The 112,090-nt window shown below is 42.0% G+C and overlaps 3 long non-coding RNA genes across 10 annotated transcripts; 2 read left to right on the top strand and 1 right to left on the bottom strand.

Moving 5' to 3' along the window:
- Positions 1–725: 725 nt before the first annotated feature.
- LOC144281636 (uncharacterized) lies at positions 726–28,207 on the top strand. The gene is made up of 5 exons (XR_013350069.1): positions 726–802; positions 1,587–1,762; positions 1,910–2,007; positions 23,940–24,097; positions 28,127–28,207. It is a non-coding gene; the product is annotated as an uncharacterized LOC144281636 (long non-coding RNA).
- Positions 28,208–29,949: 1,742 nt separating this feature from the next.
- Positions 29,950–30,609, bottom strand: LOC144281637 (uncharacterized). The gene is made up of 3 exons (XR_013350070.1): positions 30,577–30,609; positions 30,401–30,457; positions 29,950–30,097 (listed from the first exon to the last, which is right to left on the bottom strand). It is a non-coding gene; the product is annotated as an uncharacterized LOC144281637 (long non-coding RNA).
- A 3,533-nt stretch (positions 30,610–34,142) lies between these two features.
- LOC144282327 (uncharacterized) lies at positions 34,143–68,672 on the top strand. 8 transcript variants are annotated; one of them, XR_013350746.1, is made up of 12 exons: positions 34,143–35,791; positions 36,723–37,007; positions 37,113–37,262; positions 41,621–41,909; positions 42,262–42,521; positions 43,117–43,186; positions 49,592–49,750; positions 49,846–49,959; positions 51,947–52,144; positions 56,269–56,531; positions 57,162–61,061; positions 61,234–68,672. It is a non-coding gene; the product is annotated as an uncharacterized LOC144282327 (long non-coding RNA). The 8 variants fall into 8 exon arrangements; XR_013350744.1 differs by lacking the exon at positions 51,947–52,144 and having other exon boundaries at positions 34,144–35,791; XR_013350743.1 differs by lacking the exon at positions 49,592–49,750 and having other exon boundaries at positions 34,144–35,791.
- The last annotated feature ends 43,418 nt before the right edge of the window (positions 68,673–112,090 follow it).

A 112,090-nucleotide genomic window follows, 5' to 3' on the forward strand; every position in this document is an offset into this window, starting at 1 on the left:
TGGCCGATGAGACTAACGTGGATTGGATCTCCAATAACAATAAGACATGATAAGGTCCGTGCCAGAGTGCCTATGTGCCCAGTCTATGGGAACACAGAGGAGAAAGAATTCATTCTGCCTTGATTCAGAGGTGGGAGGTATGGGGAATATTTGCATGAGGCTCCCTCACTTGGACACATTTCTGTGCCATTTTCCTCATATATAAAATAGGTAAGATAACCATACCCACCTACAGTTACAGCAAGGATCCCATGAGATAAAAGCTTCTAACAGTGTCAGGTATGGAAAAACATTTTGCTAAATAATTGAGCTGAATTATTTTAGCTACCAGGGTTTTTCTTATACTCCTCACCCTTCCAGGGCCCTAAGAAGTGTGAGGGTCAAAATCACCTTTTCCTGCTGTGATTTACAGTATAGAATTAGAAAGTGCACAGTCCTTCAGTACTTTTACCAGGACTCTAAAAATTAGGATTATGAACTGGTAGGCACACTTCAGAGGATATTCAGAATTGGGATGGGATTCTGATCTAACATATGACTGTCATTAAATGAATCCCTGCATACATTGAGCTACCAATTTGTGTAAGCTAACCAGAGCTTTAAAGATAAATGAGACCCAAATCATGTCCTGTAGGATCTCAGCCTGTTGGGGAGACCAACATCACAGCCAGCAATTATGACACCATTTGGCCAGCACAGAAGAGGGAGCAATTAAGTTGGCCACAGAGGAGGTGGCACTTCAACTGGGCTTTTGTGCATTCTGCCCAACTTTTATTTATTTATTTTTTCTTCCCAAGTTTTAGTAAGTTGGTCCCTTTGTGGGACACTAATGCTTATGGACACCAGAATTCCACTTTATTTGATATCCAGTTTGACAAATAGCACTTCTTGCCATGAGTCTACAAGATGCTTCCATGGTGCTGTCTCAAAGCAATTTAGAAGCAAAGGGAATCTTATTTATAGACTAAGTGGCCAGTATTAACCAATTCTGTACATTGAGACAACAAGACATTGAGAAATATGGTTTATCCACAGTGGAATTGGATCGGGCTTCAGATTTTAGAGATCTGAAGGTGTATTTGGGGGTTCTTTGTACTATTCCTACCCCTTAGTTCTTCCTCTGAAAGGCCCACAGATTAAAATTAGATGTTGCTGGCATACAGGGAATGTTTTTAATATAATAACTGCCTGTTTACTTCTAAGAATCATAAACAGAGCTTAGAAGAACAGGGATGTCTATCTTGTTGGCATTTACTGTTTTTGTAGGAAAATTAAAGTATCACAAAGACACAGTTCATTGAGCCAGTAGCCTTGTTTGTTAAAATTATGCAAAATAATGGCAATAATTCTGAAAGCTAGTATTAATTCAAAACATAGGCCATGAAATCCAGGTTTGAGCACTTAAGAAGAAAAAAATAGACCCAACGTCTTGATAATATTTATATGTCTTCATTTCATTTTCACATTCTGTCTCTGGCCAGTGCTGTTTTTAGTGTCAGGTTACATTCCTAATGGAGAATATTTGTGGAAAATATTTGCCCCCATTTGTACATTGAAATTTTAACACCCAAAGTTGATTGTCTCAGGAGGTGGAGCTTTCGGAGGTGCTTGGGTCACCGAGGTGGAGCCTTCATGAAGAGACCCCACAGAGATTCCCAGCTCTTTCCTCTAAGCGAGGATACCCCAACTTTGAATCAGAAGAGATTCTAGAACATGACCATGCCTTGGTGCCTTGCTCTTGAACTTCCCAGCTTCCAGAATTGTGAGCAGTAAGGTTTTGTTGTTTATAAGCTACCCAGTCTGTGCTTTTTTGTTATAGCAGCACAAACTGAGACAATATCAAATGGATTAGATCAAATAATTATTCTTTCTTTTGGTGCCACATGACCGACTCCTTGTCAGTTTCTAGGAGATTATTTCATCAGGACTTTGCTGATACCACAGTCTTTGGCATGACTTACCAGCTCATTGCTGATCCCAGGAAAAGACTGAGTGCCTACAAATGAAGTAAGCAAGTCCATTCATAGACTCATTGTGAACTTAGTGCCTCTGGCTGTCATGGCCAAGAATGAGGGGCAGCTGTCTAGGGAATAGTTCTTTGAAGGCTCAGAGTATCTGTGATAGGTGGTGGTTCTTACTCATTTAGGGGGTATAGATCCCTTTAAGAATGTGAGAAGGCTGTGGAATCTGCAGGAAGAATGAAGGCTTCTTTGTGGCATCATTCTTTTAAAAAATGCACATGTGTACACCCACGCACACAACACTTGGCATTTAATTTTTAGGAGAGTCCCACTACATCTGAATCGAGTTCACTCACCCCAAGAACCTGAAGTCTGTAGGGTCCCTGGCATCAGACTTCATCAGCATCTAGGCCTAATTAGTCACATTTTGGTTTTGTAGAGTATTTAGAAGACTTGTGTTTAACAGAATGAAGCTAAATGTTTCTGTGGATTTCACTAACATGTAATTCCTGGTATGAAGGGCTAACCATGTTATTGGAAGAAAGGTGAAACAATTTGTCTAAACCCTGATCTTTATATAGCAGGTCACAGATCTTCTGCCCTATGGGAAGGCAGGCAGGTGGTTATCATGGACCCACCTCTTGGGAAGGTGAGAGCTTGCAGACATGCAATGTATGACAATCTCTAGGTTCTAAGAGCTTTCTGTCTCCACCCCATCTCTTTAGAACCAGGGATCCTAGACAGAAGAGGACTGAGACTTTTGTGTCCAGTATATTGGGAATAATTGATATCAGCGTGAAATTATATAGAGTCTCATCTACTTTATATACTGGGAAATTATTTCCGACAGTATCTTTTTGTCCAGCCATCTGCTTGAATCAAGTTTCTGCCAGCCTCTGGAAGAAGTAATTATCCCTGCTCTGAAACTGAACTCCATGCTGGCTTTCTGCTGAGGGAGTGGACCCTTTGGTTGTCTGTTTTCTATTGTCAAGAGTTCTTTTGTCACTTACTATTGTCAGCTGCTGATTTTCCAACAAACACTATCTTTGAAGCTAAAAATAAACCCTCCCAACACAAGTCCTCTCTTTATGATAGTGTGAAAGCAAAATAGGACGGTCAGTTGTGGGTATAATTTTATTCTGGCTATTGCAATAGAGTGAACATTTATTAAGGAGAAATATCTCAAAGAAAAAGAAGGAGGCCTGAGTTTTATAGAGGCAAGTAAATAGGGGGTCATCCACAAGTCTTATGGGAATCATGAGGAAGGGTAGAGGTGGATCTTATCTCAGAATTTGGGAAGGCTGAGTTGTCCTTTGTGGTGGTTAGCTATTTTTTGGAACCCAAAAGGGTGGGGGGATTTCTCAACCATCACTGCTTTCAGAGAGCACAAAGTTCAGACAAAGTTCAAAGTTGTCAGAAGTCATATCTTTTTAAGAGCCTAAAGCAAATTTGGAAGAAAAAATTGTTTTTGTAAGGTTTGGGGATGAGGTAAAATCAAAATTCTGGCATCTTGACTGCCTGTTCTATAAAAGACACTTAAGCTATCTCCTTATTTAATTTGGGTAAAGGAAAATGAATGGCCTACATGACCAAAGCAAAAAAAAATCTTTAACAAAAAAAAAAAAAAAAAGGAAACAAAGCTATTATGATTTTGCTAGAGACACACAGAACCCATGGAGCAATTTTCAATTGCACCAATCATGGCAACTCTGTGACTTAACAAAAATTCATTCAACATATATTTTTTTAGCACCTGCTATATGCCAGGCATGTATAGAGATGCTGAGCATACAGCAGTTAATGTACCAGTCCAAAACTTCCCCCTCATGGAACTCCTTACTATGGAGAAAAAGAATGCACAAAGGTACAGTGAGAGCCAGAGGAAGGAGCAGTGCGGTTTTTAAAAAGGTTGGTCAGAGAAGGTTTCCATAAGGAGATGGCAGGAGTAAAAGCCTGAGGAAGTGAGGGAGGGAGCCATGCTGAGGCCTGAGGGAACCTTTTAGGTGGAGAGAAAAGCATAATGTGAAGGCCTGAGATGGGCACTTGCCAGATGTTTTCAAGAAATAGCAAGGAGGTCAGAGTGGCTTGAGTGCAGTGGGCAAGAGGGCATATAGTAGGGGCGGAGGCCAGAGAGTCGTGGGAAGCCGAGAATAGACAGTCTGATAGGCCATTGTAATCACATTGGCTTTCACGTAGGTTGACATGGGAAGCCACCGGTTGGCTTTTGGTAGAGGCATAATATTGTCTATTTTTCAAAGGATCACTCTAGGTAACATTTTAAGAGGGCTGAGGGTTACAGTAAAGAGACAACTGCATTCTTGAGAAGATGGGAGCTCAGATCAAGATGGTCATGGTGAAGTGTAGTGAATGTGTGATATGCTGCTGGGCTCCCCTTCAGGAATGAAAGATCTATTCCTCCAGCAGCTGGGAGGTCTCCAGCTCATGGCCTATGGCTGTCAGCCCTCTTAGAATTGCCTGCTCTGAAGACAGCCATGGTGCCCAATGGCATTCCCCCTTCCCAGGGCAGCCTGCATCCAGTGGCCTGTCAGTAAGGGGTAGAAATGCCTGGCCCCTCACCTCAGTTCAAGACAATCCCCAAGGGTTGTTCCAGCTCAGAACTCCATGTGGAATCAGTGAAGGCCTTCGCTGTGACCAGGTCACAGCCTAACTTTTCCTTCCACCCAAGCCTGTTTGCTTCCCTTCGTCAGGCATTGTTGATCCCAGGGACACTCCCTAGTAACCTTCCGGCCCACTTAGCTCCATCTCAGAATCAGCCTCCAGAGGGACACAACCTGTGACATGCAGAAGGGTAGTGGTGGTCAGGTTCTGAGTATATTTTGAAGGTAGAGCCAAGTGGATTTGCTGATGGACTGGATGTGATGTTAAAAGAAAAAAAATAGGATGGAATCACTATTAACTGATATGAGATATGTGATAATCACTATTAACTGATATGAGAAAGACCATGGGAAAGACAGGGGCTTGGGGGGCTGGTGAGGAAGGTAGGGAATATAATAGAAATATAAATAAATAAAAAGATTCATGTAGGTAAACGGTCAAATTCCATTTCCAGGAGGACATTCTTAACTCTGACTTTGAATACTCCCAACATTAGACAGTTTTAGATAGCCTCTACTGTAGTAGACATTTCATTTAATTTGGGGAATGTGAGAGCAATTAAATATAGAAAGTGTGAATACATATTTTCAACCATTACACAATGGTTGCTAATTCATGGAGACAGAGAAAGTCTAAGTAGTTTTAGAAGGGAACAAAGCCAGCTATTGGCACATCCACCAGGATATGTATCAAGACTTGTTTTTTTTTTTTCCTATAAGGCCCTTATAATTCATAAAACAGTAACAGGCTTCCCATGAGAAGTTGGAAAGAAGTAAAACTGCTTACACACTGTATATATCACACACCCAGACAATAATCCCAAAGCAACATGGTAGTAATCACAATGACATGACACCACCTTGTACAGATACAACTCTCGGACAATTCTAGTAAAAAGAAAGTCTTCTGTAGGGCACAGTAGATGGAACATGAATCTTGAACTAGGGCTTGACAGAGTCTGAAGGAGCTGGAAAGGCTAGGGAGGGGTTTTTCTAGAGGAAGGAGGAATGTGAGAGAAGGCCCAGAGGTGAGGCTAGATAAGACAGAGACTAGGAGCAGTTGTGATAAGGCTGCCTCCCAGGAAGATTTCATCAATTGGGTAAAGCGGGGCAAGTCAGCGAACTATTAAAACCAGGCAAAGAGTTTGGATTTCTCCTTTTTGGTCACCAAGGGAATGGAAGAAATTTTCTTAAAACGTCTGTTAAGGTGCCAACACACATTGTGAATCTCCAAGATGGAAATGGGCAGTATTTCCCAAACTTATTTGACATTGGAAGCTTTTTTTCCACAATACCACCTGTTACCATCTTTGGGAAGATTTATTCTCCAGGTACATTGAGGCAGACAACACCCAAACATGGAGTGTGCTGAGAAAACCGTTGGCTCAAAGCTGCCAAGAGTAAAAATAACCAAGATTTGTAAAGGGCAGGGACAGTATCTTGGGTGGTGTACAAACAACAATAATTTATTCTCACCCTCTTACTATTCATCCTCACTGTTCACAGCACTTTATGGTCACTTGGAAAGAGATTTGTGGTTCTCTGGGACCTTCTTTTCCTGCCTTGCTGATTGATAAGCCTGTCACATTTTGTAATCGGATGATCCCAGTGTTCTTGCAAGATGCCTTCCTGGCTTGCTGCCTCCTCGATAGGTTGTACCGCCTATTCTCCAGCAGGCAGTGGGCACTTTCTCTGGTCATTGTCAGATGCCAGGTGGTACCTGTCAGACAAGCAGGAAGGAACTGCCCTTGCCCCATAACAGCAGCCCCAAGCCAGAAGGCTCTGTCGACAGCCCCAGGCCTTCATTGTCTGTCCCCACTCTTGCCAGGGCTTCCCATGTGTTTGCTGTCTTCCCGTTCAGGTTCTCATTTGCTTACTCTGGTGCCTGTCACTGTAAGCCACTTGGAAATTGAACTTGACTTTTTCTTCTCCTCCTCTTATATTTTAGAAATATCTGAAAATAGCTGTTTTTTTCCCTCTCTTGTTTTGTTTCTAATGGAGCCTCCAGCAAGTCTTTAGAAGTAGTTCCCACTGGGGGGTGGTACCACACACACACACACACACACACACACACACACCAGCCCTTTACCATGTGGCATTTGGAAGTGTTTGGGGGCATTTTGAGGGGCTCGTCCCATGTTTGGGGGGTACTCTTGCCTTTTTGTGAGTGGGGGCTGCACATAGTAAGCATTCAGCAGTGTGGGAGGTCACCCTACACAATGAACAGCTGCCTTGCCCCAATTGCCAGTGATGTCCCCAATGAGAATCCCTGTATGTTTCCCAAACTGTGGTCATTTGAGGCCACTTTGATAATTTTTAGTATCAAATTACCACCTGTGCCATTATTAGTTTATTTTTTTATTTTTAAAATATTTAATTTATTTATTCACGAGAGACCCAGATAGAGAGGCAGAGACATAGACAGAGGGAGAAGCAGGCTCCATGCAGGGAGCCAGATGTGAGACTTGATCCCGGGACTCCAGGATCTCACCCTGGGTCGAAGACAGATGCTCAATGGCTGAGCCACCCAGGCATCCCGCCATTATTGGTTTAATATTTTTTCTTTGACTTAACTTACTTAAAAAAAAAATCTTTCAGCAATAGTATGTTTGAAATAATGGGTCGATGTTTATATGTTTTACAGTACACATAGAAATAAATACCCAACACCTCATACAAAAGATTCTTCGTCGGTGATACGCATATGAAGTTTGGGAAATACTGGGTCCTTTTTACACCTGTTGGGTTTTTGACGGGAGCATTATCCGGACGCCCTACTCTCCTCTGAACTATGAAGGTTTAAACAAGTGCAAGTGATGGACTCCTTAGTATGGACCTTATAAGGGCAAGGGCCACATCCCATGCTTAGCATTCCATAAAGATCATTTCTTTTATATAAGGAAGAAGTCTGTTCCACTGGCAAGATAAACCCAAGCATTCTTGACCTACGTCTGCTATCTCTTTGCTGGATGCAAAGTCCTAGGATAAAAGTGAGGCTTACTTGGCATTTACCTCCTTGGATTGTCAGCTCCCTGAGGGCAGACCTGCATCTTGTGACTCCACCTATCCTAATGCAAAGTCTGGCACAAACTTCATGATTCATGAGTCTTAGTGAATGAATGAAAATGTGAACAAATGAATGTATGCTTACCTGTCACCACTAGACAAACAATGAGGCACTGAAAATGTTACCGTCACTGAGTAAAAAAAGTCCCGTGCACATGTTTCTTGGGCAAGTTCTGTGATTTCTCTGCTTTAGTTTCATCACCCCTGAAATAGGGATAATATAGTACCAACCTCACAGCACTGACATGAGGAGTCACTGAGAACGGATTTGTGAAGTGCTTAGAGCAGTGTCAGGCATAGAATAAATGTTATAGAAATATTCGATGGCCAACGAATGGTATCTATCTTGTACTTACTTAGGTTTCCAGTATTTGTGGAAATAAAGAATCAGGGTGGCCCGGGTGGCTCAGTGGTTTAGCGCCGTCTTCAGCCCAGGGCGTGATCCTGACGATCCGGGATCGAGTCCCATGTCAGGCTCCCTGCATGGAGCCTGCTTCTCCCTCTGCCTGTGCCTGTGCCTCTCTCTCTCTCTCTCTCTCTCATGAATAAATAATCTTAAAAAATAAAATCAACAAATGCGGGGTCACAACGTTTCTACACTTCACATCCTGGATGCTGAGCAGTTCCCAAGGGCAGTACAGCTACTGAAGCAGAGCATCCCAGGCCCTGGTGAGGGGTCCTGCTGCAGTCCTGAGCACAGAAAGAACTCTCTGGAACAGGTGACCAGGGTGATGTGCCCCTTATCCCTACCTCATTACAGGTTGCACAGAAGCTGTGTCCTGGTCTTTGCTTAAGGCAATGCTAGAACATATCCAATTAACTAAATTCTTGCTCTGGCTCAATGGACACATTCTGCAGGAACACCACATTCACATACATTGAGCCCAGAGTGTGGAAGGGGAGACGAAGAGGAAGCAGTGTGCTGACAGAGCTTCTATGATGAACTAGACACAGGGAAGGTGGTCCCAAGTGTTGTGTGTCACTTCATCCTCTGACAACCTTGAGAGCCAGGATTTTAGCCTTACTTCCCTTATTTTACAGGTCAGAAACCTGGTGCTCCAAGCAATTACCTAACCCGGCCAAGGTCATTCACTAAAATAGATAGCAGTACCAAAACTTTGAACTCAGGCCCATCTGAGTTATTTTTTTTAATAAACCCCTGGGGTACAGCTGAGGCTTCAGAATGGCCAGGTCAGCCTCATACTAAAATGTTTCCAGCCCACCTGCTGAATCTTTAGTGTCAGCACCCTTCTCCCCTCCTTATTACAGAGATTAAGTGAGCAATGTTCATGAAATAGGTGTGCTTTAACAGCTCCCGAGCGCCAGCCATCAAATCACGTGATGTAGCAGCAAAGTGAGGTTGCAGTTACCACTCGTGGGATTTCATCAAAAGCCAAGATAATCCTAGCTGAGACAGTCTGCAGGCAGGGCACGGCTCGAGTGTGAATAGAGCATTTGTGTCATTGGCTGAAGGAAAAGTACTCTATTCATAACCTTCTCCTGATAGCCTTTTGCATGAAAAAATGTAGGAAAAGCCAGCTTCTCAGCAAGAAGGGGCCTGTTCCCGTTCTCTGAGCATGGGGATTCCACATTACATTCCTGGCGACCCTGCTTTTAGATAAATGGTTTAAATTTTCTTTCTCCCACAATTATGGGGACAGTACTAAGGAGTTGTCTTAGTAACTGAGTGTACTGGGGAGTATTCTGACTTGATCTAGCTGAATGAAATCTGAGTTCCTCCTTGACTTCACTGAAGAACCTCTTTGCTCTCTGTTCTCACCCCAAAGACTTCCTTCTGCCTCTAGGAGGTAGACTCCAAAACTCCATCCAAAGTGAAATGTCATTCATCTACTCTACCTTCTGAGGACTAATCCTCTTGACCCTTATAGCTGTGACTGCATCGGGCCTTCCAAACAGCTTATTTGCTTGAATCCCCACAGGATTGAGAAATGACCTATCATCTAAATTTGTTAATTCCAGCAAAGATTATGTGAAGTTTGATATTGGTCAATCTAAAGTTTGGGCTCCATGTAACCATCTGAGGCATTCCCTTCCTGGTCCCATTCACCATGAACTAAACAGATCTCCAAGCACGGTGGCCTCCCTTGCAGTGCAGGGCTTGCTCAGGCAGTAATGGCCCCAGTATTCAAGACTCATGGTGAGTGCTTCAGGCACAAACCCATGTGTATGCGTCTTTACCTCTCCAGTCTCCAGGCAGTGTTGGCATCTCTAAGAACCTCTTCCCTCCCATGTCCAGGCTGTTGGCGTCCCACATCAAGGCACCACAGTTTCCTCTTCTTCAGGCTCTACATCTCACATGCCACCTCAAACTTTCCTGCTCTTACTTGGTTCTTTCATTCATTCACTCATTCATTCATTCAACAAGCTCTGTTTTGTAGTACCTATGACATGCCAAGCACTGGGGAGGGATAGGATAGTGAACTAAACAAACATACATCCTCTCCTCATGGAGCTTACAATCTAGTGAAAAGTTACAACAAATGATAAGAAGGAAAAGATCAGTGAGCTATGGGAGCATACTGGAAGGAGGCCCACTCTCACCTGGAGGGCAGAAGGTTCCTGTGAGGATGCTCTGATTGCCTACTCTCTGCCTCACTACCTCAGGCCTGGTCCTGGAGTTCCCTCATAAGTTAGCCTTCCATTTTGATGGCTCAGTTGGACCATTTATTTTGCTTTCAAGTTTTTCTCTTCAAGATGCCACCTCTAGTAATGCCCCTTTATTCTATGAACAATAGCCAAAGATGACAGGGTAAAGGCTATCAAAGATTTTTTTACAAATGCTGGTCAGTGACTATGGAAATGAGGAGAAAGAAGTTGACATGAGACACAACAGCTTGTGGCCTGGAAACATTACTATAAATTCAAAGTGCTAGTTCTACAGCACTGGTAATGAGGGGCCATTTCCTCTGCCCTGGCCCTTCACCATACTCAGGTAGGATATACTGTGCCAGGCTCTACATCCAGGTCCCCAATATTCTAAGAGGTGATATCATATAATATTATTCCATTTGCCTTTAGTTTATATAGGACTTAGCCTAAGAGTGTTGTTTTATTTTTTCACTAATTCAAAATAAATATTTAAGCCAATGTGTCAGGTGCTATGCAAGTGCATTGGAGGGGGTTATGGTGACAAGACATGAATAGCACCTTGTTCAATGCAGCTCATCACCATTGTCACCAAATTAAATGAACATATCAGGACATCAGTGGAGGAGCTGCTACACTGAAGGGGTGTCATATTGAGGCCAATTCAATGGCCCAGACTTTACAAAAGCCACAATCAATGCTGCCAGCATAGGGTGTTGGCAGGAACTCCAGAACTTTCCACCTGCTTTTCAGTCACTTGTTATTTCATTTTTACTTTCATTGAAGTAATGTGATTCTATAAATAGTCAAATAATCTTATGCAACTGAGTACAAAGAACATCTCTTGACCATCCACTTCCCTCATTTAAAAGTCCACCAGGATAACTACTTCAATTTATTTAGCATTTCATTATAGATTTACCATATCTCCTAATAGCTGCTACCCCTTGATTTTTTTTATGACAATTATATTGAGATATAATTCATGTACCATGAAATTCACCCTTTTAAATAATTATGCAATTCATTGATTTTTTAGTATATTCACAGAGTTATGCCACCATCATCACTATGTAATTTTAGAACATTTTTAATACCTGAAAAGAAACACTGAACACATTAACAGTCACTCCCTATTCCCTCTGCCCCTAGTCTCAAGAACCACTAATCCATTTCTCTATGGATTTGCCTATTGTGCACATTTCATATAATGGAATCATGCAATATGTGGTCTTTGTGTCTGGCTTCTTTCACTTAGAGTAATGTTTTCAGAGGTCATTCATGTTGTAGCATATTTATTCCTTTTTGTAGTTGAGTGATATTCCATTGTAAGGATATATCATTTTTTATTTATCCATTCAATATTTGATGGATGTTTGGGTTATTTCTATTTTTTGGCAATTGTGAAAAAAGCTGTTACAAACATCTGTATACAGGTTTTTGTGTGGACATGTTTTTATTTCTGTTAGGTTCATACCTAAGAGTGGAATTGCCAGCCACTGATTTTTCAAGCTTTGGGCATTATCTACTGGCTTCTCACTGTGGAGTCACTGTGAAGACATCTTACCTTCCAATACTACCTCTCTCCCATATACACACTTCCTATCTTTCAGTCTCCCAATGTTTATAGCATAATTTTGATTGGATTAGTATTAACATGATAATATAAATGTTAAAATATGTTTCATTTTCCTTAGGGAACTTTTGGTTTTACCTGGAGTTATTTGTCTTATTTTCTATGTATTTATCACCAATTCATCCTTAAACTCACCCTCAGGAGCTTCAGCTCTTCTCAGATATTCATATGCATTAGGCATTCTATCAATTTCATCATCCCAGCTTTCTCTGAGTCTTCTGACTTGCTCTAATCTAGATTAGTTGTTCTTTAGACCTGTAGCATGGCTGTTATCCTGACATTTCCCTTTAATAATATGTAGGGGATTTCTTTCATGTCTCTCTTGTGTTAGGTTCCTTTTGTCATAGATTGTTTATCGTTTTCTTTCTTGTTTCACTCCCCTATTTTTGTGGAATAGGTCCTCCAGTTGCATCCTGAGAACATTACATAGTGAGTATATTGTTTCAGAACTTGCCTATCTGAAAAGGCCTTATATTATTTAATTATTGCTATTTTTTTTATTTTAATTTTTGCTACTTTCAATTGATACAAAATCCTATAACATTCACTTTTTTCTGCAGAACTTTTCTAGTTTCCATGTTTGCTATTGAATGATCAAAGCCATTCTGATTATTTTGTCAGAATCTAACCAGTATTTTACTCTCTAAAAGCTTTTAGAATTTTCTCTTTGACCCAGTATTCTTCAATTTAAGGAAATGATGTATTTTGACTAATAAACCTTATTCATTTTGCTGGACACTTGATGGGCTCTTTTTATTTGACAGTAGCATTCAGTTCTAAGAATTTTTCTTGAACTATTTCTTTAGTGATTTGATTTCCTCCATTTTCTTACTATTTTTTCCTCTTTCTATGATGTACATTATTTGGATATTGAACTTCCTGATTTTGTTCTTAAATGTTCTGATCTCTTCCCTCCTATTTTCTGTCATTTTGTTATCCTTTAGAAATTTTTGTCAAATTTTTCTTCCAAAATTTTTATTTTATTTTTTAAATTAAATTTTTTTTTTTTTTACTTTTTAGAGAGAGAGTGAAAGAGTGCTGGGGAGAGGGTAAAAGAAGAGGGGGAATATCTCGAGGCAGGACTCTATCTTGCAGCCCTGAGATCATGACCTAAACCCGAAATCGAGAGTCTGATGCTCAACCAACTGAGCCACAGGTACTCAAATTTTTTTTACAACTTTTTAATTGGATTTTTAGTTTATGCTATATTTTTACATTTCTAAGACTTCTTTTGTTTTATGAGTGTACCTTTTAAAACATCATTCTACTACTTCATATTTTAAATATATCTTTTTAGTTCTCTGATAAGTTTCCATCTTATTATTTAATTTGTTTTCTTCAAATTTATTTGGTATTTTTGTTTTAAATCTTTGTTTTTCACATTTGAGGCTTCCTTCAAATGTGTGGTGATCCTTGGGTATTCATTTACATTTAAAATTGGGGCACTAAAAAGCTTAATGACATTGTGAGCGGACCACAGATCACATGTTGAGAGATCAGACTGGGCTGCTTAAATGGATAACCCTAGTGTCAGTATCTTTAGATCTTTCCTTTGGCTTGTCAGATGGCTTTTTGGAGAACTGTCTTATATCCTGCACAGTATTATGGGAACCAAGTGATGGAAGAGGGCTAGGAGCTATAGGGGAGGGTCTTAATATTTAGTATTTTTAACACTTCTATTTTCAAAATTGTTACATTCCTCAACTGTGCCATGTGTCCCCCATCTCAGAGACCTATTTTACTCTCTCCAGGGTATAAACCCCATTTTTTGCTGAGGTAGAAAGAGAGGGAGTCACCTGGCTGCACAAAGTAATGAAAAGAATTTTTGCTTGGGAGAGGGGTGTGTCTAGCCCTTAAATTTCTGTCCTCCCCTTTATCCGCAAATTACAAACTCCTATTGCTTGTAATTCTTGATACTTTTGGCTTCTATATAGGAAAATGGGCTACTATTTAGCTTGCTTACTTAGGAATTAGCTTTCCTGGGTCTGTTAGGTAGGTTATCTTTCCTCCTGTTTTTTTAACTTATGTTTTCTAGCTATCATTTCCCCTCCAATTCTCTGTTTCTCTTGGGTTTATATCTTTTTAAGATGTACCTTTATGTCAGTTAGTGGGAATCCAGAGAAAGTACAGGAAAATGTGATTGTTTAGTTTTCTAATTTTAAAGGGCTTTGTACTCTTCCTTTACATGTATTTTACTGAGAAAATGCCCCAGTATGTAATTTGCTCTCTTAATGATTAATTTTTAAAGGTAAGGAGGACAAGGAAGCTACAGCAGTAATTTTGAAGGCATATTAAAGCATTTCTTACTGACAAAGTTGGCAAAACTGTTGCGGGTTAAAATGAAATCGCAGTGACCTTAGTTCACAAAGACAAAGCTATTTTAAATTTTGAGGCATGAAGTAAATTGTGAAAGTAAGTGAGGGACTGTGAAGGGAATGAGGTCAATTGTGAATATTCATGGTGGAGCAGCATTGGGGAATAAAGCTCTGGACCAGGTTGGACTGGGAATGATGTTTTACAGGCATTCAGAGGAAGCACGTCTGGAAGATCCAATTTGTTTTTGAGGGTAGCCCAGAAGCTAGCACTGATTGTCCTATTCAAAGGAAAGGCAAGACTGAGAACTGATGTTGGAAAATTGGATGAGGCAATAGCTCAGAATCAAGATTGAGAACAGAAAAAGAGGGCTAGATACTTCCCCTTTTGTGAAGTGCCATATGCGTAGTTAATATTATGGGAGAGATTTAAAAGATTAATAATGTCCAATGTTTTTAAAAAGTCATAAAGAAACAAGCATTCTCATATACTGTTGGAGAGTATATTGATATAGCCTTTATTAGAGAACAATTGGTAATTATATGTTAAAATTTTAAATGTGAATTTACTTTGATTTATCAATTCCACTCCTAAGATAGTGACTCTGTAGGAAAGACCAAAAAATTAATGTATAAAGATGTTTATTACATCATTGCTTGTAATAGAGAAAGCTAGAAAATGACCAAAATGCACATCAGTAGAGGATTGTTTAAATTCATAATGTTGAAGACCTGCATTGAGCTCTTGTGGTTCATTCTTCATAAAGAGTAGCATTCAAAAGAAAGTAATTTAGTGTCTTTCAAAGAACATTGAAAGAGGTCTAACTCATAACTCATAGTTTCATTTAAGTTTATTCTTGTTATATGGCCTTATAGTTGAATACTTAGAGCACCATATGTCACGCAAAATAAGGTCAGTTAATATATATTGGCACCTAACAATATCTAAAATATGTTATTCTATTTTAAAAGTCTTATAGAATATATGGCATGATCTATTTTATGTTTGAAAGATTATAAAGGTTTCCAGTTTCAAGTATTGGCACAGTGGTTTGGATCAGACCAAACCTCTCACTGATAATAATTATAAACTCTGCTTATCAATCTACTTCAAGGCACTAGAGAAGGACTGCAAACAGACATAAAGTAGAGGAGATACAGTCCACATTTAACTGGCTTCCCCCCCTCCCTGCCCCACAGACATGGAGCAGTCTGTAGGACACAGACTTACTGGACTAAAGAGTTAGAGGACTGAGTACAAGGATGCCAGAGCAACAGTAAATTAAAGGGGGAAGGGAAACCCCAGAAGGTTAGGAATAATAGTGGGGGAGCCCCCGGATCTATGTACAAAATCTTCTCAGAACCTTGGCTGACTCTTCAACTGCAAATCCTCAGGGCAAGACTCCGAGGAGCATAGTAGAAAAGAAGAGCTGGACTGTTGAAAGAACTGAGCAGAGATATCATCAGCTGCCTGGTGCTGGGGAGACTAAGTTTGAAGTTAAAGCCTACCAAATTAGAGGGGCTAGAGAAATGTCTCTTGCATTCCTAGAATATGCCAGAAGCATCATGCTTCGAGACCGCATCCTAGAACTATGAGCTATATCCTAGGACTAAGGGCAAAAAATAAAGTATAATTCATTTAATAAAACCTAGAAACAAACCTGCAAAGGATTAAGATTACCCACAGGACATTTAGCTGCTTCCTGGAACAAAACCCAATATTCACCAGAGGAAGATAACAGAATTTAGAGTTCCCACAATGTATCATTTACAATGTCCAGTATACAATAAAAACTACCAGACATACAAAGAAGCAGAAAAATATGCCCCATAATAAAAAGATTTCCAAAACCCCCAGAAAACAAAAGGAGACCCACAAACAACAGAATTGTTGGAATTAGCATAAAAGGATTTTAAAGTTACTATTATAAATATGTTAAAGAATTTACAGGAAAAAAAATGGATATAATTTGTGAACACATGGAGATTTAAGAAAGATATGAAATGCTAAAAAGGGAGGAACCATATGGAAATCATAAAACTGAAAAGTACAATATCTGAAATAATAAAATACAATACTGAAAAATTATTGGATGGGATTAATAGTGTGAATATCACAGAAGAAAAGATCAGGGAACTTGGAGAAAAGTCAACAAAAATCACCAAACAGAAGGAGAAAAAATTGAATAAAAAACCCCGCTAACCTTAGAAAGAGAGGAGAGAATTAATGGGGCAAAGAATATTTAAGGAAATTTTGGCTGAAATTTTTCTAAGAAGCCCAGTAAACCCCAAGCAGAAAAAAAACAGAAAGAAATCCATTATCAAGGCACATTATTGTTAAATGGCTAAAAACTGAGGATAAAGCAAAATATCTTCAAAAGAGCCATCATGTGTATGAGACTGTAGAAAGAATAACCGAAGGTTGTTCACCAGCAATGATGAATGGGGTGGGGGTGGAGGCAGGAATTCCTAGACCTTCTCTCCAGGAAAACAATTTAACTTAAGAAAATACCTTTTTAAATACATCATTCCAAGTCTCTGGGAATTGTCCCAAGGGCAAAAAGCATACAGCAAATAGAGAAATATTTATTCAAGAAAATCTACTAAATCTTGGCAAGAACAGCAAGAGTCTGTGGCACTTGAGCCACCACAGCTTCATTACCCCATCTCTCCCCAGACCTGCTCATGGAAGCTTTACGGTGGACATGTGCCGCTAAGATGGGAGGCCCCCTTCCGTGAGCTTCCAGTCTGGGGCTCTGGCTTCACCCTTGGAAGGCGGCAGACTGCCAGCTTTTCAAAAATCCTCCTCAGCCCCATGTTGCTAGAGTTCTATTCCAGACAGGCATGGCAGAGAAAACCAAGTCTTGCTTCCTCCATCTAGACCCCCACTGATAGTGCTCAACCGACTGAGCCACCCAGTAGCCCAGGCCTGTTGTTTTTACTGTCATAGGCATTTGTCAGAATTCATTGAACTGTAACAATTAAAATCTGTGCATTGCTGTATCAGTTTTTTAAATTAGAAGGGAAAAAAAGTCATTAGTATCGCACTGAATTTGTTGATTTACCTGAAGATATTTACATTTTACAGTACTGAATCTTCCTAGCCAAGAAAGTGGTATTCTACGCAGGTATTGCTAGTGGCCTCCCATTATCCATCCTCTCTCTCCTTCCTCCTTTGAAACAGAACTCTGATTTTCAGCTCAACCTACATTGCCATAAAGAATAAAAGGCTAAATTTCCAGCTTCTCTTGCTCTAAGTATGAGCATGGGACAAAGATCTGGCTAATGAGATGTAAGTGAAGTATTGAATGGGATCTGAGGGTTCTCCTTAAAAGATGTTACCTCAGTTGTGAGTGTCCACTTGCCCTTGCTACTCTCTGGAATATGGAAATGATGGGTGGAATTCTAGCAGCTCTTTTGCACTATCTGATGACTTGAAGAAGGTCATTCAGGCCTCAAGATGACAGAACAGAAAGTTAGGAGACAAGAGAACAGAAGAACACTGTTCCTCTTATACCAGTCCTGAACTATCTATTAGGCTTATTTTATGTAAGAAACAACTCCTTTTGTTCAAGCCACTGTTGCTTTGAGTTTTCCTATTATATACAAGCAAACTTGATACAAATCTTCCTATTTATTTTTAAGCCTTCTTATATGAAATAGTTATTTATTCATTTATCCATCTATCTATCTATCTAGAAGTCATTTTTGTTCATGAAATATATGCCCGTTAAAGTTCATTTAAGTTTAAATCACACCACTTATAGTCTTTCTTGTTCTTTCAATCATGTATATACTGTAAAGCCTTCTGAGTGGAGGGAAAGTAATTCTATATATCTAGCAGCTAATGGTGTTTCAACTGGAGAAATGACTTTAATTTAGTTGTAACTGAAAAGCTCCAGAAAGCTTTTTACTTCCATTCTGGTATGTATTCTGAATCCTTGCACATGTGAAATGTCTTTACTTTGCCTACTCACTTAAAAGCCAACATAGCTGGTAGATTCAAAATCCTATTTCTTTAAAGTGTGTAGGCATTCCATTGTTGTCCAGTATTCAATAGTAAAAATGGAATGTTTATTACCAATCTAACCCTGTGTCCTTATAGGAAAGTATTTCCACCCTATCCCACCATTGAATGCTAAGGATTTTCTCTTTTATGTTTGCATTCAGAAATATTGGTGGAGTATAGCTGTGTGCCTCTCCTTTCAGTATTCTTGCTGACACAGCAGGACCAGAATTGTTGTTGTTGTGTTTTTTTTTTTTTTTTTAATTTAACCTTAAGAACTTGAGTATTTATTTAGCCTGGGTGAATATTTTTCTATTAATGGCTTCCTATCATCCTGTCTATGATGTCTTAAATTCCTATTAAACAGGTTTTATTTTCCCCCCCTTTGGGATTTTCTGTATTTTGTTTTCCTCATAATTTCTTTCTCTGACTTTTTGCTTTATATTCTGGGGGAAATATCTTGATTTGATCTTCCAAATCATGAGTTCTCTTTTCAGTAACCATTCTGTAATTAATCCCTGGCATTCAGTTTTATGATTTATTAATCAAATTTTTAATTGTTTAGATGTCTCTATTTTTCTCTGATGGCTACTTTTCCTATGGTAGCTTACTCTTATTTTATGTTGCAGTATCCATTGTATCTCAGATACTTAATAAAATATTTTCACAGTTGTCTTAGGCTTCCTGCATTTGCTCTTTCCTCAGAGGTTAGTTTGTCACTGATTCAGTTTTTAGGCCTCAGGTTTGGTCCAAAAATCTGGTGATTCTGGGTTTTTCATTTTCATATACAAATTGATCAGTATTGATAACTAGTTTCATTTTCTGGGCAATTGTCGAGGTTACCTTCCAATATCCCTTGCTAGGCCTGCCCTCCAAATGTGACGACTGATGGTGGCCAATGTGCTGTGCTCTAAGGTTAATGGGAAGGGGGGATAGGCCAGCACGTTGATGGCACTTCTCAAATAAGCAAGTAGGGAAAGTTACCCCCCCACCTCACTTGGAACACATCAGGAGATTTCACATCTGGTCCAAGTTGCCTTTCCTTAACTAAAGTTCAGTAACTTTTATATCATGCCCTTCTGTTCTCTCTGGCCCTGATCCTCATTTATGAGTCCCTATGGCTGGTCCTTTACTCAAGGGCCTGGGGCATGCACCATAACTAGCTCTTCTCTGTGCACCTTGGGGTGGGGGGCAAGTTCCAGCTAAGCATCCCACAATAGACTTCTATCCTCGCCTGCTGACTTTGAACTTACTATTATCTTAAAACCATATAGTCGTATTTAACAGTCACTGTTGAATACCTGCTCTGTGCCAGGAGCTATACAAAGGAGAGACAACACAGTCATGACTAAGGTTGATGATCATTTGTCCTGAGGAAGCTTATAGGCTATTTCTCATCCAGCAGCCCTCTTCTTCAGTTATGTTTCTGAGCAATCTGGTATTTTTGTTAGTCTGCTACCACCCAGAAACTCTTCCATTTCTACTCAGCCAGCATTTTCTAGGGAATGCCTAGGACTTAGTCTTATTTTATGTGTCTTAGTTTGCTGGGATTTGGGAGGAAGGAGAAGTAGTCATTTTGGCTCAGTCCACCATCCTAAACTAGTCACCTTTCTACAAGTGGAGGAGGGATGGCTAGTAGAGTTGAGATACTCTGTAACCAAGGAGCAAAGTAGATAGTTTCCACGTTCCATAGAAAGGCTTTGAATAGAGTTATTTTTTCACTGTGTCTGGCTCTGGCATTGGGGCCTCTGGAGATTGGAGGAAGAAGTTACAGAGTTCTCATCAGATTCTAATGTTAGGAAGCAAGCCTAGGGGTGAAACTGTGCAACTTGATGTCTAACATCCTTCATGATCACCTTAACAACTGTGACTTTAAAAATATGGTTGAGAATGCACCACTTTTAGAGCACAAGAACAGAAAAGCATCTGATCCCCCTAAGATCCCTTATATATCCCTGACCACCTTTCTCCCAAGCTATGCTTCGAAAGAAGAAGCTTTTCCCAATACTCTACAAATTTTGTTTTATTCTCTGATATCTGGAGACCAGCCAGGCATGTGGAGTCTTTAGGTCTCCTTTGGGACCCAGATCTCTTTATGCCTTTCAATTACTCTGTAGCTTTTATAGAAAACTCTATTTTCAGAGTCAGTATTGATTCTAGTTGACCTCTGTTGATAAGTCCCTTCTCTCTTACTGGTTTCAGTAGATTTGTTTTTGTTAGAACCAAACTGAATAATAGGCTACTTTCCCGGAAATAAGGACAAGAACCTTACTAGGTGATTTGTTTAGCCACTCTTAGGCAAACACCAAATTGAATATTTAGCAATTTCTGTTTTGAAGCTGGGGGGAGGGGGAAAGGGCCCAAGGAAGCTAACTCCCAGTTCCAAGAAAGTGTAAACATTATTCATGCACTTTATCTTAGATGATTATCATTTTAACCAATTGCTGCATGGTCAACATCAGATACCTTTTACCACATGGAGGTGACAAAGTCAATCCATTGGCCTGTCTGCCCCAAAGCAACAGAGATCTTGTCTTCTGGTGATGATTTAAGGAAGCCCAAGTCATCCTTGCAAAGAGGAAGTGAAAAAGGATTCAAACAGCACTTTTTTGGCAGCAACAATGGCTCTGTGGCTGTTCTCTTTTAACAGAGAAAACATCATGGCTGATAAATATGTCAGAGCTCTTTAGAGACAGTGTCCCATCTTATGTGTGTTCTGCAGTGCTCAAAAAAAGGGATGCTGGTCTTTTGTGGCTCCCAAAAAAGAGTGTTTTTCTTCTCCTCTTTTTGTTTGTTGCACATCTAAATCCCAGAATCATCTAGGAAGAGGAAGAAGGTGAAGACTTTGAAAAGGATTGAATCTCTCATTACTAAAGTAATATGGCACTCCACATATACAGATGCTGGCATGTAAGGAACAGAAGGTACTATTTGTCTTACTGGATCATAATTTAGATATTTGACTTATGTAGAGAAGCCTTGTATTGTAGCCAATATGTATTACATAAAGTTACCCCTGACACTAATCCTCAAAAACTGGATAAATGGAACTGTGCTCTGGAAATGCTCTGACAAAATGGCTCTCTAGGAGATCTCCCAGGAAGATAAGAGAACACTTTACCATATACCAAAGAAATAGTATATTATATGTACACATACATAACTAAATTTTCATATAGAGGTTTCACTGTTTTCAGAATTTTCTTAGATTCATCATGAATATAATGTTTATTTATATCTCTTCCTTCCTGTTTTTATTCTTAATCCATCTCTAAAATAAATTTGGCACTTTTCTGAATTAAAGATTTTTAACTTTATGGTATCCACATGTAAATCAACTGATTGACTTGAGAAGACTGCTTTGTCTTTGGGGGAAGGGGAAGGAGTACACAGAAATATAGGAGGAGATTTCTTGGGCCTTTGGCTCAATGTTAGCTCAATTCTGAGAATCTAGATTTAGGAGACAAACAAAATGTTGGACTGGCCCCTGTGGTTTCCCCTCCATCTTCTCACTTCTTAGAGGTCTACTCAGTCTTTAGAATTAACATCTGTCAATCTCAGGAGACTATATAATTAAGTAAAAACAGACCCAAGTGGCAACAGCAAGGGACTTGGAATTAATACATCTTGGCAGCCAAAATATTTAGCTTAGTAAGTATAATTTGATTAACATTGGATATAATTTAATTAGGCTTATGGATAAAGAAGGGAAACAATAAAGTTCTCTATTGTGAAGAAGGGATTAACTCTAGGATACAGACTAGAACTAAAAGCATGAGGCCAAATTTGGAGACAGAGTGAAACCCTTATTTAAGTTCAGGAGATTTCTTGTCTTTTACTTCCACCCACAGACTTCTTCAGCGATCTTTAATGTCTACAAAATCCAGTATGGATTGTTACATTTGACTTTTACTGAAAAACATTCAAACTTTACACTTTTGAATTAAAATATGAATGTTAGGGGAATCTGGGTGGCTTAGTTGGTTAAATGTCTGACTCTTGATTTTGGTTCAGGTTATGATCTCAGGGTTGTGAGATCGAGCCCCGTGTTGGGCTCTGTGCTGAGCATGGAGCCTGTTTGAGATTCTCACTCTCCCGATACCTCTGCCCTCCCCTCTCAAAAAACAATAATAATAAAATAAAATGTGATATGATGAGATAAATAAAAATGTTATTCAGCCTAATGGAGAAGGAAATTCTGGCCTTTGTGACAACATGGTTGGACCTGGAGGACCTGATGCTAAGCAAAATAAGCCAATCACAGAAGGACAAATACTGTGTGATTCCACTTATATAAGGTCTCTAAAGTAGTCAAATTCATAGAAGCAGAGAATATAATAGTGGTTTGCAGGGGCCAGAGGGAGGGGGAAATGAGTTGTTTTTCAATGGGTATAAAGTCTCAGTTATACTAGATGAATCAATTCTAGGGATCTACTGTATTTATGGCATTATGCACTTCAAAATCTGTTAGGAGGGTAGATATCATGATAAGTGTTCTTATCATAAAAACAAACAAAACAACAACAACCACAAAGGGACAGAAGAAGGCTTTGGGAGGTGTGTTGGATGTGTCTAGGACCTTGACTGTGATGATGGTATCATGTGTGTTTACATAGGTCCAAACTCACCAAAATGCACACCTTAAATATGTGCACTTCTTTATATAGAAATTATATTTCAATAAAATTGTTAAAAAAATTGATACTTGGGGCATTCTAGATGGTTCAGTTGGTTTAGTGTCTGACTCTTGGTTTCAGCTCAGGTCATGATCTTGCGGTCCTGGAATCAAGGACTCTGGGTCAGGGTCTGCACTCAGTGGGGATTCTGCTTGAGATTCTCTCCCTCTCCCTCTGCTCCACCCCCTGCTCATGCTCTCTCCCTCTCTCTCTAAAGAAAATAAATAAATCTTTTTAAAAAAATGGACACTTGAACAAAAGGAAAAATAAATAAAATATTAGGTATTGCTATAAACTAAATTTCCTTCCATTCTTTATTCAAAAAACATTTATTGAGAGCCTACCATCTGCCCGGTACTGTGTTAGGCACTAAGGATTCAGATACAAGAAAGAAATGTCCATCCCTGGCTTCAAGGAGCCAGGGAAATTCAGATAAGCATTCAAATAAAGCTAATGAAATATAATGGATGCTACTTGCCATGGGTCATGGGGGCAGAAAAAGAAGAGGAGTAAGTCCTAGGAAGGAATCACAGAGGCCTCTTCATAGGGCTTCTCAAGACATGGTAGCGGCTTTCCACAGAGCAAATGATCCGAGAGAGAGAGAGAGAGCAACCAAGACAGAAGCCAGGGGGTTCTTTATAACTAGTTCAAAAGTTACATACCATCACTTATGCCATATTCTATTGGTCACATAGATCAACCTTGGTACAAGGTGAGAGGAAACTATAAAAGAAGTAGGAGCTCACTGAGGACTGTCATGGAGACTGGCTACCACAGTTCTCTAGAAAGAGATAGGCAGAGAACATGAATCAAATAAGAAAGTACTGCTTTTTATTAATCAAGCCATCAACCAATAATGCCCATTACAGGTATTGATTTAAAATGAATAGAAGCACATGGCTTAGACCTTGAAGCCTAAACAGAACCTCTTACTCCTTCCTGAATCTAAATTTTGGGATCTTAGTACCCTCTAGAAGGATGTCTGGGGTAAAGATACAAAATGACAGAGAAAAATAATATGACTAGTAATTTGACTAATCTCTCTGGGCATTTACAGAGAGGAGGCAAAGAGGAAGAAAGAGGGCTGAGTCCACATGCCTACCCAGCTGCATAAAATAACAAAGAAAGAGAACAACCCTGCCCTGGTTCCAGACTCCAACCACTCAAATTAGCAAGTCCTCTTCCCTTGGGTTGGGGTCAGGAGGCTAAGAAGAGGTAAGATGACAAGAAGGAAGGAATTGAAAATTCCCTTTTCCTATACTGAAGGTAATGTTGTTCTCTCATTCATATGCGGAAATTGAAATGTGGAAAGATTAACTGAAATTTCATGCAGCCTATTTCCAAGAAGTTGTGAAAGAAGATCCCAACTTTTAAATTCAGCCATAGTGGTCATATCGGGTCCAAGAAACCATATTGAACTTGTGATGTACTCCATTTTTTTAAAAAGCATTTCTTCTGTATCATAGGTATTTGGGTTATACCTTAAAGTAACCAAAGATACACATTCAAGAAATAGAAACATAGGAGGGAACCTGGAATGTCATTTATTGCTACCTGTTTTTTGTAGAAGGAAGGAAATTGACATCTCAAGAGTTAATAGTTGGGAATGGGGCTTAGGTCTTTTTCATTCCCAGTCTGGTGCCTTTTCCTCTATGGCACTATGAAGAGGTTCCTGAATATATGCTTCCTCTGAGACTGGTCCCTCATCTCCAGCTGTGCAAGAGGGGAGCAGAGTATGGTAGAAAGAGTTCTGATCTTGGAATCAGAATCCTCAGGTTAAGTACCAGCTGCATTTTAAGTATGCATGATCTAAGCACACTCTCCTTAGTTTCTTCTTCTGAAAAACGGGTAGAGCAATATTTGCCAACCTGTTAGGATGGTTGTAGGGATGAAAGGAGATATGATTTATGAGAGATCTCTGTAGCGTATAGATGCTAGGCAAAGGTTAGGAATCAGTATTTGGGAATCTAAATCTATAAGGTGTCCAACTGCTAAGCTAAAATGGCCATGCCCCAGGCTTCTTACATTTCACTGCCCCTAGAATTTTTTTTGACTCTCCATCCTGAGGCGTTGCATCCGCTCTTTCTTGCATGATTTTGTCTCCACTGATGGTGGTCCAGCTGAATTCTGGACCCAGTGTTTAAATACTGAGAGAAGTCAGTGATTCGGTTTGCTATGTGGGATGAGGTTTTCCCCTCTCCACAACCACAAGAAGGAGTAGAGCATGTGAGTACTACTTCGGAAGGAAAAAAGCAAAAAATCTTATCACTTAATAGGGGGCTTAAAAGCTTTAGCTTCTTGGGTGAGTATGGATATTGAGACAGACTGGCAAGTGCTCCTGCTAACAGTAGAGATTTATTATCATAGAAAATTATTTCAGTCCACAGAGATTCCATAGGGACCAGTGTATGGTCATGGTTATAATTAATAGCAGAACTGTTTGGGAAGGACATTAGTGTTTATGCAGTGCTTCCCACACTCAAGGCAGAGAGTAAGGAGCGAGACTGGCATCATTCTTGTTTTCCAGAGGAGAAAGATAAAGTTCAGAGAGGTTAGATAGTTGGTCCAAGGTCACAAGCTTATAAATGTGGAGTTAAGACTTGAATCCAGGTCTTTGCACTTCCTATAGTCTCACACCAGGGAGGATGCAAAGCATTTTGAATCTATTATTTACCTATGTTTGAAATAAGATATGAGTGGAGGAACACAATAACTGAGATAGCTTAACCAATTGCCCAGAGTTTGGAAATGTCAGGTAAAAGGGAGGTCAAAACACTGATTAAAAATTAAAAATAAAAGCTTCACGCTTCTCCTGCCCCTTGACACCAAACACAGATACACTTCTAATGACAGCTCTTTTTCTGACATTGTCACCAGGGGGAGATTTCAACTTTAGGGCCATTGATGAGTGGAGGGTATGGAAACAACAAAACACAGAGGACTTAAAACAAGGGTTTGAAGCCACTCAGGAAGTTCTCAAATACAGGGATTTATTTTGGTTCACAGCTTTTTAAAAAAAAAAAAAATCCAAATTATGTGGACTTCTAGGAAGCAGGGAAGTTAGCAAATTGCCAAGGCATTAATAGTCAGTTCTTGGTACTGTGAGAGCACAGTCTGACTTGTATGTCTGACTGAAATATTTTCCTTAGCAAGCATAGTCTTTCGTGGTAGTATTCTTAGTGTTTGTGCTAAAAGGTGACTCATGCTTTTGGTAGTCTGTTCACTTCAATCAGAAAAATAAGAATTTATTGAGCACATACCGTGTGCCTGGCTGGTTATGATCTAGGTTCAAGGGATAAAAATGTAAACAGAATAGAATACATGCTAACTTTCATGAAGTTTGCAGCCTGATGGGAAAAGCAGCTAAGTCAACAACAAGGAACTGTAACATGTGCATTAGAATAGCAGTTAATATGAAAGTAGGACAAGGTGCTGTGGAAATGCAATAGGGAGAATAGGGAGGTATCTAACTCAGTCTTGGAAAGTCAGTGAAACCTTCCTGGATAAAGTGCCATCTAAGCTGAGGTCCAAAGGATGAATAAGAGTTAGTGGGAGTAGATTAGTCAGGGCTCACAAGAGAAACAGAATATATGTATATTTGTTATAAGAATTATATATTTTTTTAATATATAATTTATATATAAAATAAGAATTGGCTCACATAATTATGGAGGCCAAGAATAAAGTTATGGAGAACCAGGAAAGCTGGTGGTATAATTCATTCTGAGTCCAAAGGCTTGAGAACCAGGGGAGCCAAAGGTATAGTCCCAACTCAAGCAGACAGCAAATTCATCCTTCCTTCACTTTTTTGTTCTATTCGGACACTCAATGAATTGGAGAAGGGAGATCTTTACTCACTCTGCTGATTCAATAGATCATTTCTTCCAGAAACACTCTCACAAGTATACCCAGAAGTACTGTTTTACCAGTTATCTGGGCATCCCTCAGCCGGGAGGGATGTTTAAAGGTGACACATAAAATTGACCATCACGGGGGGTGTATATTTAGCAGATGGAGGAACTATGTGCAAAGGGGTGGAGGTGGAGTGTGGATTGTATTTGGGGAACTGAAAGAGATGTAGTTTGGCTGTAGTGCTGAGACCAGAGGTGGCTGGAGATATGAGCGGGTGCTAACCTTGCATACCATGGTCAAGAGTTAGCACTTTATCCTAAGAAAAATGGGAAACCATCAAAGGGATTTAAGCATGACATAAGATGATCATACTATGTTCTAGGATAATCATCATTCTGTGTGCATGTATTTTGGAAAGATCTATTTGGTGATTTGGAATATGAGACACAGGATGGGGGACAAGACCAGAAGCAGGGTAACCAATAGGTGGTAATTGTAGTCATCCAGGTCAGAGATGGGAGGGTCTAGTTCAGGGTCACACCATTAGAGCTAGAGAGAAGTAGATTGAAGAGCTCCTTACATTGATTGACCATGAGGAATGAGGTAGGAAGCAGTCAAGGATGGTTCCCAAATTTCTGGGAAGTATGGATGGGGATGCCAGCTCCTGAGCTAGAATGCTGCTGAAGGAGCAGGTTTCAGAGAGATGTGGAGGAGCTTCCTTTGGGGAGTTGCCGGAAGCCTGTATGGGATGCCTAAGTGGAGCTGTTCTATATAGAGTAAGAACTATGGGTTGGAATCTCAGGAGAGAAATCTGAACAGTTTCTGGATTTCTTTGAGTCATTGGCAAATGAATGGTAGTCGAAGCCAAGGCTACAATCACATTGTTAAGTCCAGCTTCAGCAGTCCTGTCTTCAGAGAAGGTTGAGAAACTCCCACCTTCTCTTGGTTTGCCCTTATCAGAGCATATACATGCAATTCAGACAGACGTCCATTCTCAAGTCACTTTATGTGTTTACAGTAGTCTCCCTGTGTCCCTAGGACTACTGGGTAAGTTATGTAGAGAGATGCAACGCACACTTTATATGTGTCCAAGGTCCTGAAGCTCCAAACTGTGGCAGAGCTCAGCTCTGGTTCCTCTCTGTGCTCTTCCCACTACACCCAACTGCTTTCAGGTCACCCTTCCCGAAACTCTCTAAAGAATACACTCAATTCCCAGACAGCCATGATGGCCTGAAATTCATGACAACCCATGAAGGGCTTCCCCTAAGAGAAACACGGGGACAGCCTCTCCCAGGCTCCTGTGTCCTTACCCCACCCCCCTTATCCTCACTGTAGCACTCCCTATCCTGTGTTTGGCTTCAGCAGTTTCAGACTGCCCCTCTCTACCCTCAGCAGGTCTTGGCTCCGTGGCTCCTGGTTTCTAGACACATGGCCGACCATTCACTGGTTATAAGAGGCAGCCCGACCAGCACCCACACGCTCAAAGGTGGGAAGAGAAAGCTTTCCTGCTGGTCTAGGAGAACATGGTAAGTGGAGAAGAGATAAAAAAGAAATCATTTGGGCTTGGGGCTTTGCTTTGTTTTTGTTTCTCAACAGTGGAATTCTTTTTCCCAAAGAATGTTTGAATGGGAGCCCAATTTATAAAATGGTTTAAAGAAAAAAAAAAAAAAAAAAAGGAGCTGCTCTAATAGAAGCAGGAACCCTGGGGGCTAAGCCAGCCATCTCACCCCACACGCACTCAGCCAGGCCCTTTGCCCAGTGGCTCTGAGGCTTCTTGGAACACTTTTGAAAAAGTCATTCAGTCCACGCCCTCAGGATGCTGGAAGATACAGAAGAATGAGAGCCTGGGTTTTCTAGTCAAACTACCCTGGTCTGAGTCTGGCCACGCTGCCTATTAGTTGTGTGATTTGGGATAAGTTATTTCAATTTTCCAAGCCTCCTGTTCATCATCTGTAAAATGGGGGATAGTAAGTATAGAATGGCTGTGAGGGTTGAAACAGAAAAAACATCTCAAGCCCTGAGTACTGTGCTCAGCATTTAGCATATTCTCAACAAACAGGTATTATTGTTATTGTTAGTTGTCAAACATTTGGATTTTTCAAGACGAGCTGGAAATTTGGATTTTTTAAAAAATATTTTTAATTCGTTTATTTGAGAGAGAGTGAGTGAGAGCACAAGCAGGGGGAGAGGGAACAGAGAGAGATGCAGAAGCAGTCTCCCTGCTGAGCAGGGAGCCTGTGGTGGGGCTCCATCCTGGAACCCTGAGCTGAAGGCAAAAGCTTAACCGACTGGGCCACCCAGGTGCCACGAAATTAGATTTTTAAAGACAGGCTAGCAATTTGTGGGGCTTTTTTGTGAGACTCTCCCAACTTTTTTTAATGTTGGCAAGTAATTGATTTTTTAAAAATTGGTCTGAGCTAAATAAGATGCTGTCCAGCAGTCAGTTTGGGGCCACTGGAGTGACTAGTCAATACGCCGCTGTACATGGTGGGTTCTATGTGTGATTAGGTGTGTACGAGGCCTCAGATAGATGAGGCCTTATTGTCCTCCAGCAGGAGGCTGAGGCTGAGTGGCCTGGGGGGCGAGAGAGGCCCATAGCTGTGCGTGGATCCGTGGGCAGGGGGTTGTAGGTTGTGGCGGCTAGTACAGATTAGCCCCTGTCCTCTGGCTGTGGGGTGGATGGATGTTTCTGGGTATGGCGGGAACATTCTCTCCCCTGGCCTGCCATGGTGGTACAAAGATTCACAAAAGAAAGGCTGATCCCAGCTCTTCCTGGTTGCACTGCACACAGAGGAGTTTTTATGCGGACCCAACCTTAACTTGAAATATTGATGTTTTGTTTATCATGGATTTTTTTTTGCATTAACTTTAAATTTTTAAAGTTATTACATTAAAATATACTTATGCCAGTTACTGAGATTTTGGGTGTCCCCTCAAACTTTGTGCCCAAGGCTAGCACCTCACTCTCCTCACCCTAAGTCCCCACCCTAAATCCCAGCCCAGCTGTGGTGTAGGGGTTTGTCCGTGTCAGGCTGTCTGTCCGAGGCAAGTGCTTGGAGCAGGTGGACTCTCGGGAATGCAGACTGGTTCTGATTGTAGCCAAAGCAAACAGTCTCTAAGAAACAAAGCTACCGGAGAAGAGGAGGGGAGGAGCAACACATTCCACAGGCAAACAGGAACTATTTCCAGAAGATTTATTCTTTTGGATTCTTGGCATTTCTTCTTTCTCCCATTCTTTAGTAAGGAAACTCATGGACTGATTTCCAGGGGATCAACTGTGACTTGCACCTCCCCAAGCTTGCAAACAGCCCTCCCCTTTGTTCCATTATGAAAGGTACAGAGATTCCATTCAGAGGAGTTCAGCTGTTCAAGGAGAAAACTATTTCCCCTGAAGCATCTCTCCTCTGAGGCTTCCATGAAATCCCAGCCCTGAGTCTGGAACTGCCTGTGGAGCCCAGCCCTTGGGGCTTCTAGGTCAGAACAATATCTCAGGGAGCCGGGTCAGTCTGGGAAGCCACAGGCCCGTGAACCATGTGGTAGTGCAACTGGACCTCTGCTTGCTCGGGGCAGGCAGAGCCACTAGGGACACTGTCCCCTCTGTGGGGGGCGGGGGAGCTGCAGGGACCCTCCATCCACTCTCGGAAATCCCACCTGACTTTGACCTACCTGAAGGACAAGGCCTGGAAGTTTGATGGAATCAGTAGGAGTTCTAGATGAGTTCAACTGTTTCAGAAACAGAGAAAAAGAGACCAAGAGATTGAACTTTGTACCTTCCACCCAACTTGAGAAATCAGACATTACCGATATGAATCAAAGTCCCCTTAAACAATTTAAATGTCTACCCTCGATAGAATGGATGTACAGGCATGTTCTAGAATAGTGCACAGCAGGTAAATCAAATGAATCAGAGCTATGTGTGTCACCACAGACAAATCTTAAATACATTGTTGCCCTTGATTCTTACCATGGTTGTTTCCTGGGAAACTGGAACTGACTTGCCCTGAGAGCTCTCAGCTCAGGACAGGACCTGAGTGTCCCCACTTTCTTCTCTTCCTTTTCTTTCTCCTTCCTTTCCTATATTCTACCACCCCCCTCAATTCTCTTCTCTTGCCTCCTCCAATCTTGAGTTATAGTCTTCCTGCCTCTCCCATTTCTCTCCTTTCCTTTCCTTTTCTCTTAATGAGAGAAGCCTGGGGTAGGGGTGTGAGAATGCAGGGATATGTGTGTGTGTGTGTGTGTGTGTGTGTGTGTGTGTGTACAAGTACAGATTACTTTATGGTGAATCCATCATTTTCTCTCCTTTCCTCACCCAAAATGTTCCCCATTGCCCACCACTGCAATCACCAGTATCATTGCTCTACTTTCTGTTGTCATTTCAAGAACACCTTAGGTTAGGGTCTATCAAATGTGCTTGTGAACAAGGTTTTACTTAGTCCTAACCCCCACGCCCACCCCTGTGAGGAAGGTGTGACCAATATGAAGACCACTTTATAAGCCAGAACCAGACCTCAGAGGCTGGGGCCATGCTCAAGGCCATGTAGCTGTGGCTGCTGTTCTGTCCCTGACTCTGAGTCTGGGTCCCTTTGGTTACCCTGCTGCGCTGAGACCCTCTAAAGCCACAAGACCACTTGAAGTCAAGTGCTGGTTACTGGAGACACACTATATTTCTGAAACCAAACCCTGTCCTTAAATTCTGATATTTTGTTCATCATGGATTTGCGGGGGGGGGCATTAATTTTGAGTTTTTTGAAATAGGGCATCAAGATATTTATATTATTTATGTGATGGCTGGGGTTGTTCGTTGCGCTTAAATTTTCCACCAGAGGTGATACCTCCCTCTGCGCACCCCCCCCCACCCCAGCCCTGTCTTTACCTCGTTCCCAAACTGCACTGTGTCTGGTTTTAATGAGGTCAGCATGTGCCAGTTGGTTTTATAACAGTGCCACCTGACCACCTTTTCTGACCCTTCTCCATTAGTTTGGTTCAGAGTCTCACTTCCCCAAGTTCCCTTCTGGGAATCCTGGCTGATCAGAGTGATTCCGTAGAAGCCAGTGGGTACCTTCATCCTTGCTGCAGGGACAGCAAGGCCCCAGAAAGAGAAGGCCTGCTTTCGTGCACAGGGCCCTTGATGTCAGTGGTTACCCAGTGCTTTGAGCTAGATGGAATAATGAAGTCTTTTTCTGGGTAGGGACTATTTGGGAATAAACTTCCATGGGTACCTCCTCCTGTGCCTGCTACTCCTACTTGCAACTGTTAGCTTTTAGGGAAATAGAAGGAACAGCCTCATCAGGGTTTTTCCTAGAAAAGCCTTTTGATGGCCCCATTATGGAAAACGGAGCTGTTTCTGTTTTCTTTGATTAATCTCATTGTCTTGTCTCTGAAAGCAAATGTGGCCTTGGGTCTTCCAATGTACACAGCCACAAAGGAAGGGCTGTGGCTCCCTGGAGTTTGACAAGGACCCCAAGACTGGGGGAGCCGGGGAGGGAGGGTAGGGGGGTACATGTGTGGCCCTGTCCTCAAGGACTTGGCTCTTTGAGGAAGGTCAGGTTACCCTTTTCCTTCGTGTTTTTCTGCCAGTGCGAACAGGAGAAATATTAGCTTTTAAAGATTTCTTTATAGTTCCTTGAAAGCTGGTGGGATGAAGTCAGCCAGAGAATTATATAACAGTAAAGCTCATTTAAAGCAACAGTGTCTTTCTATAGGGCTGTAGCATCTCATTTCTCAAATTTTTCACTAGTTACTAAGAGAAAGGTACTAATTTTGTGAAAAAAAAAATAGAAGGGGACCCCATCACACACTCCCACTTCCTTACTCTACTCTGTCACAGGAGGATGTAAATGCTAGGGTGTTGATTAAAACAAACAGTAGAAATCTTCCTTCAAAGAAGGCAAAAGGAAATCTACGTTCGGGATCCCTGGGTGGCGCAGCGGTTTGGCGCCTGCCTTTGGCCCAGGGCACGATCCTGGAGACCCGGGATCGAGTCCCACGTCGGGCTCCCTGCATGGAGCCTGCTTCTCCCTCTGCCTGTGTCTCTGCCTCTCTGTCTCTCTCTCTCTGTGTGACTATCATGAATAAATAAATAAAATCTTTAAAAAAAAAAAAGAAATCTACGTTCATTAACCTCAGGCAGCCATAGCATTCTTAATCTTATTTGAATTCAGAAGGAAAAAAAAATAAAGAGGAAAGCTTTCTAAAGCACTTGGTTTTAATTTAAGAGTCTTGGGGATTTTATAAATATTCAACTCTTTTCTCCTTTTGAAGGGAGCCAGTCCCTTTGCGGTAGGGAAGGGCTCAAGCATTAGCTATCCTGCTGCTACGCTGTTTTCCGTGGCACCTTCTACCTCTCGGACTGCGGGATGGTGCATTACTCGACTCCTCTCCACACTCCCTGCATTTGCTCTTCTCTTTCTTCCCGTTTTAGAGGCAAGGAAACTGAGGCCCAAGGGTTCTGTGACTGGCCAGGCATCACACAGCTCAGCTGGAGGCCAGATTCTGAGACTGTCTCTGTCTTCACTGGCATCACCCCAGAGCGCCCGCATATCCTTTCCTGTGCGCACAGGGTGACCCGGTCGCAGGTAGTTTGGGTTGTCACAACTGGGGGGAGGCGGCCACGGGTCAGGCGCTACTGGCGTCCGGTGGATGGAGGCCAAGCATGTTGCCAAAGGGGCTAGAACACAAGGCTCCGGTGAAGCCGGGCCGGGCATCGCGGCCGAGCGCGGGCCCTGCCGGCGGCCTGGGGGCGCCGCGGCTGCGAGTGTCCCCGCCGGCTGCTCGGGCCCGCGGGGCGCCCGCCGGGCTGATGGGGTTTCTGACTTCGAGTCACCGGCGTCGGTCTCCAGTGAGCAGCGAGCCCGCGGGCGGCGCCCCGGCCCGGAGCCCCGGCCCAGCTCCGCGGAGGCCCCCCCGCCCGCCCGCCCGCCCTCCCGGGGCCTGGGGCTCGCGGCCCGGAGACGCCGCGGAGCGCGCCCCGCGACCCGGCCGCCCCGCCGAGGACGGCCGATTGAACATTTCCAGGAACGGCGCTGCCAAGCCCGTCAACTGCTTTCTTGGAAATTCACTCGGGGAGGATGGCGGGCCTCCAGCCGGCGGCGCGGAAAGCCCGGCCCGGAGCGCCGGGGACCGGCCCGCAGCGGGGCCGACGCCGCCCCTGGGCCCCGGGCCGCCCGCGCGCGCAGCCGGGGCCGAGGTCACGCTGTCGCCCGCCCGCGGGACCCCGCGGCCTTTGCACGCCCTTCGCACGCCCTCGCACGCCCTCGCACGCCCTCGCACGCCCGCCCTGCTGCCCGGACGGCGGCCGGCCGCGGGCGGGAGGCGGCCGGGACGGGGGAGGCGGCCGCGAGGGGGCGCAGCCTCACCCCGCGCCGAGCCAAAGGAGCGGCGGGAAGCGGGCGCTGCGCCCCGGCCATCCTCAAGATGCGGCAATAGGAGATCTAGGAGATGGGAAGGAAAACCTGGCAACTCAGCCTCCTCCTCCTCCTCCCCCACCGCAGACCTGACCTTTTCCCTTGCAGAGACCAGACCTTCCTGCTGAAGTCCGCCCCCTCCCCTGCCCTCTGCGCTCCAGCCTTCCCCAACCCTTGGGTGGCCCAGGAAGGGCAGCTGCCCTGCGAGGAAAGCAGCTCCGAGATGTGAGCACCAGACAGAACCTCTCTGCTGCCTGGGGTGTCCAGACAGTACTGGTTACTCACTTTTTTTTTTCTTTCAATTACAAGAGACTTAAAAAGCTTATCATGGAGCAGGTAGGGAACATCTTTCTATTTCCAAGAACCACTGGCTCACAGGACACATGTTATTTTAGGATCACACCGGGCTTCAGCTAGTTGGGGATAGGGCTGCCAGACAGGATATCAGATGCCTAGTTAAATTTAACTTACAGGAAGACAACAATTTTTTTTTTTTTGGTGTAAATATGCCCCAAATATTATTTGCTGTTTATCTGAAATTCAGATTTACCTGGGCATCATGTATTTTTATTTATTAAACGTGACCATTCTGTTTGGGGGATACATTGACATACTTAGGTTAATAACAGGGAACATTCGGCATGTGTGAAAAACCATACTGGTTGAGAGACCAGGAAGGGAAGGAGGAGGGTAGTAAAGAAGAAGGAAGGAGAGAGAAAGGTCAGGGGGAAAAGGGAGATATACAGTGGGAGGGAGAAAAAGATCTAAGTGAAACAGAAATAGGAAGTGTTGAGAGAGAAAACCGGGAATGTTTCTGAAGGGCCTGAAATGGTTGATAGATTGCAATTGTTCCACACTACGTCATTTCCCTGGGAAATGTTGCTCCTTTGGCTAACCACTGTTCTGGATATTTTGCTGCTTTGCTCTATCAAGTAAAACCAATGGCGGCCGCTAGAGAGAAGCGAATGCTGGCCCCCTAAGCGAGGGCGGCAGCAGCTGGGCCGGTGTTACCCTGGGGTCAGGTTGAAACCAAACCTAAGGCAGTAAGTAGCCTACCCCAAGACCTCAACACCAGCACCCACATTGCTGTCCTTAGTGGGGTGTAGATTTGGAAATAATTGTGATTGAAATAATAAAATGGAACCAGTTGCCATAATTTTGAGACATTTGATGATGATTCATAAAACCCTTCAGTAAGTAGCTTCTCTTGCCTCAGGGTCCAAGTGGTGAGAAGCAGGGCACACATGTGGACAACAGACTTTTTTGAATCATTAATACCCTCGTTCTCTGACCTACAGATGGGAGGTCAGGTTGGCTTAACCCGAAGAGAAAAGAAGCCTTGGTAGGCTTCTAGGGGGACGAGGGATCCAGGCTTCACAGGAGAAGCTGTGGTGGGGTGGTGGTGGTAAGGAGGTGGACCCTCCCTCAGGGCTCCCCATCACATATGTAACCCCGGGGAATTGACAAGGGGCTGCCCCTGGTTACCTGGGCTGCACTATTAGATGTGTGACATCAGAACAAGAGAATAGATCTTCCCATAAATTCCAATGGGGAGGGAGCAGGTGAGACTGACCAAATGTTCTACCTTCCTATGACTCATTCCAGACACAGGCTCAGGCTGTGTCCTTGTGGGACATTGTCCTTTCAACAACAGGTAAAATTTACTGAGTATGTACTCTGGGCCAGGTGGGTGGGAGTGGGGGGTGCTTTATATACATTATCCCAAATGACCCACCCCATTGTAGGTTTTATATATATCACTATGTTCCTAATTTAAGAGACATCATGACTGCAAAAAGTTCAGGTGTTGTCTCAAATTCAGTCGATTAGGGAGTGTTGGGGCTGAGGTTTGCCTCAAGCCTGCCTGACTTCCAGCTCACGGTTCATCACTGTCCCTACCGTCGGAGCGAGGGTTCACATCCCAGCTCCATTACTTACTAGCTGTGTGGCCTGGGACAAGTTATTAATCTCTCTGTGCATCTGTTTCATTGTCTCTAAAATGGGGATAAAATGGTACCTACCTTACGGAGCTGCTGTCAAGGTTGAAGGCATTGGTATGTGTCAAGCACTTAAAACCAGTACTTGACATCCCTGACTGCATCCAACCCTTGAACAATCCTGTGAGGCAGCCAATGCTATTATCCTTATTTACCTATGAGGAAACTGAGGCCCAGAGGGGCTCATTAACTTGGTCAAGGAACGTGGGAGAGCTGAGACCTAATCCCAGACAGAAGAATGCGTAGCCCAAACTTCTAGATTCCACCTCCTGTCTGTAGGCCGTTATGGATTCTTTGCACAGCTTCTGTGTCTTATGGTTGGGATGTGGCGCCAGCAAAGTTTTCACATACTTACACTCATGAGTGAGGCATGGGATCTACCTTACAGCCACCAAATACTGAACCTTCATAATCCAATTACTCAGAAGATGTCTTTTTTTTTTTTTTTTTTTCTTTTCTGAGTTTGCTCTCGATCAACTGTATGTTGGTAATGACTCATGGTAAGACGAGGCAGGCAAGGCGAGGCTGCAGTAACAAGTAAGGCCCTCAAGGGCTTTACCACAACAGAGGTTTCTTTCTCCCTTACAGAAAGCCCAAGGATACTTTCTTGCATGTGTTGGCTTTGTGGTGCCACATGAGGCTTTCCTGGTCACAGCCAAATAAGCAGGAGGAAGCCGAGGAAGCACTCCTATTAACTGCCTCTGTCTGGCTTGACACGTGTCTCTGGTATTCCCAGTCCACTGGGCAGAGAAGTCACACGGGCCCAGGCACCACAAGGAAAGGAGTAACGGGCCCCGGCTACCTCTACCTCAGTGACCAAACCCAGCTCGTGACCCCAAGTTAAGGACAACTGCTAGCAATTTTATTTGCCAGGTCATGAGCACACTTTTCTCATTCATGACAGTTGTATGTTTTGAAATTTCTTTATTTTGTCATTCAATAAATATTTATTGAGTGTTCCCTTTCTTATTTCTTTAGTGTTCCTAAAAGCCAAACACTTTTAGGCTTGGGAAGCATGTCAGTTATGTCAGTAAATGAAGCAGAACAAAACCACCATCTTCTCAGAACTACCAGTCCAGTAGGAAATGGAGGAAGATGGATTATTAACCCCAAAAATAAGAAAGCAAGGTAATAGGCATCCGTTTGTGCAATGGGGAAAGAGAAAACAGGGAAGAGGTATCAGGGTATGAGTGTGGTGTGTTGGCACATTGAGGGGGTACTTTCAAACAGGAAGTCTGGGGAGGGCCTTCCTGAGAAGGTGACATTTGAGCAGATATCTAAAGAATGCAAGAGAGCTCTGGAGTAAAAGTATTCTGGGAAGAGGAAGTAACTGGTGCAAAGGCCTTGAGGCAGGAGAGTGCCTGGCACATCAGAGGATGTCAGTGTGGCTGAGGTAGGGAGCAGTAGCAGACAAGATCTGGAAGGGGACACGGGTGGGCCCTCCAGAGCTCTGAGGGCCTTGTGACCTGTGTAAGGACTTGACTTTTCCTCCTGCTTTAAAACCTTCATTGCCTTCTTCTTGCCTTCAGGACTTGGTTCTGCCTCCTCCCACACCTCCCAGCACACCTGCCTTACTCCTCTCAGTCCCCTACAGCAGTTGGTCTCAAACTGGGAGGGGGGAGGGGAGCGTCAGGATACCAAGGGGGATTAAAGCTGGATTGCTGTGGTCTGTCCTCAGAGTCTCAGTGCTGGGGCTCAAGAGCCTACCTGCATGTCTAACAGGATCCCAGGTGACAGTGCTGCTGCCCGCACAAGGCCACACTCTGGTCTGGTCCAACAAGCTCCCTCTTGCTCTTGTGGGTGCCTGGACAGTGCCGACCACATAATTTGTGAGGCCCAACACAGAATGAATACAGGCTCCCCGTTCGAAAAGTAGGAAAGAAAGGACGGTGAGAAGTAAAATATAAAGCTTTTCCTTTAAAATATTATGTTACTTATAAAATATAGCAAGGGTAGCCATGATAGATAGTAACAATATACATTTTTTAATGGCCAAAACCTATTTTAATGTCATAATTTTTTATAATATGATAAATAATATGGATTAATATGATATCCAGATTTTTTTTCTGGTTTGCTTTCCTACATATTCATTCACTAGGTCATAAACATTGTTACTTTCAGCAACTTCATTTTCAACTCACGCAAGGGGAAGTAATGTCAGTGGCCAGTGGTAAATGCAAGGTCACAAAAATGTTTTGATAAATTTAGTTTCAGCAGTTGAAATCAAATCTACAGATGCGACTGTGACAGGGGCAGCATATTTTATAGGCCACGATAATACTGGGATACATTTTCCATAAATTATTTTGAAATACAAGTTTTAGTACAACTGGAGGTGATGATGCCTGTGGAACTGTTTTTCTAAAAAGAATTAACTCTTCCTGCAAATCATTTTTATGTTCTAATTTAATATATAAATTTATATTATTTATAAATAATAAATACTCTTTGCAGAGTATTTATATTATTGAACTCATGTTAATGATATGATTTTTTCTATACAAATTTATATTTTATTTCCTCTGACAATACCTGCAGCTTGTGGAGGTCATACAAGAAACCAAACAGCAGCTTCATGATTTTTATACAATTCAGAATGCCCCCTTATGCATTCTATCACTGTATCTTCAAATACGAGGAAAATTAATTTTAAAATTGTCTTCCTTGTTATTGTTGGTTTATCTGAAACTTTATATGAAGGTAAAAGTCTGTTCTGTTGACTGGGACAATCTTTAAAATTGATTTCCATATCTAAGCCCAGGGATATTTGGTTTGCAATGTCACAACAGTTTTCAAAACTAGAAATTCTAAATTCTTGGAAGAATTTGACCAGCTCCCTAATGTCCCTTATTGCAATGTCTGTGCAAACATTTACTCTGTAATAATTTGCCAGCAGTTCCTGTCCTGGTAGTCAGAGTAGAGTTAATATTTGCAGGGGCTCCAGGGACAGGCTCTGAGGACAGACAGGCAAGCCAGTCTTCCGGGGTGGCTCCCAGTGTGGCCCCTCAGGGCAACCCTTCGGCTGCCACCGCATCTGCTACTGTTGCTGTTGCCATGAACCAGTCTGGGCCCAGGTCCCCAGCAGGGCCACCCCTCAGAACCCCTCGGGGCTCTGGACAGCCCCTCAGAGTGCACACTCTCATCAGACAGCCAGGCCAGCCACTTGCACTGCCCCCTGCCACCTATGTAGGCTTGAGTCTGCCCCTGTGTACACTAGCTCCTGGCACAGAGCCTCTTTGTATACACTTGCTCCATGGGCCCTTCTAACTTCATGAGTTCAAAAATAAAAATTATCAGGAATTTCAAGACTGTGACAACAGAGCCTTAAACCCAGCATAGCATCCCTTCTGAGTAGGTCCTGTGTCACTGGACAGGTTGTACACCCGTGAAGCTTGGCCTACTCTTAGACCAAGAGACTTATGCTAGCTTTGCCCACAGACCACATTGTACTGTAGTATTCTCTTACCGTGTACATCTTATATTATTTAATGTCTGTTTTCCCCAGATCAGGGTCAGCAAATCATTACCCACTGCCCAAATCCAGCCTGCTGCCTGCATTCATGATCTAGTTTTGCCACAACACCAGGGCACTCATTTGTGCCCCTACTGCCTATGGCTACTTTTCTATTACCAGGCCAGCACTGAGTAATGCAACAAGGAATGTTTGGCCCACAAAGCCTAAAAAATTTGTAATCTGTTCTCTATAGAATGTTGTTGATGCCTGCACCATACTGTAAAATTCCTGAAAGCAGGAATCATGTCTGTCTAGAACAGTGCCTGGGATATAGAAAACTCAGTTAAAAAAAGAACAAAGAACCAAACAAAATGAATATGTGAAGAGCATAGTATGTTTTAATAAATTTAGTTTATCTTTAAAAAATTATGAAAATTTTGTTTGACTTCATTTTTTTTTGTTTTTATATAAAAATTATGTTTAAAATTACTTACCATACAGTGAAATGGACTCTCCAGCAAAGTGTGAGGTCCCCTGGACATCTTGCTACACATCTCAATCTGAAGAAGCACAGGCCCTGAATATCATTCATCATTTAATAAATATTTATTGAGCAAGAGCACAGGGCTAGGCAATATGACAAGAATGACACTAATTCATACTTAGGTCTTCCTGGTAGACCTGTAGAGCCTACCTGCCAAAGGAGAAAAAAGTAACAAACATGTGTTCTACACAAATGCAAATATGTAACTGTATGATAAAAAAAAAAAGTTAAGTATAGAAGGAAACTTCTGTATCAATGCTTTGGGCTTTCAGAATCAGGACACATTCCCTTTTGCTGTGGAATCAGGAGAGGCTTCTTGCCAGTCATTCTGTATGGTCTCAGATCCAATCCCTGTCCTGCACTTTGCTCTGTAGCACAAGGAGCTCGCTCCCGCGAGCTACATTTCTCTGGCCATTCTGCCAACTGGCTGCAGCTAGTGGCAGTGAGTGGGAGGCCATAAAGACGGGCGGGCTGGGGGAAAGGAAAAGACAGGCTATTTCTGCCTTCTCTCTCAGCCTCTTTTCTACTTGTACATGGTAAAAACAACCATATGTTTTCACAGGGGTTGTTGTTGTTGTTTTTAAAGATTTTATTTAGTTATTCGTGAGACACAGAGAGAGAAAGAGAGAGAGAGAGAGGCAGAGACACAGGCAGAGGGAGAAGCAGGCTCCATGCAGGGAGCCCGACATGGGACTCAATCCCAGGACTCCAGGATCAGGCTCTGGGCTGAAGGCTGCACTAAACCACTGAGCTACCTGGGCTGCCCTGTTGTTGTTGTTTTAATGAGAATTAAATTGGTGTGCAAAATGTTTAGGCCAGGAGCTGGTATGTATAACAAACCTTCAAAGAATAGGGCTACTATTGCTTTTAGCCTAGCTTAGGTAAGTAGGAAAGAGTGTGGTGATCAATTAGTGATGTCTGCTAAGAGTGAAGCAGGGAGAGTAGTGCTATGGGAGATGATTATTTGCTAACCCTGAGATTTTGGAGCTGTAGGAGAGCTACATTTATCTCTTTGTGGAGATAGATTTGTTGGGCTCTGGCAAGGGGACCAACAGACTCTTGTAAGGTATTGAGAGAAACCTAAGAACTGGAACAGTGACATCAAAAGTAGGCAGAGACAATACATGAGAAAGAACAGATCTGGGAGACAAGATTATGGACTCATTTTTGAACAACAGTGTTGGGCTCTTACCACTTGCAAAAAACCCAAAACAAAAGAACCACAAACCAGTGATACACTTGAGGATACCTCAGGAGATGGGGCTTTTTGATAGAGACACATTTATATGTGGTGAGTTAGCCAAGAAAACCATCTCAGCAGTGACACATTCAGGCCTCATGAAGGACTGGAAAACCGTTCGGGGAAACCCTAGCAACTCTGGTTATTGGAGTATGGTCTCCTCCAAAGAGGAGAAGCCATTGTTCTGTACTTAGCAATTCTTCCCTGCTCAAGGCACCTTCTGTTTCTGCTACCCTCTCTTCCAGTTTTCTTCTTCCCACCTATGTCTGTGCTTATGCTCTCTGAGTGTTGCATTCAACTTGTTCCAGCGGGGCTGCGTGCTCCGCCCAGGTCACCTCACAGTCTCTTGAGGTCCAGCCCGTATCAGATGTCCTTGACCAGCATCGTGGTTGTGGCTGGCACGGTGGTCACCCAATGCAAAACGTGAAGACCCACCTTTCTCAGAAGGCGCTATGTTACCGGTTTCATGGCCAGTCTGGTGTTGATGTGATGCGTGAGTTGGAGATGCCCCTGAGATCTGGGTGAAGCTGAAGGGTAAGATCGGGTTGTGGGGGAGAGCATTGAGTATACTTAATGGCTCCTAATAGTCTATGTCTCATATGAATTTGATTATTCCAGATCAAAATCTGTCCAAGGTTTAGGGCAAAGACATCAGAAATTATTTATGAAAAAGATAGTTGTTTTAATGGAACCCAGGAAATTAGACATATTTGGAGGGAGGGATTTTCTTACCATTCTTTATAGGGACTTGACTGGTTTCTTAGAGGAACAACTTAGAAATTGGTTTGGAAGGGTGAGTGTGGTGGGGTTCAGGTTTTCTTACTGCCCTGAGAGCAATAAGAAACAAAACTAATGAAACAACCCAACCCTCTGTGATTCTTCCCAGAACTCTTTAAATCCAAGATATCCATCTTCATGTTGGAACCTGAGGGACCCAGAGCTTGCAACACACATATCCCAAGGATAAGCTGATCCAAACTTATTTATACCAGTTGCTTTAAAAACAAAGAGAGGAAGAAAAAAAGGAAGAAGAAAGAGAAAGAGAAGACAAAAAATTAAAAGAAAACAATGTTTTGAAAATCTATGTTGCTAGAAACAGATGCAACTGTGAGGAGCCAGGTGGCTGCTTGCTCTTAAAAATCCCAGGTGAGGACAAACAGGACAATTCTTTATTCAACAACACTGGGGAGGAAGTCTGTGTGGTTTTCTTTTAATCCTTGAGAGAGAAGCACCCCAACATGAAGAGTCTTTTCTGAAGACAAATTAAAAATAATAAATGTCACAACACAGTTTAAGAAGTGGAAAACCTTTAAATGAAAGAAAAATAGCCAGTACCCTATCCTCTCAACAAACCCCCTTATTCTATAAGTGTTTTTATCATCCTTATTCACAGACATATGTAATTTTGAGGTCATTCTCAATGGAAGCTCTTGGATTCACCCAGCAGAACCTTTGAGCCTGAATGCTGCCTCTAGCACTTGCAATCTAGGCAAGCTACTTGAACTCTCTGGGCCTCAGTTTTCTTGTCTGAGCAGTGGGGATGATAATAGTAGCTACCTGAGGATTAAGAGACACCTATGGAGTGCCTGGTTCGATGCCTGGCACCCACTCAATCCAGTTGTAACTGCTATGACTACTCATCATTAACATAAGACAGCTTTGTAACCCCAGGTTAGCGGGAGCAGGGCTGCTTAGCAGGTGAAGTCTGTGCCAACCTCCCCATTTTTTCTCTTTCCCACAGTGCTATGATCCTGAGTCTACCCCCCATTCCCGATCTAACCCAAGATGAAAGGAGTAACACATGTTATTAAGTAAGTACCCAGTGCGTGCTGGAAGGACCCATACTAAGACTTGGGAAAACATAGCAATGATGCCAGCTGGTCCCACTGAGAAGTCGCAGCGCTCCAGCGCTATGCCGAGGGCTTCCTGGGCATAGGCTGAACCAGCGCCCAGAAGGTGGCTGGGATGACTTTCATTCAGTTGAGGAATGTGCATCTCAGGAAAGTTACTGCTCGAGGCTGAGGTGTCCCCAGAATTCCTATGTTAAAGCCCTAACCCCCCAAACCTCAGAATGTGACTGCATTTGTAGGTAGGCCCTTCAGAGAGGTGCTTCAATTAAAATTAGGGTTGGACTCTAATCCAATCTGAGGAGTGGACTGATAAGAGGAGATCTGGGTCAGGGATGCATGCACACAGGGAAAGGCCATGTGAGGACACAGCAAGAAAGTGGCCCTGTCCCAACTGAGGAGAGAGGCCTCAGAGGAAACCAGCCGACACCTTGATCTTGGATTCCAGCTGCCAGAACTGAGAGAAAATAGTATCTGTTGTTGAAGCCACCCGGTCTGTGGTATTTTACTACGGCAGCCCCAGCAGACAAATACAGTTACATAACTTTTAAGAGCTTAGGAGACACTCAGCCTTAAGAAGGAAGGACATTCTGAGATATCCTACAACACAGATGAACCTTGAGGACATGGCGCTAAGTGGAATAAGCCAGTCATAAAAGGACAAATACTCTGTGACTCCACTCAGATGTGGTATCTAGAGCAATCAAATTCATAGAGACAGAAGAAAAATGGTTCTGCCAGGGGCAGGGCAGGAAGAATGGGGAGTTATTGTTTAATGAGTATAGAGTTTCAGTTTTGCAAGATGAAAAGAGTTCTGGAGATTGGGAGTGGTGATCGTTGCCAACAGTGCAAACGTACTTCACGCCACTGAACTATTCACTTGAAAAATGGCTAGAACGGTAAATTTTACCACATGAATATTTTACACAATAAAAACATCATTAAAAAAAAAAGCTTGGGATCCCTGGGTGGCGCAGCGGTTTAGTGCCTGCCTTCGGCCCAGGGCGTGATCCTGGAGTCCTGGGATCGAGTCCCACATCGGGCTCCCTGCATGGAGCGTGCTTCTCTCTCTGCCTGTGTCTCTGCCTCTCTCTGTGTCTCTCATGAATAAATAAATAAAATCTTAAAAAAAAAAAAAAAAAGCTCAGGGGGCTCCTAGTCTTCCAAAAGTTGGGTCTCACTGGGATCTTGGCTAATTGCAATTGGAGAGATGAATGAAGGGAGCTGGAGGAGGAGGAGGGGGGGGGCTAACTTTTTCAGCCCTGTCAGAAATGTGCCAGCGTCCCCAGAGGAAAGCTGCATGCCCCACGGCTCTCCCACGCCAGAATCATAATGCACACCCGGGATCCTCACCCTGATGATAGAGGAGATCATGATTTCTAAGTGTGAGGGTCAATGCCCTGAGGTGGTTGGGTTTTTTTCCCCCCTTTTAATGCCTTTTTCTTCTCGTTTCCCAACATCTCCCGGGCCTACTCTTTAGCATGCACAGGAAGAAAACACATCCTCAGTGGTGGTCAAAGTACATTTGCCCAAAGCAACAACAAATCCCAACAGCCTTTCCTGATGGCGTGGGTTTCCCGCCAAACCTAAGACCTGAGGAGTTTGGGCCCTTGGGATCTGCACGCCAGCTTGATTTGGGTTGAACAATCGGGACCTCGCTGGGGAGCCCCATAGCTCCTCACCCCAGAGGCTGCGATGCAGGCTCTGTCTCCCTGGGTCTGCACCCTGCCTTGACCTCCAGGTGTGCCATGTTCTTCCTCCGGGACCCGTGAATAAAGAACCTCTACTTCAATGTCTCCTGTGGCTTGCCATCTGCCATCCTCTGCTCCATTTAACAAATGCTAATTTAACAAAGTCAGAGCATGAGGCCAGACCCAGACTGAGGGACGTCCTCCAACATGACCGGCCTTGAAATCTTCAGAAGATTGCAAGCCTCGTGAAAGAAAAACCAAGGAAGGACTAAAGCGGTTCCAGACTGGGGAGACAAGACACAACCAACTGTAACTCAGTTCTGGGCTGAATGGTTTCACCATAAAGGACATGATTGGGACAACTGGGACTATTTGAATGGGGGCGGAGGATTAGACTGTGGTGGAACAGCAGCATTCACTGCCTGACTTGCATGGTTGAACTGAGGTTCTGTGGAACAATGTCCTTGATGGAAGGAACCACGTGCTGACGTTTTTGGGGGCGATGTGCCTTCAGATTGGCAGTTTTCTACCAAATCTTCAGGGAAAAGATCATTCTTTGTACTGTTCTCCAGCTCTTCTATGAGTGTATGTTTGCCTCAAAAGAAAAAAGAAAGGAAACAGTATCGTGTTTGGTTGGGAGGGAGGCCATGGTCACTGAGCCTGTTTTTCAGGTGGTTTTAAGCACAAGCCTGAGAACTTCGAGTTCAAAAAAGCTTGATCTTGAATCACCTCTTTGAGAACTCCTATAGGGACATTGGTGGCAGTCGGATGGAAGGATATCAGATGAACAAGTTTATACATAATCTATGGCCAAGACCTGTGATGATTTCATGTGTGAACTTTAGTGGGGTGTGTGTGTGTGTGTAGGATCAGAAACTTCTTTTAGTGCAAAACACACAGTCCAAACTATTTATGACCTTACCAACTTAAGAATATCCTTCTACAACATCATTTTTAAAGGTTAACTAGTAAATTTACCATTGAATGTGAATCTTAATTTCGTTTACTAATCCCTGCTGAGGTTGGATTTGACATTTCTTCCTCCACTCTCCATGCCTTGGATTTTTGGCTTGTATTTTGCCTGAATGTGAAAGGGGGGGAAAAAAGGGATCACTTGCCAGGTTCTTTCTGGGCGGATTTGTGTTGTTTCCTGCTTTCCCACAAATAGAATAGGGCTGTCAGGAGGAAGTTTCCGAGAGTGTTTAAGATGACACATCTCAACAGACAAGTTGGGCTCAAGTGCTGACTCTCCTCTGACCAGCTGTGTGAGGTTAGGCACATTAACCTCTATCTCTGAGCCTGAGTTTCCTCATCTGTAAGGTGGAGGAGAAATGAATAGTATCCATCTCACAGGGTCATTGAGGTCTTCCTAAGCTGTCGGTAGCTGATGCACAATAAGGGGCTGTTGGTGTTGATCATTGCTAATACTATGAAGAAACATAAGCAGCAACTTTTGAGGTCTGCAGAAAGCTAGAAAGACATCAAGTTGGGCAATCTCCTCCCCAGGAAAGGAAATAGTCCTGTGTTGGTGGCGAGAAGTAATTATGATGGAAAAAACATTTTCCAAGGTCTGGAGCTGACGTGTACTCCTTGTGACATTTTAATCTCTGAGTAATAGATTCCATTGCCTGTGGAGCTGTGATTTTTCAGTTTATTGCTTTTTCCCTTCTCTTCCTCAAACCTGGATTCCTCCTCCTCTCGGCTGCAGCTTGTCTCCAGCAACTATGAACTGTTTCTGGACAGTCCCCATTCTGGAGCTGGTTACTTTACTCAACTCAGGCGAGGAAGCCTGAAGCCCCAGTGCAGCACACTGGCCTCCTTGAGGAGAGGAGGGGACCAACCACATGCTCCATGCTCCTTCTGTCGTGTCACCTTTCATGCTGGTGACAACATGCAGGGCAGATACTGCCCTGGGACAACCTCCGCTCTAGGGTTGGGCAGGCCGGGGGTGGGGTCCGTGCGTGGACTTCCAAGTTGGGGAGCCTCGCTCTGATTGCATCATTCACACATTCACTGTGACACCTTGAGTGAGTTACTAGCTTCTCTGAGGCTCCGTTTCTTTCTCTCTAAAAGAATGCTGGCCTTAGAGGGTTGTTTGGAAGTTTGAATTAAATCACATATATAAAGTATATGATGTAGCTCCCAGAGCACGGATCATGCTCACTAAATGAATTAGCATTGCTGTTTTCTTTAGAGTTGAAAACCCTGAGCCTCAGAGTAATTGTAATTCTTATTGGATTTTGCAGGTAAGGAAACCTCGCTACACCTTAGGGCTTTTCCCACTGCACATAGTGGCTTGCCCCTCTGGCCAAGACTATCATTCCCGTGCTTTTGAGAGTAGTAAAAATTTTAGATGGGCACAAGGACTCCATTTCTCAGCATCCCATGTGGCTAGATATGGCCACATGACTAGTTTGGCAAGTAAAATGTGCCTGGAAGTGATATGAAGCTTCCAGATTGGGTGGTACAAGGAAGTAGCTTGCTTTCCCTCACCTCTTTCTCTCTTGAAATGACTACATGGACTTTTACATCAGAAGGATATAAACTTCTAGGTTGTGTAAGCCATTGTATTTTGGGTCTCTTTGTTACAGCAGCCAAACCTGCTTAGAGAGGGAGCAGCCTGTTAATAGTAATAGGATTCTGGCTAGGAGTCCAGAGACCTAGGTTTCCTGGCCCTGCCCCTTGTTTGCCACACACAACAAAAATATTCATTCATGTCTTCATCTTCCAGCATTTAGGTAGCAACTGCACTAGACATTAGTAAGACAGAGATAAATAGGACACAGCCCAGAGACGATAGACTCTACCTGCAGTCTTGATGCTGTTATGCATGTTAATCCTCTATAGTCTCTAATAGAGGATACAGAGTCAGTTCCAGATGTAGCCCAGGGCCCTTAGGTAACTTCTCCATGGGTTCCAAACCTTCTATGGGTTCCAAAATGGGGTCCAAATCTATTTACATACTTATAAAAATGCTCAAAACTATCATAACTTAATAGTTGCAAGTTCTTGGCAAGATACCAAACATCAGCTCTGATGGTTCATTGTCAAGTGAACATAATGGTACACAGAGGATTACGTGAGAAAACACATGTAGGTACTTAGCACAACATCTGACACTTGGGAGACACTCAATGAGTGATGATGACGGTGTAAGCTTGACTCCTGGCAGCTATGTAAAGTGGGCTGTGGTCTAAGCTGGCCAAAAGAGGCCCTTTGAAGGGTGCTTATTACTGTTACTCTGCTCTCCAGAGCTGCCATGAGGCTAAAATGAAGTTGTGTGGGTTTTATTATTATTATTTTTTAAGATTTTATTTATTTATTTGTCAGAGCAGGAGAGAGAGAAGCAGCCTTCCTGCTGAGCAGGAGCCCAATGCAGGCTCCATGCAGGGCTCCATCCCAGGACCCTGGGATCATGACTTGAGCCAAAGGCAGATGCTTAACTGACTGAGCCACCCAGGTGCCCAGAGGTTGTATGTTAAAACACTTTTCCAGAAGGGTGATGTGGTATGTGGGGTGAAGTCTTTGTCAACATTCAAACCTGCATTTCATACTACCTGCCTTCATGTCTCAGACTACTTTCCTGTCCATGCCAAAATCTCATCTGATGACTGCTGCTGCATTGCAATTCTTTGGTGTTCTTTCTGAGAGTTTAGGTTAATTGACTGACGATCACATAGTCCCTATGTCTATTGGGTTGGTCAACATACATGCACAATTAATCAGAATTCAGGAAAAGAAAAAGTTTCAATCTAATCATTATAGTATATATGGCCTCTCTACATTTGAATATTCATAACAAGTGACCAATTTTTGAGTTCTAGAATGCTCAGTCTCAATACAAGTTACCTTGAACCATAAATACATATATATAGAGAGAGATTCTACAAAGTAATGATCATTACCCTCACTTTATAAGTGATGATATGGTGATTCAGAATGATCATGTAACTTTTCCTGGAGGCGAGGTCTACCTAGAGGCAGGTCTAACCATGAAGCTAATAAAGTTTAAGCTCAGACCTCTCACTTACATGAGCCTCTTACAAGACCTGGTATTAATTTCGAATTCATGCTTTTGTAATTCTTTTTCTTCAAGAGCTCCCCAGATTATATAGTCTTTAAGCCCTATAAAATCTAGATCTGTCCCTATAGGGTCACAGAGATGCTAAATACTGGAGCTAGAATTTGAACAGTAGTCGTTTGGGATTTCAACTGAGTTTAAATTGACTATAACAGGGATGCCTGGGTGGCTCAGTGGTTTAGCGCCCGCCATTGGCCCAGGGTGAGGATCGAGTCCCATATCCGGCTCCCTGCATGGAGCCTGCTTCTTCCTCTGCCTATGTCTCTGTCTCTGTCTCTCTCAATCTCTCTGTCTCTCATGAATGGATAAATAAAATCTTTTTTAAAAAATTCACTGTAACAGTTCACTGTAATTTATTAAAATAGTAGTACCGACACGTAACTATGCCAATAGATCATTATTGGTCTATAAGATTAGGATTGGACTCTCCCAGTGATTGTCCAAATGATATGCTGGATAAAGTTTATAAGGCCAATTTATTGATATCAGCACTTCCTAGGACTGTCCAAGGCACTACGCAGTGATAATGACCATAGTATTTCGGTTTTACAGAACATATTCCCTCTGACATGCAGTGATTGCATCCATTTTTCTTAGGGAACAGAATCATCGCTTCCATTTTACAATTGCTAGTTGAGCCACAGAAGCAAACATCTTAACAAGAGAACCAAATAGATGATGAGGGAAGTGGTCATGAGCACATATATGAGACACACCTCTGGGAATTCCCAGATATGACTCAGTGATGTGCTGAAGGTACAGAGCAGCTTGCCTTTAAGATGTAATTCTTCACCTGACTCCACTCTGTCTGCAGCCTGAAAACTTCCAACTGATCTCGTTCCTTCCCTCAGATCTTCCAGCCTCAGATTTCTTCATTGCTCTCCTCTGAACACTCACTTTCAGAACCGAGGATCAGGCATTGCAGAGGGATGTGGAAAAGGGAAGATGGTCCCTCTCATCCAAAGGTATGGGAATGTGAAGATGGGAAAAGATGCATGTGGCCACTTTTTGCCTCCTGTGATAACTCAGGTCATTGTTGACAATCAAGCTGAATGCTAGCATTACAACACTAATCTCCTCTTTGGGGAGGTTAGCCTGAGCACTTGTGGGATTCTCTCTCTCTCTCTCATCTACTTCCACTGAGTCTATCCTGCCTAACAATCTCCATGCGTGTCTTAAATCACCTCCAGAGTTTCATTTACTAAAGAAAAACAAAGACACCTTGAAGTTTCTGATTTCCCCTGATTCAATGCTGGGAAAAGTGCCATCTCCACACCGTCACTATCAGGGTCTGACCTTGTATTATCAGTAAAATGCGACATAAGAACAGTGAAAGCTATGCCTCACATTCAAAATAAATCATGTGGTCTCAGAGATATGGAGATGTCATTTTTTATTATCACCTGAGAGTAGAGGAGATAAGACTAGTTCTGATTTTCTAGGAAAGCAGGGTGAAATTGGGTAAGGAGATTGGCAAAGAACAAGTCAAAGCATCCAAGTTCTGTGCCAAATCCTGATGTAGGAAAGACATTAGGGTTCGAAGCCAACGGCCAAGAAAGAATTCTTGAGATGTCTTTGGTGCAAAAAGGTGATTTTGTTAAAGCACAGAGACAAGACCTGTGGGCAGAAAGCTGCACCAGGGTCATGAGGAGGGGCCCATTATATACTTTCAAGTTGGGAGAGGGTTAGGGATAGCATAAGTCTCTAAGGAATTTTGGAAGCAAGGTTTCTAGGACCTTGAGGGGGGCTAGTTATTGTTGAGAAAAGGTCATTTATTACCATCTAATAAAACTTGAGTCATGAGACCCTTCAGATGTATATCGGTGGGACATGTGCTTGGGGGATGATTGCCAATACGTATCTTGGGGGATTTAAAGATAAAGAAGTTTCTAAAGGAATTTTTATATGTTAAAGTAGACTTACAGGATCCTGGTGGTCAGGCTAAGATTGCCTTTTGCCTTTAGCAAAGTATGAACATCGAGGCAGTTGAGTCTAAAGGAAGGTCACTCTGCCTGTTTCAAGGACTTATCAATGGGCTGTAGGTAGTCAGGAAATTTAGTAATTTTTCTTCGGCCTTGTTTCTCACATCACCAACTCTAAGCTTGGCAAGGGCATATCAAGAAAAGGCAGATATGCTTGAGGTGGGCAACAGGTGGGGATCCCGTGAGGGCATTTGAGGTGGCAACAGCTCCTCCCTGCCTAGTCCAGGAGTCCCATGGAGATCCACCAATGGAGGCAGTGTTGCTCCCTCCTTCAGAATCTGAGACAGAGCTGTTCTATAATGTGACATTTTCCAGAACAGCTTCCAGGGGCTGACTTCTATTTTGAGAAGAAGGCTTTGAAATTCTGAACCATCTTTATTATAGATAGACCAACAATCTTTGTTACTCACCTCTTTAACATTAAGAATGTTATCAATTAATGTAGACACACAGGGAAAAATTAAGATAAGTTTATAACAAAAAGAAATAGTCTCTTGTCCTACTTCTCCTTACCTGGTCCCCTTTGTCCAGAGACCATTTCTCTTTTTAAATTTTAAAGCTTTACTCATTTATTTAGTTTTATTATGGTTCTTATTGCTAATTTGCTATATCGTTCTTTCATGATTTGTCAGCTTTACACTTTTTACACTGACTTCTTGTTAAGAGGTGAAAGTTCTGCTCACTAGGTCCCTCCTCTAATCCCCCCTCCCTTTACATATTCACATCACTATTTTCAGTTCCAGCTTTTGTAATTTAAAACACTGTCATTGAATTTCTATTTATCTTATTATGTCTTACCAGTTGAAACCAATTCTTGCTAAGTTATGCACAAATTGAATTGGGTGTTAGTGGGGAGGACAGATACCCATAGAATCAAAGAAGCTGAAGAGTCAGGCTTCAGAAAAGCCACAAATAGGGAGTGTTCTGGGAATCTAAGGTTGTTCTGAGAATTAATGCATGGTCTCTTTAGGGCACTACCCAATGTGAATTGACGGAGATTCTCAATTTACCAGGAAGACAAAGTCTGAATGGCTTATACTGGACCACATGCTTACCCATTGGCTAAAGAGTGTAGGACGTGTGGATTGACAATCTCACTAAGACTCCATGTGTTGGGAGGAGAAATGACCCAAAGAAAAAATTGAGATGCTATTGCTAGAAGATGGGGGTAAGGATGCTGAGTGCCATACTCCTTGCTTTGTAAGATACTATTTAGTATGTAGTCATCCTTTCCTTGCTGTAACCTCCCCCGCTCCACTTCCTAAGTTTCTCATCTGAATTTGTGGCTTTACAGTAACAAGAGTCATAATATCTACAGTCTTTGTTGTACAGGCTTTGTCTTTTGCTGGTTTTAAAAACTGAAAATCATTAAACAGTCTTTACCGTATTATTTTTCTGGAGGAAGAGTAATGCGCCATGATAACGTTCATCTCTTTTTTTTTTCCTGGAATTTCTAATTGCCGCAATTTTTGTATTTTCTACCTTTATCATCGGCTTATGTTCCTAAAATGTCTCTAGCACAGTATCTAGTTTATAGACATCCTATTCCCTCTAGAGACCTCCGCTGGGCACTCTCCATTTGCCTCCTGTAATTGAGACTGATTGCCTTCTGAGACCGATGATTAGCTGGTGTTTTCCTTACCTTCCGTTCTCTAAATTGGACACACCATTCCCTGGATCTTAGGACTTCCTCTTTCTCAATTTACTTCCTCATTTTACTGGAGCACATCTTCTCTAGTAACTCTCATGTGAACAATGCATAGGCAAACTTCCTGAGTCTTGCATATAAAAAAAAAAAATCTATTTTGCCATTATTATTTAACAACATTTTATTTGGGATAGAATTCAGGTCAAAGACCATTTTTTCTTCACTTTGAAGGTGCTGTTCCATTTTCTTTCAGTACCCCGGTGGTGGTGTGCCAGACTGTTTCTTTCTCGATCCTTTGTAGACACTTTTTTTCTCTTTCTAAAGTTTTTAGGGTCTTTATCTTTGGTGCTCTGACATGTCTTGGAGATGTGTTGGGGGGGGGTGTTTTAAAATTCAGACCTTTCGGTGTAGAAATTCTTTTCCTTTGTCTTGGGAAATAAATTGGTATTATCTCTTTCTCTCCTTTTTCTCCATTTTCTCTCTCTCTCTCTCTCTCTCTCTCTCTCTCTTTTTAAGCTCTTAATGATCGGATCTTGGATTTTCTGCACTGATTCTTCAGGGTGATTTTTTTTCTCTCTCTCAGATTTTAAGGAACTCCTACCAAGTGAAGGAGACAGTGGTGCTGTGAAGCATGGTGCATATGGTTGGATGGCTCACTCAGCACCTTCCAGCTTGTCTTCCTCTGCTACACAGACTGGAAGGGTAAAACTTTGTTTTGTAGACCACTTGGTGCTGGTGCCCAGGCACATGAGGTAGCAGCCAGACACCACAAGGTTTAGTCTTCTGATGAGAAGAGCTGTAGAGGTGTCTAGTTGTGAGGTGGCTGTCACGGTGCCTGTCTCCTCAGGTCTCCTTTGGGCCATCAGAGCCCAAAGGATCAGCAGCAGTTGCTGCCATTCTTCTTCCTCAAGCAGCTATGGGATCGGGCTCTTCCCTCGCTATTATTTCTAGCTAGGTAGCTTTGAGACCTGGTTCTTGATCCTGCTTCAAAATTTTGTGAGCTCCTCAATATCCTGTAACAAATCTCTTTCTGCTGGAACCAGCCAGAGTGGGTTTTGTTGTTTGCATATAGAACCCTTGACGTCTGTGTGGTGTGTGCTGGATACCATGGCAGGAGAGACAAAGAGGACTTCCCCTACCTAAAATGAAAAACGATTTTGTAGGATGAATGGTAACTGAGGAGAGACTTTTAGGATGAGTAGAAGTTTACTGAATGGACAGAGGTAGAAAAAGATTTCAGACTGAGGCACAAAAGTGAGAGAGCTCATACATATTCATTTATCATTTATTCATTTATTAAATATTCATGAATACACATTATGTTCTAGGTCCTGGGCTAGATGCTAGGCATCCAACAGTGAGTAAGAAGATAATCATGAGGGCAGCCCCGGTGGTGCAGTGGTTTAGCGCTGCCTGCAGCCCAGGGTGATCCTGGAGACTTGGGATCAAGTCCCACGTCAGGCTCCCTGCATGGAGCCTGCTTCTCCCTCTGCCTGTGTCTCTGCCGCTCTCTCTCTCTCTCTCTCTCTCTGTCTCTCATGAATAAATAAATAAAATCCTTTTTTTTTAAAGAAGATAATCATGATTCTTGCCCATGGGATGTTTATATATTTTCAAATTGTGCAATTTAGATATGAAGGTGACAATAAGCAAATTGTGTGTCCCTTTTACATTAAGTACTCGCCTCTTGGGAGGTGAAGGGGAATATTCTTTCTTACCTGCTTTCTTACGAGTAAGTACTGGTGAGATAATCCTTAGAACGCTGGGCATAGTTGGTTCTATCCAGGTGAAAATGATGACCCTTTTCTGAATAAATTGAATAGTCTTGTCTATCTTACTTGACCCACATCCCAAGTTATGTGTGTTGGTGCTGCAGAAAATCAGAGCTAGAGGGAAGCCTGGGTGGCTCAGTGGTTGAGCATCTGCCTTAGGCTTAGGGCGTGATCCCGGGGTTCTGTTCCACATTGGGCTTTCCCAGGGAGGCTGCTTTTCCCTCTGCTTATGTTTCTGCCTCTCTCTCTGTGTCTCATGAATAAATATTCGAGATGCCCATTACCATTGCAGGCTTTGTGTCTTGGACTCCAAATGGCCAAGCCCAGTCATGGCATGACAGGTTCCCAAGGACAACACATGATAATTGGGGCTCATGCTCTGAGATCCAAGGAAATCCGCTGCCAGCCACTTTCTGTGTAATAATGATCTCTTTACCTGGAAGGCTTGATGCGTTGGCTACGTTTTGGATTCATTAATGACATGAAAGATAACGTTCCTTCCTGATTTTATATTATTGTCTATAATACCAAATTCCATCCTTGCTTTTCCTGGACTTTTTCCCTTCTGGGAACTGGCACAGTCCCATGTTCATTAAATTATGGGAACTGGTGGAGAGCCAATGGCAATGGCAATCCAAGAGGCAAATTCGAGATTCCAATAGCCAGTTGCAGAATCAAATTTTCAAAGATTTCATTGCTAGGACATTTTGTGAAACTGGTCTATAATAATAATAGTAGTAGTTAACATTTAAAGAATGCTTTTTATGTGCCAGTAGCTATGATAAGTATTTATATGCATTCTTACCCATAATCTCTACAACATCACCATGACATAAGTCTTTGTATTGTTGCCATTTTAAGATGATGAGGTTGGGGGTGGTTAAATAGCTTGTTCAAACCAGGTCAGTTAATAAGTGCCAGAGCCAAGATTAGAACCCAGGACAGTGAAAGTGACAGCCTGAGCTCAGAAACCACTTTACTCCATTGTCTCTCTTGGAGAGTAGGGGGTTTTGTTCTAATAATCTGTCTCTATTTGACATTCTTCCTCACTCCTGGGATAGAGTTTGAACAAAACTAAGATTTTCTTAAGCCGAAGGTTTGAAGAAATTATGAATTGAACTTAGTCCAATTAGTTTCATGCATAGGCATAACCTAAAACGAAACATTGCCAGCTCCTCCTCTGATTGGTCTGACTAGCATAAATTTTGCATAAATTGTAAAATTTATAACTCTAAAATATGCAGAATTTATGCCTCTAAAATAGTTTGGATTTTAACTCAATATAATGAAAGAAAATGCCGTAGAGCATTCTTAAAATTTTAATTGCGAATATATATCCTCTCTGAAGTACCATAATGTTACAAGATGATGTTTTACAGTGCTCCGTGATAACCCATTGGTGTTGCTACTATTTTTAAGACATACATTTATTTCCAAGATGTTCAAATGGCATATTACAGAAACTCAGCTGGATTTTGATCTTTAAAAATCTGGAAATGACGGAAATGGTTTTCTGGATTTAAGTGAGAACATCCTTACTGCTAAAACAGCCCCTTAATTAGATTCATTTCTAGAACTGCTTTACTAACACATGCAAATGATACAAACGTGTTGCTAAACCATCTGCAGATGATTTAGCCTCCCGCCCCCGGTAATCACCCAGGGGCCTCAATAGTGGTCTTCGGAACAAGTGTCATTCAATTCTGCACCTCCTTCATATTTAGCATAGCAGTGTCCTGCTCATTGAAATGGGTTCCTAGTTCTTGAAACTGAAGGCTTTTTAGCAGTAGTGAGTGCATCTTGAAAACTGAGAGCTTTAGCTTCCTGGTGAAAAATGGCTGATTTTCTCCTCTGTCTTATTTGGCAAAACAGGCAGTTGCAAGAATCTGAAACAAAGTGACAGACTACTGAAATCACAGACTCTGACAAGTCGAGAAGTGCAGTGTCATCCAAGCCAAACCTCTTCTACAATCTCTGAAAGATGCTCATCTTCTGGCTGAATAGTCCACTGAAAAGATACTCACCATCCCACTGACACAGTTCCAGCCAGCGTTTATGGAGCACCTGCTGCGTGCCAAGCTCTGTTCCCCTGGCCCCTGGCCCCGTGGAGTCTATGGTCTGAGGCAGGGGGGAAGGTGAGTGAGCAAGTAGCTATAGTTACATGTGGGCTGTTTTAGTTGCCCCCTGTTGTTGAAGGAGGTTATTCCCAACCTGGGGTGGGAGGGATAACTGAACACATGCCACACAACACTGGACAGGGGAGGTTGTCACGTATACTCACAGCCCGGGGGAAGAGGACACCTCATGCCCGTGAGGTGTTGCACTGCAAGATGGAGCAAATCGTCTGGGCTGTGAGAGTCAAGCTTTGCAGTATCAAGAAGGTGGGGTACCCTTGGTTCCTGCAAGAGGATGTGACTGGCTTGTCTGAATAATTCCATGAGGTGGCAGGGAACTGAAGCCCACTGGTCAGAGAAGAGCAGGAACTGCACCTGGGCCATGGAATACGGAGGCTCGCTTGGCTGCAGGGGCAGAGTAGGGGTGGGGGGGGGAGCTGGCAGGTGGGCCATCCGAGGCCCTCTCCATTGCACCAGATGCCGGGGCAGCATGTACTGATGAGCATCCAACTCGGGCCCTACACAAGAGGACACTCTGAGGTGGGACGATTAAAACAGGGCTTGGGGTAGGTGAGGTCAGGGACAGGCATTCCTGAGAAAGGAACATTTATTTTTATTTTTTTAAAGATTTTATTTATTTATTCATGATAGACAGAGAGAGAGAAAGAGAGAGAAGCAGAGAGAAAAGCAGGCTCCATGCCAGGAGCCAGACCCGGGAGTCCATCCCAGACTCCAGGATCACGCCCCGGGCCAAAGGCAGGTGCTGAACCTCTGAGCCTCCTGGGGATCCCAGAAAGGAACATTTAAACTGAGACCCGAAGAATGAGTTGGAATTAAACATCCCCCAGGTGAGTTTGAGTGGAGTGTGCAGAGGGAATGGCGTGGGCACACTAGGGTGAGTCTAGAGCCCAGGTTGTGTATATGGGAGGGTGGGGGGTACAGAGGGAGACTGGGAGAAGTTAACCCACCTGGACTGGGCATGCGTGAAGAAAGGGCAGTGTGAGATTAAATGGGAGAGAGTCCGGGGGTCCGTCACACGGAGCCTACCCATCCACAGCGTCAGACAGGTAACCTCAAGGAACCGTAGGAAGGTCACACAACAGGGTGCTGCAGGCTGAGAGCCTCCATCCACGTGGGAGAGCCCTACTCAGCTCCTGACGGTTCTTGCCATGGGAGGGCGTGTGCCCAGTGTTAGCAGAGGCACTGATTTTCCGAGGGAAGCCTTACATTTTGATTTGTACACGAGATTTTTAAAATTATAAACATTGGCTTTCCTTGAAATTCACAAAATTTCATGTGTGAGCCAAACGAGACCTATCATCCTACAGGCTTCTGGTTTGCAACCTCTAATGAAAAGCCTTAAAAGCCAGGAGGAAGAGTTTATGTTTTACCCCCAGAGCATTGGGGAGCTATTGCAGAGCTTTGGAAGAGATAAGGGCAGGATTGCACTTGTATTTTTAGAAGGATGGCACTTCCTGAAGGCCAGATGGGAAGCTAAGATGGCAGTCTCCACGCCTGGCCTGGGGAAGTGTCTGTGAAGATGGAGAGAAGTTGTTTTCATTCAAGAAACATGCAGGAGGCAGAAGCGATAGGACATGGATGTTGGAGGGAAGGAATCAGGCTTCTGACCTATCGCATTATCAGGTAGTTATTAGAAATAACCTTCTTGGGATCCCTGGGTGGCGCAGCGGTTTATTGCCTGCCTTTGGCCCAGGGCGCGATCCTGTAGACCTGGGATCAAATCCCATGTTGAGCTCCCAGTGCATGGAGCACAGCCTCTGCCTGTGTCTCTGCCTCTCTCTCTCTCTGACTATCATAAATAAATAAAAATTAAAAAAAAAAAAGAAATAACCTTCTTATAGCTTCTAGATATTGAAAGCCATCAAAGACTCGCCCTGCATCTTCTAATTACTCCATACATGGAGGCTGAGGCGGGGAGTAGTTAATGGCATGGAAAAGGCAAAATGCTTTCAGCCTAGAACTTTTAAACCAGAACAAAATATGATGGGGGGGGGGGGTAATTAATGTACTTCCCCAGCCATAGGCCAAGATTTAAATGAATTTTCATTTTCTGAGTTCTCACAAAGTGATTCAGGGGCTAGGTTATCCCAGCAGCTTGCTGGGTGCCATGGGGATTACAGACCGTAATTAGAAATGTACATAGTATATGATTCACCTAGTATGGTTAATTTAATTTCTTATCAGATGTTCATATGAAACTGAGTGAGGCTGGTAGGTTCTGATTGAAACTAAATGCCACTAATTTAGCCATTTCTCTACATTTTAAGGAGTTTGGAATTTAATGCGATTGCTTCCTCTTGATAAATGCCCTTAATAACATTTAGATTTTTACCCTCAGAATCAAATACTGTCAGTTATTTCAACCTCTCAAGCTCAGATAAATAAGATAGCTAGTGTCCTGCTTGGATGAAGGAGGGAAAGTACCTTAAATGTAATCTCTTTGAACTGCAAAGTCCCAAATTGTGAAGGACAAAAGCCAGGTTAGCAGATATAAATGGCAGGTCCTCTGCAAAGAAGGTTCTGGGAGGTTTTCTAGAAAGATCAGAATCCCAGATATTTACAAAAGAGGAGGAAGGATGAAAGATAGTCCAGAGGACACAAGAGATCCTTAGCTTGCCCAGACTCTGCACGAAAACCAAACACACGTCAGTGGAATCTCCTTCATGCTCAGAATGAAATGGAATAAACTCTGAATGCTGATTCTTCTTCAGTTTTCTTATTTTATTCTGCTGTTTTTTCCTAACAAAATAAGCCCATTGTAGAAAATAAGAAAATTGTTCATTATGAAAAACTAGAAAAGAAGATATACTTAGGGGGGAAAAAAGGAAAGAAGGAGAGAAGAAAAGAGAGACGGAGGGAGAAAGAGACTGACTCAGGAGTTGTACCCCCCAGAAGTAACCTCTATGAATGCTGGGTATACATCTTTTCAGGGTTTTTTAGTGGATCCACATATCCTTAATTTTTTCCCCCAAGAATGGAATTCTACTCAATAGGTTAGAAGAATATCAGCCAACCCCCAGAGCTAATTTAATTTATATCCTAAGCCTCCATTTTCTTGGGGGCTGGGGGTGGGGACAGAATGTCTCAGCTCTGTCTCCTTGCTGGCTTCACTCCTGTGGCCAGATGCAGGGCTGGGGCATCCGGCATCCCTCGGCCAGTGCTCACTGACCGCATAGCCATGTCCCTGCCTCTGATTCTCCACCCCGAGGTGCTCAGTTGTTGGTACACACAGGGTGCGGCTGAGCCCACCTTGTTCTCACTCCCGATTGCCCAGGGCTCCCTTCATTTCAGCTGTGGCTGTGCCTCTCTTGGGTCCTGCTCAGCTGCCAGAAATTCAGGGAGCCTGTCTGAGGGGCCCAGTTGATTGCCTGCTACTCTCAGACATATGGGTCAATTCAGCAGGGCCCAGGACGTGTCCCCTGGTTACACAAGCCTCCTCCCACACGCACATATCCCTGGGCCATTTCTATTCCCTGCTGTGCCACCTCCCCACCCTGTGCCCGGGAAGAAAATGCAGGCTCCTCTTTGCCAGAGAGTCCTACAAACGTTCATGTACTCTTGATTTCCCTGCTTAGTTTATCCCTCCCTCTCCCCAGCATCTGAAGAACATTTAGAAGTTTTCCTCCTTCTCAAGGGATCTTCCAAATCTGTTGTGCATGCTCTGGTTTTTGTCGTCTTGTTATTCCTTGTTATTCAAAAGTTATTAACTTTTGAAAGAAAAAGTCAGGCGAGGGTCCCATGGGTCCCATTTTCTTTCTCCTGCTGTTCAATTCCCGCTGCACAGGCAAAAAGTCAAAACAGCCTCACTTGAAGGGTGGAGGGGCCTCGGGGTGAAATATCAGGAAGGTGAAAGAATGCCAGCCACAGTTTTAGAGTCGGGTCACACTACTCATGCTTAGGGGACCCAAGGTCCTGATCTTTCCCAACAGCCTGGGAGGTGGCTCCTATGGGACAGGAGCTTTCTAAGAGGAGGCATGGGTGCGTGTGGAGTGCCCCTTAGCTGTGCTTTCTATCCATGTCCTGTGGTTCATGGTCTTACCCCGTTGGAGGCAAACACAAAGGGGCTTCCAGGTCCTGGGCCTTGACCCTTGAGCACAGAACAAAAGTATCCATCATGAAGCACTGAGTTTTCTTATCTCACCTCCCACCCACTGTGTGGCCAGAGGTGGCAGGGGGTGCAGAGAAAGAGGATATCCTTGAAGGGCTATAATCTCCTGGTGGGAAATGTACTTTCTAACTGCCATGGAAATAGGATTCATGTAACCCCTGCAGCCAGGTTCCCATTTATTTCCCTGACTCGGAAACATAGGCTGGAGAATCTTATCTTCTGCCCCAGAAGGGGACCGTGATCAGGGCTTGGTAATGCTCCAGCCTTGAAGCAGAAGCCACAGCCTTGAGATCGTGCCAAGGCAGAAAATGAAATATTGATGACTCTTCTCAGGAACATCTCTCTAGATGTTTAGCTTTGCCCCAAAGTCTGAGCTTCTGTCCACCAGGCACCACACGTGGAAAAACAGGAGAGCCACGTGGGTAAGAATTCTCATCCTTCTGCTGGTTTTCCCAGGACCCTGTCTTTGGGCTCTGGAGGGAGTGGTGTGTGCCAGTGGGCCCCATCCTGGTGGTCAGAAACTGTAGAGAAAGAAAAATAAATTTCCCTTTACCCTTTGCTGGGAATGGTTGGCTGAGATCCCTTTATGTGCAGGGCACCTTGTAAAAGGATGAGTGTATCTGGGTGGGAAGTCCTCAGCTGTGGCTGCTGTGATTAAAGATGCTCTTTGGTAAGCTTAATCTGCTTGTTCAGCCTTAAAACAAAATTGGACTCACCTAAAGCTCATGCTGCCTCCGCCCCCCGCCAGCCCAGCGGAAGTCTACCAGGTCTGGTTTCCAAGTCGGACCCGGTCCAGAGAAAGGAACGCTCAAATGAGTCTGGAAGCTCCTGACGTGAGAGCTGCGGAGGATCCTAGAGGGACTTCCCTGCCCCGTCCTGAGGCAGCAGCGACAGCAGTGACAGCAGCCACAGCAGCCACAGCAGTGACAGCGGGCTGCAGGGGCTCAGCAGGTACCCACGTTTGCTTCCTCCTACATGTTGCCTGGCGTCTCCATTCCATCCTCTGACACCAGAGCTGTTCAAGATAAACCGAGGCACACTACAAATGCGACGAGTTTATCCGAGCGAAAATTCCATCAGAATCGGGCAGCATCCAATCCAGCAGAGAGAAAGGAGCTTCAAGCTGCTGTACAAACGGAAAGCAGGCAGATGGGAGCAGGAGCAGGAGCAGGGAAGTTACACCAGGCAGAAAACCAAGTGGCTTATTGCAAAGTCTTTTGGCTTTAGGGGATGGCAGGGGTCTATCAGGCAGGTTACTTAAATAACACCGTTTGGGTGAGCCCTGGTGGTTTCGGTTTGCATTCCTGGGATTGATTCTTTGTGCTGAAGTCTTGGTTTGGTGATGTGGGCCTTAGCATCAACATCTCCAGTTTGGGCCTATTGTCTTGTTTTTGGCGGTTCTTACATATGATTGTTTCAGAGGCCCTAAATTATTGGCTCCTTTGTATTCTTATAAATCATTTTTCATCTCCTCAGATGCCCTTTCCAAACATCTATTGGTTTATTGTTTTGGGAACAAAAAATTACGATCCGTGTAGTGGCTGTTTAATGCAGATTCAGAGTCATTTGTCAGAAGATCAGAGCTTTTTGGGGCTAAGCAGCAGATAGATCAAAGGAAATCCTTATTTCACGTCTCATTTGGTATGACTTATCTTTAAATGTCAGAAAATGGACATTTGGAATTTGTGTTAGCATAAAAGTACTCTCCTACCTCTGAGAAAACAAGCTGTCCAGCCACCAATATGCCAAGCAATGGAGTGGGGTGCGAATGGCAAAGCCTGGGATCTTCCTTGTGCCCTGTAGTGATCCTTATTTACTGCCCCAGTGACTGTGTTCTAGTGTGTTCTCTGTGCCAGGCATGTGCTGAATGCTGGCAACACAGAGATGAGTGGAGATGAGTGAGTCCCTGCCCTCCTAGGGCCTGCATTCGTGTGAATGATTACCCTGAACCATAGGGCATCTTACAACCTGGCAGGCAGATAGAGAGCAGGGTGGAGGGACGCTCACCCGGCCTGGAAACCCCATAAGGCCTCAGTGAATGAACAGCTGGAGGACAATCAGGAGTGAATGGGAAGATCCTACCGTGGAGCAGCAGGTACCCTAGAAAGGACACGGGGAGAGTATGGTTCCTGGTAGGAAGTGCATGGGAGTTTAGTCTGGCTGGAACAAAGAATGTAAGATGACATTGCCAGGAAGAGATGACCCAGGGGAAGCAGCATCCAGGTGACACAGGGCCTTGGGAGCCAGGGCTGAATCTGTCCTATACTCTAAGAACCATGGGAAACCATTGGGGGTATTTTAGGTAGGAGACTCACGTGATTAGATTTGTGTGTTTGAAGAGTCCCAGGAGGGGACTGGTGAAAGTGTGTGTGTGGGTAAATCTGAAAATCTCTCTGTGAGCCTGTTCTCTCTCTTTACAGCAAGTTATTACTCGTATAAGGAAAATATGTAAGTGTGCATGTGCACGGAACATCTCTGGAAAGACAAAAAGCAAGGCACAATGGTTGCCTCCCAGAAGGGAATGGAGGCAAGAGGGACAGTTTGCTTGCACCTTTTGACACTTTCTGTGGCCGTGTTGTCCAATTCAAAAGAATTGTATTAAATCTGGTTATTCCAAAAGCATGCTTTAAAGGGGATGGAGTCCAGTTCCCAAGGTCAGATGAATGGAAGCACTTCTGCATTTTCCCTGATAGCTGGGCATCAGTGTCCAAACACTTTCAGGACTGAGACTTCAAGCATCTAAAATTCAATCTGACACTGAGCTAAAGTCCATGTTCCTAGAAAGCTGCTCCTTCCACTCCCCAACCCACTTGCCCTATGTGGGTGCTCGTTCTTTTCTTGCAGTACAGAGCAAGCCTCTTCCTCTCAGTCTTTAAAACATTTGCAGAAGGCTGTTACAGTTTTCCATAATTGGAGGTCACAAGCAAAAGCAACCCGAACCGGCAGGTAGTATAAAAGAGGGAATCAGCTAAGACAAAGCGGCCGGTGCACTCCCTCCCCTGGAGACAAGGGCACAATGGAAGTGGTACGCACTGAGCCCAGGAGACTCAGCGAGGCAGCAGCTGTTGTCCAAGAAAATACTGCCATGTAGGGAAGAGGGCCAGATGCTGCCACAATTCCCAGGGAGCAGCAGAAACTGATAAATCTTTTTGAGGTACTTCAACTTTAAAATGTTGACAGCTACATATTTTTTTTTGAACACTGCAGACCAGACAAAATGTATATACAGCTGGGCGGGGCCCGTAGGCCATCAGTTTACAGTGTGTCCTGTCATCTTTCCTCTAGGTAGCATGAGAATTTCTCTTTTTGTTGTATAATGGTTGGATTTGTAATTAGGATGCTTGTGAAGTTACCATTATCCAAATTCGCCTATTTCTCGAGTTTTCTTTGAGCATTAGAAGTAGGAGGAGTCAGGCAGCTGAGTTCCAGCCCCATGGAAAGCACCAGATGATCACGTGGAAGCCATAAAAGTACTTTTTCGTATGGTTGCATTTCCTATCTGTGCAAGGAGAAGAAGAAGACCTGGATCCCAATGGGGCTGCTTTACAGACTGTTCTCAATGGATTTCCCTTCTTTGCTGCTGAGCTTCAAAATGTTCTAGAGGTTGGAAATCTAAGATCAGGGTGCTAGGTGATTGGGTGGGGCCTCTTTTCTGGGTCTCAGATTCTGCCCTGTATCCTTACCAGGTGGAAGGTCAAGGCTGCTTTCTCTTTTCATTAGTCCTCCTCCAACTTGATTGCTTTCAGCTGGGGTATCGAACCAGGGCTCTTGGATAAGATGAGCCATCACAGGCTTCCTGCTACCGATTAGGGGCTGAGCACCTGTTTATGAGATTGTGATACACTGTTAGTAGCAGTGGGCATATTACTAAACCATGCCCGTGCAGGTGTTTTGCCAAAACGACCTGTAGAGCACTGCGATTGGCTGCTGCCCTCCTGAGAAATCCTTTCGGACAAGACTTGTCCCTTCCTTTCACTCCTCCTTTTCTTCTCCTCTGGTTCTGGAGAGTTCACCAGCCCAGGGGCAATGTGGGCAACGTTGGTGGGTGGGACCTCCAGCCTCCAGTCTTATCCTGCCTCTCTCTCATCCGTCTTCTTTTCCACTTCCCCTCATCTCTCCAGGCACCTTGCCCCGGCAGGCCTCCCAGCTCTACCTGTTAACAGGAGTCTTCAATGATGATTTAGAGCATCCCTCCCTTCCCCACTCCTACTTGCCCTTCTCTCTCCTGTTAATCCTTGTTAAGGTTGGGTAAAAAACCAGCAATTGCAGCAATGGTAGTTCTTTTTCTGCCATACAGAGTAAGCCTCTTCCTCTCTCTCGTCTTTAAAGCATTTGCAGAGGCTACTGTGGTTTTCCATAGTCAGAGGTTACAAACAAAAACAAATGCATTGCAAATTCCTAGAAGAGACAGCAGTAATGTAGCAGGCAAGGAAAATGACAGTATCGACTGAACCATGGGGACAAGGCAACAGCAGAAACCAAGAGGAGCAGTGGCAGTTGGACTATAGCAGTAGCCACAGAAGAAGGGAGTAAGTCTTACTAGGGAGCTCCAGAATAAAGGGAAGAGGCTTGGGGTGCTTATAATCTCAATTATCTCATGGCACTGAGGCTCAGGGTCACTCACATTGTGACTCTTGGCAATGCTTTCAGTCATTTATTTATTTTTTCATTCAATAGAAATTTGTTTGCATATATTTTATGTGTGCACAGTAAATGAGTTGGCCTAGGCCAGGAGTCTTTCCTGTAAAGGGCCAGAAAGTAAATATTTTAGCCTTTGTGGGCCATATGGTTTCTGTGATATTGTGATTTATATTAAATATATTTTTGGTCTTCGTCCCCCTTCCTGGCACAGAGCTCCTACAACCCCTGGAATTTTCTATGATGAAAGCAACAAGTATTTTGTTATATCAGTGAAGTGACTTTTATACCTCACCTAAGGATGGAAGCTCATTGCCAGTGAAGCCAGCCGTGTGATTAAAAGGTTGGAACTTTCTGTTCCAATCTCTAACCTTCAGAAGGACTGGAGTTTCAGTTCAGTCACCAATGGCCATGATTTTATCAATAATTCCTATATAAATATAATGAAGCCTCCATAAAAACCTAAAAGGATGGAGTTTGGAGAGCTTCTGGGTTGGTGAACACGTGGGGATTTGAGGAAAGTGGCATGTCCAGAGGGCACGTTCTATGCCCCTTCCTATATACCTTGCCCTGTGTCTCTCTTCTATCTGGCTATTACCGAGTTATAACTTTTTATAGTAAACTGGTAATCCAGTAATGTTTCTCTGAGTTCTGTGTCTCCAGCAAATTAACACAAGGAGGCTTTGGAACCTCTAATCTAAAGCTGGTCAGTGAGCAGCACAGGTGACAACCTGGACTTGTGAGTGGCATCTGAAGTGGGAGTTGTCTTGTTGGACTGGGCCTTTAACTGGGGGATCTGATGTTTTCTTCAGGTAGTGAGGAACTGAACTGAATGATAGGGCACCCAGTTGGTGTCAGAGGATTGTTTGGTGTTCACATCAAGTGTGTGTTCACACACACACATGGATCGGTATGTTTCTTAATTTCTCTCACAGTACTCTTCTCTGCCATTATAGCACATAAACGGCCATAGACAATAAATAAATAAATAAATAAATGTTTGCTTATTCCATGTATTCCAATAAAACGTGATCTGTAGAAACAAGGGGTGGGCCAGATTTGATCCATGATCCATTAATCTTACTAACCCTTGGCTTAGAGAAAATAGATCGCTAGTTACTCTTTTTGTCTCTCCAAATCCACTCTATACCTTTTTTTTTTCATTCTGTTCTCTATGCCAAGATGCTTGCTTCTGTGGACTGTCACCCCAGCTCCTTGCCCTCTGGCTTTTGGTTAGGATTGACAATGGGAGGCCCTAGAAGCATATCGGGGTTGGGAGAGAGGTTGGAGGAATGTAGTTTCTCTACTCCCTCCCTTCTGGGCTATGCTTTGGTAATGGCTGTGTTCCTTTACATGTTGGCATAGCTCTGACTAGTTGTTCAAACCCAGGGCTATGCCTTTTACCCAATCCCAGTAACAGCTCCCTTCCTTGGCCCTTCAGCCCAAGGGGTGGTAGTGGTTTCCCACTGTTCTTAGTTCTGGGCACTTCTCCATCCCCTGTATTCCTTACCATTGTCCATACCTCATGTGTGGTCCCTTCATTAAATGCTCTTCAATGTTCCCTTCAAGTGTGCTATCTTTTCCCCACAGAACAGTGTCTGAGTATGCCCTTAGAGGGGACATAGACTGTTTTTAGATATAACAGTATTGGTTACAACCTCAGATCCAGGATGCTACATGTAATCTACACATGGCCAATCGGAGCACCAAATCACCCAAGCCACAGTAATCAGTTCCAGAATGTTCACATGAACCAAGTTGTTACAGTTGGAGGGAATAATGATACTTATGTAGAAACTACCAGAAAGTGCTGTCTATTCCCCTGGATTTGAGTCTGGGAAAGTAGGAATTTGGAGCTTCCTGTAGCTATTTTATGAAGCCTGAGGACAAGGTCTAACACTAAAGAAGGCAAAGTCCAGAGGTAACCTCATTTGAGTCACTGGAAACAGATCTGTTCATTGATGTTTTTGTCAAGGAGACAGTAAAATTCCTTTTTTTTTCTTGTTAAGACCGTTTAAGTTGAAATTTCTGCCACTGGCATCCAATAGCATAACTTATTTAAAAAAAAACTCTGTGACTACATTATACAAATATTATATTTACTGATACCTAAGTAGAAAAAGTCCTCTTTCATGTCTGGTTTAGATGTACACTAATACAGCATAGTGAAACCCACACTGGATTTTAGTAGTGATAAAAGCTAAAGAGTTGGTTAGCCATCAGCACACTTCCAAAGGGGAATGACAGGAGTGTAGTAGCATCTTGATGGTTATTGCCTCTCCTACTAGAAAGAAAGCTCCCAAGCCATAGTCTCACCTACTTGGATGCTTCACAATAGCAAAGAGAGAAAACTCATCTGAATGAATGGGCAGATTGGTGCTATTGTTGGCAAGACAATGAGTTACAGCCTGGTGTTTTTTAACAGTTATAAACAAATTATGAATTTGTGCCAGTAACCAAAATAGAGACAACTGGGCATAATAAACATTAAGTCTCAAAAGAGATCATCTAACCAATAACCTAAAATATCTTTTGTGGACTCCAATGGTGTTAATTATACTAAATAATACTAAGAATTTGTTGAGTGAATGTCAGCCTCGTGCAGTACAAGGATGGCAGATAGTTTTCACTTCTTGTGCCAATTGTGGTTGTGGCTGCTCAGATTATGTTGAGAACAGCTGTAAAGCCAAATCTGGGCTCAACAAGAATGAGTACCATAGTCAGTTTAAGGTCTCTTCTGCAGAAGTGGAAGAAAGGAGTACAGAAGGTACTTGTCACCCTTGAGAGTTGAAAAGTGAATCTAGGGTGAGAAGGAGTAGATTTGTGGTAAGTCACTTCCAATCCATGTGCCTTGGTTTACTCAAATTCTTAAAATAAGGGAGCTGATCCAAATAACTTATGTCTCCCCCTTGTTTTTCTTATTTATTTATCCATATTTTTTTTTGTTGGCTTATGCCTAGCAGCAATGGATGCAATTTGTCCCTGTGTTTGTGGTGATCTCCCATCTTACGTATAGAAGCCAAAATCTGGTTTCTCACCCTCTTATGTACCAAGAGTGCCACCATGGAATGTGGGTCCACCAATCAGACCTATCTGTGTTGACTTTGTTTGAAAGCTGGTGGTGGCAAGAGGCCGGCTCTGTGCAGAATCCATCTGGCAAGGACAAAGGCCACTTTGTTGAAGCTGCAGACTCAGAGGAGCTGGTGGTAATGTCTAGTGGTGGGCTGTGATGGCAGCTGCAGTTAGGGAGCCTCTGAAGGTATCATTGAGGAAGCTCTGCAGCCCAGGTAGTGGTGTTGTTGCTGGCATCTTCCAATGCTTCATCTTTGGGCCTCCTTTAGGAAATTTATCTGTTTAATTCTCTTTACAATAAAATCCTTTTACTGCTGAAATGAGCCAGAGTGGATTTCTTTGTTGTCGAGGAGTTTAAAAACTTATGATCAGGATTGAATGCCTTCAAATAGACATTTTTCTCCTTTTAAAGATGAAAAAAAGTCTTTTATGAATTATAAATAGTATGCTTAGCTAATAGTTTACAAAATGTATTTTGTTACAGTTATCAGCAGGATAATTACTGCAGATGGAAAAATACATGTCATAAAGGGATGTCTCACTTTTTCTTCATTAAGTACGCTGGATAAATGTAATTCTTTCAGTGTTTATGGTTTACAGTTTTACACTGAGAGAAAGACCCTCTTAATCATTGCTAGTGTGATTTTCAAGAGTTTATAGGAACACTTTGGTTAGGTTTCTATTGCTTATTAAATTTTCTAATGATCAGAACTAAATATTTCATGATGGTAGATGGCCACAGCAGAGACTCACTTAACTAATTGTCTTTGCAAGTGTTTATTTAGAGGCTTTGAAACTTACTCTCCAAACAGTGTGTATAAGAAAGACCACATTGCTTTATTTTCTTTAATCAATTGAAATTTCACTTTACTCTCTAGCCTACCATACTATTGAAAAATGGGTGTTTAGAAGTCATGTCTCAAAGTAGGCTAAGGAAGCTTTACCTCCTCCATATTATCCATCAACAAGCCGTCCTCCCATTCTTTGAAAGAGATGATAGATATTTTCTTGATGTTTCATGCAAAAGTGGTATTCATCTGAAAATTCAGGCTCCTTCCTTGGAATCTGGCTTGCTCTTAAGCTCTTCCAGTGTTGACATTTTGGAGTCTAAATATTAGGGATTTCTTCCTCCCTTAGTCTTCCTAGCCCTTTCTCCCCTAGGGACTTAAAAAACTCCTAGGGTCTTATAGGAAAACTTAGGAACAAAAACTTACTGGATACAGCTCATAGTTCCAGCCATAACAGAAAAATAGGTATCAGATTTCCTTTTTACTTTAAACAATTATAATGTTGGACAAAATGTATGGAGCAGTGGTGGACATTAGATGATAGGCAATAAAGTGGTATAATCTTTAAGAGAAGAAAAATGCATAAGATGAACTTCCCATTCATCCCTATGAAAAATACAGTGTGTGAAAAAAAAATCTGCCTGGGGCTATGTTGTAAATCAAGGCACAGAGAAATGGAGTCTGAACAGAAAAACAATGGTTTTTCTGGGTAGAGAAAAGTAGATCAGAATTTAGGGATGCAGAGGCTATTAGAATTTTCAGGGTAGAACACCTGAGAGAAGAGAGGCCCCAAAATGATGGGGATCTCCTTGAGTCTTGGCTGGGCACTAAACTATATATGTTTAGGATGAGGCTTTAAGAGGCCTGACAGAGAACAACTATTTTTGAAGTGTAAATTGGGAATTCCAGAGATATTTTAGCTGTGATAAACCAGAGAGTGAACTTCACTAAAATCCCACAGCAATTAGTTGATACTCCAGAATAATCAAATGTTAGGAATATGCCACTCTAGCCCTAGAGTAAGAACAACTTTACACTTGCCCTAACAAAATCTAAAACCAAACCTTGACAAAACCCGGCTAAGCTGCAAATGAAGTAACTGCCATGCAGGAATAAAAATATCACTTGTTAAAGGAAAATACTCAATGAAATAACATCCCTAAGTCAAGCACACAGTAACAAATTACTGGATATACAAGGAAGTGGGAAAATGTGTTACATATTCAGGAGAAAAAATAGTCCATTGAAACAGATCCAGAGTTGACAGAGATGTTAGAATTAATGGCCCAGGATTTTGAAACAACTTTTATAAACATATTCAAGGTTTTAAAAGAAAATATGGACATTATGTGTGGACAGAAGAGGAACTAAAACAAGGTTATAGAAATCATGAAAAGAAATGTCAATTGTCAGAGTGAAAAATACAGTATATGAAATAAATTCACTGAATGGGTTTAATAGATTTGACATTGCAGAAGAAAAGGTCAGTAAACTTGAAGACAGATCAAAAGAAATTATCCAAAAATTTTTAAAGCATTTAAAAAATTATCTTAACCTTAGTGATCATAGGACCATATCAGGAAGTTTAATATTTATAATTGTGGTCCCTGAGAAGCCTTAAAAATCTCAATAAATTCCAAGTATGATAAACACCAGAAAACTGCATCTAGTCCTATCATAGTCCACTTGCTGAGAACAATGACAACATTCTTATAGGAGGGAAATATCACCTACAGGAGAATGATAGTAAACTTAAGAATTTCCTGTCAAAACCCCTGCAAACCAGAAGACTGTAGAATAACAATTAAAGGTCCAAGAGGAGGAGGGATATCCTGTCAAACTACGAGTCTATATTCAGCAAAAATATCCTTAAAAATGAGGTTAAAAATAAAGACATGCCTATACAAACAAATGCTGAAAGAATTCATTACATTAAACCACAGCACAAGAAATGTAAGCATAAACCCATCAACCTGAAATGAAATAGTAACAATCAGAAAGGTGGGGCTCTATGGAGGAATGAAGAGCACCAGAAGTGGTGAATACACAAACAAACATATAACGTACTTATATGTAAATTTACTTAAAAGACAATTGACTATTTGAAGTGGAAGTAATAACGAGGGAGTTTATAACACGCATAAGTAAAACATAATAGCAGAAAAGGCAGAGGAAGTTAAGGGAAATATATAAATATACTACATATATGTGAGGTAGTGTAATATTAATTCATAGTAGACTATAATAAATTAACAATGCATATTGTAGTTCCTCCTAAAAAAAAAGATAGAGCTAAAAGCCAATAGAGGAGATAAAATGGGATACTAAGAGGTATTTGTGTAACCCAAATGAAGGCAACAAAGAAGGAATAAACAAAAAAGGACATATGCATCAAATAGAACACAAATAGCAAAATGATTAGAGCCAAATGCAATGGTATCATCTACATTACATCGTCTACATTACCTGTAGATGGGCTACACACTACAACAGAAAGGTAGAGATTGTCGAGCTAGGTAAAAACAGCATCCAACTGTGTTGTATAGAGAGCTACACGTTAAGCATAAAGGTACAGATTGCGTAGACGTGAAGTTACGAAAAAAGGTGTCCCATACAAATATGTATTCAAATATTCATTCACAAGAAAGCTATAATGGCTAGACTAATATCAGACAAAGTATATTTCAGAGCAAAGAATATTACCAGAGATAAGCAGGGACATTTCATAATGGGGTCAATTTATCAAGAATAATAATTCTAAATGTGCATATACTTAATAAAGTGTTTCAAAATATGTGAAGCAAAAACTGACACACTGAAGATGTAGATAAATGTAGATAAATTTAGATGTAATAATGTAGATGTAGATAGATGTAGATAAATCCAGTCATGGTAAGAAATTTGAACACCTTTCTCTAAGTACCTGATGGAAAACTGACACACAAAAAAATTAGTAAGTTTCCAGAAGACCTGAACAATACTGTTTAATTGACTTTTATAGAACACTGTGCTTAAAAACTGCAGAATACACATTATTTGCAAATGCACATGGGACAGATAACACCACAATAGAGTATATGCTGGGCCATCAAACATTCATTTCATTTCATTTCATTTCATTAAATTTCAAAGGATTTAAGAGTTTAATTCTCTGATCATATAGAATTAAGTTACAAATTAGTAATAAGATATCTGAAAATCTCCCAAATCCTTAGAAACCAACACATTTCTAAATAACTCATGAGTCAAAAAGAAATCATAAGAAAAAATCAAAAATATTTCAAGCTAAATAATAGAACATATGGAAATGTGTGGGATGCAGCAGAGCAGGGATAGAAGAAAATGTATAATTTTAAATACTTTATTAGAAAAGAAGAAATGCCACTTTAAAATCAGTGCCCTAAACTTCTACTTTAAAAGCCTAAAAAAGAAAAAGGACAAAGTAAACCCAAAGTAATCGGATGAGAGAAAGTAAGAACAGAAGCCAGAAAGAACGGAAAGTAATGAAATAGGTAAGACAAACAATAGAGAAAATAAAAAATTGTTTCTTTAAAAAGATTAATGATGTTGATATATCCCTAGCAAGACTGATCAGGAAAAAAAATAAACACAAACTGTTAATACTAAGAATGAATGAGGGAATACCAGCTCAGCTATTTCAGACAGTAAAGGATGATATAGTAATTGTATGAGAAATTTATTCTAATGAATTTGAAAATTTAGATGCGAACAAATCTCTTAAAAGACAAAAATACTGATCCACAAAAATAGAAAGTTTGATTATTAACTAAAAATTATAATTTATATAATATAGTATGTAAGTTTGTCTTATATAATATAATTAATAACAATAATTAATATAGTAATTAAAATCTATATAGTTCCATATCTGTTAAAGAAGTTGAATTTATAGTTGAAACCTTCCCAATAAGGAAATCCTAGGCCAGTTCCTCTGGTAAATTCATCAAACATTTAAGGAAGAAGTAATATCTATCTTAGATAAACTCTTCTAGAAAATAGAAAAAAAATAAATACTTTACAACTCATTTTATGAGACCAGCATAACCCTGACACAAAAACCTGATAAGGACATTATAAGAAATGAAAATTACAGAGCAATATTCTTCATAAACATAGATGCAAAAATCCTTAACAAAAACATTAGCAAATAAAGTCTAGTCTACAGAAAAGAATATATTCTGACCAAGCGTTTTTTTTCCAGGAATGCAAAGTCAGTTTAACATTTAAAAACTAATTAATAAAATTACTGTTTTAACAGAATAAAGAAAAAAATACAATAATCTTAATATAGAAAAAGCATTTGATGAAATTTCAACACCCATTCATCGTAGAAATTCTAGGCAAACTATGAATAGAAAGAAAATATGATAAAGCCCTTTCACAAAAACCCCAGCATGAATATGAATTAAGTTTGTTAGAATGTTCATAGCATCCTTATACATAACAGCCTCAATTTGGAAACTACCCTAATGTCCACCAACAAAATAATTGAGATACAAATTGTGGTCTATTCACACAATGGAATACCACTGAGCAATAAAAAAGAATGAATTACTGATACATGTAAGAACATCGATGAGTCCTAAAACACTGTGATAGTAGAATATACAAGGCACAACATTGTACATACTGTATTACTGTATGCTCCCATTTAGATGAAGTCATAAACAAAACTATGTTGACAGAAAACAAAACAGTAGTTTTCTCATGGGTGTTGGGATTAACTGAGTAAAGGCATGAGGAAATTTTCCAGGGTAAATGAAGTGTTCTCTATCTGGATAGGAGTGTGAAAATATGGATTATGGGAGTATATGCGCTTGTCAAAACTCATTAAACTGTACATTTAAGTAAGATCTGCCCATTCCATTGCATACAAATTATAGCTCAATAAATCAGGAGGAAAATCTTTACTGGATTTACCTCAGATCTTTGGTCTACATTCATTTTCCAAGGCCATGTGGTCATAAGAAAGTAAAAAGTTTTAATATCACACCAGAAAAAAAAAATCTCTCTGATACCATCTGTAGGTGATTTCTAAGAAAACACTAATGTCTGGGTCACAAGCCTGGAGACAAATCAATTGGACTAGACATTGCTTTTTGGTTTGGTTTGGTTTTGGTTTTGCTTTGTTTTTTGTTAAAGCAAAAAGAAACACCAAAACACCTTCCCAAGGTGATTCTAATATGCAACCAGGATTGAGAATCACCACTTTAGATGTTGTCACCCACCCGGGGCACTGGAGGGAACAGTAGCTTAATTTTCACTCTTTATGGAACTCTTGGCTGAGGCTCTCCCAACCTCTATTAGCCATTGTCCTACCGGAGAAACTGAACCACTTAGGATTTGAAACAGGAAACATAATGCAGGGAATTGCTTACCCACATGCATGATGGGAGAACTAAGAAGCCAATAGAAGACAGACAACCCTGAGATTAGAAACAGCAGGAAGTTGCTAGAAAAAATGCAATGTTTCAGTTCAAACAGCCTAGCAAGAAGAGTTTCCTCTTCCTTAAGACAGGATCAAAATTTTTTTTTTTTTTTTTTGCTATCCAGGCCTTCAACCGATTGGATGAGGCCCACCCACATTAGGGAGTACAATCTGCTTTCTTCTGTCTACAAATGTTAATCTCCTCCAGAAACATCCTTAGACACACACCCAGAATAATGTTGGACCAAATGTCTGGGCACCCTGTAGCCAGTCAAGTCAACACATAAAATTAATCATCATGGTTTCCCAGAGAAAAGAACTTGGAGTTGTCCCTGACTTCTCTCTTTTATATCCTATATCAAATCAATTAGCAAATTCCAATGGCTCTACCTTCAAAATATGACTGGAATTTGACCATATTTCATCACCTCTACCACTGCCATCCTCATCCAATACCACTATTATCTATTGTCTGGATGATAGCGATAAATGCCCCTCATCTACTATTACCCTGTGTCCCCTTTTCCATACTTTTTAAAAAAGGGATTTCTTTATTTGAGAGAGAGAGAGAGAGAGTATGTGGGGTGGTGGTACAGAGGGAGAGGGAGAGGATCTTCAAGCAGACTCCCTGCTGAGTACAGAGCCCGACCCTGAGATCACAGCCTGAGCAGAAACCAAGAGTCTGATGCTTAATGGATTGTTCCCCCAATTTCCCCCCCTTTGCTATCTATCCTTACTCCAGCAGATGACGAAAGTGAAATGTGTCAGCTGCTGGCAGTCCAGTGTAAACTCCTCTAATGACTTGTCAGATCCTATTGAATAAAAATATCTCCCTGCTACCTCACTCATTCTCTCTCTTCCCATTCTCCCCATTGCTCATGCCACTCATTGCTCTTCCCATTCTCCCTATTGCTTACTCACTCTGGCCATTTTGCTCACACATGCCAGCACATTCATCTCCAAGCCTTTGCACATGCTTCTTCTCAGATCCACTTATACCTCACTACCTCTTACCTTCTGTAGTTCTCTGTTTAGCTCCAAGGATACCTTATTTAAAATAGCACACTCCAAGGGGACACCTGAGTGGCTCAGTCACTTGAGCTTCTGACTCTTGATTTTAACTCAGGTCATGATCTCAAAGGTCATGAGACTGAGCCCTGCACCCAATGTGGAGCCTGCTTGAGATCCTCTCTCTTTCCCTTTCCTTCTGCCCCTTCCCTGCTCACATGCTCGCTCTCTCTCTGTCTCTCAAAAAAAAAAAAAAAAAAAGAAAAAAAAAAAAAAAAGAGAAAGAAAACACATTCCATTGCCTTTGGCTATTACTGTCTGCCTCCATCCTCTGAATTATTTTTCTTTATAGAACCAAGAATGGTATTTAGAACAGCATGTGGCACATAGGCAAGCTAATTAATTAAGGTCAGAAACCAGTCAAAGCTGGTTGGCTTCACCATTTTGTAAAATGGTTACCATGACAAGTTGCTGACTTGATGCAATAATCATTGAATTTCCCTTGAGGTAGCAAATTACTGCCCTATACACAATTATAAACCACAATACTCTACTAATTTTTTCTTCCCTGCCAGGATTTGAGGAGTATAGATATTATGAAAGCCTCAAACAAAGGAAATAGAGAGTGGAAGAAAATGCTCCTCAGATACCAGTCTTGAAATTGCTGGTATCTATATCTCAAACCTAAAGGTACAGTCACCAGTGGGACCTGTGGGGTCAGTCTTCCCGTCATAGGAGATGGGTAGTGAGAGTTGTCTTCATTTCCCCACTGAGCTTGAAGGAGGTGCCATTATAGTGTACCTACAACAGTGACAGCTATTGCTTAATGAGACTCTACTGCTTGCAAAATACTCTGTTAAGTATTTTTAACTCCTTTAATCCTCATTACACCCTTAGGAATGATATATTTCCTTGTTTTATAGGATCAGAAACTGAGACTCAAAAAGTTACGTCCCTTTCTCAGGTCACACACTAGAAAAAGTGAAGACAGGATTCCAACCCAAATGTGTGTGATTCCATAACCTGCAGAACTCATGGTTCTTTTCCAAAATGTAGAACTATTTCTTCTCATAGTAAAATTGCATTTCTTGAGGATGCTGTGAGTCTTTGATCTCTTTTGTTCTAGATATTTTTATTAACATTACTGAGGACCTTTCCCTAAGGAATCATGGTCTTCTTGGCATAAGATAGAGAGGATGGATACAGCCTGACTAGTGCAGTCATAGAAGACTTCATTAGTTCCAGGGACACTTGGGTGGATCAATCAGTTAAACAATTGACTCTTAATTTCGGTTCAGGTCATGACCTCAAGGTCATGAGTTCAAGCACTTTGTCAGGCTCCAGGCTCAGCGGGGAATCAACTGGAGATTTTCTCCTTCTCTTTCTCCCCCACCCCCTGACCACATACTCTCTCTCTCAAATAAATACATCTTTAAAAAAATTATTTAGCTCCATAAGGGCAGCCCCATACCATGTGATATGCAGTACATGTGGCTTATGACATAGACTCGGAGGCCATGTGATGTCACAAGCTCAAGTCAGAGTGAATTCTCATAGCACTTTTTATAGGTGGAGCCTATTTAGATGTCTTTTCATAATTTTCTACTCAATCTGGCCCCCTTCTTAACATCCTCCTAATTTATACTCCAAAGTCAGCATTGAGGCCATTGTGGATAGAAATGATCTCCTCAAGAATGAAAACGTAACATTTGTCCCAGTTTGGAGATGTTTGTCTCTGTCGGGCAGGTCTCCTGTGGTGGTATTATCTTAAGTTCCCTCAGCCTCTTGCTACACACAGCCTCCAGTCATTGCCCTGGAAAAGCCCCAGATGGATCCTGAGGCTCCAGAGGTCTCAGCTGCAAGGGCATTATTTAGAATGTCCTGGGTCTTCTTCAACATTGAGTGAACTCCCAATTTTATGTAAATCCTAAAAATTCCAGCTCTGTCTATATAAGCATACTATGATCACAACAAAACGTTTTGGAGAAAAGGAATTTGGCTTCTTAAAAAATGATCAGAGTACCTTCTAGCAGAGCTAAGGGAAGGCAATCTCATGCAGGATGGATTGGTTATCAACCTTAGTCCTTTATGCTCACTCCATTTGCATTTGAGGAGTTCCATTTTTTTTTTAAATCTCCACAAGAGTTGTTTTGATCTTTCTGTGGATTGCACAGTAGACATTTCCTCTCCCAGTAATTTGAAGAGTGGAATTGGATTATGATTCCCTCCTGATTCTGGCCAATGGCTTCTGCTGACGACAGCTAGTCTGTTGGCTCAGCTTTTGTATAGTCTTTTGGGTTTTGATAGAGATATGCTGACAATTGACATCTTTCTATTTTCTGAAGGATGTTAACTTTTCTTATACCACTCCCCAGATTTAGGTGGATCTGTTCTCTGTTTTAATTGCTGCATTCATGAAATCTTGTCATCATCATTTCTTTGACCTCTGCACAATTCGTTGATATTTGACTGTAGTAGCTGCCAAAGTTCTGGCTCATGCTTTACTTGTTCCCTGACTGTACCATCCTGAGACTCCTGGCTGCCCTTCCCATTTGTCTGCAAGGATGGGCTTGCCAAGGTGCTATGTCTTATTTCAAGGATTTTTGTTTTTCAGTTTCTCTGTAAGTTTCATGTTAACCTGTTACTTGATCAGTTTCATTGCTTCTCTTTATCTGAAGATTATTATTATTTTTTTAAATATCCTACTAGTTGGAAGCTCACTATCTTAGGACTATCACATTTCAGGTAGAAATCAGATTCTGGCTTGGTGCTTTGGCATATTTCTTATAAATCCTTCTATTTCCCCTTCCCTCAATGACTTCTTCAGTTGATATCATACTTGGGCTGGTTGCCCCAGGACATGGGAGAGGTTGGATATGATGACACTAAGCAAGCATCCCTAGGCCATATTGAGTTGTAGAATGACAGAATGTTAAAGCTAGAAGGATTGGTTAGTTCAACTTCCCTCCCAATGTAAGACGTTATTCTACAGTACAGCATCCATAATTCCCTCCTCTGCTTGAATCCTTTAAGCTGGGAAAATTCATTAGTTAGCTAGATAAAATTACTCCCTTCTAATTATTGGAATTGTTTTCTCTCTTATTGAATTGAACTCTGTGTTCCTCAACTTCCTCCTGTTAGTTCTAGGTCTGCTCTCTGGAGTGATATGGAAAAAAGTATAATAGTCATTGTCTATCGGGTAGTGAGTCCTTGCAAGGTTCTATACCAAGTCTTTTGAACACTGTAATAATCAGGGTTCTTTAGACAGAAGTCAACTCTGGCTAACTGTATTAGTTTTCTTTTACTACATGATAAATTATCCCCAAACTGAGGGGCTTAAGAAAATAAACTTTAATTACCTCACAGTTTCTGTAAGTCAGGAGGAATTCCAAAGCAACTTTATGAGTGATTCTGGGTCAAGGTTTCTCTTGGGTTGTAGCCAAGGTATTAGCTGGGCTTAAATCATCTGAAGGCTTGACTGGGGCTGAGAAATCTACTTCTAAGCTCCCTCACATAGCTGATGGCAAGAGCCCACAGTTCTTTGCCGTGTGGACCCTCCCCCCCCCCCATTTGGCAGCTCCAGTATAGCAGTTGGACTCTTCTGAGAGAGTGACTTAGACAAACAGAGAGACAAAGACAGTGAAGGAAGCTACAGTCCTTTAATGACCTGATCTCTGAAGTCATTGATGAGTTTTTAACATCTATATTTATTTTAATAGTTTTTAACATCTATATTTATTTTAATCTGATGGTTAAAATGAGGTTTCTGGGTGGAGGGAGACTGATGATTCAGTCTAAAATATTTTAATGGCAGTTCCTGTTTTCCCATTTCCCCTTTGGGATGACAAGGTAAGAGGCAGTGGACCCCGCACACATGAGGGAGCATCCGTACCACAGGAGAATGATGAAATTATGAATGTCAAAGCTTATGTGGGAGCTAGAACGTTTACCATACTCCCCTTCAGAGAAAGGGAGAGAGAACTTGGAATTTAATCTTCCTAATCATCCCCCTACTCAGCAATGTAAGCATCTGGCGTGAGAGAAGAAAATAAAGATTTTATTATCTTCTCAAGAGGAGTAGATGGCGCCACCACAAAGGGGACAAGTGACATCAGTCTAGCTCCCTGAAAATGGAAAGAGCGAATGGATGTGGGGAAAAAATGAGATATCTCTCTTTTAGCCCTCCTAAATTATGAGGAGCTCCCAGTTGTAGAATTTAGACCAGAGTTAGGAGTCAGGTTAGGCTCCGACTGGCATAGGGAAGGTGGAGGGCTGAATCGCAGTTACAGAACTTCAGTGCCTGAAGCCCGAAGCAGAGGCAGAGATAGGCTCACATTTAAAGCTGCTACAAGCCTTTTAAGCATTTGGAGTTAGTTACCATGGAACATGACACTCAAATTCTTCATCATTCAGTGGCCTTTCTCCAGCCACTCTCTGTTTCATCAAAGTCCCACTGACTGTGTGGTATTTAATGCTCCAGGCATAGTATGTCCAGCAAAGAGAACAGTGGGGCCATTAAATACATCCAGAAACAGTGCCTGAGGTGCTTGTTTGTGGGATGAATAAAACAAAAGAAGATTGTCATCTTCTTGGGTGGGGATTGAGTAATATCTCTGGGATTCATAGCAACATATCCAGTTTAGTTAAGGTCACCATTTATTGGACACTTTTCTATCCCCAGGCCACTGAGCTAGTTTGGGGGATGCAGACATGAACATCATGTATCTCTTGGCAGTTAAGATCTCACATCCTTGACTCTCAACTCCTCCATCCAGCCTCTCCACCAGTCCAACCACCTCAACTCCACATGCGCACTTGGAATTCATCCAGTCCTCCCCCTCTCCACCATCATCTTCCATGTCCAGGCCACCATCACTGGAACACTTTTGACAGGTCTCCTCCTGCTTACACTCCTGTTTCATTCCAATTCTGTCTTCCCCACTGCCTCCAGAGCATACTTTAAAAATTTTAAATAATATGTTATACGCAATATAAATAAAGATCACTCTCCTGCATAAAAAGTCTTCCATTGCTACTTAATTGAGTTTGAATAAAATTCAAACTCCCTACCAGGGCCCCCAAGGTTCTGTGGGATCTGGTGTTTGCCTCTGCTGTACCATCTCTTTCTACTTGCCTCTTGCTCACTGTGTTGCAACCATACTAGTCTGCAGTGCCTAGAGTTCTCCGATGTTACATGTCTTTCATGCCTCAGGACCTTTGGATGTGCCCACTCTCAGACAGAAGGCTCTCCCTCGTGCCTGCCACCACCCTAATACACATCCTTGCCCTGTTCTTTGCATGACTGGGTCCATTTCACCTTCCAGGCCTCCCTTAAGCATCCTATTTATACCATCTTATTCTCCAATCAAGGCACCATTTGTTTCCACTGGCGAATGCATCCCAAGTTATAATTATATGTTGCTTACTCATTTATAAGCCTTCTTTCTCCACCAGATTAAAAGAACTTTGGGAGAAGAGACTATACTTTGTTGTCACTGTGTGTCTGGGACTTAGCACATGCCTTCCTGGCCAACAGTAGCAGGTTCTTAACAAATAATAGTTAAATGAATGTTTATTTGAACCATCATTTACATAATTTAATAAAGAGGTTATTAATTGGGAAGCATGATACCCTTCTACATTTTTGTGAGGACTAAATATATTCTTGTGAAGGATAAATGAGATATGTAAAAGCATTTAATATAGTGTGTATTGTCCCTCTCTCCCTCCCTCCTTCCCTTCCTTTCTTCTTTCCTCTCTTCCTTCCTTCTGGTGCTAAGAAAAACATGGAACTCTCTTGACTACCATTTTCTCTCCCTGCCTCTCTTCTCTACTTATGGACGTTGACTGTGAAGAGATTTAATCTCCCTAAAGAAATTCTCTCCTTTAAAGGACATTGAAATATAGAGGCAAGAGGTTTTAAATGATCTTTTAAAATCATCTGCAAAGAGCATTGCTCTGCAAAAGTGTTCAGGCCTCCCTATACCTCTGAGAGATTCCTAGACAAAGTTGCCATCTGGAATGCCTAATTCATTCTCAAGAAGCAAGGCACAGACCATACCAGAAGTAAATTTAGAAATAACAACAGTCACAACTAGTGCTTAATGAGCTCTTACATGTACAGGCTCTGTGCTAAGCACTTTACCTGCCTCCTTTCATTTAATCGGCCAGCAACCTGAAGAGGAATGTACTGTGATTACCCCACTTTACAAGGGAGAATATGGGGCTTAGCAAAGATTCTAAAGCAGGTCTGTCTGACTCCAGAACTCTCTGGCAATTTCCTGAGTGGGTTCCCAGTTTTTATTCTTCTCTTCCTGTTTTGTACTCTAACTTGGCCCGAGTCAATGCCTCACCCTCTCTCGGAACAGCCTTTCAGGTTTCTGTGTGACAGCCAGCCTGGAGAAGTGTACCTAGTTCTGTTGTGAATTGTCCCTGCTTCCTAACTTCCCACATGGCCTTCCCAGTTGTCCCTTCTTGTAGATTACTCCACATTTCAAAGATTAATATTGCTAAAACATATTTTTGTACATATCACCTCAACTCGAAAGGTTTTATGGATTCTCCTGGCATTCGAGATGTTGGTTCTGATTCTCCCTTTCACTGGTGGTGTGTCACTGGACAAGGTAATGAATTTCTCTGAGTTTCTGTTTCCTTCTAAAATGAAGAGAATTGGTCCCTGGGTGGCGCAGCGGTTTGGCGCCTGCCTTTGGCCCAGGGTGCGATCCTGGAGACCCGGGATCGAATCCCACGTCAAGCTCCTGGTGCATGGAGCCTGCTTCTCCCTCTGCCTATGTCTCTGCCTCTTTCTCTCTCTCTCTGTCTCTCTCTCTCTCTCTCTGTGACTATCATAAATAAATAAAAATTAAAAAAAAAAAAAACTTAAAATGAAGAGAATTGGAATTACTCTATAAGGTCATTAAAGTTGGATAAGATTCTCTGTCACTCTGAACAGGCTAGGTTGTGCTCTTAGGATAAATGGTCTCTAAAACTCTGTGGTTTTGTCCGCAATCCTGTTGTATCCTTACCCCATGCCTATCATCTTTACTTCGAGGCTCCAGCTGGTGGAGCAGCCTTTATCTGAAATGTTGGTAGATGTGGGCCGGTGAATATGGGTGATTAGTCATATAATCTCCCAGATAATGTAGAGGCCAGGCACTGGCACACAGTGGTATGTGCTGACTAAGCGCTTTCTCCTCAGTGTGTACCCTCAAGTGGAAAGTGGGCCACACTGACATCTACATTTTATGTACGGATGTGTGGAGTTTAGATGCTAACCATTTTACCATCCACTTTCAGTGGATGTGTTCTTTTGAATAAATTCTTTACGTCTCCTGGCTTCATAATCTGGGTGGGTTACTATATCCATTTCCTGGGGCAGCCATAACAAATTACCACAAACTTGGTAGCCTAGAACTACAGAAATTTATTCTGTCACAGTGCTGGAGGTCAGAAGTTTAAAATCAGGATATTGGCAGGGCCACTGTCTCTCCACAGTTTCTAGGGGGAAACTCTGTTCTTTGTTTCTTCCAGCTTCTGGTGGCAGTCAGCATTCCGTGACATGTGACCACTTCACTCCGACCTCCACCTCCACAGTCACATTGACGCCTCCCGTTCTGTGTGTTCCCTGTGTTTCCTAAAAAGACACTTGTCATTGGACTTAGTGCCCATCTGGACTATCCAGGATGATCTCATCTCATGATCCTTAAATTAATCCCATCTTCAAAATCCTTTGTCAGATAAGGTCACTTTCACAGGTTTCAGGAATTCAGATGTGGACACATCTTATGGGGCGGCCACCATTCAAGTCACTCTAGTTACCAAGTGAGTTCAACACTCAGTTGTTTTTTACTGTTTTGGGATGAGGTTGATCTTACACATAACCTTCTTTCAGTGATCAAGTGTTTTATATAAATCCAGAACTCAGTGAAAAGATTTGTTTCCACCATAACACTTTGTATCTCTGAGCAATTGCACAAATGTCATAAGGCAAAAAAATAAAAAAATAAAAAAAGAATAATTATGTTAAAAACAAAGTACCCTCTTTTCCCCCTGCCCCAGGATTGATACTTCATTAGGTGTAACTCTTTTTTGCTGAGATTAATCATACAGACTATGTTGATGTTTCTAGGAGTTCTCCATATAAAAAAGGTCATTTTTTTTTTTTTTTTTTTTTTTTTTTGCCTTTGACTAAAATAGAAAATTTCTACCTAACTCTGGGTTGACCGAGGTCTTCTGTGAAATTCTCTGTACAGTCTCTGGACATGAAACACAAAGTCTTGATAGGAGATATTCTATGGTTAAAGAAAGTAATTATAATTTCAAAGGACTTGACCTATAATTAGTTACATTTTTAAATGAATTATATTTGCTTTACAGCTTTTTGGGAAGAATTAAATGTAATTTGTATTCCTTAGGGGCAAAAGATCAACTTCTTCATGTATATATTTCTTTTTTTCTAGTACTTGATCATAGTTAATGAAGCACATTTTCCTCTTCACATAAATTCTTATTCTTGGTGTAAAAATATATTGACATATGCTGCTCCTTCTATATCAAGTGTACATGATAAAGGAAGAGAAAGAAAGAAAGAGAGTAGTAACTTGTCATGGAAATGAGTTAATACAAAGCTGGTGGTTTGAGCTATCCTTTGAGATGCTCAGAGGGGGAGTAGAAAGGATGACAACATCTTTATCACAGTGAAGCCAAAATCCTTAGAGAAATACTGACAAATATCTGAGAAAATTTTTGTCCCCTCTCTCTGTCCCCTTCACATAAGTATTCAGCCGTTGAGCCTCTGCTGGTCTAGCAGAACTAGACAAGGTCCCAAGAGTTTTTACCTCTTCTGAGTATGGCATGACCAAGTAGAATCAGCATTCAATCTCTGTGTTTCTTGCATAGGTAAAACTCTCGACTCTCTTTTAGATAAAAAGATCAAACATAGAGGCATTTACATCAGGTCCCCTTCATGCCCTGCAATTAGATAGGCTGCATAACTTCCAATGATGCCCCCCTTTCTGGGAATGCTCCTAAATCACAGAGTTGTCCCCCCATGGCCATTTCTGGACCACTTACCCTGACTCCAAACCATTAGATACCATTAGATAGACTTCCAGCCCCTGGTTCAAGGTAGGACCTAACTCAGTTTAGCCAGTCATGGTCATTTGTCCTTCTGATCTTGGTTGATTGGTCCAGGAGTAGCCATCCAAGCCAAACCAGACCAATCAGGATCATCCCCCAGAACTTTTCAAGCTGGAACTAAGAGAAGACCATTGGCTACATTTTGGAGGTAAAGGTATAAGATATGAGCTCTGGCACCTCAAAGTGGCCATGTTGTACACCTCTTCAAAGAAGTCCTTTTAAGAGAATGAAGTGTAAAAAAAAAAAAAAAAAGAATGAAGTGTATAGAGTGGCAGATGAGAGATGGAGAAAAAGTTTACCAACAGAGCTCAGTTCTCCAATTTAGTTGTCCCCAAGGTCAGGCCGCACTTCCAACCTTTCCACTGTTATGAGAATCTATTTCTAATAAGTTCCCATAGCTTGACCAGGGTATTTAGAGACAGGTTTCTATCCCTGGAAATCATAAGAGTCCTAACTAATATACTTCTCCCCTTTTGTGTTGTGATTAAAAGTGTTCCTCAGTCAAGACCTATGCTTCTCAGGAGATGTTAGGGGCTTGGATGACCCAAACTAATGAAGTCACAAAGCCCTTAAAATATTGGTACACTATGTGAGGTTGGGGGGGTCAGGAGTTCATTAGTGAGAATATCTGTTTTGAACAGTTTACTCAGATCTGCTGAAGACCACATCATGGATTAAACACAACACACCTGAAAGTTGCAGACTTAAAAAAAAAAAAAAGTCACCTATGTCAAATGCAGTCTTTTGCCTCTACAGAGTTCTTTATATCTTTTCTATCTCCTACTGTATTTTTACATCCACTATCATATTTTACCTCTGAGGAGCTCTTAGAGGTGAGTTAGCCAAATGTCACCATTACTCATGTGAACAGGGGGAGGCAACTGCATTCCAGGAGGATTAAGTGTTTTGTCCAAGTCTGCTGAGTTAGTCCACTGAAAAAACCAGCCTAAAAATTGGATTTCCTGACTCTCAGAACTTTATCCCTGCTCTACCCACATTTGACAGAAAACAAATGAGCCTTGTGGCTTTGTCTTCTAGTTCTGAATCTAAGGAACAGAGAAAGGGGGCCTGGGAAATGCCCCTCCAGCTGGCAGATGTAACAAAGATCATTGTGGGACATGGGGGGCAAGGCTCATTTTGCTGCCTTCTCACAGAGTGGAATGGGAGAATTAGATGCACATTGTTAATTGCAGTCTAATGGAATAGATTAAGAGCAATGTGGGCTAAAGCTGAGGAGGACAGTCTGAGCAGAGGAAAAGCAAAAAGTGTGTTTCTACAATCCGATTTATGTCTCAGAGAGGATGATATCATGGCCAGGACCATTTTCCAAATTGGAGGAAGGGATTTCTCCTTGCCAGGGCTTGGCAGGCTCCTAAAAGGCAGAAGTTTGCAGAAATTACTTGGCTATCTTCTTGGTCAACTACATTTCCCCTTCAAACAGGTGGGAATCAGAGAGAGGGCTAGGGTTTCCCAATGGTTCTTCCCAGCCACATCCCTGGAAAAAGGAACCACTGAGACTCCATTAGCAGCACAAGGAAACATAGTCAGAGGGTACCTTCCACCAGAGATGAAAACCAAGTGGATCTAGGACTATACCCTGAGGCTCCTTTTTCTAGCTCAGGGTCCTGAGAGAAGAAAGAAGCTTTGTTAACAGTATTTGACTACAGGACCCCCAAACTTTGGAAATGGGACTATCTTCTGAGTGCTAAACCCTAACACCAATATATTTTGAATTACGTGTAAAAAGTCAATGGAAAAAGACATAATGGCTTCCAGGGCCATAGGGATGGTTTGGAGCTGGAGGTGGAGTGGTGCAAAGGGAAGTGGTGGTGGTGATGGTCAAGCATGGAAACAGAGGCAGCAAATACAGAGATAAATTTTAGTGGTGTTCAAACCCTATACCAAGAGGAAGGAGCCTTAGCCAATGATTTTGAGGATATGATACCATTTCTAATGGTAGATGTATCTAATCGTTGTGCTTTGAGTCTTCACATCCTATCTGTAAGACTACCCCTGTGTGAGGCGAGTGCACGAGGTTAGCTTGCCCCGCTGCTATAAAACTTTAGCTTCTCTAATTCCCTCTGAAGTGATGTCACAGTCAATGCGCAATCTCCTGATTATCACCTAGCTTCTGTAGGGAAGTGATATATTGATCCTAGAGACTTCAGCCTTGGTCCTTCTAAAAGGTAGTTTATCATGAAAAGCAAATAACCTGGCATTCTAATTTTTTATATCAGCCCCTTGAACATCATTAGCATGAGCTTGCCCTGGAAGATGAACTGTATGGTACTGTATGGTATGCTGACAAAATCAACTTTTGAGCTTCCCAGACTAATTATCTGTCTGTGGCTGATTATAAATTTGTAAAATAATACATGACACCCTCTCAGGTCATTTGGCAGACAGACAGACAAGCCTTTTCATGGTGGGGTACCCTGGCATTGCTGTTTGGCTAAGAAAACACATTTTGAACTTTAACACACCCTTTTTGAGGGGGAAATAGTACAGCAAGGTAAAAATAGAGTCTTGGTCATGGAGGGTGGGAGGAACATACAAGCCTTAAGGTGGTGCTGCAGATGTTCACGGGATGAGTGTGCTGACCACAAGAATGTGCCTCGCAGACCTCTAACCACAGGGGAGTAGCTTTGCTCTCAAATCCATGTGGTATTTACATAGAGGCCACAGTTCCCATGGGCTGCTCCCCGCCAGTGACTAAGCACAGTGGCAATACGAAGGCAGGCCCCTTCCTGGGAGATGGGGGACTCCTCTGATGGCTGATGGTGGCCTGAGAACTCCCCGACAGCCTTGCCAAACCTTCTTTAGATTGCATGGCAGTCTAGCACGCTTCCATCCAAACCTCTTTCCCATTCTTCACTCGGGGTCAGATTTTCATCATGCTCCTTACACACAAGAAGAGTTTTGTCTTGGTATCCGTTTCTCAAATGCCTTAAATGAACATGGTGTGGAATGTACACAGTCAGGAAAGCGATGACACGTTCCTACTGGGATCCTCTGAACAGACTCTAATACAGGAATTAGCTTCAAAGGGTCTAGAGAAACCATAAGGGGAATGTAAAGTTGCTCAGGGCCCATGAGGGACTGTTCCCCATCTTAGGCCCAAGGGAGGAAGAAGGGGAGCTGTCACTAGATTTCAGAGAACAAGGGGCTGCGGAGAGAGGCCTACCTTCTCAGAGCTGGAAGTGGTACAAGGGAGGCAGCCTCCTGCAGGCCCCTAACCCAGGGAGCTAAAGGAAGGGATACTCCTGCTTCACTGTCCTCCCCCACTCTGATCTCTTGCTGGTGCTGCCATTGTCCCAACTTGACAGCTGCAGGGACCGTGGGCCTGTTGATGCAGTCCCTTGATGTCCGTGTCATGCATCCTGCAGCCGGAGGATGAAGATGGAGAGTGGATCTAGAAAGGCGAGAGGGACATCCAGCCCTCTGACAAGGCGAGAAGGACATCCAGCCCACAAACAATACTGAGCTTCTGTGTGGCAGCAGCAAGCCTTCTCTCTGGGCTTCCCTGTAGCAGAAATGGCAAAAGGGAGCCCCAACCTGGCAAAATTAAAGTGCTCTGGTGCCACTTCCCTCAGCATCTCTTAGCCTCAAACTCCCCCATGTGGTAGCTTCATCCTCTGCCTTGAAGGCTGATAACCCTATTCATTTCTGGTATCTCGGCTAGTCCTCAAAATGTCCAGAGATAGAAAAGGCTATCTCTTCTCTTGTGCTTCAGTTAGGCATGAGGAAACCTTTCTAAAACTCCCCCAGGAGAACCCTCTAGCATACATGACCACTCAGAACATGCTGGGAGTTCTGTTAGGAAGGAGGAAGGGGGCTACTACCTCTATTTTTCTACAAAACAAATGGCATGTTCTTTCTAATGCATAAATCTCATCTAATGCATAAATATCATCTCCTGATTAGAATCCTTCAATGGCTTGGGGTGCCTGGGTGGCTCAGTGGTTGAGCATCTAACTCAATTTCGGCTCAGGCCATGATCCCAGGGTGGTGAAATCGAGCCCCACATCAAGCTCCATGCTGGGTATAGAGCCAGCTTAAGATTCTCTCTCTCCCTCTTCTTCTGCCCCTCCACCACCTCTCTCCTTGTCTAAAAAAAGAAAAAAAAAATCTTTCAGGGGCTCTCACTACTTTCATGCAAAAGTTCCTATTTTTTGTTTGGACATACAAGGCCCTTTATACTATGGCTCATCTACTTTCCCAGCCTCATTTCTCAGACTGCCCTCTATCCTGCGGTCCTACTAGAACACTTCCATTTATACAATAAGCCAGGATCTCCCCTCTATCGCTTGCTTCTGGGTGTCTGCTGTGTGTTCTGTCTGGGGATCACTGCTTCTTAGCAGACTTCCTCTGCCCTTGCTGTGTGTCTATAGCACTTGTACTTTCCCCTATGGTGTCTGGCTATATTCAGATGACCGACCAGGAGTCTCTCCTCCTGGGCTCTGTGTGCCAAGAGGGAGAAGTCTGTGCCTACTGTAAGGATCTGTCTGGTGGCCTAAGAGCTCAGGTCCTAGCATCAGATAGCCTGGATTCGGCTCCTGGCTTCGCTACTCCCAGCTAGTGACCTTGGGCAAGTAATTTAGATCTTCTGGTCTGTTTCCTCATCTGTAAAGCAGAAAAAATAATAGGAAAGACTTGATAAGGGTCAACTGAGAGGATTCCTATATGGCATGGAGCACATATTGGCTGCATCCCAAAAGAACAGGAATTAGTATTTGTTCTTCATGAGCTTTTGCTGGTTTCTGCAGTTCATATTCTCTTGTTCCAAATGCTCCTGGAGCCTCCTGCTCTAGAATCTGGCCTGGATCAGCTCCATTCTCACTAGGCTCTCATTGCAAGACCCATCTGCTTCCTCTTTTAAAAAATGGTTCCCTACCTTTGGTTGTCTCAAGTTTTCTGTCATCTCCTCAATTTCTCTGATCTTCAGGAAGATTATGCCGAGCAGTTTGGTCATCTCATTGCGAAATGCCTGATGATGTGCATGTGCTTTTTAATATGTTCCTTATGGAAGTCACTCCTTTTAGGAGTCAGTTGATTGGTGCAGATGTCATAACAAAGACCCCAAATCACAGTGAATTAGAAAAGATAGATGTCCTCCAACAGGGAGCCTGTTACCCTCTGTCACAGCCCAAGTGTTAGCAGTCCTGGACTCCTGTGGCAGCATCAAGGACTCCAAACCTTCCATCATGCTACTATTTCATCTCGAGAGTTGCCCTTGCCCACTTGGTTCAGATGGCTTATCACATCAACTCACATGCCACCTAGGCGGCAGAAAGGAGGAAAAAAGGAGCAAGGCACATAACCTTCTTTTAAAAAATACAACCCTGAACTTACAGATGTCATTTCTATTTATATTCCATTGGCAAGGGCTTGTAGACTTGGGCATCCAGCAGCAAAGGAGACTCACAAATGTAGTTTCCCCATGAGCTGTAACAAACCCAGCTAACGACGCGCTGCTCTAGTTCTGACGGAGGGAAGCGGATGGACTGAGGGACAGTCTCTGCCATACTTCAACACGGCTTCCTTTCTGTATCCCTGAAGGACCCCTCTGTTCTCTCAGATCTGAAACTAGGGAGCCATTTCTTCTTTTTCCATTTCTTTTATATTTGCTCACAAAATGTCACTTCTTTCATATTTTAATCAATTCTATTTTATGTCTTAAAATATTTTTATCCGTTTCTTCCTATTTTCTATTGCCATCCAAATACAGCCTCTCATGTGTCCTTGGTTTTATTCTCATCAGCCCCATCCAGAGGTCCAAACTGATCATCTTTCATCTGCTGACTGCTTGTCAGGAAAGGTAATAGTCAAACTGTCTCCATTGGCAAATGGCATTGAACATAGTTTTCTATTGCCCTCCTTACAGTTGCCTATTGGGACAGATCTTCTGACCTGTTGGTCCCTCCCCAGCAGGGGATAAGGAATCACTGATTCCGCGTCTGGGACCTTCTGCCCACATCCTGCTAATTCCCCATGACCATGGCTCAGCCCCCCTCCCTCCCAGAGAAGTGTGGTGCACCAGTTTATATAATTTATTTCACCCCCTTTTGAAAGATATGTTTTCCCATTTTGTCAATTCTTGACCAAACTACAAGAGTCTTTTAGCTTGTTTCTCTGAAAACACCCTGTCTGCCTCTAATCCATTCTATGCAAAGCCAAGTTAATCCTTAAAACACTGATTTCATTTTTAAAAAACTCTTCTACTTTAAAATTTTTAAGTGGTAGGTCATTTATCATAGCAGGGATAGCAAATGTGTGTTTCCTTGTTCAAGGCCAACCTCACTAATCAAGATGCTGTGTTCTGCTCAACCTAGATGAAGCTGTAGAATCCTTTTCCACAGTTGGTGCTACCAAATTGATTGGAACTTGCATGTGAGATAAATCCTATTTATCACCCCTAGCCTACAAAATTATTTCCAAAGGTTGGGCATTGAGTGTCCTTCATCTCTGAATATTTATTGTGTGCACTCAAATTTTTCTGTTCAATATATGTAAACCTTGTTCCCTTAAATAGTCCATAAGTTCCTCATTCTGTTTTTGTTTTTGTTTTTTCATTAAATGTCTGGGTTCTGCTCAGAGTTGAGGCAGATACCGTTTGTAGGCATTCTCAGGTCAAAGAGGAGATGTTAAAGGTGCTGAAGGCTGAGCTGATGGATGATAGAAATGAGGCCAGAAGGAAAATCTAACTCTCATCAAAAAAGGTAGCAGGGGGGGAAAAAAAGGCAGCGGGAGGCTGTAATTTAAAAACTGGTGCCAGGTGTGAGATCTAAGGAGCAAGGCAAGGTCACAAATGGAAAAGCCAGAGGATAGGAAGCAAGTCAGGTTGCAAAGTGCAAATTGGGACAAGTGATTCAGAGGTAAGATTGTGGAAATGCCTCTGGGAATTATCAGACCTGCCTCTGTGCAGGACCAGCCATTAACAGAACCATGTATATAATATGCACTAATACATAAGTAAACAAAAACATAAATCAAAATAATGCTGTGTGATCCTCTGTTGAAATGCTATGTTGAACAAGAAATATCCATAGTTTCTCTCAGTCTCCTATCCCAGTTTTACACAAAAACATTGGCAACTTTTAAATTATTGGTATCTCCCTAGATGACTTTAGTATTGTATTTAAGCCAGAATGGAAAAAGGTATCTCTCGGTACATGCTCTAGAAATAAAGCAGACCTTGAAAAAAGTGCCAGATGGAAACAAGAAAGACTCCACCCCAGGGACTTTTGCACATTAGATCCCCAGGAAGCCTTTGTTGCCCCTCTGCTCCTGCCAAGGTGGAGGGACAGGCTTCTTGCTGCAGCTGCCTTTGCAAAAATTAATGTCTTGCTCCTGCCAAGAAAGCAGGTGACAAGCTCAGCAGCTCTCCTTTGGTTTGTTTTTCCATGGCAGGAACAAGTGCCCCCCCCTGAGCAGGCGTTTGTTTGTGTAATCAATAGGACGGCAAAAGCAAAGGCAAGGAGAGGAAGGTGAGTCAGGAAGGAAAAAGTGGCACCTGGGAGCCGAAGAAAACACCAAAAAGCCAGATGATGGAAACAAGGCCAGCTAGCGTTCACTCACGTTAATGAGAGCAAGTTGACTCATGCAACCCTGAGAATAGTGAAGATTGTTTGCATATACACGATGACTCATCTGATGTATAAGTCAAGCCACCAACTATAATTAATCTTGTACATTAAGACAAATTTGAGCATTTTGAACATGAGCTAATGAGATTGACCTGTATGATCACGCAGCACTTCTAGCTGGGTGTGTTGAAGACACGGAGGAATCTGAGGGTGCCCTTGGGAAGTGCTCTCCTTTGTGGCCAGCAGTCTCACCCATCTGATGCTTCACGTGCGGCGTGGACATCGACAGTAGGTTGAGCTGGATGGTACTTGCCCTACCACACTGCCCTCAAGTTCTCCTTTATTTGCAGTGCTACAACATCCTCTGGAACACAAGGACTATGACATATGCCTGTGGTTCTTTCCAGTTTGCAGTGGATTTTCATACCGATGTGGAATTTAGCACGCTAGAGTGACTGACTGCTGGTTGTTGCCATCCAAATTGGTAGTGGACGGGGGCGTCTGGGTGGCTCAGTCAGTTAAGCAGTCAGCTCTTGATTTTGGCTCAGCTCATGATCACAGGGTCCCAGGATTGAACCCCGAGTTGGGCTCCATGCTCCGCAGGGAGTCGGCTTGAGGATTCTCTCCCCGCCCCCCCGTTTGCCCCACCCCCTGTTCTCTCTCTCTCTCTCAAAAACTACATCTTAAAAAAAAATTGGTGGTAGACATTTGTTGGGTTTTGGCAGGCCAGCATCTATTGCATTATTCCCCTGGTAATAGTACTGATTCCTTGAAGATTCATTCTTTTCCATTGGAGGCAGCTTGGTAAGACTACAATCAAGGTGTCCTGCTCTTTCTCAACTAAGGAACAAGCACATGACCCATGCCACTCATGGACTCCTTGCCCACACTCTTGATTTTGGCCAGGATGACAAATAGCTCAAAAAAAGAGTAGATCAGTAGATTAAATCTGTCCGGCAGTAGCTCCCAGGAAAGAAAGCCAGGTGTTCTTGACACCACAAGATCTATAAGGTTGCTCTGGTGCCAGGCTTGGTTCTCCAGCTATTCTGAATTTGGTGCTCTGAGTCTCTTCTTTCCACTATTCCATATCCTTCCCCAAATCTCCATTTTTTTGTGTGTAGGTTGGCAAGAGCTGATTTCTGCTGCTCGTAACCAAAGACCCCTAATTGACAAAATTCATGTACCCAGAGTTTCTACTACAGATATTAAAGGGAATGGAGATGATTAGTAAACCTAGCAAACCGATGACATGGATGTTGGTTAAGAAAATGTCTATGTATTTTACAAGGCTCATTACACCAAATCTTCTCTTCGTATCAGCCATGTCTTGAAGTTTCTCTTCCGATTAACTTGTTTATTTCAAATCCTTTATCAAATATTTCCCAAAGTATAATAAATGAGCGATATATCACCTGAAACCTTGCTTATCCACAAATATAATATCTTCCACCCTGACAGCTCTTGTAAGGGTAGGGAAGGGGGACTGGTGGTATTTTGTTTTCTTAGAATATATGAGGTATGTATTTGACTATCAGGGAGTAAAAAGAAAAGCAATCCTCGTGGAAGAGAAAAACATAGCAAAACACCCAAAAACAGTGGAGAAAGGAAAATAATCATATATTTTATTCAATCAAAGTCACTATCAATTCTGAAACACTCTTATGTACCACTAAGGAAGGGGAAAAAATGCTACCAATCACTTATGGCACCTCATCCTAACGTCAGAGATGTTGTAAAAAGTGCAAGAAAAAGTTTTCTAAAGTGATGACTTTTGGTAATAAAAATGGCAAATAAATGTATGGAGCTCTAACTACATGATGGCCTCTGTTCTAAGTGTTTCACATACATTAATTCATTGAATCCTAATAGTTTGATGAGATAGTATGATGCATTAACACAACTAATGTCCATAGTTAGCCGAACAGATGGCTTAGGCTTAATGTAAATTCAAAGTGAAATTATTAAGGATTTTATTCGAGCCAACAAATTTGTGTTTTAATCAAAGCAACAATTAAAATTAGGTGGGAAAATACTGCTCTGAATTTTCTCTTATGAGATTAATGTCTAGGATGTAACCTTGTCTCATGCTCAAAAATTCATTCTTAGTTTTATTTCAATCTCTGTAATTAAGAAAATATGCCATTGTTTCTAATCCTTGCTATGAATCTTAAAAGGCCCTTGGGCCAAAAGCAATAAATATTTTGTTTAATTCCCTATCTCTAGCCCTGGTTGTGTACGATTGAAAAACAATGTTACTCAGCAATTCTTTAAAGCTATTTTGTGGAATACTGGTGTGGAGATGTTGTGTTATAACCTGAAAAAGAAAATCCCAGGGCTTAGGAAGCCAGTCTCAACATGGTGAACATTCAAAGAAACTCAATCCAATAATCAGGCGTGATCACTATCTTTCCCTTACTTGCATTTCTCAAAAAATGCTAAAAGATCCGGTTCATAATTCACAACATCATTTCTTAAATATTTCTTTTCCTCATTCTTCTCCCAAAATCATCATGCATCTCGAGGTTCCCTAAGACTCTTCTTTCCCCATTTCTTACATTCAACTCCCTCTCATAAACTATTCTGGGCACCTCTACCTTTATAGGATCTCCTCTTTTTGTCCTCTCTCCCTTTCTTTCAATTATTTACAATTTATTTTCAGAAAACCCAGCTCCATCTGTTGCCATCATCTCCTTCAGGTACTCTGGGTCTTCCACCCTCTGAACAGATGGGTTTGTATAGGAAGGACCATGAGGTAAATACTACGTTAAAGGAGAGATGCCTTTAAGAAGTTTGCATAGGGGCACCTGGGTGGCTCAGCAGTTGAGTATCTGCCTTCGGCTCAGGGCATGATCCCAGGGTCCAAGGAGTCCCCCACAGGGAGCCTGCTTCTCCCTTTGCCTGTGTCTCTGCCTCTTTCTGGGTCTCTCATGAACAAATAAAATCTTTTTTTTTTTAATTTTTATTTATTTATGATAGTCACAGAGAGAGAGAGAGAGAGAGAGAGAGAGAGAGGCAGAGACACAGGCAGAGGGAGAAGCAGGCTCCATGCACAGGGAGCTCGACGTGGGACTCGATTCCGGTCTCCAGGATTGCGCCCTGGGCCAAAGGCAGGCGCTAAACCGCAGCGCCACCCAGGGATCCCATGAACAAATAAAATCTTATGGAAAAAAAAAGTTTGCATAGAGTATGCGGGTAAGGAAAGATGGAGAACATTTCCTTCTATGGTAATGATATTTTGGGGTTTTATTTTTTTTAAAATGTACTATGGTCACTTAGGGTGGTAAATATTAGGTACCTCTTGGAGATTTACAATCACATTAGCATATTGAAGACTGCGGAGTCTTACAGTAAAGAAGCCTATTTATTTTTGTTTTATCCAGTGCTTCTGAAATGTACTTAAAAATCTTCTTTCTTTCCCCCACTGCTTCCCACATGCATACATAAGTACCCATGGAATGCCATTTGGGCAAAGTGGCCTTAAATTATTAAAAAAAAAAAAGGTAATTGAAGATACACATATATATAGAATGGTAGGACAGATATTTCAATGAGAAGAGCAACAGTTTTATTGTGATCTGTGCTTTTCACAACATGTGGAAAGTAGTGCCACGTTGCCTCTCACCTTGCAGTTATGATAAGATAACTTAGCCAGAACAGTCACCAACTGAGTCTGTCTAACCAATATTTACACAGATACCAGTTGCAAAACTGGTTCTGGACAACAGCTGTCCTTGAATTTCATTTTGCCAAGATGTTTTGTGTTATTTCCTCCCCAAGTATCTTGATTTACCTTGGACAGCAGCCACCTCCTCAAGCTAATGCTGGATATTAGCCCGTTAGCGGTTACGGAAGTTTAATGTCCCTGGGTATGGAGAGCATGATTAGATCATGGATGGGCTTGTCCATAGCTGGAGGTAATATGTACCTGGATGTCTGAGCAAGTTTCTATGTGGGATCATCTGGAAAAGATTAGAAAATAGCAAAATAGCACCTGAGGCCACACATGCTCACTTGGGAATCCAAAGCATTCATAGATTCAGGGAGAGGGGCAAGAGCTGATGGATTATTTGCAAACTGGTGAGGTTTTAGCTGGATCTGACGACATTGGAGATTTTCCTATACAAAGGTGTAGAAGACCCATCATTAATTTAAAAAAAGACAAGAGAGAAACAATTCTTAGGCAATCTAGGAAGCAGACTTGAATATTATGACTCTTTTATTCCCTGCTTTACTTTGAACCATTGTTATCTGGAGCAATGCTGGAGGCCAGGATGTAAACCCATGTCACTACTTGGGGCTTGTAATTTGTTTAAGATTTGCACCAAGTCGGTATAAATGACTGTGTTCACTAACATTTCCACCTGAAATTCTCTGGGAGTCCTTGCACCTCTTTAAGAAATACGCATCTACAAACTTATTCAACTTACACAAAATTTGGAAAAAAGCATGTCTCTAAACATAGGCTATGGGCTATTATGTTATATCCATATATGGTAATCATTAGTGCTATCTCAAAATGTTTTCAGTTCTCCTTTTGAACACGTGGTAGGATTACATCTCTTTGCCTGCATTATGTTAGTGAGGCCACATGACTAGCTTTAGCAAGGAAATGTCAAAGCAAAGACCATGTCACTTCCAAGCAGAAACTTGAAGGACCTATTGGTAATTTTCTATGGTCATTTTTCCTTCTGTCCGAATCCCGGAGTGAGCACAGTACGGAACAGAGCTCCTAGCTGACCCACAACAGGCACCCAGAGTGAGCAAGAAATAAAAACATTATGGTTTTAAGTCACTGAGCCTGGGGAGTGTTTACCACCGCAGCTTAACCCAGCCTATTCTGGCTGTTAAACCACACAACGAAACTCTAGACAGTCCACAAAAATCACAGAGCAGAAAAATATTAAATAAGAAGAAGATATACACATCAGATATCAAGTAAAAAAAAATACAAGTTTTGACAAACTTGTATTCAGTCACTGCAAAATATATATGAAATGAGGCTTCCTCGAGTAGATAGGATCTTTGGAATTTTGAAGTTGGAAAACATTTTTTTTTTAAGATTTTATTTGGGACGCCTGGGGGGCCCAGTCGGTTAAGCCCAATGTGGGGCTCAGTCCCAGGACCAAGGGATCATGACCTGAGCCAAAAGCAGACCCTTAACCGACTGGGCCTCCCAGGTGCCCCAAAGTTGGAAAACATTCTATTAAATTGACACTTTTGTAGGTAGAGACCAAAAGCTGACCTTTGGGTTTACCTACCTTTGTGGGGACACCTTTAGATTTGGATACTTAAAGCAGCTAAACATTGATTTTCCTTGAATACAAAAATCATTCCTCTTTTTTTTGGGGGGGGGGGCTGTCAAGAGGGCATTGGACGTCTCCTCCAAGAGATGGAATGCTCAGCTCTCAAAGTGCCCCCAGATGCACTGTCCCGCTGACAGGGCAGGAGAAGTACACGTAGGCCAGGCCTGCACCATCTCACCTCAGCGCTCTCCCTGAGGACAAAAGAGGATGACAACACAGAAGAGCTCGCTGCTGAAAGCTTTTCTCTGAGAACATAAGCAATCCCAACAGGGTAAAAGAGAAAATAATTATCTGGAAAGGCTATAATTAATAGAGGCAGCTCTAACCTTTGTTCTACTATGAGGATGTCGGCGCTAAGACATCACCCAAGACCTAGTGCTCTGTCTACAAGAAAGATTTGTCCGTAGGTATGGGAGTCTGTGCTCACCACACCGAGGAGGGCTTTCCCTCTAAGGCAGCCGCCAAGGACCCCCCAGAATTCAGCAGGGGTCCTGTGGCTCTGTCTTCTTGCTATTACCAAATTAGCCCTCTCTGTCCTGTCCCCCAAAGAACCCATTGCCGGGTCTGGGGCACATCAAACAAATGCAAAATGATTTCCTCAAATCTGAGACTCTAGAGCAAAAATATTTAAAATGCAACTTGGAGAATCCATGTGGCTAAGCTGTGTGAAGGGTGCAGGTGGGGGGTGTTCAGGGCTGGGCCCGCACTGATGCTGCTGGTGTGTAGGCAAGGGGGGGGTTGTTTGCCAGAGAAGCCTCCATCCAAGGGAGTGCCCACAGGGCGGCCAAGAGCTTACATATGGAGGTGGGAGGGGAAATCCATATTTTAGGGATTTTTTTTTTTCCCCTCACAGACAAGTGACATTTTTTCTAACATCTATTCTGCGAGCGAAAGGGGGAGGGACATATGTCAGTGTTAAGTGCTTGGAAGAGGAATTATGGAGCAACACTACCCACTTATCTCAGCTCCATGAAAGATTGTAGGGTTTGGACTATTTCTGGCCGCATGTGAGTATCTGAAAAAAGCGGAAGTCAGAGTGGCTAAGTGGAGTGGGCATTTCATGCATTTGGAGATTCACCTGTCGTAGAGTCTAGACGCCCCCCTGGGAGGGTGAGGGAACATAGTACTCTGCGATGACCTTCACTCTTGCAAGAGGAGAGGCAAAGTCCTTCTGGGAGACCCTGAAGCCCAAGGGTCCTAGTAGCTCCTGATGAAAGCACCAAGAGCGAAGTGGAAAGTGCAGAGATCTGGTGTCAGGCCTCACCTGGGAGAGGGGCAGCCGGAGCCCTGAGACACTTGAAGGCCCCCACTGCCCCCTAGCGCCGCAGATTTTCTTCCCTGGGCCACCTGGAGACAGTAATTCAGTGTCTCTGGGCCTCTGCGGCTCTTTCATTTAGCAAGCCGGCTAAATGTTCCACAACCCGAACAGCTAACACTCAGGGAGGATGGCCTAGGTGCCAGGAACCTAGAAGAAATATTTGATTCATTTATTCTGCTTGGCAGCCCCAGGAGGTAGTAGTTTTAGTAGATTTCATTGATTCTAAGACGGCAATTTTTTCTTTCCTATCCTAACATTCTGTTCTCAGAATGCAATCCATGAGAAAACATATAAATCAGGACCTGATTGATACTTTTATTTTTTTATTATATTTTTTTTTCTGATTGATACTTTTAATTCTTTCCTAGTGGCACGTAGATTGGTGATATGTTAGATGCAGTGAGGAAACCGAGGCCCAGGTGGGCTAAGTACTGCCTAAGATCAGACAGCTAGAAAGTGGGCTTTAATCCAAGAGGTTTTAGCATGGACTTTCTTGTAATGAGCTCAATCTCCTGATTCCCCCCCTTACTAGCTGTGTGGCCTTGGGCAAATTCTTAACCTCTCTGGGCCTCAGTTTTTTCACCTGTCAAATGGTGATAATAATAGTCACTGTTTCATAGGATGGTAATGGGGTTTAAACAAGCTCATACATGTAAAGGTCTTAAGAGAGCCTAACGTATGATGAGTCCAATAAAGTTTCGCTATTAGCTTTAATTATTACAAAGAGGAAACCAGCATCACTTGCTATGAAGAGAAGGCGGTCAGAAAAAAGGACAGAACCAGGAAAAGAATACGTTCCCTGGCATATCCCTAAAATTGGCTTGGCCCCAGGATAGATGTGTTTCCCATTTTTGGGAAAATGTGTTTTTCTTGCCCCTAAAACTGAAGGATGAGATACAAGTGAAATGGGGGAATAAGCTGATGGGGGTGGTCATTACAGATGAGAGAGAAGGGACTCAGGGAACGGACAGTGGGGCCGAGGGTGTGCTCACAGAAGGGGGCATGGCCTCTGTGCTTGGGCTGCACGAACTAGTGGTGGGGTTCCTGACAGGTGCTAGAATGTGCTTTGGTTCTGCAGATGGCAATCCACCAGTAAGTCATAAAATCAATGGGGGGCGGGGGGGTGTCACAACCAGCGCCTTTAGAAATGCAAGAGGGAAAAAATATATAAAAAATTTAAAAAAAGGAAATGAGAGGGGGAAGGGAGATGATCACAAGGCAAGGCAAGTATCAGAGGATTGGGTGTAATAATGAGCATTGTTTTATGAAACTTGGGTTTCAGTTAAGAACAAATAGGTGGGTGTAATGCATTTTTTTTTTTTTTAGGATTTTATTTATTTATTCATGATAGAGAGGCAGAGACACAGGCAGAAGGAGAAGCAGGCTTCCTGTGGGAAGCCCAATGTGGGACTCTATCCCAGGTCCTGGGATCACTCCCTGAGCCGAAGGCAGATGCTCTACCTCTGAGCCACCCAGGTGCCCCATCCCCCTTTCCTTCTAAGGCCATGCGACACTGTCCTACTCAGGCCATGTGAACTTGTGTGTCTCCAACTTAGTTTTATCTTTTAGGTAAAATAATGACTCTTATTTATCAGTTAACAGCATCAGGAGACCCCACAGGAAAAAGCAGTGAAAGCTTATCAGTCTATAAAATTAGAGGTTATTGGCCCATCTTGCAAAAGGTGAATAAAATATGGACATTGGCAGATTCAGAATAGGGTCACTAAAATCCTCCTAAGACTAAAGAAGGTAACAAACCTGTGGACATCACTGAGCATGACAAAGGCCTCATGTGCGAGAATTCCCATAGTGAAGGCCTTTGAAACGTAGCCACTGTTTCTAAGCCTGTGTTGTCTGTAATTCAACCATTGTGTGATGATTACTTTTTGGTCACTAGTACATAATTAACCTCCTCTCATTCACTATTTATACCTCTATTGATATGAAACAGGAAAAAAAAACCTTAACTTCCAGAAAATATTCCTTGCTTTTTTATTTATAAGAAAAAATTGATTTTTATGTAAGCATTTAAAAATGTCCCTGTGTGGATAGGAATCTCATTACTGAATATGTTGAGAAATGAGTGTATTACTTCTTAGGTCTTGTGAGAAAGCTAGACTGGAGTCGGCAGCAGGCTGGAGAAAAGGTTGGCCAAATCCCTGGATTCTAGATAGTGAGTTGCTTCCAGTCTTGGGCTGTTGGCCCCAGGAGCTGAGCTGGGAGGTGACACCATGCTCCTCACCACCGTTTCTGGAATTCCCCACTTGTAAGCTCGTTTGGTGCCTGTAGCACAATCTCTGGGATTTCTTTGGAGGTGACAACCTTTATCCTTTGAGGATGTGTTTACTTTTCTTGAAATGGCCAGAAGTCTATTGGAGTCAGGTAGGGTGAATCGAGTCAAGCGGGTTAAAACAAGCTATGGGTTTGAAGTGACGGCCTTTCTCCTCTAGCTCATAAGCAGACCCTGTAGGAATGAGCCAGCAGTTCAGGAAAGGTCCATGGAACATGGTCCAGGGAGAGCGGGAGGGAATAACTAAGGAAAATATTAATCTTAATGGCGTGCAGCCAGGAGTAGAGCTTCTAGGGTTAACATCACCTTTTCGTGTATTTGACTTTAAGGTTTATCAACAAGGGGAAAATGAAAGGAAGGCATGCATTTCTGTTTCCTGTGATGAAAGCCAAATTCCAGCACAACCCCAAATTCTAGAACTGAGAGCCAGAAGGCTCTCCCAATGGTGTTCCATTCTGTGGGTGACTCCTCCTCCTCCTCCCCCTCCTCTCCCCCCCCTCCCCCCCCCTCCTCCTCTGCTTCTTCCTCCCCAGTATTGAAGAAATCACTAACCCAAACCAGGGGAAGGGCATTGGAAGAAGACAAGGAAAATTCAGTCCTTCTCTGTTGACATAAGTCACCCATGATGTCGAAAGGGAAGAATTAGAAAACAGGGATGAAAAAATAAAAACCTGGCACCAAGAGATAAAGCCTATTAATATGTTTTGGTGTATCTCCTTCAAAATGTTTACATATCCTCAGTATGCATAAATGTGTATTGATATGTGTACATATATATGCACATAAAATGTATTTTCCTCCCAGATGGTATAGCTTTGCTTTCTCTTAAATAAAACGTATTTTACACATCAGCATAATTTTAGATTGTTACTTTGCAGGATTTTTCACAAATGGATGATAATTTATTTAAACCAAATCTTAATCTTGGTCTAAATCTTTACATTTCTTTACTGGTTTTTCCTGTTTATGCATAACATATAAGGTATCCCTACTTAGTCAAATAGCTCTAAGCATTTGTCCAATTTCTTCTTCCCCACGATGAAGAAAAGTCTATTGCTTTTTCCCCCTAATAGAAATTGAAGATAGGGGGATCCCTGGGTGGCGCAGCGGTTTGGCGCCTGCCTTTGGTCCAGGGCGCGATCCTGGAGACCCGGGATCGAATCCCACATCGGGCTCCCGGTGCATGGAGCCTGCTTCTCCCTCTGCCTGTGTCTCTGCCTCTCTCTCTCTCTGTGACTATCATAAATAAATAAAAATTAAAAAAAAAAAAAAAAAAAAGAAATTGAAGATAGTCATTGCCAACAAAAACAAAAACAAAAAACAAAAAAAGAATTTTTTTTTCAAGCAATACATTGAAGAAAAAACTAGAAGTCACCTGAAATCCACCTTTTGGAGAGAATGACTATTAGCATTTGAGTGACATCCTGTCCTGTAGCTCTTTATGCGTTATGTACACATAGGTATAATTTTACCTATCTGTGCACATACACACATGTACACACAGTGTAAGGAGGCATTTTTCAAGGGATTGGTGATATATAATCCTCTGTATCGTAACCGTACATGTAATGGAAATTCCTGCAGGTCAAGTAGCATGTATAGATCATTAAGTTTTAATTCTCGCATAATAGTCTCCTGTAAGGATCATCATAATTCATTCAGCTATTCTTTTATTAATGGACTTTTGATTACCTACCAGCTTTTTATTATTAGAAATAATGCTGCAATAATCATCCTTGAATATATATACACTTATGTACTAGAGCATTTACTTCTACAATATAGAATCCCAGGGGTGAGATTGCTGGGTTGAATTGTATATGCATTTGAAATTTTTAATAGAGATCATGAATTGCCTTTCCCCATTTCCACCCATGCTGAGAGTGCCCTTGCCCTGCTCCCATCTCTGCTAATAATAGGTGCTATTACACTTTTATTTTTGCTACTCTGACGGGTATTATCATGGCAATTTTAATTTCCATTTCTCTGCCTACTGAGGGAAGGTTGAGCATTTTATCATACTTGCTCTTCTGTCGATTGCTTATTCATACCTCCTACCCATTTTGCTACCAGGTTGATTATCTTTATCTTATAAATTGTGATCCTTCACAATTTCATTTAGTACAGATAGTAAATTCAAAGCTACCATTTGAGTTTAAAATATTTTCCCTAACTTGTTTGTGACTTTGATTTTGTATCTCTTGCACTATAAATAACACCTTAAACTTTTAATACCTTAATATTTTCTGTATGTGTAATATATATTTCATATACATATATGTCATGTATATATATCACATATCTTAGTTTAAAAGATTTATCCAATATTTCTCCAATTCATATGTGTACTGAAAGTACTCTAACTTTTCGTTTTTAATTTCTACTCTTTAATCCATCAGGAATTTATTTTTGGAATTAATGTAAATGAGAGTCCTCAAATTTATTTTCTTCTAGAAGTATATCCAATTGTGATGAGACTATTAATTAAATTGCTTCACAATAAAATACACACCATTACACGTGCACACACACACACACACACACACACACACACTGAAACCTAATTTTGAGCTCTCATTTTTTTTTAAAGATTTTATTTAAAACAAATAAGAGAGACAGAAGAGAACCAGTGCACAAGCAGGGGAAGGAGCAGAGGGAGAGGGAGGAGCAGACTCCCTCCTGAGCAGGGAGCATGATGTGGGACTCGATCCCAGAACCCTGGGATCATGACCTGAGCTGAAGGCAGACACTTAACCAACTGAGCCACCTGGGCACCCTGAGCTCTCTGATTTGAATTGATTTTTTGGTACAGTACTAAGTCACTACTGTACTTTTTTTTTTTCATTATAGTGGCTCTTGAGTACTTTTAATATAACATTTTAATGCTGCCATTCTTTATTCATCAGCTTAAGAGCATTTTATACAATTAAAAATAACATTGGGATTCTACTGGGGTTGCACTAAATTTCTATACTATCTTCAGGAGAATAGATTTTTTTTTTTAATAATAAAGAGTATTCCTTTTCAAGAACATAGTATAGACTTCAATTTGTTCAGATCATATTTTTGCCCTCTAGTATGATTTTTAAAACACAAATCCTGTTCCTTTCTCGTATAATGCATTCTAAACTCATATTTGTCAGTGCCATGAGTGGAATGTTTTCCTCATTTCCATTTTCACATGCATGCTGCTCATATAGTAAAAGCTAATAATTAAATATATTTTATTTTGTAGCCACTAGTTTATCAAATTCTTTTATTCTACTTGTGGTTTTAGTAGACTTTCTTGGTGACAACAGGTATGAAATATTATCAGCAAAAAATTTCACCTTTTTCAATAAATATTGAAATATAAATATATAGTGCATTTTATGTTTATTGCATCCTCTAGACTCTCCAGACAATATTAAATAATAATGGTGATAGTGAGCATTCCTGTCTTGTTCTCGATTTTAATGGAAACAGCTTTAATCACATGAATACAAATCTATTAGTCACATCTTACTAGTTAGCTTATGCTGCAGCAAAGCAACTCAAAAATATTGGAGCCTTGAGCAACACAAGTCTATTTTTAGCTCACATTACTTACTGGCTGCTGAAGGTTGTAGTCCTGTTCAAGAAGTCTTTTTCTTTTCTTTTCTTTTCTTTTCTTTCTTTCTTTCTTTCTTTCTTTCTTTCTTTCTTTCTTTCTTTCTCTTTCTTTCTTTCTTTCTTTCTTTCTTCTTCTTCTTCTTTCTTTCTTTCTTTCTTTCTTTCTTTCTTTCTTTCTTTCTTTCTTTCTTTCTTTCCCCTTCCTTCCTTCCTTCCTTCCTTCCTTCCTTCCTTCCTTCCTTCCTTCCTTCCTTCCTTCCTTCCTTTTAAAGACTGATTGATTGATTTGTGAGAAACACACAGAGAGAGGCAGAGACATAGGCAGAGGGAGAAGCAGGCACCCTACAAAGAGCCGGATGGGGGACTCGATCCCAGGACCCAGGATCATGACCTGAGCCAAAGGCAGACGCTCAACCACTGAGCCACCCGGGTGTCCCAGGAAGTCTTTCTTTCTGATCTAAACTAAAGGTAGAGTATCCATCTGGGATCTGCTATTTTGTGAAAGAAGAAAAAGAGTAATGGCCATACCATGAGATGATCCTTAATACATCTGCCCAGGAGGGACATACATTGCTTCCACTCACTTTCATAGGCCAAGGCAGTCACAAGGCCGAGCCCAATGTCAGTGTTGTAGAGGGAGGCCAGCAAATAACTGGAACTGTAATACAATCTGCTGAGGTCTGCCCCCCAGGTCAAAAATATTTTTTTCTCCTTTCATTCACAAGATAAAAATATCTGTTTTTCCCCCAAGAGAAACCCTTAAAATGTCCTAGCCAGTTCTGAGTGACGAGACCATTCAAAATTTTATGATAGTCCCTATATCATATTTGGATGTGGCTCCTCTTGATCTTGAAACCAAAAATAAAAAAAAATAAAAAAGATAAAAAAAGAATGTACCCTCTACTACTCCCAACACACAACAGTAGAAAACAGAGGGAGAAAGAATGGAAGGTACACAGCAGTCACCAATGCCTGGCAATTCTGAAATTCCACAAAGGAAACACTGTGAGGACGTCAAATCCTGGATAAAAAGGAGAATTTCTTGATTAGTCCTACTCTCTGCTTTCCATTGTTTTGGTCACCGTTTTCCATTTGAGAGGCCCTGTTCCCTCAGGGGTCTTTCTATTTCCATTATTTCTCTTGATCATTCTTAAAGGATATCAGAGATTATGTCCTCCTTTGGGGCTCAGCACCCTTTTTTCTCTTACTTTGTTTTCTGCCCATAGAAGCTTGGAGATCCCAGCCACGGTAGGTTTGTAACTCTTTTAGCAATCCAGCTTTCCCAAAAATGTTGCCCAATTTTCTGGTGACTTTATTTGGAGTAATTTGAGCTTATAGACTTCTGTGGGAATAGTCATTCTCCACTGAGCCATCCTTTCCAACTGTGTGCTACCTTCACTGGTTCAGACGCTTTCACCGAAGGCTTGATGGCCCCGTCTTGATTTGGTTCTTGTCACACAGCTATCTCACCTGGCCCTTGCTACTCAGAGTGCTTCTCAATTTGATTGTAAACCGGTTGGAGATAATGAACAGTTCCATTTTCGAATCATGCTTGCAAGTCAGCCAGTTCTTTCCTGAGTTTATCTCCTCCTTGTAATCATTTGTTACACCCAGACAATAGCCACCAGTACATACTAGTAGCATTTTATTCCCAAACTTTTCATTTAATTCATAAGCTCATTCGGTACATTCTCTGCCTAGGGAGACACAATTGGCAATAATTCTGACAATGTTTGGCCACTACATCACACAGACCCTCTTTCCAGCCTCCTGACAATTTTTTTTTTACTGTAACTGCCTGGCCCTGAAAGCCAATTCCCTATATTTTAGGTTTTCTTTGTTGATTGCTATTTTTGTTTTGTTTGTCTGCTTTGGGCATCATTCTGTTCCTGGTGGTAACTTCCATATTATTTAGATTTTGCTATGTTATGTTGTGATAATAACCCCAAAACCTCAGTGGCTTACAACAAACGGCAAAGTTTTTGTTTGTTTGTTTGTTTGTTTGTTTGTTTACTTCCTAACAGATAGGCTGTGGGCGAGCTGTGGCTCTGTCCTTTTGTCTTCTTATTCTAGGATTCAGGCTAAGGATCCAGGTTTCCACTGACATTTGCTATTTTTGTAACAGGGAAAATAGCAATGGTCAATTCATACAGGGGTTCTGTATCATCCATCCATCATCATGCTCCATGCAACAGCTCCACAGTGACATTATTCACTCCTCTCATATTCATCGACCAAAGCAAATAAAATGGCTAAACCCTGGCCCCATGATGTCATAATGTCAGTGGGGCAGGGAAAAATAATCCTTTTGCATGAAAGGTGACAAATAATTAAGAACAAGAGTGCAGTCTACCATAGCCCTTCACCATTTAGATTTATATTTGGTGCTAATTTTCCAGGCATAATCTTTGTCATAATCTGAGTGGTTTCCTTCTATTCCTAGTTTACTCTGTGTGTGTGTGTGTGTGTGTGTGTGTATCCTCACAAAGAAATATTCAGCCATAAAAAAGAATGCAATTTTGCCATTTCCAATGACAGGGATGCCACTACAGAGTATAATGCTAAGTGAAATTCAGTGAGATAAAGACAAATACCATATGATCTCACTTATATATGGAATTTAAGAAACAAAATGAGGAAAGAGAAAAAAGAGAGACAAACCAAGAAACAGACCCTTAACTACAGAAACAGACAGTTACCAGAGGGGAGGTGGGTGAGGGGAATAGGGGAAAAAGGTGATAGGAATTATAAGTACACTTAGCATGATGAGCACTGAGAATTGGGAAGTTTTTAACCTTTATTTTTATGGATTACAGTAGTTTATTGAAATTATCTATTCTTTAAATCTGTCTAGAACTCAGGTTTGAAATGATCTGATCCTGATGACTTTTAAAAAAGTCATTTATTAACCATCTATCCAAACATTTCTGGGATAATTGACGTATTAACGTTTTCTACTCCTTCGGTCACTTTTGGGAACTCAAAATTTATAAGAAAATCCTTTGTTTATTGTAGGTTCTCAAATATGTTGTAAAGAGTTGCATGCACATAATAATCTTATTTGCTTATTTTGTATCTGTGATTATGTTTCTTTATTCATTCCAAATTTGTACATTTTCACTCTTTTTTATAATCATACTTGTGAGTCACGTACTTATTTTCTTGATTAAGGTAGCTCTTGAGTTTAGTTCTCCTTTTACTATAATTTTGCTTTCTGATTAAGTAATTTCAGCTTTTGTCTTTATTCATTTTTGGTTTGCTTTCTAATGTCTTAAGAAAAGCACTACCTTTTCGCAAATGTTTTATCTTCTTAAATAACAGATTATTGCAGCTATAGATTCTTCTTTAGCAGTCTCTCATTTCTTCTGTTACAAACAGACTCATTTTCATTACTTTCTTGGTAATTTAGGATAACAGTTTTATCACTGTCCCATATCTTTTATCTTCAGATTCATTAAAATTATATATTCCCTTTATGGTTCATCTCAGGTACTCCCATGATTTAAGCTACTACTTTTAAACCGATGGCTTCCAAATTTCCCAGAAGCTACAGGCTCAGATATCTAACTTGCCTCATGAACATAACCAGCTCAGTCTGCTTGACCTTGTCAACATTTCTTTGAATTAACAATAAGCATATTTTTTTCACCACAATAACTATATTTATTTGTACCACTATCCGTGTAGTTGTTCAAGCTACAAAGTTAGGATTCATCCTCGACCCCTCCCTACTCCTCATGCCCATATCCAAACACCAAATCCCGATTATTTTATCTTTCAAATAGTTTGCCTCCATCCCATCTTCTCCATCTCTGCTGTTGCTGCCCCAGTTTCAACCCTCATCATCTACACCAGATTATTACAAAGGTGTGCAACTTTCTTCTTTCTGTTACCAGCCCCATCACACCCCAAACATACTCTACAAAAACTCAAGATTAATTTATCTAAAATATGAATCTCACCATACGGTATCCTCACTTAAATACCCTTCAGTGTTCTCCATTTCTTTCTCTTTTTTTAAAGATTTTATTTATTTATTCATGAGAGATACAGAGAGAGAGGCAGAGACATAGAGGGAGAAGCAGGCTTCCAGTGGGAGCCCGATACAGACTCAATCCCAGAACCCTGGGATCATGACCTGAGCCAAAGGCAGACACTCAATCACTGAGCCACCCAGGTGCCCCCAGTGTTCCCCATTTCTTACACAAACTCAACATAGCCCATAAGGCACTACATATCCTCACCTAAAGAGAAAAGCAGGAAACACACTAATCACTTAGTATGAATCAGGTAAAGAATTCCTGAATTACTGACCCTTTATATTTAATGAGATCCGGAGGGCACTGGGTGGAGAAAAAGACTAATACTTATTCTTTGCCTACTGTGAACCAAGTCACGTGCTAAGGTTTTATCATCTCATTTAATCCTTATCACATGCTTGTGAGATGGACAGTCAGGAATGCTTCCAGCTGCAAGAATTAGAATATCTTACACATGGGAACTTCAACCACAGAGGCAGTTAATTTTTTCATGTTGCATTAAATCTAGAAGATGATTCTATTTTTCCATTCTGTCATATCTAGCATCTTGACTTTTCATCTTTTTTTTAAAGATTTTATTTATTTATTTGAGAGAGAGAGCACGCACAAGGGAAGCAGCAGAGGCAGAGGGAGAAGCAGAAGGAGGCCCCCTGTTGAGCAGGGAACCAACAATGCCGGGCTCCAGGCAGGGGCTCCGTCTCATGACCTGAACCCAAGGCAGATGCTTAACCGACGGAGCACCGCAGGTGTCCCCTTGCCTTTTCATCCTTATCTTGTTTCCACATAAATGCTACTAAAGCCCCAGGTTTCAGAGAGAAAAAGGAAAAGAGGGGACACAGTGAGCAATTCCTTTGAGCCCATCCCCTTTAAAAGGAAGCAAGGGCAGCCCCGGTGGTGCAGCGGTTTGGCGCTGCCTGCAGCCCGGGGTGTGATCCTGGAGACCGTGGATCGAGTCCCACGTCAGGCTTTCTGTATGATGCCTGCTTCTCCCTCTGTCTGTGTCTCTGCCTCTCTCTGTCTCTATGAATAAATAAATAAAAAATCTTTAAAAAAGAAAGCAAAAAATTCCCCCCCAAACCCCTAAAAGGTTTCTACTTACACCTCACTAGCCACCACTGGTCACCCAGCTACTTCTATCCTCAAGGGAGATGAGAGAGTATGAGTTTAGGGAAGACGGGCCCAGGATAGTGGCTCCACATATCTCATTATCTCCGATTTGCAGGGAGGTTAAGGTTGCTCAAAGTCCCTACTGTTGGTAAGTGTGGATTCTGGGTGAGGAATTGAGTTTTGTTTCCAAAGTCGGTGCTGTCTTCTCTGTACTAGTACTGTCTCTCCATATACTCTAAGAGTAGAATTTCAGATATTTAGACATGGTTAAGGGACATTGCTTGGCACCTGCTTTTTTCCCCAAATCACACCACAATATGTTCTCAGGAATTGGACAGAACCACCCTAGAATGTTCCAGAGATGAAACCACCCTCCTGCCTCTTTGATGAAGCCACAGGTAAACTGTTCCTTTCATAAATGGAAACACTAGGGATTACGCTGAGACTGTTTTAGATTAGCTCCAAAGTGTAGTACTTAAAAAGAAATCACACTCAGAGTACTGAAACCTGTATAGCACACTTCTCTAGCCTTTCCGCTCCCCAGTTAAGAATCCTTATCAAATTTCATCATCTGGTTGTGAATAAGGTTCTGAACACAGTCATCATGACCTTTGGACATTTCACTTGGTCTAATGAATAGCTTGTAAAACTTGTAACTTAACTAGTAATGAAGGTTAAATCTTCTCTAATATACAAAAGAAAAAAATTTTAAATACCTAAGAAGCAGGTCCATTTCAACAAGGAATTTCTAAGGAGGGAGAATCTGTATATGAAAATTTGTATCTTAAGCTCCTTTCATCTTGCTTTAACAAATGACAAGCCACAAGGCAATAGTCCAGTTTTTTGCCTTTGTATGGCTAGGATGCAAATGTTTATTAGTTATTGTGCAATCACTGTGACATCACCATGGAAAGATGATGACTTTAGGTCATAAGTGGAAGAAGTATACATAAGGAGCACAAACATAAAATGTGTACTAATTCTAACTCCAGGGGAAATCATTCTTCCTGTCAGTGATTTCCAGTTCCACCTGCTGAAAACTGACTGTCTATAAAAAATGAAGCTGCAGGCAACTTAACCTTCAAGGTTACCAAAAAAGTTCTCAGAAATCTGTAGATGGGATTTTTTTCCCCCATATCTCAAATCTTTTCTTGAAGCAAAGTAATCTTAGTCATTAAAATGGACGAAAAAGACCTGCATCCATCAACAAAGGCTGGATAATCAAGAATATTCCTGCCACTCTTGGAGCACCATTAGGTTAAAAATGACTGCATTGTTTCCAGTCTTACTAATAGTTTTAATGACATCCTCATTTTTCTTTCAAACTTAGACAATTTTCCTATGATGGAAGCATATTACTATTGGAGAAATAAAATACCTTGCATAAACATTTTCAGCTTCGAATAGGGGACAACCATTTCCTTACCCATTTTTTTCTCCCCAAATCATTTGAAAGACTGGAGTTTCTGTTGTTGCACAATTTTTCGATTGAGAAAAACGTTAGAATATACAATTAAAACAGGCATATATATAACATGTAAAATCTTGAGACTCTGTAACGTATGGTATGGGGATGAAAGAAACACAACATTACAGAAGCAAATCCCGCAGCATTTTTCAAACTTAGTTTATGCCACAACAAAATGTTGCTATAGAAACACTAAATCCCCAACAGAATTCCTGGAAGTTAAAGATCTGCCTTCCAGATGCTGACTCGCTTGCTTGTTAAATAAAACAGCATTTATCGCATGAGAGATTTTATCTTAAGACACACTATAAAATTACCTGGGACTTCTAGTGCAGGGCTCACAGTGGGGAGAAAAATCTTAATATAGTAAGAATGGTTAGTCTGGTAGATGTCTCAGGAACTGGGATACAGTACCTATCGGCCTGATTGTTTTTTGCTGTCCTCATCAACACTCCATCTAAAGAAGTAGCTCTAAAATAGGATTGGCCTTTAATGACCAGATGATGGAAAATCACCCTCTGTTAATAAAATTGTTCATCCACTTTCAGCAGGTCAAGTCTTCCTGAACACCAGTAAGGAAATCACATTTTCCTGTAGACAGTTTGGGGGTGCTCTTTAAGAGTGATTTTCCCCAAGTAATTAGACAGCAGTTTGC

This window comes from Canis aureus, chromosome 13 (assembly GCF_053574225.1).
Source record: "Canis aureus isolate CA01 chromosome 13, VMU_Caureus_v.1.0, whole genome shotgun sequence".
Lineage (NCBI taxonomy): Eukaryota > Metazoa > Chordata > Mammalia > Carnivora > Canidae > Canis > Canis aureus.